Genomic DNA, 144,179 nt, shown 5'->3' with positions numbered 1-144,179 from the left:
AAGGACTTTGCTCAAACTTCCTAATTAATGAAGACTCCCTAATTCTCTAAATGATGTAAGATTAGTACGTGCTTATCTTAGTTTTCCGAGATTAAAACCACTCTTCCTCATGCATAGTACAAAAACATTCTTGCTCTTATTACTAATGTAGCTACAAATGTTTCATATTTATAACTTGAAGCACTGGAGCGAGTTCAAGATTACGAGAGCCGTTGATAAAGAAACGGTCATGACAAAAAATTCAAATGCCGCCATTAAAATGGTAAATTTTATTTCAGCTACATTATTGTCATCTAACACACTTTTGTTGCCTTTCAATTTGGATATGCATTTTTTTATAATTTCAATTTGTCTCTCAGCTTGCCATTGGAACTGGAATTACTCCATTCGGTTTATTCCTATGGAAAATGTTCTTCAAGAAACACGACGATTACAAGGTACACAAAACCATTTGCTTCAATTCATTTTTTATTTGATTGGCTTCAGCACGCCTACGGAAATAATAAGAACTAAAGGAGAACACTGCTTGGTTATACGCATAAAAGTTTGAGTGCTAGATAGATGAACTATTGGACTATTGATGAAAGATGAAGAAGATCAAGAAATTCAAGAAAATCAAGAAACACAAGATTGAAATTCAAGAAAAGAAAATTCAAGAAGCTCAAGTTTGAAGATTATTTCATTCTTGGCTGTGGAATCCTTTTCTATATAGGTTTTTTTGTTTTTGATTTATATTTTAGTAGGATTTAATTTCTATCATTAGTAGGACTTTTATCCTAGATCTAGTAGGATTCGGCTTTCTTTATTCCTTTCCTTGTAGAATAGGGATTTTACTTTTCTTTGTTTTTAGCTACTTCCTCTCTTTCTAGAGTAGAATAGGGATTTGTAATCATAAAAGAAGAGACCCTAGGCCTATATAAAGAGGGTTCTGTTGACTTGTAATATACTATTCACGTTTTTGAGCTTAAGCCCTAGTTTGCAATAGAGTTATTTTCTCTATTTGGTATTTTTTATCACTTGTTTTTTGGTTCCAAGCAAGGTGCGATAGTCTTTACCTTGTTTTTCGATGCGTGGTGTTTCTTTATCACGTTAATTGATTTCAAGTGGTGACTTAGAACTTTATTTGTTCTTGATCATTCAAGAACGCGTTTTCTTGATTAAAAATTAGATTTCTAGTTCATTGCCGTAACCTTAATTTTTCTTACCATCGTCCCGCCCTCAATACTTACTAGATTTAAACGATTCAATGGTTATTTTTTATAGTTCAAATCGTCATCTTTCACATAGTTTTGAATCACTAATCCGACGCCTATAACTTGAGATACGTCGGCTTTTGAATACGCCCATCAAATCGCTTCAAGAACAAGATCCCGTCGATTGTTCTTCATTAACTCGAAGAATCAAACTCAATTTGGTATAAGGCATTTCACACCACGAATCACATCAATTTGGTATCGTAGCCTATTTCACACCACGAATCACATCGATTTGGTATCGAGCGCCAGCTTGAGTAATTTCATGGATTATATTCAAGAAAGAAGAGAACGTTGGGTTAAGAAGATGAAAAGAAAAAAGAAGCTCTTTCAGCACTAGATGTGCCTCACATGGTAAGGTATGTTCGGTGATCATTGATAATGAGAGTCATATTAATGTTGTTTCTCAAGAGATGGTTTCTAAACTCGCTTGTCAACCAAGCATCATCTATATCCTTATAGCATCGACCTTTGAGAATGGTGATGGCTTAGAGGGTAACTCGTCAATGCCTAGTTTCTTTTTCTATTGGCAAAATATATAAAGATCTTGTTTGAGGTGATCATAACAAAGATGGATGCTTGCCACTTATTACTTGGAAGACCACAAAAATGTATGATAAGGGAGCTTAAATATGATGTATACCGCAAATACCTATTCTTTTTAAAAAGGATGGCCGAAAAATCAATTGGTTCCCTTGAATCCGGAAGATATTGCTAAAAACTCAGTATGTTGATGATTCTTTTGTGACCAAATTACAAATCATTGGTCCCATCAATATGGAACAACAAACGTAGGAGAAGAATGAATTAGATCCACAAGTTGAGGATTTACCTCCAAAGTTTGATGAGGATCCACTGGAGCATCCAACTATTTGTGAGATTAACTTTCCATCTTTAAGTGATTTCGAAAGAATCTGATTTTGTTTCTTACTCCACACCAAACAATGCAAAGGTATTGCATAGAACCAATAGTGTATGAAGATTTGAAAGAGAAAGAGAATGAGTTCCGAAAAAGGAGTCTATGAATGAGAGTTTAATTTATGATCTAGTTACGAGCAAGAATTATTCCTCAAAAGGTTGAATCTTTGCAAGAAAGTGTAGATTTAATATCTCTCAATTTCATTGAGGTTAATGGCTATAATCATGTCAAATATGAGAGCATCAAAATCATCGAGGAGCTTTAAGAAGACATGATTCGATCTCATACTCCTGATCCAAAGGTACTTGAATTTGATTTATTTAATGGTTTTCATAGCAAGAACTTAGATTATTCATGCAAACACCACATAGACAAGGGAATGTTCAAGATTCTTAAAGATCAAAAGGATATAAATCTTGATTATGGCTTTGGAAATTATCAAGATCGGTTAAGATTATATGTTTGAGAAATCATGGAAAAAGGTTACTACTACAGTGGGATTTAGTTCGGCCATATAAAGCTTTCTTTCAACATGCAGTGAAGCTCTCTATGACAAAATTTAGAAAAATCACGACTTGTAAAGCTCAGTTGGTGAGTATGGGTTGTTTCCAATTTTTTTGTTTGCTAATCTTTCACCATTTATGGAGCTCTTTAGACTCGCAGGACGAGTCTTTCTCAACAAGGGGATAATGATGAAAGATGAAGAAGATGAAGAAATTAAAGAAATCAAGAAACACAAGATTGAAATTCAAGAAAAGAAAAGTCCAAGAAGCTCAAGTTTGAAGATTATTTCCATTCTTGTTTCTTGAATCCTTTTCTATATAGGTTTATTGTTTCTTGATTTATATTTTAGTAGATTTAATTTCCTATCATTAGTAGGACTTTATCTAGATCTAGTAGGATTCGAGTTTTCTTTATTCCTTCCCTCTTCTTGTAGAATGGGGATTTTACTTTCCTTGCTTTTTAGCTACTTCCTTTCTAGAGTAGAATAGGGATTTGTAGTCATAAAGAAGAGATCCTAGGCCTATATAAAGGGTTCTCATGACTTGTAAATATACTATTCACGTTTTTGAGCTTAAGCCCTAGTTTGCAATAGAGTTATTTTCTGTATTTGGTGTTCTTTATCCTTGTTTTGGTTCCAAGCAAGGTGGTGATAGTCTTTACCTTTTTCGAGTTAACGTGTGGTGTGTTTCTTTATCACGTTAATTGATTTCAAGTGGTGACTTAGAACTTTATTTGTTCTTGATCATTCAAGAACGCGTTTCTTGATTAAAAATTCGTTCTAGTTCCTTTTTGAACCTTAATTTTCTTACCATCGTCTCATTTCCCTCAATACTTACTAGATTTAAACGATTCAATAGTTATTTTTATAGTTCAAATCGTCATCTTTCACATAGTTTTTGAATCACTTTAATCCGACGCCTATAACTTGAGATACGTTCGTTTCTTGATACGCCCATCAAATCGCTTCAAGAACAAGATCCTGGTCGATTGGTTCTTCATTAACTCGAAGAATCACATCAACTATTGAGTGCTATTTGAGTCAAAGATGAATAGTTATTAAACACGTAATATATCCAACATTAGTTTATTCAAACGTTTGAATTACAATCACTAGCCACTACTCTTTAATAATTGATAGGCTCCAAATGCTACCAATGACTTGTGTTATTACAGTAGGTTGGTCGATTTATTTGATCAACTTATGAAAAATCATACATTCGATCCCCTTGTGCGTAGGTGTAGAACTATTTTTTGGTCCCTTTATTTAATTTTTTTGTTGTCGGATATGTTGGACTACTCTTTCTGCATGGAAGTGGCAACTGGAGATATTAGCAAAATAAATTCGCACTACCGATGAAAAGATTGGTGTTTTTATGCTAATTTTTCATCTTCTCTTGCCGACAACTTTTTAACTCAAAACAAATGGTTAATAATGAAGTTGAAGCAACTATATATACCATGGGAAAATGTTAGTATGTGATAAAGGCTGATCCGAGAATATTATATACGTGATATGTCACATATGGATCATATACATCTATTTCTTATCTCTCCTCTCTATTTTTTCTCTTTGAACAATCGGCGCATTTTAGTATGTGATAAGGCCATCTAAGAATATTATATCCGCAATATGTCACATACGATTTCATATACGTCTATTTCTTTATCATCTCCTATTTTTTTCTTTAAAACAATCCGCGCATCGCGCGGGTACGTATACTAGTTATTATTAAAAAGAGATAGTTTGTCATAGGATTGTGACAAGTGTCAACATAGGATAATGCCACGTGATAGTTTTAGGATAAAAAATAGTTAATTAGTTAATATTAGTTATTATTTTTAATTTAAAAATAATTAAATATCAATATTTCGAGGAAAACATATACATCTATATATTGATTTAACTTAAACTATGTACGTACCGCGCGATGCACGGATCGTTTCGAAAAAAGAGAAAAAGAGGAGAGAGATAATAGAAATCGATGTGTATAATAGCTATGTGTGGCATATTATAAATTTTATATTCTTTTTTTTTTTTTTTTTTTTTTGTATCGGTTTATTATAGACAAACATTTTTCCTATAGTATATGACGCTATCGTTTTGCTTCAAATATTATAAATATTATACGGTCTTTTGTACTCGGTGGAGCTAATATCACAATAAGAGGATGTATCACAAACTCCGATAATTATTGTGGACGTAATTACTCCAAAAATGAAAAGGAATCTGGGAAGTAATATTGTTTGTTGCCTTGGTTTCAAAGGAATTTTTGAAAGCAAAATAATATCTCAATCTTTCTAGTCGCAAAGCAAAATAGTGCATACAATTTTTTATTACAAAGATCCAGTAGAAGAAATAAAAAGAACAATTATTGAAAGAAATCGACTACACAAGTAAATACATAAAATCTCAAAGTGGCTATTGATGATTGATTCCGCTACTTAGACAACCACAAAACTCAACTACGTGAATATGTTCACACATCACATTAGATTCAAATTTTATCATAGCCTCCTCAATGTTAGTGTAATGACTCCAGACGTTGTGCGAATAACATTAAAAACAAATTAACCACATCAAAATATGATGTTGCTCATTTGAGCATATTAAATTTAATTGTTATATCCACTTTCCAAATGCCATATTAATTTTCTAATGTATTATTTTAAATAACAACACAAATGATGGTCATGTTATTCACATCATGCTAAGCAATTCAAAACAATATTTCTGATACAAAAGCTCTTTGCGATTTAGAATATCATTAGCCTTAATTTAGATATGTAACAAAATACATGATTAGGACTAAATGTACTCAAGAGTTGAATGTTAAAAAAAAAAAAAATGGAAAAATAAATATTTTCTACATAGACTAAACAAAAAAAAATTTGAGTTAGTAAAACATGTGTTAAAACGACACAAGAACACCAACCAAACATTTACACAATGTCGATTTTCACTCACAAGGTAAAGGAACGCTAAAAAATTTAACACACAACATTTTTATATGAACCAAAGAAAATATGTCTAGTAGAGAGAATCAAATTTATTAGTTCCTTAAATAAAGTCTAGGCCCCATTTATTTAGACAGTCTCATTGACATCTCATTTATTCATTATTAATTATTTAAGAAACCATTCACATTCAAATTTCCCGAAGCTTGCAATGAAAAAAAATCTTAACATCAGCATACATGACTAAGAATACAGAGATTTAATTAATAAAAAACGCAAGCTATATAGCATAATTATTCTCACGAATTAACTACATGCAGAATCCTCAACCTAATATTCTTTTTAAGACATTTAGCATTATATTAGAACGTATACTCAGATTAATTATGGCACTCCAATGACTGGAAGTGCGACCTATTACCCCCCCCGGTCTTATTTTTTCTGTATTTTTGTACTTTTTTCGTACGCTGGCACAATCAAAATTTGATGCCTGGGCCAGATGCTGAGAGTGTTGCACACTCTGCCACATTATCAAGCCACGTCGATGCCACGTCAACACCTTGCGTCATCATCTTCTTCTTCTTCTTCTTCATTTCAAGAAATTAATTAATCCATTTTCCTCCGTAATTACACACACATATTCAATTTCATATCAATCATAAAAAGCTTATTTTCAAGAAATCAACCAACCCATATTCTTCCTCCATTAACACACACACATTCAACCCATTTTCTTCCTCCATTACACACAGACATTCAACCCATTTTCTTCTTCCATTAACACACACACACATTCAACCCATTTTCTTTCTTTTCCAATTCATCAAAACCATTATTTGCAAGATTTAACTCATCCTCTTTCTTTTCCAACTCAACACAAACATTGTGTTAATAGCTAAAGAAACAGAATAGGGATCCAATTAAACATTTTTATTCCACAAAAATTCTTATAATTTTTTTTTTAGCTTTCATACTATCGCATTTCTCCACCCAAATCCATTTCCTTCTCTCTCTCTCTCTCTCTCTCTCTCTCTCTCTCTCTCTCTCTCTCTCTCTCTCTCTCTCTCTCTCTCTCTCTCTCTTTCACACACACACACACACACATGACAAAAAACCCACAATTGATGCAAAGAATTCTTTGTGTCAATCTTTAGGTTCTTTTGTGGGTTACCCATCAAGCCAAAAATACACCATTTTGCCAATCTTGAAATTTTCTGAATCCAATACCCAATCCGTGCATTAGTTTCTCACCAAAATTTCCGTATGGGTTCCATATTTTGCAAAAAAGAAGATGAGTTAAATCTTGAAAACAATAGTTGTGTTGAGTTGAAAAGATAGGATGAGTTAAATCTTGCAAATAATGGTTTTGATGAATGGAAAAGAAAGAAAATGGGTTGAATGTGTGTGTATGTTAATGGAGGAAGAAAATGGGTTGAATGTGTGTGTGTTAATGGAAGAAGAAAATAGTTTGAATGTGTGTGTGTTAATAGAGGAAGAATATGGGTTGATTTCTTGAAAATAAGCTTTTACGATTGATGATGAAATTAAATATATGTGTGTGTGAAATGGAGGGAAACGGGCTAGGACTTGGTTGTTGAAGAAGAAGATTTACTCGCTGCAGTAAAATGATGTCAGAATCGACATTAAACGTGGCGGAGAGTGTGCAACACTCTCCACCGCGCAATGGGCATCAAATTTTGATTGTGCCATGTCGTACTTAAAAAGTACAAAAAATACAGAAAATAAGGAATGAAAAAGTAATATGACGTTCGCAGTGCCAAGGTTGGGTCATAATTAATCCCAGTATACGTTGAAATTTTTTATGTATTTCCCTATATGACTAAAAAATATATATATGCATGAAAGCTCCATTTGGATATCCAAACCAGAACATGCATTAAATTTTAAGACATTTTTAGTGAAAGAATACCATATTTCAAAAAAAAAAAAAAATTAAACTGCTAAACATAAAAAATAAAAAAAAATTAAACAAACTTTGATTCATATAAAATATTAAAATAGAAATGTGATAACGTGGAACAAACCTTCAAATTCTATTCAATTTTTTTTTGTAATAAAGTAACCCAATAAATATTGTATTATGGGAATATTTCTACCATTAAAGCTTCAAACAATACTCCCGGTAGAGATGCCGTCAAACATTTGAACCCAGCTAGTAATACTACCAACATAAAATGAAAAATAGTGAAATAATAGTGCACAATAACATGTTAAAATTTATAGTGTAAGAAAAAACATAATGATAAAAATTTAGAAGCATAGAGATTACTACTTTAAATCCTTTGATTATTGCGTTTTAAAAAATGTATATCAGCTTACTTAAGATGCAATTTACTTTTATAGAATAATGTCTTTCCAAGTTGTCCTTTTAAGATACTCCATGGGCATCACTAATCTCTCTCACTAAAAACCTCACTTGGAAGTTGGAACAATTACAAACAAATAAATTCCATGCAGAAGAGATTAAAAGAATGCATGACAAAACAATAGTACTCATAGATTTAAAGGCCCCACCCCCACTCACACCCCCACCACCAACAAAAAAAGATTTTCTAGTGAGACCAAAATCTTCTTAGTTCTCGCTCCCCATGAAGATTTTAGACATACATAAAGCTTAGGAAACAAATTCTCTTATCAACGTACATATTCTTTTTAAAAATTTAGCGTAAAACTCATACTTTTATATAAACTAACAAATGATAAATATCTATCTTTTTGGCTTACATTGGACAATTTTCATAAACTCCCTCGCACTCGCATCAATCATCTTAGGCTCCTTTGATGTCCACAACAACCATACAAAATATAGTCATTTCGTTGAAACTTTGCCTAAACACCTCAATTCCAAACATCATCATATTCACATTTATGTACGACATTGTAGTTGAAACTGAATACAAATATGAACTTGAAGACAATATTAAATCTGTCTCCGAATTAAATAATGATGTTACAACATTAGCGTATGAAAAATATAAATAGTTGAGTTAGAGGTGGAAATGGGAAATGGGGAACGTGTGAACTTAAGGTTGGTTGCGAGATAAGAAGTTATTTATAAATTTTAAAGCTGAATGTTAGGCATGCAAATTTTTAAACTGGTTATGTCAAGTTGTAGTTATAAATTTGAAGGGTATGCAGAAACATGGTATTCTTGAGCACTACTTAAAACTAATTGTTCAGTTTTTTAGGGTAAAACCGTAAAAAAAAAAAAAAACCGAATTCAGATTTCTTTAGTTAATTATTTTTTAATTTTAATTTAAAAATAATAACTACTTATAGATTTTTTTAGATTTAAAGTTAAATATAGATTAAAAGACAATAACTAATTAACTATTTTTTGTCCTAAAACTACCAAGTGTCATTATCCTACGGCCGACACTTGTCAAAATCTTAAGGCAAACTATCTCTTTTAATTATATATATATAGATTAACAAATAAAGAATTTAGATTAGAACATAAATTATTTGAATATTACTTGAAAAGTAAACACATTTTTTTATGAACAAGAATCAGGAAATCAAAACTTTTGAAAGTTTAAAAATATTTAAAACATGTTTTTTGGATTTTCAGAAAAATATAAGAATACTAAACCTTTTTTTAGGTTCCTTCTTTGTAGCAAGTAAAATAAAAGCTTTTTTCTCCTTTTTTTAATTTTATTAAATTTGTATTTGTCCAAATCACTATCCTAAGCAGTTTAAGTTTTTGAATTTGATATTACTTATTATTATTTTTCATAGTTAAAGTTTATCATTATCAAGACACAATTACTTTCAAAATATAATAAACTTCAACTAGGTACATAGAAACATTAATTTTGCAAATATTTTTCATGAGGCACATTTTAGACTTTTAGAATGTAAATTTCCATATATTAGTCAAAATGTAAATTTCCATATATTAGTCTAGAAATACATACAAAAAAGGAAAAATGTAAAATTAAAAAAAATAGAAGAGAAAAAACTAACCTAAAAAGGAATCTGCAAATCAACTTCCCAAACCCCACTCCCGCTCTCACGTTCTCATTTCCCATTCCCATCACACCCCCTCCCCCCCCCCCCCCCTATATCTATATATATTGTTTACCAAAGAAGTTCCTTTTGGACAGTTACTTTAGTTTACAACTTATTATAAATGTAATTATATCTATATCTATATATATTTCAGAAAATAGGAATTGTTCCACATAATTTATATAAAAAAAATTAAACACAATTTTATATATTCTTTTAAAAATATCTAATATATAACTTTTTTTAAAAAAAAAATAGTAATTTACAACTTATTATAAAAAAGTAAATTTGATAATTCATCATCTCAAATTTATTCATTTTCTCTTTAGCTATAGTATATATATTTCAAAAAAATATTATATAATGAGTAGTTTATATCAACCGTGTGTATATATATAGATTATACTAAAAATATATACATATTTTTTGAGTTCAAAATGTTCCCATTTTAAGACAAAAATTAGTTAATTAAGCCTTTAATTTATATAAAAATTAAACAAGAAGTACTTTAGTTTACAACTTATTATAAATGTAAATTTGATAGTATCTAATATAATTACCTTTTTTTCAAAAAAATATCGTTCCACATTGGTTGATCTTTTCTTCAAAAATATTAAGTGGCACATATATATATCTTTTAAAAATATCTAACATATAAAAAAAATAGCTAATTTAAAACTACTGATTTACAATTAAAAAAGATACACAAAAAATATTGGTAATTCATCATCTTAAAATAACACTTGTAATTCATTTTCTTTTAGCTATATGTAGTATATAATTTATAAAAAAATATTATATAATGAGTAGTTTATATGCACCACAAGTGTGTATATATATAGATTATACTAAAAATATATGCTCCGTATATACTTTTATTGAGAAGTTACCATGAGACAACTAATCCTAACCCCCCATACACCCCACGTCCAACTCCCATTTTAAGACAAAAATTAGTTAATTAAGTTAGTTAATATTGTTTGCCTTTAATTTATATAAAAAAAATTAAACAAGAAGTTCTTTTGGACAGTTACTTTAGTTTACAACTTATTATAAATGTAAATTTGATAGTTATCGAATTTATAGTGGGTAATTAGTTTGTATTTCAGAAAATAGGAATATCGTTCCACATCAACCGTGGTTGATCTAGTATTCTTCATTTTTTTTGAGTTCAAAATGTTATTAAGTGGCACAATTTTATATATATCTTTTAAAAATATCTAACATATAACTTTTTTTTAAAAAAATAGCTAATTTAAAACTACTGATTTACAATTAAAAAAGATACACAAAAAATATTGGTAATTCATCATCTTAAAATAACACTTGTAATATATTTTCTTTTAGCTATATGTAGTATATAATTTATAAAAAAATATTATATAATGAGTAGTTTATATGCACCACAAGTGTGTATATACATAGATTATACTAAAAATATATGCTCCGTATATACTTTTATTGAGAAGTTACCACGAGACAACTAATCCTAACCCCCCATACACCCCGCGTCCAACTCCCACTTATCTGCACCATGCACACACAAATATAGAAGCCATCAACTGCACAAAAAGATATATATGATACATGACACATGAACACAATACACAGAGAGAACATAGCATATTCACGTAAGGAAAAAAAAGGAATCCCGTTCAGAAATTTTCTATTTATTTAATCATAGTTCACATTTCAGTTTCTTCTTTTCTTCTTTATTTGGAATATTATACTCACGTTCTCTTTTTAACAACATACTGACATGTTGATATTGATTTTTTGATGACTATGCTGTGTCAATCAGCAGAACCGTTTAACTGTTCCTTTTAGGCTAAATATAGGTAAAAATTTGAGGCTTCAAACTCTTTAATTTTTGCTTTTCCTGTAATTTAATTAATTGACGTACTCCTACAATTTTTGGTGTGATCTAGGAAACCAATAAAAGAGGAGTATAGATTAAAGTTTTGCAAAGCAGTTTTAAGTCCTGCAGTTTTTGAGATTATTTTCTAGCCTTTGTGGCCTTAGAACTGCAAGAGATTGGTGATTTTTGTTTGAAAATTCCTTCGGTTTCTGAGATGGTGATGGGTATTTTCTTTGATAGGTGAATGTGGTGGCTGGCCAGAGGAAGTAGAAATGCCTTACGAGGTGGATCATGGTATGATTATTTATTAAAGATTGTTGATTGGAAATTCGTTATTTATTCAAGCTTGCTGATTGGAAATACAGGAGTTGGAAAATCTCCAGAATTACGCGAAATGAATTTTGTTTGGAGTCTAAATTCACCATTGGCGTCGAATTTGCAACTAGGACCCTTCAGGTTACTTTCCAATTCTTTAACTTCCATTTTCTAAGTCTTATACTCGACCGTATATTTCATGGAATATAAAAGTAGTCTATTTGATTATGTACAAATTACATTTCACGCTAACATGACCTGAATTTTAGAAATCGTGGCCCTAAGTAAGTCATTTTATGGCTATAAAATCATGTTATTTTGTGCAAAATGAGAAATTTAAAGTTAAAAGAATTTATAAGAATAAAAATGTGCTAATGAGTAAGTAATTTTTCTGTCTAAAAGCATCTAAGAATGAACTGGGAAATGTATATACAATATAATATTAGTAATAGACATGAAATATTGATGTGGTGCAGGTCACAGGGAAGACAGTCAAGGCACAAATATGGGACACAACGAGGCAGGAAAGGTACAGAGCCATAAACAGTGCTTAGTACAAAGGATCCGTGGGAGCACTCTTGGTCTATGAGATAACCAAGATACAAACTTTTGCAAACGGCACTGATAAATGGTGTTCATGAAAAAGCAAAGAATCGAATCAAACTGATAATTGAACCGAACTGGAGAAAAAACACTACATTTTCTTGGTTTTGGTTTTAGATTTTAAAGACCGATAATATTTAGTTTGGTTTTGATTTTAAACAAACTATTAAAAAAAAAAAAATATTGTTGAAATCTGAACTTGATGTGTGTGTCAAAAATAAGTTATTTGCAATATCCAAAACTTAAGACAAAAAGGTTTATGGTTTTCATAATGGTGTTCAAATTCTTCTTAGCAACAACTTTAGAGATTGCTCTTTTTTCGGTGTCTCTGCTAAATGATTATTACGTCCTAAAAAGTGGGATCTTTGTGCAATTATCACATTAATTGCTTGAATGTTGTTAGTATTGTTCATTGTCAAGTTTCTAAAAAATAAGGAAAATGACTTCTTTAGTGGAAGAGGAAACATGTCAGCATGCGATATTCCAATCGATCGTTGTGTTTCTCTCACCCTCCAACACAGTTCATCTTCTCCCTCGCTCCCGTATCCCTCATCCCCACCACCCCACACCCCCTACCTCTCTCCCACCTCCCATGGTATTTGTCTAAACGGAAAAGGGCAAATATCTTACTCGTACTATGAGAAAAAGGGCTAAATATATCCCCGTTATATTTTGGAGCCAAATATCCCTCTATCTCATAGCCAGTTGTCCAAGGTGGACATCCAATCCTACGTGATTACACATTACGATGAGGTGGATACGCCACGGCGTCTAGAACCCTCAACACGCCTAACCCATTTTACCCTCCCCTCTTTTTGTTCTTCCAAAAATTTACCCCTCCCTCTTTTGCACATGATCGGGGTCTATTTGGCCATTTTTGTTTTCTCTTCTTCTAAAAAACACATATTTCCTATATAATCATTCCATTCTCTTCCATTAGGTGTAATTATGACTGCGTGTATATTCTAACACTAAAATCTGGACTACATTTCGACATCAATGTGTACATTAAATTATGATTTTCATATATGTCAAATGAATTTGAACCAATATAGCTGAATGGGGCATTATCAAAATTATTAGTGAACTTATTTCACATCCCTAACACAATCTGCGTCATTAACGACATTGTTCTCCACGAAAAGAATGCAGTATAAATTTACTAGTAAGGATTTTTTTTTTTTGCACCTATGAATTTACTATTTCTCATCCCAATTTTCATTTACATTAGATCCCACCTTGAGAATTGATTTCAATGGCTTTAACTCTTCTTCTACTTGCTCTTTGATGGAAGGCACTTTCTCTGTTGATTTCTTTTTCTTCTTCTTACTGAAATAAATCTCCTCCACATTATCATTTTATGCTAACCATCTTCTTTGAGCTTTATTTGAGTTTCCATTGACGGTCCAGGGGCTTCTTCCTCAACAATCTTGTCACCTTCATTCTCTTCACTAGTTACCTGAGATTGAGAAAGCTCCTTTCTCCATTTTTAAGGACTGAATCATCTTCAACTACAGCTTCTTTCAACTTGGGAACTACAGTTGGTCGTGATGGCGTAATGGCGGCAATGGTCAGGGGCGGATCCACCCTTGGGGGTGGGGTGGCATGGCACCCCTAAATTAATAATTTTTTTATATACTTATGTTGTAATTTGCTTAAATTAGGTGTTGACACCCAATTTTGTCCCTCCTTTATTTAATTTACTCGGGTTTCTAAATTTGCTGACGAGCTAAATACTTTTTTTTTTTTTCACTACTATTTTTATTTCTACTATTATTAATACTGTTACCTTCATTTCACTATTTTTACTAGTACTTCTTTATCACGAATTTCAAAAGGGTGCGTCGTCATTTTATTTTCGTTGAATTAATTATATTTTATCAAGTCCTTTATTTTCTACATATCAATCATTAATTATCATAATATATTTTGTACTAATTATCAAATTAGAAGCCCAAGAATAATTAGCGGAGGAAGGATCCACAATTTTTTAATGCCAAATAAACAACCCACATTTTATACCCAAATAAACAACCCAACCCACATTATATCATCCCACATTTAATTTAAACGACCAACCCATTACCCCTCAATTTTCGGACCAATTGAGCCCACTATCATTCCACTAACAAAATTTTTAGGTTTAAAAATCTCTCTCTTCAATATCCTTCATTTAACCCTAACCCTCCTCTCTTTCTCTTTCTCCTCTCCCTCTTTTTCAAATCAAAACTTCCCCCCCTCTTCTCTCTCTCTGACAATCTTCTCTTCTGCCATTTCCACACCAACACCACCATCACGCTCCTCCAGCCTCCCGTTGTCCCTCACGCTCATTTTCTCCTTCCAAACACGCCGATTCAAAAGAAAACTCTCTCTCATCTCCCTTTTACTTTAATACAAACAAAACCCTATAAATGAATCCGTGTTGAATCGTTTTAAGGGGGGGTTTTGACTCAATTTCAAAGTTTTGAGGATACACAAGTTTCGTCCTCAAGTCTTAGAACGGAAGATACTTTAGTCTTGATTTTATTTTAAAAAATCGAAAAAAACCTCTCGTTGAAATTATAAGATTTGGGACCGAAATTTGCCTCATTTTTAGATAGCCTCGTTCTCAAAATAGCCACATATTACTCTATTTTCACTTTCCAATTTTCAATATTTAGTTACTATTCGGCTTGTGATTTCGAGCCATCATGTTCGAGTAGGATTCGAGATCCCGACGACCTCCGTTCACCGCACACAAAAAAGGTAAACTTCGATACATTTATCGCTTGTAGTCTTTAATTTACCTTTGGTTAAGAATTTAATTTATTCTCGTGTTCTTTAGTAGTTATATATTTTCTTTGTTGTTGTATGTTTGTTTGATGTTTTTGGGAGTCTAGGATAGGATGATTGATCGCTAAAAAATGGAATCGAAAGACGTATCGTTGTAGCTGGATGATTAGTTGAATTTCCTGATTTAGACATATTTAAAACCGCATATACATAGGATAGACAGTGGGTTATCAAGATAAGAAGAAGATTAACATTCAATATACATTTGATAAACACACCACTGTGTGTATGTCTTAGGTATATTACGTGTATGATTAGAACAAAGCCAACATTGTCTCTCTTTTACTCTATTTGTTCAAATAATATACCCTATCATGAATGTAATCCGCTTAGATTTAAATACGATAAAAATGATTATACAATATGTCGGTATTGGTTGTTGAAATCTGCTTGGTTCCAAATCCGAATTCGTGTTTAGTTTCTTTAACAAGTTGTGTATTAAACCTTGTTCCATTTCCTGAGTTGGTTAGGTTCAGCTTCAATACCTTAGTAGTATTATGCATGCTATTTTCTTCTAGTTAATCTAGTTAATGATATCTATCCGTTCCTATCTTAGTTTGGTTTAATTTTCAGCTCGACGCATGATAGTATCTCCATGTTTAAGTTTCGCTTTGGTCTATCCGAAGCTATGTTTGTATAAAGTTTAGACCTGTCGAGTCGAGAATGATGGTTGGTCCAGGATCGTTTGCATGTCCTTTAAGAATGTTGTTTAAACTATGTAGTGGATGTTGTTAATTAGATATTGGTTTTAATGTCTAAACATCTCGAATATATTCCTTTAAATGGGTAAAAGTATTCAAAGTTAGTTCCGCCTTTAAAAATTATTCCGCACTTTGTCGAGATTAATTAGTAAACACTTGAAGTTCTTCTATATGAACATTCCCTTGTTAGTATGTGAATTTTATCTTAGTTAAAATCACCAAATTTGTCTAGCACTTACAAATTGTCTATGGTTTAGTGGTGAGGAAGAAGAGAAAAACTAAAGTGGGGGTTTTGTTCTTGAACTCATTTTTTTCTTTTGTTTATCTTGAAATCACTAAATTAGTCGCTTTAGAGAGGAAAAATTTCGTGAAGTTTTAGTTTGGATCTTTGTGTTCTTGCAAAACCCGTAGAGTTTGTGATCAAAAATCCATTTTTTTTGGAATTTTTTAAGAAATATACATTTTCAGTCTTTATTATTCTATTATTCCACTAATGTAGCTTTGATCTTAGCTTTTTTTTTCTTAAAATGGTGGAAAATATTTGACCACCAATGTTTCGCGTAGTCCGATTTGTTGCTTTTTTTAATAGCATCTCCCGCTTTTCATTTCATTGCTTCAAAGCCCAACATAATGAACTACCGTTTATTGTCATTCCAACCCAAAATCATCCTAACAATTTGGTCAAGAACAAAGAGGGTCCCTTGAATGGGCCATTACTTTGTTTTCACTTTCCACTTTACCAAACATTTTAGTTATGGGAATACCTTTGTTAAAAGATACATATAGTAATGAATCGGAATTTAATTGGGTTCTTCGCCCAATATTATTTGGTACACTTTGATGCTTTTTTTGTTTGTTTGTTTGAATAAATGGGCCAAATTCACTTACCCCTTAACTTGGTTAAGCTTCTTTAATATATTTACATTATATATGTGTTTTTTGATTTGTTTTTATGACTTAATTGATCATTTTAATCTTTTTTTTATTTTTATGCATGACATCTCGCATACAGTCCGAGGATTTGCCATCTCCTCCCGCAAACGGGTTTCGGAAGAACTAACAATTAATCACCATAAGTTTCATTTTCTCCGTTATATTATAGTTATTTGCATCATTCCTTCTCCTATTTTATTTTTAAAATAATTTGACGTGTTTATATGATTATATTTTGTTTGCTAACTTAGATAAACCTTAGTGTCCTATTTAGTTAGTATCTTTAATTCCAAAATTACATTTAGTTCTATTTTTAAAACTATTTATAGTATTTACAACATTTATTTAAGTAATTGATTTTCAAAATAGATGACTACATCTTTCAAAGAGAATCAATCATGTAGACTTTTTAGCGTCACAAATCTTACATTAATGTTAGCTTATTCTAAGAAATGAAAGGCAAATTAGTTTCAAATAACTTTTCACTTTAGTTTCTCCAACGCTTTGAAATACATATTTGCTTTAAAACAGATTTTCGCACAATATACTTCGAACTAATAATCTTTCTATCCAAAGTTCATAACTCTTTTTAAGTTTGTTAGTCATTTTCTCCAAAAACGTATAAACATTACTATTACTTATTTATAATAAACCTTTTCATATTACTTTTCTACAAGTTTTATTTAAATAACATTATCATATTTATAACTTTAGCAATACTTATAAAGCTATTTTCTTAAATGTTTAAAATACTATATTTACACTTAGCCTAATTAAATTCACCTAAGTCCGGCCGGTTAACCATTGTTAATGGGTCTTAAAGGATGCCTAATACCTTCCCTTTAGACTAATGAACCCTTACTCTATCTTTGGTTTCGTAGACTTTAAAACAAATCAACTTTAGATAATTACTTTAATAAACTTTAGGTGTCCTAATTCACCGTAAATAATTAGGTGGCGACTCCTTAAAACAACAAAACAAATAGGAATCACCAAAATGTCATACTCTACTTTAGCCCGGGTTAAAATGGGGTGTGACAGCTTGGCGACTCCGCTGGGGAATCACTTAGGTTCTAACCATAACGGACTTAGTAATAGGCTTTGTGTGCTTACTTTAATTGCTTTATTGATTGATAACTGATTTTACATGCTATTAATTGTTTGTTTGATATAAACGCTATTACATCGTTTTTGATATAAACTCGTTTATGTGTTACTTGCTTTAATAAATTGTCATTCCGTTCATTTTCCTCCATTTCCGGAAAACTCACACTATCACACGTACACGCGAGGTGTGTTTTGCGCACCCGCAAATTTCTTCAAAGAATCCAAATTTTAGGAGAGTTGGCGCATGCGCGGGTGTCCGAATAACGGTGACCGCGTAGCCTCACTCGAGTAGTCCGCTCGGGGGAACCTTGTGTCTAGTAAATCAACTCTTAGTCAACCTAGGATAGAGCTAAACCAACACCCGTTATTAGGGGCATACATTTCATGACCTAGGAGGTTTAATACCCTTGGCGTATTAAATCCATTAGATGACTTTACCCAAACGTCCAAGTGGGTCCACGACCCCAAGTGACACTAAATCATATTTTATGTGCATGTTTGAAGGGTAACCGTGCCTAAATATCGACTATTTGCTTTAATTAATCAAACTTTAGGAGGGTGGGATTGACTAACATTTTCTTATGAAAGGTATGGATTTGCATTAGGGTACAACAAATGCGAAGATCGGTGACATCACAAAATGGAGCGTACATTTAGACGTAGAAAATTGTATTAAGAAATACTTTATGTTGTATTCATTTAATATGTAATAAATATTAACATTTTGTACTTTATTTTGGAAAATAGAATTTGTTTAATTAATCAAAAGCAATGGAACGACATATTATGGTACACTTTACCCTTCAAACAAACGTTAGGCCTACCTCTGGCGCAAAGAGGTCACATGCATATTAGGACGCGTACATTTGTGTGACAACCTGTTTGACTTATTTGCTGACATAACTTGCTTGATTTTTTTATGTGATCACAAAACTAATATCATTTGCATTGTTTATGTTTCCTTATTTTTATTCCTAAAGTTGATTCGTGTTGACACTCGAGATGGCCGACCATCCTTACCTCACAAGGTCAAAGATGTCTTCGTTACCTCGACGCAATTGGATGGTTCAAGGAAAGGAAATTACTATGTCTGATCCGGCCGCGTCTATTTCAACTGATTCAGAAAACATCGTGGTCTCTAGTGATCCCCTTGGGACTTCCGAACATAGCACTACCATTCAACAGGATGAACATATCGCCCGCCCGACTCGGAGATCGAGGATCTACGCGAAGAACTAAATCGGGTTAAAAACATGACCAACTTACCCGCTACACTCCAAAGTCCATCTCCTGAACCTAAGGACGTCACACCAAACCCGTCTCGTTTGCCATCACTTGAATCTCCAGTTCCTGAACATTCTCCTCCCCCGAAATAATGCACCCACCAACAACAACTTTCCTTCAATCACCCGCACAAATCCACCATCCGTCAACCCACCAAATCAATCACTAGTTCACACTCCTTATATTCCTTTACCTACCAACACTAATCCACCACCTACAACTACCGCTCTAAACCCACCAAACCAAGACATTACATACTTTGACCATCCACAACAACCCTTTCCACTCTTACCACCACACCGAACCCCACCAAGCTCCACTATTCCCTTACCCTCGTCTACAACACCCAAGCAAATTACTACCAACCCCAAGCACCTCACTATCAAAACCCACACCCATACCAATATGTCAAGCTCCCACTTACCAAAATCGACCACGTACCACACATAAAGCCCGTTCAAACCCCGTTATAAAAAACACCCGTAATTACACTCGCCCGCTGAACCTTGGCTCAATTGTTCGAAAGATCGAAAGCCGCAGCGTGGTACAACCTATATTGAAGGAAAATTCTCGATCCTATTCCAAAATGGTTTGATGGCTCCAAGCATTGTGCATATCATTCGGAGTTCTTTGGCACGCCACCGAGGATTGCTATGGCCTCAAAAACAAATTGAAGCCTTGATTAAGGAAGGAGCAATCCACCACTCGGAGCTCGAATTTCAATGTGAACAACAATCCCTTTGCCTACTCACGAAAACGCAAACGTGAACATGATAACTATCGAAGAAGTCAAGAATTTGAAAGAGGCCATTGCGCCAATTGGAAAGATGGAGAGGGCATGTCTCCAACTTTGTTGCACCAGGGAAGATTACAACTACTCACAACACCGAGACACCGACCATCCGGGTGCCGAACCGGAGAAACTACCGAAGAAGTGGACTTGTACTCCGTCCTTGGTTCGCCGGAACCTCGGTAGTTCGGAACGTAGTGAACTTTTTATGATAGCACAATTTTAAATTAAGGCTTGAATCATGCCCAAAACTTTTGTTTGCTTTGCTTCATCTTTTGGAAGCTTATGAATGCATTTCGATTTTCTCTAATCATCTATTTATTATTTTCTACTTTATTTATCAAATCGCTAACTCGTACGATTGTGACATAAAAACGAACGAATGAATCAAGTACACCTCGAGAGAATAACAAAGAAATTAGAAGACAAGATTCCATTTGGAAGAAAGCAAATAGCCAATAGGTGATGACATAAGCCTGAAAGCTAGCTATCAGTCAAGAAAATCAAAAGACGACATAAGGTTAGACAACCTAGTTTGCAACCTTTCCTTTAATAATCCGTACGAACTACGCTGACCTGATTCCCGTGGTGGGATACGTAGGCGACATACATAGGGTTCGGTTGCATTACAACAAAAGATCCAAAAATCCTTATTGCCTAAGAATAATTACGCATGGCCCGATTCCCTCGGCGGGATTCGCAAACTATCAATAGACGAGTCAGTCACATTTAGGTAGAAAGCCAACAAACCTTTAACCATTTATACAAATCCGACCTCGATTCCCTCGGTGGGATACGTAGGCAATCCACATCGGGTTCGGTCCATTAGAAAATTTCAAACCATTTTAGGTACCCTACGAACTACGTTCTTCCGACCTGATTCCTTTGGGGGATACGTAGGCAACCTATATAAGGTTCGGTCACACCACAATATAGTTTAGTACACCCTTCGAGACAAAAGGGGCATATTTTGAAAGATTAGACAAGAACGAGTTAGACATCGACGAGATTAAGGCTACTAGACAAGAATTAGTATAGACGAATGACTTTTCAATTATGTCACGATCCGAGGTTGCGTAAATATTTTTACAACTTATATATATATTTACATATATATCTTTCCTTACATACATCCATTTGCATATATGTATTTTACAACTTATATACATATAGTTACATTTCCTTATACATATCTTACATACTTACCTTTCAAATGAAATACTTTCTTTCAATTGTTTCACTATTTCATCTACCGAGGCTTGAACGGAGATCACAAGATCCAAACAAACAAGACGAATGGAGTGCCAACAACGTCAAGCTTCAAGTCAACACGAATCAACTTCCCCCTCCCAAACTAAGAATTTTTCTTTGAGTGCGCAGAACCTAAAATCGCGGGATCAACGGTCAAGTCCATCAATCAGCATGGCCGAGAAGCCTCTCGCCTTAAAAGCCAAACGGCTTTACTTCCAACTTCATCTCTACTTTCATTCTTTATTACAATGACTTCATGACTTTATTAACAATTATACCTGTTTTGTAGGTTACCGAGATTGAAGAGGAATTGAATCAGGATTACGTGTCGCTTTTGGCTTATCACGATACCGTCAACATCATCGTATTAAACGGCTATATTATCACTTTCCCCTCTCTTTTACAGGAATCTACATTCTTATCATTAACTTTACCTACTTTAACCACTTTACCCTAAACTTTGCAGGAATCAACATGAGGTCTCCGAAGACAACCGGAGGAATCAACATGAAGTCTCTTTACTCTCTACTTTATCATTCACAACTTTAACCAGAGATCATCAACAAGTCTCCGAAGACAACCGGAGATCATCATCAAGTCTCCGAAGACAACATCATTCGCTACCCTCACATGAATCAACATTAAGTCTCCGAAGACAACCTGAGAGGGATCATCATCAAGTCTCCGAAGACAACCGGGGCATCATTTGGCTACACAACCGTGAGGGGATCGCCTCACATGCATAAGCCAGACGGCTACGCTATGACCTTACTCTCTACTTTATCATTCACTTTACCAACTTTAACAACTTTACCTTGAATTTTACAGGAATTATCATCAAGGCTCCGAAGACAACTGGAGATATCATCGAGTCCCGGAAGACAAAATGAGGCCTTATTATCATTGAAGTCTTCAAATACAACTGGAGATATTCAGCATAAACATCGTGCATTCATTCAAGTCCCTGAAGACAACCAGAGACGACATTTGGCCACACTGCCTCATTATAAGCCACACGGCTTCATCCTCATTCTCACACTCGTATTTACTATTATGTTACACTCTTTATAATTTTATACTTTCCACTTTATTACTAACTTTGACGTGAATTTCAGTCTTTTGACAGAAAGTGCAATTTACAGAGACATAAGCACAACGTGGAACTTTATCTTACGCAGTGAACTGAGGCAAACTTGCTGAAGAGGAATATCAAACTCACAAGCAAGGGTCACGGATCTACTCTCGAACTCAACTCCGCCTATGTCCACAAACACGTGCTGCATAGGTTAATTTTTCTTTCATATCCCCACTAAAACTCTATCTCAATCAACTCTTTTCACAATCTTACATTCCTTCTACATCCCCAGCGTTTCCATAACTCAACACTGGGGCATTTTTGGAGAATTTACATCGTATCTAGTAGAGTCCTACTTATGGGTGTGTTGTGCACCACATTTATAATTAGGAAGCTATAAACATATGTTCCATTCTCGAACATTCTTGTCATCTGTCTACAACCCCCGCACAGTTATAAATCCACAAAAACTCTCGAACTACACATGGCCTGATTCTCGTGCAACCCGAGATATGTAGGCAACTTGAAACTGAGGTTCGGCCATAATTTTCCATAATTCCTTCGGTCCTCATAACATTTTCCACCAATTCTCCTAAACCGTACTTTCTTACAAATTCATATTTGATTGGTCGGAACAAAATTGGCTACTACGTCAACTTCTTCGCCCAAAGATTCTTACATCATCTCCGGTCGAAGAGGGGCATCTGTTGACACCCAATTTTGTCCCTCCTTTATTTAATTTACTCGGGTTTCTAAATTTACTGACAAGCTAGATACTTTATTTTTCACTATTTTTTATTTGCAACTACTATTAATATCGCTACTTTTATTTTCAACATTATGAGCATTACTTTATCACAAATTTTTAATGTTTGTCATCGTTTCATTTTTGGGTTCGGACCCGTCAAATTAATTACAAGACAACACTTTGCTAAATCCTTATTTTTTACATATTAATTGTTAATTGTCTTCACATATCATATATTGTACTATTTATCAAATTAGAAGCCCAAGAATAATTAAATAGCGGAGGAAGGATCCACAATTTTCAGCCAAATTAATGGCCCAAAATACAAATACAGTATTATTTTCCTACCCAAATAAACAACCCACAACCCACATTATATCATCCCACATTTAATTTAAACGACCAGCCCATTACCCAAATTTTCGGACCAATTGAGCCCACTATCATTCCAAAAAATGAAACCAAACGAATTATTGACCCGGCCCAATATCCTTATTTTTTTACCCTAACCCTACCTCTCTTTCTCTTTCTCCTCTCCTCTTCAGCCGCCCCCTTCCCCGCCCTCTTCTCTCTCTACTCTTCTCTTTCTCTTTCCACCCGACACCACCATCACGCTCCCCTCCACTCACTGTTGTCCCCCACGCTTCACGCTCCTTCCACCACGCCTGTCCCCGCTTCCTCTCTCTCATACGCTCCTCCCTTTACTTTAATACAAACAAAACCCTATAAATAGAATCCGTGTTGAATCGTTTTAAGGGGGGGATTTCTCAGGTTTTGGGAGGATACACAAGTTTCCTGTCCTCAAGTCTTAGGTTTCGTTTATACTTTAGTCTTGATTTTATTTTAAAATCAGAAAAAAACCTTCTGTTGAAATTATAAGATTTGGGACTGAAATCCTCATCGAAAGATAGCCTCGTTCTGAAAATAGCCACATATTACTCTATTTTCACTTTCCAATTTGAAGCTTTAGTTACTTTAATTGATTTCGAGCTCGTCGTGTTCGAGTAGATTCGAGATCCCGACGACCTCCGTTCACTGCGCACAAAAAAGGTAAACTTCGACACACTTATCGCTTATCGTCTTTAATTTCTGCTTGGGTTAAGAATTTAAGTTATTCTGCTGTCTTGAGTAGTTATATATTTTCTTTGTTGTATCGTTTGTTTGATGTTGGGAGCTGTTAGGATAGGATATTGATCGCTAAAAAATGGAATTCGAAAGATGTCTGTTGTAGTTGGATGATTAGAATGAATTTCCAGGATTTAGGACATATTTAAAACCGCATATACATAGGATAGACAGTGGGTTATCAAGATAAGAAGAAGATTAACATTCAATATACATTTGATAAACACACCACTGTGTGTATGTCTTAGGTATATTACGTGTATGATTAGAACAGGCCAACATTGTCTCTCTTTTACTCTATTTGTTCAAATAATATACCCTATCATGAATGTAATCCGCTTAGATTTAAACACGATAAAAATGATTATACAATATGTCGGTATTGGTTGTTGAAATCTGTTTGGTTCCAAATCCGAATTCTGTGTTTAGTTTCCTTAACAAGTCGTGTATTAAACCTTGTTCCATTTCCGGTTGGTTAGGTTCAGTTCAATACCTTAGTAGTATTATGCATGCTACTGTTTTCTTCTAGTTAATGATATCTATCCGTTCCTATCTTAGTTTGGTTTAATTTTCAGCTTGACGCATGATAGTATCTCCATGTTTAAGTTTCAGTTTGGTCTATCTGAAGCTATGTTTGTATAAAGTTTAGACCTCTGAGTTGAGAATGATGGTTGGTCCAGACTGTTTGCATGTTCTTCAAGAGTGTTGTTTAAACTATGTAGCTGATGTTGTAATTAGATGTTGGCTTTAATGTCTAAACATCTCAGAATATATTCCTTTAAATGGGTAAAAGTATTCAAAGTTAGTTCTGCCCCTTTTTAAAATTATTCCGCACTTTGTCGAGATTAATTAGTAAACACTTGAAGTTCTGCTATATGAACATTCCCTTGTTAGTATGTGAATTTTATCTCCTCCCTTTTAAAATCACTAGTGCTAGTAACTCTTTTCTAGCACTTACAAATACTGAAGTCTATGGTTTAGTGGTGAGGAAGAAGAGAAAAACTAAAGTGGGGGTTTTGTTCTTGAACTCATTTTTTCTTTTGTTTAATCTTGAAATCACTAAATTAGTCGCTTTAGAGAAGAAAAATGGGTTCGTGAAGTTTTAGTTTGGATCTTTTGTGTTCTTGCAAAACCCCATGTGAGTTTTGTGATCAAAAATCCATTTTTTTTTATCTCTACTTTGTTCAGTGAATCTTTTTAAGAAAAAATGATATCATTTTCAGACCTTTACCATATTCTAACTGCTGTAGTTCCACTATATGTAGCTATGATCTTAGCTTATGGTTCAGTAAAATGGTGGAAAATATTTGCCCCTGACCAATGTTTCTGGTATTAACAGATTTGTTGCTTTTTTTTGCTGTCCATTGTTGTCTTTTCATTTCATTGCTTCAAACAATCCATATGCAATGAACTACAGGTTTATTGCTGCTGATACACTTCAAAAATCATAGTCTTATTTGTGTTAGCCATTTGGTCAAGAATTAGTTCAAGAGGGTCCCTTGAATGGGCCATTACTTTGTTTTCACTTTCCACTTTACCAAACATTTTAGTTATGGGAATACCTTTGTTAAAAGATACATATAGTAATGAATCAGGGAGTTTAATGGTGCAAACTGTTGTTCTTCAGTGTATTATTTGGTACACTTTGATGCTTTTTTTGTTTGTTTGTTTGAATATAGAGGTGCTAAAATGCTTATTGCTGAACATTAAGCGCTTTTCCTTAACATTGGTTAAGGCAGTTTAGGCACCCGACTAATATATTTACATAGAATATATATGCTCTGCCGATTCGTTTGAGTTTGTGTTTTATACGTTTTAAACATTATCCATTGATCGTATATTAATCCTTTTCTTTTTATTTTTATGCATGACATCTCGCATACGAGTCCGAGCGATTTGCCATCTCCTCCCGCATTTGGTTTCGGGCAAAGCCCAATGAAATCTTCTCGAGTCAGCCCACCCGCAGCGAAAAAAAATAAATTCTGGGCCGAGGCCCAACAGTAGCGGACAGCAGCATTCTCTAATGGGCTGAGCCCATTTGCATCATTCCTTCTCCTCTATTTTATTTTTATGTGCATTTGACGTGTATTATATGATTAACATTTTGTTTGCTAACTTAGATAAACCTTAGTGACATTAAGGGTTTTAGTTAGTAATGGGTAGTTAATTCCACAAATTACATTTAGTTCTATTTTTAAAACTATTTATAGTATTTACAACATTTATTTAAGTAATTGATTTTCAAAATAGCATGACTACATCTTTTGGCTAGGAGAATCATAATTTATGTTTACTGCCTTAGAAGTTTAAAACGTCACAAATCTTACATTAATGTTAGCTTATTCTAAGAAATGAAAGGCAAATTAGTTTCAACGGATAACTTTTCACTTTAGTTCCTCTCCAACGCTTGAAATACATATTTGCTTTAAAACAACCTTCGCACAATATACTTCGAACTAATAATCTTTCTATATAACTTTATAACTCTTTTAAGTTTGTTAGTCATTTTCTCCAAAAACGTATAAACATTACTCATTCTGTTTCTTTTGGTCTATTTATAATCAAACCTTTTCATTCAATCACTACTTTTCTACAAGTCTTATTTTAAACAACATTTTATTTCTATCTACAACTTTAGCAATACTTTCATGATATTTTCTTAAATGTTTAAAATACTATATTTACATTTAAGCCTAATTAAATTTTAGTCCGGTCGGTTAACCATTGTTAATGGGTCTTAAAGGGTGCCTAATACCTTCCCTTTAGACTAATTGAACCCTTACTCAGATCTTTTGGTTTCGTAGACTTTAAAATAAAATCAACTTTAGATAATTACTTTAATTAATTTTAGGTGCCCTAATTCACCGTAAATAATTAGGTGGCGACTCCTTAAACTAAACAAAATAAACAGGAATCACCAAAAGGTCATACTCTACTTTAGCCCCGGTTAAAATAGGGTGTGACACTTACCCGATATCTTTACACCAAAATTTTCATAAACGACATAAGCGTATTAACTAAAATCAAAATATTTCCTCATAACGCACAAGTCTTAATTATTTCCATAATTTCCGATTATGCAAAAACACGGGACATAACACTTACCTTTGGCTTGTGAGAATGGACCTATAATGTCGAGTCCCCATTTCATGAATGGCCACGGGGTGATAACTGAATGGAGGGGTTCCGTAAGCTGATGTATCGCCGATGCATACTTCTGACACTCCTTGCATCTTCGAACAAAGTTTTAAGAATCTTTGCCTATTGTGTTCCAATAATATCCTGCTCGTAACAGGCATCGTGCTAGCGACCTTCCTCCGAAATGGTTTTCGCAGTATCCGCCATGTATATCTTGCATTACCTATTCCATATCAGCAGGCCCTAAGCATTTAGCTGATGGCCCTCAGAATGTCCTTCTATATAACTCTCCATATACTAAGCAATACCGGGCTGATTTTACTCATAATTTTTTGGCTTCTTTTGATCAGTGGGCAAAGTCCCATGTTGTAGGTAATCAAGCATCTCATTCCGCCAATCGTGTGCTGAGTTGGGGTCGCATGTATTTCAGTGCTACAAGAAACTAGATGTAACAGATGTATTACATTCTTGCTTCCTGGCTCTACTGGATCAGCTCCCGATGCTAATTTTGCCAACTCGTCCGCTTCTGCATTGCTCTCTCGTGGGATTTGCTCCAGTCCCCACTCCTTGAATTTTGTAACGAGTTCAGCTATTTGCATTTGATATTTCTGCATACGTGGTTCCTTTATGCTGAAAGTCCCATTAACCTGATTGACAACTAATTGCGAATCGTAGTGTACTTTGATGTTCTCAGCTCTATACTCCAAAGCAAGTTTTAATCCTATAATAACAACCTCATACTCAGCTTCGTTCTTTGTAATCTTTGGACATTTAATAGCTTGGCGAACAACCTCTCTGATGGGAACCTTAAGGATTAACCCTAGGCCCGAGCCATTTTCATTGGATGCTCCATCTCTATATAAGGTCCACATTCCTGAGGATGATCCTGAAGCCGCAATGGCTTTTTTTCTGCCTCTAAGGATAATTTTGAACTAAAAGCGGCAACAAATTCAGCAAGTACTTGTGATTTTGTAGCATTTCGGGGTTGGTAGGTTATATCCAACTCAGTGAGCTCGATCGCCCATTTGGCTAACCTACCCGACAATTCCGACCTATGGAGAGGCGATAGGGTGACTTTGAAAATAATGTCTTAATTTTCTAGCAGCATGTATTAGGGCTAAATCTAATTTCTCTAAGTGCGGGTACCCTGTTTCAGTACCAAGGAGTGTTTTTCTAACATAATAAATAGGAGATTGTTTACCTTTTTCTTCGCGTACAAGAACTGCACTTACCGATACCTCCGATACTGCGAGATACAGTAACAGCTTCTCTTCGGGCTTTGGTTTTGATAGCAACGGCGGGCTCGATAAGTACTTCTTGAGTTCTTGCAATGCTTCTTGCATTCTGGAGTCCATTCAAAGTCTTGTTATTTCTTTAATACAGAGAAAAAATTGTGAAATCTCTCTGACGACCTTGAAATGAATTGAGATAGTGCTGCCGCTCGTCCAGTCAAGCTTTGCACCTCTTTTTTACTTAAGCTCATCGGGAATGTTATCTATCGCTTTTATTTGATCAAGGTTTAACTCTATTCCCCATTTCAAAACCATGAATCCTAAGAATTTTCCTGAAGATACACCAAATGCACACTTTTCTGGGTCCAACTTCATGTAGAATTGTTGTAATATCGCGAAAGTTTCTTTTAGATGGTCTAGATGATCTTCAGCTTTCTCAGACTTCACGACCATATCATTGATGTACACTTCTATTGTCTTTCCCAAATGATTTTTGAACATTGTTGTAACCAACCGTTGATACGTGGCACCGGCGTTTTTTAGTCCAAACGGCATCACATTGTAACAATGTAAGTCCTTTGGTGTTATAAATGATGTCTTCGTTTGATCTGGAGGATTCACTTTGATTTAGTTGTACCCGGAATATGCATCAAGGAAGCTTAATAACTCTTGGCCGCATCTATCATCTGATCTATGTGAGGAAGGGGAAATGGATCCTTCGGGCAGGCTTTGTTCTGGTCGGTGAAATCCACACACATTCGTAGCTTGCCATTCTTTTTTGGAACTACCACTACATTTGAAACCCACTCCATGTGGTCCACCGACCTAATAGATCCGGCATCTTGAAGTCTTTGGACTTTTTCCTTTATAAATTTTCTTCTATTTTCGAGGAACCTTCTTCAGGGTTGCTTCACAGCTTTATGATAAGGATCGATATGTAGCTTATGTGTTTCCATCTCCGGTGCTATTCTCGTCATGTTTGCTTGGCAAAAAGCAAATAGGTCTATATTGTCATGTAAAAATAAAGTGTACTTATCTGGTTATCTTAGCTTGCAACCGAGAAAGGTGCACTTTTCCAGAGATGCTTCGTACAAATTAACTGGATTGAGGTGTTCAACCACTGTCGTTGGCTTTTCTTCCACTATTGGATCCCGTATAACTTCTTTTTTGGAATCACGTGTTCTTGATTCTGTTTGTTGTAGTATTTGATAAACTTTTTTATCCTTCTTAACTTCACTTGCTGGTTCAAACGGTTTTACTTTTGGTAAACCTTTTGTTAAAGCCATAGCGTAGCAATCTCAGGAAATCTTTTGTTCTCCACGAATTTCACCTATGCCCCATGGCATTGGAAATTTAATCACCTGGTGATATGTTGATAGCACAACTCTCATGGTGTGAATCCAAGGGTATCCAACTATCATGTTATAAGTCATCTCTGATGACATGATCGAGAAGGCAGTTTCTAGTTCCACTCCTCTTGCTACCACCAGCAACGTGATCCCCCCCCCCCCCCAAAGTCCTCTCCGTCAAGATGTTGAACCTGGCGAGCATGATGGATTTATGGATTATCTTGTTCGTCATTTGCATTTCCTCCATTACCCTGATGTTAATGATGTTGATTGTGCTTCCCTGATAAATGAAAACACGTTTAATGTCAGTATCTAAAATTCGTAAAGTAATTTCTAACCCATCATTATGTGGAAATTGCATATCATCGGTATCGACTTCGTCGAAAGTGATACTGTTTTCGAGGAGAGCTAGTCTATGCCTTTTTTCATTTCATGTTGTCACCCTCTTGAATTTGATGTCTGAGGTGTATGTGACTTTGTTGACATCTACTCCTCCCGCAATGAAATTGACTACCTTCTTTGGTTCTGGAAGTGGCGGTGGATCCCCTTGTTCCCTATTTTGGGAATATATCTGCTTGCCTTTTTCGAGAGCAACTTCTTAAGGTACCCTTGCTGTAAAAGATTTGCAACTTCTAGTGAAAGAGCATGGCAATCTTCCGTTTTATGACCATGGACTTTGTGAAACTCACAGAAATGTTCTGGATTCCTCTTCTTGGATCCGATTTCATCTTACTAGGCTATTTGACTCGATTCCCCAACTTATCTAAAGCAGCTAATACCTCCAGTGTGGAAACACAGAAATTGTACTCCGTGAGCTTTGGAGCTTCGGGATTGTGATTTAGTCAGGACGTCCTTCATCGATATTGATGGCTTCTCCTTGTATCTTCCTAATTCCCTCGTGAATAATAAGGGCCGTAACGTTCTCTTCTATATCTCTGATCCCCATCGGTCCTTTTGGAATTGGTCCTTGCCGTGACCTCCCTAACCAGTGGTGGTGATCTTCTCATAATTGTATTGATAATACCTTGTTCTATCCATGTCTTCGAGCAATATTGATAGTATATATCATCCCATGTGATTGTCGGATATTCAACCAAATGTTTGGCAAGATCCTTCGTCGTCGGCGTCCCTTCTGGGTGTAAGGTGTGTTGAAAAGCAATTCCTGCCCATTTGTCTTCAATTTAAGGTAGAGTGTTGCGATGCTTTTGAAAACGATGAACAAATTCTTGCAGAGTCTCATCCTTCCTCTGTTTGATATTGAATATGTCTTCCGTCCTTTTCTCTGCTTTTCTTGCCCCCGTGTGCGCTTTCTTAAACTTATCTATTAAGTCTGCGAAGGACTCAATTGAATTTGGAGGCAAGATTGCGTGCCAATCTAGTGCTCCTCCCGTCAGTGCCTGACCAAATCGTTTAATCATCACAGACCGAGTCATTTTTGGTCCCAAGTCACGAAGTCATTTTTGGTCCCAAGTCACAGGCCCGAATTGGTGAAGTATACGCAGTTATATGATCCTGAGGATCAGTGGTCCCGTCATACTTTTTAATTTTTTGGCAACTTGAAACTTTTGGGAACATGTTCCAGATCCGTCGAATCTTTCCACGGATGATAGATGTAATCACTATCGTCCTCTTTTTTAACAGCTGGCGGGGCTCCGGGAATCCTGCTGATTCGCTCCTCGTGCTCTTTAAACTTCTTCATATGCTCCTCAAATAGTTGCAATATTGGTTCGGGGATAGTGGGATCACCGATGTCAATATGCAACCCCGTTTCTGATGTAACACCGAGCACACCGAGATTTGATTTGCCGTTTACGTTCCTTTGCCCGAAGGGCACAGGTCGACTCGAACTAGCAACCCCGTTCGTTGGGAGTGGTCCCGCGGGATTATGACACAATTCACTCATCATTTGCTTCATCACTTCTGCCATTTCTCCTTTCAGGAAATCACGCAATTAATTTATTGGGATGGAGGCTTGATTTGGTCTGCAGTTGATGTGTTTTCCGTTGTCCTGGCTATTTCATCAACCAATACATCTTCATTGGGATCTCGAATCCCGTCATTAGTATGTGGAACATCAACGGGTGGAGGTGTAATTCCTGTCATATCTGAGTACAAAGACAGAAAAAGATACCAGGAAATTAATGCTTGTGTGAAGTAAAATCAAACTATAAAACCAACTGTAGAATTCCCACAGACGGCGCCAAACTGTTTGAGTCAAAATTCGTACTTTGCCCAATTAGTTAAATTTATATAAAGGAAATAAAGGGGTTAACTACAGTAGATAGTAATTTGATTTAAACTAAACATTTTGATCGAACTAACAAGATGAACAGTTAAAAACTTAAACGATAATAAGAAGAGAAAGAAAACTTATTCTTTTCGTTATGAGTGCTTCCAATCTAGTTTTCCTTCTCTTCGTCAATTATAAGAACTTGGCATAAATATCAATATGAACTAGAAGATTGAGCAAGAAAGTAAAGCTTTCAGTATATTTCTCTTGTATGCCCCCACCCCCAAAATGTACAAATGATAAGCTATTTATAGGTCTACAAGTTGATCTGCCCGTTGTGATGCAACGTATGTCGTTAACTCCTGAGTTAATGACTAATCATAAATGTTGTGATTCTCGCCATGCGTTATTGTTTCCTTTATGGTCATAACACGTAATTACTTCCCTATCCCGTATATCCCGTTCTGGCATCTCCGAGACTTTCTTGGTATGTTGCAGTAAATGTTCACGGCGTTGCATCGATTCTACTTCTTCGGTGTTTTTTTCCGTTTCATTTCATCTTCTTTTGCGAGTTCACATGAACATTTATGTAATTGAGATTTCTACCCATACAACATGGACCAAATATTTGTCCACAGAATATTAATTTTTGTATTGTACAGTCCTTACATTAGAATCCCTACATAATTTTATCCACGCATGCATTGGATGATAATTTTATCCACGCATGCATTGGATGACCTCTAAGTGATGGAAAAATGAAAGAAGACTGGAGCTGGCGACAGAGATGTAAAATTTAAAGAATAAGAAACATTTTCCATGAGGATATGACCAAAAGATTTAGTTCACAAGAATGGTTTATGACATTATGTATGCTGATATCGTTAAGAGGGAGTTATTGAGGAGGTTTGCACAGCAATAATATTAAGCAACTACCAACTCCAAATTTGGAGAAAAAGTCGACTTATCTAACACAAGAAAAAATAATTAGCTAAAACAAAATATAGAAAGACGAATAACAATTCAACGTGGACTATATCTACAAAAACTTTCTTCGAGTATCTATTATATGTCAATGTTAACAACATGCAAATAAATTAGTTACAATGAGGGTAACCATTGGTGCTAAAGGTCTTTATTATTAATTCATTCAAGAATAGAGTGGATACTTTCCACTGTTCTATTTTATTCGCTCTGTCATTACTTATAAGATATGTTAATTCAATATTATTAATCAATTAATGGCCCATGGCCATAACGCGTCTCACCGAAAAGTCCATTAAACAAAATATTGATGAAGAGAAGATATGTGATGAGTAGATCAACAACTCCGTTTAAATTACGTTTTATGTCTCTATTAATTTGTGAAGGTATACTGATTTTGGAGAATCAAATTGATGAAATTTGTATTAATTGAACAATTGGTTAGAATGTAGCAAAATTGTCTCCGCAACAAACGGAATCTTGTAATCTTTAGGCAAAATTACATATAATTTCATTAATAGTAGTTGTTATCGAAATTTAGGAGTATACAATCTAGCTTCCTTAGAGTTGGTCTTGGGCTATGATTCAGGTGCTATGTACTTCTATGATATTGAACCTTAAGGTCAAAGTCCAAAATATAAGAAAGAAAAAATACTATGATATACTCCAAGACGCCTATAATATTATCAATTTGCATGGTGCTCATTGATGAGAATAAAATAATGAAAAAGAAGAAAAGTTTATGTGGTATTAGCTAGCAAGGTGTCGATTGTCCAAATGTTAAGTTGTCAACGTTGAAGTCTGCAAGTAAATATATTAACCTGGTTGTACATCAAGGGTCTATAGAATCCATTACACTATTATGTCACTAGTTGAGGATAGCTAATCCCGTTAAGTGAAATTATAGTACATCAGAGAATAAGGCAAGTACTCTTCTACAATATCTCAAATTGAACTATAACAATTATGCCTCAATCCTCATCTAGAATAAGTCAGCAATATGAATCATAACTAACATGTCGTTCCATTTAGGCTGGTCACAATCCAGTTAGTTGAAGATTTATTAGGTTCTCTAGCTAACACTAGAAGTTCTCTTCATTCCTATTATATATCATGCAAAACTGATCTAACAAGACTTCTAGCTAAGTGAAGTAATAAACCTCAATCACGATTAATTGGTATTATATATCTAAATCTTTTTCTTTTATTGTATCCTAATATTTATGCTAAGTATGCATTTATTCTAGGAGATTGTAAGTCTTTTGAGATAACTTATTTAGGTGATTTTAGGTCTACTTAGTTACTTCCCTTTTAATATATCTTCAATTACCATAGTTTCGCAACTATGGACCAGTGCATCTGATAAGATTAATGTGTAACAAGAGCAAAACCATTTCACGCAACTTTTTTTCTCATTTTTATTCTTTATCTACGCTACTTAGAACTTATACGAGTTTAATATAAAGCACTCACGCTATCGTAAGCAATTATTGTGATTTACTCTTAGCAACATATAGCCAAAAGTGCAAAGAACATGCTTTTGGAGGAATCAAGCTGCTACACTAAAGAACCTGATTGGAAGAGGATCCTGTCTAGTTCTTTAGATGTTGAGTCTTTTATTCATTGTTCTAAAGTCATCACCTATTTGCTATTGAGTAGCACTTGTGTAGGTAAACAATCATGGGAAGTTGTTTTTGTTTTCTTGGCTAGAGTTTATAGTCTAAAAAGTATGTAGTTAACGTCAAAGGCGCGGACCTTTTATTTCATTAACAAAGAAAGATATAGAGACGTGAGGTTCAAGTAAATAAACCTTAGGGGAGCATTTACTATAGTCTAATTATTAAGAGCTATCACGTACAGCGAGTTAAACTCCCAAATGCAAAAAGGTTAAGCTCCCTAAAACTTAGAAACATTTATGCATATATGTTCTTCCTCAGTTCGTGTCTGATGGATACCATGTTATCTTTATCCAAAATGTATACCCCATTTTTAGGAAGGTCCTTGAGATCATTAAATAGTTCTTTCATGTCCATTCATACTCCTTTTCTTCTTTTTTTTTTTCTTTTCTTTTTTTGTAATCAAATATACCACTAAGTGGTTATTATTATATATCAAACAAAACCAATCATCTGTATGAGCAACAATGTTCAAGTGAAAGCTCAGAAATAAACAAACTCTAAGCTATGATTCATTGTACAGCACCTATTACTATATGAACTTGGTTTTCTTCCATGCTTTGTTTGTTGTTTCCTCTAGCCAATATCATAATATAGCACCTCTGTATACTGAATATCTGGAGGCTCAGCATCTTTCTCTCCATTTTGCACAACACTCCCTCCATCCTGTCTTTGTGTTTTGTTCTCCTCTTTATGCTCATCTGTTGCAATTGCATATTTCCTATCATCTGGTGTTTTGTGACAAATGTTGAAAGCCTGAATTGAACAAGAATCACTTTCCACTTCTGCTTCCTCCACTTGTGTGTCCTCATCTGTTACCACATTTGTAACACCACCTTTCTCTTGACAATGAAGCACCTTGCCAAAAGAATTGTCCACCCAATCTTTTGTACTTTCTCTTCCTACTTCTTTGTCCACCAACCTGTTTTCCGCTTGCTTATTTTGATCATTTTCCTTGATCAAAGTATCTACATTTGCAGCTTTACTCTCCGATTCCTTCTCTATCTCCTGGATTTCTCCTCCTTTCTTTGATATCTTACTATTACTCTTTTGTTTCTCCTTTGTAATATCATTCTCATGACTGGTGTGTACCATCTGCATTGCTGTATCATCTTCTTCTTTCTCCTCCTCTTGATCTGCATGATTCTCATTTTGCTTTGAAAGAGCAGTAAATTTGTTATGCACCTGAACTTCTGCACCATTATTGGATTGATCTCCTGCTGAGACTAAATTTCCTTCAGTACCTTTGCCTCTCTTTACATTCCAATTACCAGGATTGCCCCCGACCTTTCCACTAGAAAGGGTTCTAGCATTTCCTTCCACCCTTAGATGAGTAACATTTCTATTTTCTACCTTTCCTTTGTTACTATTCATTTTCATATCAGATTCCTTTACAGGAATTAACTCAGGAGTCAAACTTCTACATTCATCAACATTATGACCCTGTAATTTACATTCTACACAATATTTAGGCAAGAAATCATAATAAATCTTAACCTGGGCAATTCTCACTGCCCCAGTACTTTCATCTTCTATCTCCATATTCACTGATTTAGGCTTGTTTGATAATAAATCAACTAACACTTTAACCCTTGCACAACTTGATCGAGTTTTATTAATCGTTGCCAAATCTAAATATAGAGGTTTACATACTACTGATGCCAAGGAAAAAAGAGATTCCTTTACAAAATATATAGGTAGTAGATTTGGGAACGATATCCAAGCCATTGCCATAGAAGTCTCTTCCTCAGCTTTGAACTTCGAATCATATATCAATGGTCTCATTTGATATGACAAACCATCTCTAATCTGATATAGTATGGCCCTTTAGATGTCATATTGGTAAAATCCTCCAGAAGATTGAGTCTAATCAACACATGACGAGATCTAAAAGATCCAACTTGACATTTACCTTTCATGCCACATTGAAGTGGTATAATCGTTCTTAGTTCCTCCAACTCTGGCCAACCATATTAGAACTTACCAATCATGGCATATTGCAAATTCTCAATTTCATTCATTCTCTTCACTTCTGCCTCTGTCCACCTTATCGTTGGAACTCCTTGAACATATTGAATCTTCTTTTCAGGGATTGGATCTACTTGTTTCTGTTGCATGGTAGCATTCAACACATCAGGTTGTAACAACGATGCATAGGTAACTGCATGGAGCACAGGATTAGGGTTCGTAGTATGGATTTGGGTTTGGTTTGTATGGTTATTATGGGGATTGTTTTGTGTAACTGTTGCATGGGGTGGTAAACATGGGAATTACTCATTTGGGAGTTGAAATCCCACCGATCCAGCCATCATGGAGGGCTAGCCGGCGGTGTTAGCCGCCATATTGTAGTTTTACGGTAGATCTAGGGTTTGCATGAATATCGGGATTGAGAGCTTTTTTTTTTTTTTTTCTCTTTTTCAATTCTGAAATGAAATTCATTCATACTCCATTTAGCCAATGCATCCGCGTTTTATTCCTTTTAGTTATTGAGTTGTAACCTAAAACTGCCTTTTATTGTTTAATGAATTGAAGCTTTACAGGTCGTAGGTCGTGGTTTTACTCTCTTGAGTAAGGGGACTTTCCACGTAAAATCGAATGTGTTCTTATTTTACATTATATTATGTAATTGTGTGTCACTTAATTCTGAAGTTGAAGAACCAGGTTCTTCAATAAGTAGAAAATAGGGAATACATAATTCATCCCCTCTTATGTATCAGGTAAACTCTAAAATAACCAATACAATTGGATTAAGTACGTAAGATAACCGATCTACATTCAACAGCAATTTACTTACTACTTTTTTTTTTGGGTGGGGGAGTTAAACACTGAATTTATTTATTTATCTATTATGCATCATTACAATTAACGCTGTTGGCATTACTGCTTGCATTAGCTTGTTCAGGACGAGTAAGTAATTACAATCCAAAACTTAGTGCTTGTTACCATGAAGTTGTTGAGCACAGCATGGTCCCATTGGAACTACTGGCGTATGCGCGGCGCAATTAATTTGCTTTATAATGGGAAATTCTCTCCATTTCATTTTACTTGACCCATGTTGATCGACTTGGCACACTCATTAAGAAAGCTTTTATTCAGAGTGTATTTTACTAAACTAACCTTATAAATAATGCTTTGGAACTCTAAATTTGACTTAGAACTTTATGTGGTTAGTTAATACTAAGGGTAGTATGAGAAAAAAGTAATAAAACTCTCTTGATTTCTTAAAATGGACAAGTAAAACATATATATATATATATATATATATATATATATAATATATATATATATTAGTATAGAGGTCAAGTAAAATGAAACGGGTGGAGTATTTGTCAAACAGCTCTGAAGATAGTAATCCCCAAATGAAATTCTTGCATGAAGCTGTAATTGGAGGTATTTGTAGAGACCACGGGGGCAAAATGATTGCGACTTCTTTTGGGCTTAATTCTAGTAATATGGCTGAAGCAAAAGTAGCATATATGGGATGGACTGGGCTAATCAGAATGGCTAGCTATAACAACATTATCCTAGAATGTGACTCCTAGGTTGTGGTGGAAATAATCAAAGGTAATTTCAACATTCCTTTACAGATGAAAGATCTTTTAAATCTGATTCAAGATATGGCCAGGAACATTCATTGCGTGTTTAACAATATTGCTATCGCGAAGCTTATCAAGGTGCGGATGCACTCGCTAAATGGGGTACTACTAATGACGAATGATGATCCTCTGTATTTCTTATTTACCCTTTGACAACTGCTGGACCTTATCGTTTGGACCAGAGTCAAATGGTCTCTTTAAGTCATGCATATATAAATAGAGGAAGAATAGTACTTTTTTTGCATAAGAAGATAAAGCTCTGATTTGGGTGCTGAAGAAGATTTTTTTTTTTTTTTGTCTTAATATCTTCAATGTATCCTTTCACCCTGTTTTATATACGTCTGTATAGTCGTTCTTATCTGGGATTATAATCCCTCCACGCATTGTAATTGATGAGGTAAGGACATCTAATCCCCCTCTAACTATAACCTTTGGCGATATGCAAAGGTAACACCACCATACACCGGAAAAATTTTAAAAAATTCCCCAAATGAAACAACTAAGATTCAAATTCTTGGAAAAACTAATTTGAAATTACCACACAACTTTCAAGGGTGGCCAATAAAATTTGACGTATTATAGGAATACAAATGAGCAAACATCACAATTACAATTGAAAATAAGCACATTCCTGAAACACTTGATTTCATCAAAGATCACCAAAGATCGCTAGTTCGCCTTCTGCAGCTTTTACACGAATCGGCCTTGTTTCCCGCTAATGGCTTGATATTACCCATCTTAATCATAGACTCGGCAAAATCTTTCGAGAAGTCCTCAAGTTTGTACTTGTAGGTCTTAACGAGATCATCGGTCTTTCCTCCACTAAACAGTGCTTGATCAGAATGTAGAAGCCCTTTCTTGGATACTAAGTTACTAAAATATTTCGAGTCGAAAAGAGCTGCAGTTGGATCAAGTGAAGCAACGTTGGAATTACCTCCACTACGTGGACAATTAGCTTGTCGTTGTCTTGCAAAGGTGGAGTCAATGTTAGTCTCGTTGTAGATGCGATTCCTGAAGGTGAAACACTGAGCAAACCCTAGCGTGTGGCCACCGGAGAGAGCGACGAGGTCTTCCTCATCCAAACCTTGCTTCTTGAAGTTGTTGATAAGTGCAGGTAAGTCCATCACTGGAGTTGGAATATTATTGTTGGCCACGGTTCTACTTGCTGTAGTGGAGTCTCTTCTTCCTAGTTTCACTTCCCAGCTTGGTCCATGTAACTGTTCATATAAAAACGTTTCAGTTTGATTGTACTTAAGTTTCCTAACATTAGCAGCAAAAACATATATAATAGGTGGACGAAATCAACAAACTCTCCGTTGATACTAATTCTTTATTTCATGTTGAACTTAAAATATCTAATTTTTTCAATCTGAATTGGGAATTCTAGTTTAATTTTCTTCTTGTAGCTTGATCAATTTTAAATAATATGTAGTTGATGAATTTTATTGATTAATTTGGACAGCGATGGACCGTAAATTAGGCATCAAATATGGTAGGAAAAGATTGACAAGAGAAAAGTAAAGATTTAGCTTATGTTAAGACAGAAGGAGTAATACGTACGGCAACTACGGAGTCACGTGCTGCAACTGCCAAGATATCTGCACAAGATACAACTGGACCTCCACAAATTTTATCAACCTCCGACTTGATTTTATCAATCACTTCAAATCCTCTAGCAGAATTGTTATTAGCACGAGAAGTCTTTTCACTATCAATAGTAGGCGTTTGATCAAGTAGAATCGAAGCATCACAACCCTGCATTTACAAGAAATATGTTAGTAATGGCATCTCAAGCAACTACAGGCAATGACCCCACTTTCTATTAAACCTATAAAGGTGGTAATGTTATTTCATTCCTAAAATCAAAGTTTCTAGGTTAAATACTCAAATGCTTTCACAAATAGAAATTAGGATGCAATGAAAAACATTAAGTACGAGAAAAATAATCTCACATTAACGAAACAATCATGAAAATGCAGACGTAGCAAAGAACCACCCATTCGCCTCTCTTTTCGTACTGCATCCTCAACAACCCGTTTAATGGTTGGTAAAGCTTCGGGACAAATATCATCGTAAAAATCATCGACAAGTCCGAAAATGCCATGCCTTTTTTTTTTTAATTAAGCCACCTCGGTGGTGGGGGTTAAGCCAGACCCTACCGCATTTCATCCGCAATAAGAGTACAAGAGGGAAGATAGTCCTTTCCTCTGAGAGGGATAATGAGAATAAATAATTCATCCTTGAACAAAATGTGCCCATGCTATTGTTACGGCTTTGAGACTGCCTATATAGAAGTATACACCATAAGCTAAGTGCCTAGCATGTACCCATAAGGTAAGAAAGTAGAAATAAACCCACCACTCATGTCAAGAAATTGAAGTGCCCTTTTTTTTATTCGATCCCGAAATTAGGAGTGCCTTCTCTATCATTCTTCAAAGCAGCTTTCACTTGTCTAGGCAAAGAAAAAGTCTCTTGTGAAGAAGGTTTCATGTTTCTCCATAACTCCAATGTTTGCTATTAAGTCGAACTTCATTTGCCTCTCAAGCAAGTTGAATCCGAAAATTACCATTCTCCATGATTTTTCTAATCTGCATGACAATGTCATGAACTTGCCACATGGTATTGTTTTTTCCATTTATCATGTTCACCATCATCGAGAGTCCGATTCTATGATAACCAGATGATAGTTATTACTAACACACCACTGAAGCCCATTAAGAATAGCCCGACCCTCTGCCATGTTGTTGCTACAGTTGCCATAGTAAGAGTAGAAGGCCATTTTCATATTACCTTGATGATCTCTAAGAATTCCTCCTCCTGCTGCCTCTCCTGGATTCCCTTTTGAGCATCCATCAGTATTCAACTTATGAATGTTATCAGGTGGTTTTTGCCATTTGATGATCTTGGTAGTTATAATAGGCTTAGCTCCATCAATCTTGCTACATAGATCCTGCGCCTACCTCTGAAATTGAGGCTAGGGAATTGCTTGTTGAGAATGAGGATCATCAGTCTGATCACTTGTTGTGCAATTCTATATTTAGTAGCCTTAATCCCTTCAAATCTTGCGGTGCATCTGCTCTTCCATATCTCCCAACACATGATAATTGGTAAGCATTGATACATGGTTTGTTGAATTTTGTTCTTTGTCTTAGCCAGCCACCATTGTACTGCAATAGTTCTGATGGATCCATTGTGAAGTTTGATTCCACAAGAGTCACCGAATTTCTTCCATAGATGAGCAATTTCTCCTTCCACAAACAGATGTTGGATATTCTCCTCCTTATGAGACTTGCAACAATTACACATCGAAGGGCCATGCACCTTAAATTTCCTCACTTTTTCATCTGTAGGGATCCTTCCCTTTAGTAGCTTCATCATAAAAAAGGCTACTTTAAAAGGAATCTTTGGATGCCAGATTTTTTGAGCAGTCATGGTGGTATTTCTAGCATTTTTCAATACTTTGCCAGCAGACTTGCAAGTGAACTTGCCATTAGGTTCAGCAGTCCAATTGATCATGTCTACTTGCCCATTATGAATCTTAATTTTCATGATTTCATCTACAATGTTAGCCGGAAGCTCAGATCTAAGCTTGCTCATGTACCATTCTCCTTCAATCATGAAGTCTATAACTCTGGTTTTCTTGGATTTAGTAGGAAGCTGAAGATATTTGGCCAAGGAACCCTTCCCTGTCCAATTATCCCACCAAAAGGATAGATTTCCTTCACCAATACTCCAAATCATATGAGGTTCACATCTATCTTTAATATTCATGAGCCTTCTCCAAGTTTGAGACTGGTCTGGCTTGCTTTTCCTGGCAACCGGATGCATCATCTTGCAATATTTAGCTTCCAGGAATTGTTTGAGAAGAGAATTCCCCGTTCTGAAGTTCCACCAATGCTTGGCAGAAAAGGCATCACAAAAGCTTTGAATACTTTTAAATCCTGCTCCACCCTCCAAAGTAGGATAGCATAGTTCATTCCATTTGATCCAATGGTGCTTGTGTTTACCATTAGTATCTCCCCAGAAGAAATTTGCCATCACCATCTCTATTTGCTTAATAGTAGTCTTAGGAGGTTGTATGACTGAAAGGATGTGAAGAGGCAAGGATGATAGAACATATTTGATCATCACTGCTTTGCCTCCGATGCTGAGGGTCTTGTTATGCCATCCCATTACTTTGTGTGTAGCTCTCACTACCATGTCATTGAAGTAGCAAATCTTCTTCCTTCCAACAAAGATGGGGCTTCCCAGATATGTAAAAGGGAGTTTGATATGGGAGAATCCAAAAGAACACCTCTTACATTATTTTTGAAGTTATCATTAGCTTTGGGATGGATGATAAATCCAGATTTGCTTTTGTTTATTTGCTGTCCCGAAATCCTCTCATAAATATCCAACTTGTTCATCATCATAGCTAGAGAAAGAGGATCACCAGATGAAAACAAGATAGTATCATCTGCATAGCATAGATGAGTCATAGTAGGACTGTTCTTATCCACCTGGAAAGGAATAAAATCTTGATTAACAAGACTATCAAGTAGCCTTGTCAGTAGCTCAGCTCCAATTACAAAAAGTGAAGGGGATAGGGGATCTCCTTGTTTGAGACCTCTGCTGGATTTGAAAAAGCCATGTCTAGTTCCATTAATATTGATGGAGTACCAGTTGTTGGATATTAGCCTCCATATCATACTAGTCCAGGTTTCAGAGAACCCCATCTGCTTCATAGCCTTAATCAAATAGTCCCATGACACTCTGTCATAAGCTTTTGCCATATCTAGCTTTAAGATCACATTGTCATTAGGATATTTACCCTTCATGTTGTGAGCCATTTCTTGAGTCAAAATAATATTTTCAGTTATTGACCTTCCCCTGATAAAACCAGTTTGATTGGGGGAGATGATCTTATTCATGTATGGGATTAGCCTGTTGTTTAAAATCTTGGATATAATCTTGCATGAAAAGTTGCTTAGACTGATAGGTCTAAATTCATCGAGCTTCTGCGGTTGCTTGACTTTAGGAATAAGAATCAGGCAAGAGTGGGATATGGATCTTGGTATGTCACTGCCAGAAAAAAACTCCAGTATCATCTCATACAAGTCAGTTGCAATAATATCCCAACACTTCTTGTAAAAGGTCCCATTCACCCCATCTGGTCCAGGTGAGCTGTCCGAGTTCATGTTAAAAACCACTTCTTTAATCTCTTGAAGAGTAGGAAGTTTGCACAGCTCCTCATTATCTCCTGGATCAATCACCCTTGGTAAACTATTTAAAATAGAATCCTCTATAACAATGTTCTCTCTAGTGAACTGTTTCTCAAAGAATATAATGGCTTCCTTGGCTATGTCATTGACTCCTTCTATCCAGTTTCCTTCATCATTCTTGATTTTGGTGAGTAGAAGCCTGTTTTTCTTGGAAGCCATGACAGAATGGAAGAATGTAGTGTTCAAGTCACCTTCATTGTGCCACTTGATACTAGATTTTTGTTTCCAAAAAGCTTCTTCCACTTTATAATGCCTGATCAAGTTGGCATTAGCCTGATTAAGCTTCATCCTGTTTTCTTCATTATTGTTTTGCTGACACTGATCTTCCAGCTCTGCGACCATTTTCTCCTTTTCCTTGGTGTTACTGAATATATCTCCAATGCAATTCCTGGACCACCAAGACAGATTTTTGGTAGTGTTTTTGAGTTTCACATGAAATTGCCACATTTTACTACCTTCAGTCTCTATATTCCAAGCATTTTGAACAACATCCATGAAACCTGGTTCATCCACCCACAAATTCAGAAATTTGAAGTATCTTGGAGGGGCATTGTTATTGTTAGACACTGTTATCAGAAGAGGGGCATGGTCAGACCCTGTCCTCACTAGATGGGTAATAGTGGTGATGTTATATTGTTGACTCCATTGTTGATTTATCAATGCCCTATCCAATCTCTTCCAGATTCTCTCTCTTGGGGCCCAACCATTACACCAAGTAAACTTTGAACCTATAAAACCTGCATCTGCTAATTCACAATCCATCATGCAATTAATTAAGGGCATGCTCTCAGACATTCTATGTTGATTACCCCCTCTTTTTTCGTCAGGATCTATAATACAGTTGAAATCCCCAATCACCATCCATGGGTTATTACAACTACTAGCCATGTTTCTCAACTCATCCCAAAGCTCCTCCCTTACGTTAGCCTCACACTTGGCATACACAGAAGTGACTGTAATTTGCCCATTACCAGTGTTGATAGTGCATGTGAGATGTTGCTCAGTGTCATGGATAATGTTACACTCCAAGAATTCATCACAAAGGATCCAGATCTTGTTAGAGCAATTGGCATATGCAAATTGATACCCCAAACCCCTTCTACATTTGTCAATTTTGGTGTTCCTGCAGAAAGGTTCCTGAAGAGTCATGAAAGTGATTTTATATTGTCTTTTGAGTTGATTTAATCTGTCAAAGGCACCCATAGATTTCATGCCTCTGATATTCCACGATAGAGCACTGATCATTTGATATCTGAGATAGCCTTAACCCTCCTAGTTGAATTTGCTGCATATCTGTAACTTCTTCCCCCTCTGCCTCTATATGTTGAGGTTTCCCCTCTTGGTGATAAGTTGACCCTGTCAGTTATATCTCCGAAAGCCTCTTCAACTTCATCTGTTGGATGGTAGTCAGTAAAAGCTTCTGATAGACTATCTGTACCTGCATCACTGTCAGAGTCTTTTTGGCCTTCATCATATTCTGAGTCAGTAGCTGAATTATAATATGACTCCTCTTCTCCTTGTCCTATGTCATCCTCATACTCATCACTGAGAATGTCATCCATGTCTTCCTCTGTGTTGTTGTTTCTGCCTTGTTCTGTGTTTTTGTTCTCCTCTCTTTTGTATTTGTCCTGATGTTGTTTAATTATTTGTCCCTCAGATTCTGCTTCACTGTGTTCTTCACTTTTCTTCTGCTCACTAACATCCCTGATGTTTTTTCTTTTTTGCTTTTCTATTCTTTTGGTCTTTCTCTTGCCCATGTTGTTGTTGTTCTTCTCCTGTTCCAATTCGTTGTGATTAATTCTGTATTTGTCTGCTCTGTTACTATCTTGTGTCCTTTTGTCTCCCTCATTTTGATGGTTGTTGGTCTTGTTATTGATGCTATTGACCCTGTGCCCCTCCTTTTGATACATATTGGTCTTGGTTTTGTTGGTGATATCTTGATGTTGTCTCCTAACCTCCGCATTGCTGTTGGTATTTTCTTTAGATTTTGCTTTCCTTGGATTTTCAGCTTTTGTAAGGTGAACTGTTTCCTGTTGATCTTGAATTTGCTGTTTTTGTGTCCTCCCTTTGTTATTGTCGTTGGTTTCTTTCATTCCTTGTGTTATATCCTGTTTTTGTTGTTGACTTGGGGCCTTCTCTTGGATCTCCTTGCCCTGTACCTTCTTGTTATTAATACTGTCATCCCTGTGAGTCTGGTCCTTCATATTTTGTTGTTGCTCTTTGTCTTCATGATCCTGCTTGGTTTTGGTTTTCTGTCTATCAGTCTTGTTATTAGAAACCTCTTGTTTGTTGTTAGTTTTGTTTTGAGCTCTTTCCTCTTTCTTTTGATTATTGTATTTTCCTTTCTTTGTAACTGTAGTGAATCCATCATCATTGATTTTGGTTTCTTGTTTCTGCCTTTGTTTGTCTTCCAAAATTTGAGCTTTGATTCTGTCCTCCCTTGCTTTGTTTCTGCAGATTTGTTCTTTATGCCCTTGCATTTTACAATAAACACAGTAGTCTGGAGCATCTTCATACTCAACCTTGAGCCATACCCCATCTTCTGTACCATCAAGTCTGTTATAACCCAACCAAATTTCATCAAGCCTAGGTTTAAGAAGATCCACCTCCACTTTTATCTTTGCAACATTACCCCTAGATTTGGAGTAAGTTGCCATATCAGGAGCCACAGCAGTACCCACAGAGTTTAGAATTCTAGAAACCAAATCCCATCTGAACAAGTGCCACGGTAATTGATGAATTAAAATCCAAACATGAGCAATTGTTGTCTCCTCTTCAGGTTTGAAATCAGGGCTCCATTTAAGAATCTTCATAGGAGATTCACCAATGTGAATAAAATTCTTAAAGCTAATGTGGTTGAAGTCTAAAACGTTACCAAAGTCCAAATACACATGTTTCTTGTCAAAGTAAGCTACTTTCACTGGTTCTTTGAGATGGTATCTAGTTCTAAAAACTGTCCTAATTTCTTCCATAGACGGTTTTCCTTTAATGAATTTTCCAACTATAGTGAGTTTACATTGTTCAGCAAGATTAACGAAATAGTCTTGCGCATTAAAGAAAACAGCTGGTTTACCGAGGTGAGTACCGTATTTTATTTCCACCGGAGTGATGTTTTTGGCCTCCTCAGCAATTTTCATCCCCACTGTAGCAGCAAATGTTGGCTTAGAAATCACTTGTTCGTCGGGTTTTTTGTTCAACACTGGGGTAGTTTTCACGATCTTGATTTCGTCTTTGGTTTTGGCTCCCATTACAGTGTCTTCTTTGTGGGTGCTAGACTGCTTGGGGTTATCAAAATTCGAAGAAATTTTCGGGAAAGCTTCTTTTGGTTTTGCAGGGGCATGAGCAGGTTTCTCGTGTTTTGATTCTAGGTGTTTGGATTGGTTGTTATCAGCGGCTTCTTCTTCATCTTTGGTAGAAACCTCAACATAATCCTCTTTTGGAGATTGAATCTGTTCTTCATCGCCTTCTTCGAAATGTTTCGAGAATTCAGCTTCATTATTTTTTGTATCTTCTTGATTGTTCTTCTTAGATGAGGAATTAGTTGTTTCCGCCATCTTTGGGTTGTTGGTGGTGGTTGATTTGCCTGTAATTTGAACGTTGGTGGTGTTGATTGGGACTTCAATGTTACCGTTGGGGTTGTAAGTAATATTTGGGGTTAAATTATTTGGTGGGTCAGGTGGGAGCGCTGGTGGGTGGGCATTAGCTTGCCCACTTATGCCAACAAAAGTCATATCTTTTAGAGAGGAAATGCCATGCCTGCTAGAGAAAGCATGACTAACACTTGAAGAAAGAGGAAGCTACGAGAAGCCATATTTTTAAACAATTACTAGTGTCTATGAAGTTATACACTGCTTTGCTATGTTTCTGATTTTGTGATGATACGAGTAAAATGAGGCTATATTTATAGGTAAGAAAAATGTTGACTATAGTAACACGACAATCGTTCAAGGTTTAGCAACTCTCACAAGAATAACCCACACTTTGACAATTTCTAAGAGGAAATTTTTTTAAATTTTTTGGTCCGCGGTACCAATTCATGCACGAAATGTCCAGACTTTGTAATTTGTCAATTATTAATGCAAATTTGAGTGGGCTGAGTCTCTAGTTTTATGATAAATTAAAATCAAACCTACTACTTAGGAACGTCTAAATTAAGACCATATCAATTTTGAATTAACAATTATAAAGCATTTGATTGAATTTTTCTCTTTCCATGGGCGGCGTAGCCAATTTTGTGATATGATTTCATCTACTAGATTTTGGGGGAAAATATTTTTTTCTCTCTCTCCAGAAAAATATATTCTCAATTATTTAGAAAAAAAGCACCTATCCTATATTCCCTCTTGACATCTGACTTCTATGTGCTTTATCACTTTTTCTGCTTTATGAGTTATAACTGATTTGCTCTAACAATCTAAATTCGCTTCCTGTTAAGAAGTTCTCAAATTCTAAAGCTTGAACTGAAAAACATGTCTTATCTCTTGTTGATGTTGTACGTTATGGGAAAAATGAATTAAAGAGAGCTAATGACTAAGATAACGAGAAATTGAAGAATAAGAACCATTTTCAGCGAGGATATTGCCAAAATATTTGCGAGAATCGTATTTAGGCTGATATTATATGAGGAAGTTATTGAAGACATGATGAAATAAAAAAAAATTTAAGCGTACCCTATCTAACTATTAAATGAGATGGTCATATACTTTCACCATGCATGGTATCGGAGCAAGCATAATTCCTGTGTTCAAGTCTCACCACCACCCCATAAAAAAAAAATTAGGGCTGAATACGAGGGGTTGTGTGAAGACGTAACTAATTAAATAAATGCATACTTCTCTAATAATTTAAACTTTTAGATTAGATGATCACGTAATTCCGTAAGAGTAATTAAGGACTCTTGCACATTAATATAATAGTATAAGTAACTACCAACTCCAAGTTTGAAAAAGAAATGGTCAACGTGTCTCAAACAAAATAAAAGAATTAGCAAGAAAAAAATATAGAAATAAGAAGAACAACTCAACGTGGACTACATCGAGAAAAACACCCGTCCGGTATCTACGTAAAAATGTCAACGTTAACAACATGCAAATAAATTTTGTAATGCGGGGTAGCTATTGGTTAACATATATTTAAAGAATAGAGTGTGTCACTGTTCTGTTCTATTGGCTCAATCATTAATTACTTGTAAGGTAGGTTAATTCATACATTAACAAATCATATGGCCCCTTGGCATACCGCACTCAATGAAAATCTTTTAAACAAATTATTATGCAGAAGAAATACGCAATCAGTAGATCAACAACTACGTTTGAATAATACGCTTTGGGTATCTTTTGTCAGGATATTAAGTACGGTTTAGTAGTATCATAGTTCTGCATGAATGGACATATACTAATTGGAAAATGAGATTGACGAAAAACTGTACTAAATTGAACAATTCATTAATATGTAACAAAATACTACTAGTACGTTTGGCCAAAACTTCTCGGAAGCTCAGACAACTTCTAGTTAGATTTGATGTGTTTGGTCAAAAACAAAAAGTGTTTTTGAGTGGAAGCCGTTCTTGTGCTGCTGTTGGCGAGAAGCTAAAATTTTTTGTTTCTTTCAAGAAGTAAAAGCACAAGCAGTAAACTAACTTTTTTCAAGACAAAATTATCCTCGTCAAAAATTTATATCTATCATATTGTCTCTCATTAGTTTGACCTATATATCTCTCTCAAATGTAAATACAAAGCTCTTCTGTTCTTTTTTTGGTTTAATTATTTTCAGATTGATTAACCTTCTTGGAAGACTTCTGTTTAGGAGAGAATCCTTTATCTTGTACTCTTTTCGTTACTTAGTGCTCTTTCTCTCCCAAAATGAAAAGTAAAAAGAGGTTTTATAACAGGATTGTTTTCGCCCATGCATAAGTCATTGTAACTTCGATTCGCTCGGTCAAAGCTAAAGCACTGGGTGCCAGTCCATCTCACTAAGATTTGGGGAGTAACTTTTCTAAAACCAGTCTCCTCAAGGCATCTACATTAGAACCACAAGTCTGGCCATTGGTCGTAATAGATACACCATCATTGCCAATCACTAACTCAGACTTTTCTCCGCTCTGGAACAGCTCACTAAGCGTGAGCAACAAGGGATTATCATATTCTCTTGACTTGATCTGCTCAACTAAAAAAATGATGCAATAACACAAGCGAGCCTCCTACCAAGCCCAGTGACACCAAGTCTAGCTAACTCACCAATTAGTCAAAGTTTGAACCTCCACGACTAATGGTTTCATATCAACTAAACGTGTAAAAAAATGGATCTTGAGCCTAACTCAACCTCAAAAGCTAGGTCATGAGGGGAGGATTTGTTCAAGCCCATATAAGGAGATCACCCATCTTATTAACCACCGATGTGAGACTTTTTCATGCTTCAACATCCCACCTCACGCCAGGGCTGGACATTTAGAGCTTGGCAATTCAATTTGGGAGCCCAACATCGGGTGCAATGGGACCCACTCTGATACCATGTAAAGAAATGAATTTTGGGCCTAACTCAACCCCAAAAGTTAGCTCATGAGGGGAAGATTTCCCAAGTCCGTATAAGGAGACCACACATCTCGTTAAACACCGACCTGGGACTTTTTCATTCTTCAACAAAACGCGAGCCAAGCTATACATAATCTTCAGCTCAAGACGTGTCACACCCCCAACGAGGAGTATGACGGGCTCCGACCCGTAGGCCGAAAATCACCTGACTTAACAGTTACTTTGAACATCACATACCATAACTCAAAGAACACCTGCACGCAGAAAAGGCCTAACATAGAAATATCTGATAATTCAACACATATGTACATATGCGGACCGACAAGATCGCCACAACATAAAGTATATCATAAATCCGGCAAGGCTATCAGAAAATATCAAGAACCCAAAACAAGGCCGACAAGGCTATACATAATATTTACATATCCCACTATGTTCATGAGCCTCTAAGAGTATACATGTGAACATATATTATACTAACAGAAAAGTACCAAAAGATAGCAAGCCCGGAGTAGTGGCACTTTCTAACAGCGCTGAAGCTAGAAAATCCTACTGCGGTTGCTCCTCAATAACTACTGTCGTCGAGCAAACGACGAAATGCGAGCGTCCGTGCAATAGGACGTCAGTACGGATAAAAGTACTGAGTATGTAAGGCAGGAGAGTAACAACATAATTAAGATATAATGTAACATTAATAAGGGCAAAAGAAAACTGAACATCTGGAAATAGCACGAGATACAACGCATGATAAAATCATTTGTATGCAATATATATATATATATATATATATATATATATATATATAGTATCCATGCCTGCTCGTAAGGCTCGGTGTTATATGTGTAAAATCGTGCCGGCCGTTAAGGCTCGGTGTTATCATCATTAGCTGCGTACGGGCCTCCCGCGTCGGGGGGGCAATATCATAACATGCCTACTGCGGTGGTGTGCGCATCTACGCACCATGCCCGCCGACTATAGCGCGGCCGGTGTGTAGTAAAATAGTATATATATATATATATATATATATATATATATATATGTACACACACCATGCATGAGAAGTCAATGATCTGACCTTGGCCTTTCGGAGTGACATAAGGTCGGTAGCCTCCGAATAACTTATGGAATTCGTATCGAGTCCAAAGAAGTAATCGATGATGATAAGTAAAATAATATTTTAAGAATCAATAAAATAACAAGACATTAAGATTTGAAATACAAAGCGTGGGAATGGAGTGGATTTGTTACGGAACGCTCGTGTTTATATTCTAGTTGGATTCGTGCCAAAGAAAGAGGGAAACGAAGACCTTACATACCATATCCGTCAAGCCACCACTTAAAGAATTCCTTACACCGATGCTTGCCCTTCACCCGAACCTATATATCGAGAAATACATCTTTAATCATACTTTCATCATATTTCCATCAACTTATAAGCACTAATTATTGATGACTAATTTGGATTATGAAAATTTGGGCAGCATCTCCCCTATATCATCTACTTCCTCCAAATACCAAAACAACTCCCAAACAATACCAACAATATCCTCAATATTCTACAAGATAAATATGTATATTTTCATCCAAAACTCTCTTCAAACCTCAATCCATAAGCCAACAACATCAACACAACAAACTATAACTTTTATTCTCGTAAATATTCCTAAATCAACGTTAATAAAGAGAGAGATTCAATGATTCATACCTTATCTTTACTAAAGTAGCAAGATCTTCAATATTTACTTTGTTTCCAAGCCAACTCCAACACAAAACGAAATTATAATCGCGACTACACGTTGTCCGGACCTCGATTAATACTCCGTAACTTGAAATTTACTCAAAATCCTCACTTTTATGTGATATATGAGCTCTCATGCTTGCTGAATTTTCTGGAATGTTTTAGGAGATTATGATGGAGGAATATGGGGTTTTTAACCCTTTTACAGTGGATAAGAGTCGGCAGTATTGTAGCAAATGCTTATGTTTGTTTTACGCTTCTGTCGGTTTGAATTTGTAATGTCCATAATTCTCTACTCCGATGTCCTATCGACGAGTGGTTTGTTGCGTTGGAAACTAGACTCGACGAACTTCATTTTAGTATTTTTAAACACCTTAAAACTCCTAATATACCTGGAGATATACCCCTCCAAATTTGTCCCAAAATTCAATCCTTGATTCAGCCAACTTTTTTTTCAAATTTTCGACAAACTTATTTTCTTTGATTTGCTTGGTCCCAGAGTCCTCCACAGCGTACTATATGAACTTAAACCCTCATAACCATGAGATAGGTGCATACAATCTCACATATCCTAGGAAGTCCTTCAGGTCTACACTTAAACAACTAATGCCTAATAGATTTCACGTACAAAACTACGAGGTGTAACAAGACGTTTGCCATAACATTGGCCTCTCTCGGGTGACACATGATGGTGATACATAATTTTTAGCAACTCAAGCCATTGTCTCTATCTTTCATTCAAGTCCTTTTGTTTAAAAATATTTTGTATACTCTTTTGTTTTGTGTTTGCCTCATGTCTCACATGCCTGGCTATTCAAGAAATGACGTCATATCTTAAGTGCAACTTTAACTATTTCCAGTTCTAATCATGTGTCAGTCAGTTATTCAACTGTCGAGAAACATACGCAACCACTTTACAATTTTCTGTACCTGGGCTACCATCCAAACTAGTAATCGGTTCCTTGCTATTTCACATAGTCCTTCACTACAAGCTCTTTGCCTTATCTTGCATATTATATATTGAGCCATCAGGATTAAGTTTGTGCATACTCCTTTGCTACAAGCCTTGCCTTATCTTGCATATTGAACCATCACGATTAAGTTTCGTCTTGAATTTACCAGTTTGACTCCAACCACTATCTGCACTTTAGGTCTTTCTCAAGCTACCATGTTTCATTTTGTTGAGCATATATCAATCTTCTTCTACATTTCCTTTCTTTAAGCTAGTGAAGTTTTTGCCTCATAGAAATTGCTATAGGTATGGGATTTCCAATTGACTTTAATTATATATTTCTGCCCTGTTGATACTCCTTATGGTATTTACTTTATATTTATTGTACGAAGCGCCTAATTTGTTCCGTGATTAGATTATTCACTTGGTGAATAATTGCTTGTTAAGTGTCGGTCATGGTCCAGCAGTTTTGAGTCCTGACAGTTAGCTTGGGAAAACTTATATAGTGCAATTAAAACTAAATAAATCAGCAAGACATCTTTAAAGATAAAATCAATAGTACATCAAGGGAAAAGGAACTCGTTCACTGAAAAGCATCTTGGATTAACTCAGCAATTAAAACAACAAAATCAAATCTCTCGCTAATTAACAAATTACCACACAACTCTACCAAGTCTCTCCGTTCACAATTAACTTATTTTATGGAAGAGAGACTCTTCAAATGAGTAAAAGATCACAATTACACTAAAAAATAATCAAATTCTTGAAACACTTTATTCATCAACATCATTAATTACCACCTCTTAGTTCCCTCTTAGTTCAACTTCCTGCAGTTTACGCGAATTTGACCTTGATTCCCTGTCAATGGCTTGATATTTCCCATCTTAATCATAGACTGAGCAAAATCTTTAGAGAAAGTCCCGAGGTTGGTGCTATATGTCTTAACAAGATTATCAGTCTTACCACCATTAAATAGTGCTTGATCAGAGTGCAAAAGTCCTTTCTTTGACACCAAGTTACTAAAATATTTCGAGTCGAAAAGAGCTGGAGTTGGATCAAGTGGAGCAAGGTTGGAATTTCCTCCATTACGTGGACAAGTAGCTTGGCGCTGTCTTGCAAAAGGTGGAGTCAATGTTAGTCTCGTTGTAGATGCGATTCCTGAAGGTGAAACACTGAGCAAACCCTAGGGTGTGGCCCCCAGAGAGCGCAACTCATCCAAACCTTGCTTCTTAAAGTTGTTAATGAGTGCAGGTAAGTCCATGAATGGAGTTGGAATATCATTGTTGGCTGTGGTTCTACTTGCTGTAGTGGAGTCCCTTCTTCCCAGTGGCACTTCCCATGTTGGTCCACCTAACTGTTCATGAAAAACCATTAATCGTCTACTCTATTACTAATTTAATTTTTAAGGGTTCGTTATAGTAGCTATTGCAGCTAGCATGTTAGAGTAGCTATTGCAGCTAACATACAAGCATTTTTCTAGCATAATTATGCTTGTTCACAATTATTATAATTTTGAATTGGTATAGTATTTAAATTACTCTAAATTTTAACCGTGGAAAATGTCATATACTAGTAAAGAAAAACAATTGACAACAACGAATTGAACTTAGAGTTGATAAATTAATGTTTCTTATCAATTATATTTAATTTCATGCTGGCCAAATATTTACCCCCTAACTGACTTTTACGCGTGCTGCTTATGCTTTTGAGTGACGAAGAGTGTGAATGTGACTGTATTTATAGCAAGGACATATGGCAACACGACAATTTTCTAGGTTTAGCAACTCTCAAAGAATAAGCAAGACATTGACAATCTCTAACAAGACACTGTTTTTTTAGTAATACACTGGAAAGAATCAATCCGCCTGCCCGATATTTTAAGACTTATAGCTCACAAAATATTGCAAACTTTTAGAGCCTGTTTAGATCGACACCTTCTAAATGAATTTGGTATAATTACTATGGTATTAATTAAATAGGCTCTTTTTGTAGTAACTTTGTAATATATTTTACGTTGATAAATAAAATATATTGATACCAAAAAAATTACATAGCCTTGTTTGTTTGTCATAACATAATTAAATGTTAGTATTTGATTTGTCATGTTTGGTTGTGCAGGTGTTACTAGAGTCTATATAGTTAGATTTTTTTATTTATTTTTGAATTACATAGCTTTATTACTTGTCGATACTGTAATGATGGGACTAATGATTAAGATAGACCCGGTGACTAAGATTTAAAAATTGAAGAAGGATATAACAACTTTCTCCAAGGATATGACCAAAAGGATTACTTCATGACAGCAATGGTTTCATTCGATGGATAGTACATATGGGGACTGGGGAGAGTAATCGTGGATAATATTATATTTTGTGGCGACTAACAACTCCAAATTGACCGAAAAGAATTTGTAAATGTACATATCAAGAACAAAATAAATAAAAAAGAATAGCGTGGAGTGTGTTGGGTACGAAGGAAATGATATCCACGGAAAATATTTTTCTTGAAAATAATAATTTTTTACTTATTTTCTAGAATTTAGCAAGTAAACAGAAAATATTGTCCCAAAATCATTTAATTTAGACAAATACTACCGGGGTGGGTGGGCTGGGGTGGTGGGGCGATGGTCCGTTGGAGGGTAGGAGGAGGCAATCAGTGCAGAATTTAACTTATGATACTTGTTTTTTCGAATTCACTATGGAAATTTATTAATGAAAGGTTTTCAATTAGTGTATGTTTCTTTAGTTAGAAAATCATCGAATCAAGCTGCTCATGCTTTAGCTAGGGTGACTGTTTTTATGTCTGGTTCGATGAAATGGAGGTCTGTCCCACCATCTTTTATTTTTGATGTACTCAATTTTGATTTGAGTAATAATTGAGAAGACGCCTTTTCAAAAAGAAAAGAAAATTTTATTTTCCTAGAGAAAATAATCTAAAACTTTAACTAACTAAACATAGAAAAATTGAAAACTATTCCATACCAAACACACCCTAAGTGTGGACTATACCGAGAAAAAACTCCCTTTTGAGTTTATACTAAATGTCAACGATAACAACATGCAAATAAAATAATTGCGAGGGGTAGCGATTGGTTAGGACTGATGTTGAAGGTTTTAATTAGTTCCTTAAGTAATAGAGTTGAATACTTGCCACAGCTCTATTTTGTTGGCTCATTCATTAATCATTACTTATAATATTTAAGTTAATTTCAAGTTTATATATATCCTATGTATGGTCCCTTGGCATACCGTGTGACATCGAAAAATCTTTTGACAAAGTATGATGAAGAAGCAGCGTGATCAGTAGATCAACAACTACGTTTAAATATAATACACTTTGTGTCTATTGAGGATTTTATACTATCATGGTTCATTGGTTCTGCATGGATTGACATATACTGAATTTTTAGAGCTTCAGATAATGAATTGAACTGACAAATTAAATAATAGTGTTCCTTCTGTCCGAATTTATGTGGCATTATTCAAATTTCAAGAGTCAAATAAGTTTTTTTTATCGCGATTTTTTCATATACTTTGTAAATATCTTGAATTGTTAATTATTGTGACTTATAGTGTTTTTTACGTAATTTTCAAATATATAAATTCTATGAGAAAAAACTTAAAAGATTCTAAGTTTGAAGTATTGAAAAAAATTGACTCTCAAAATTTGAACAGTGCCATATAAATTGAGGCAGAGAAAATATTAAATTATCTCCACAAAAAACATCAATTGATTGATGGTCTATATCTTTTAGACTATTACTAATGGATGCTTTAAATCATACTAATTCAAATTATATAGACTATGACTTTGTACCAGAAAAAAGAGTTTATTTTCCTAATATTGTGGATAAAATGTATGATATTTTAGGCAACACTTAACTCTGTTAGCATAGGATGACAGAGCCGAATGCAGAATTTGAATATTATGAGTTCAAATTGTAACAAAATTCATGGGGGACCCTATTTTGGGAGAGCTATTTAAGTAATACCCGTGTATCAATTGTTTCCTTTCGCTCTTCTTGCTCAGGTGCACATGTCTGAAATTCTAGCCCATTTTTACATGTAGTTCATGCATATATGCATGACTGGAGTGCAAGCAAAGTGGAAAAAAAGTGTTAAATGGGTTTGTTAGATTTGTTGTGTTTTTGACAAATTGATGATTGGGGTTTGTTTTTTATGATATACAGATCCAGGAACTTATGTTTCAAATTTGAGTTTATTTAGAGTAGATTTGGATGTTGAATCGTGTGTTGGATTGTTGAAATTCGAAAAACATATTATAACTTTTTGTTCACGCGCACATGTCTGAAATTTCAACTCCCTTTTACATGTATTTCAATTTTGTATGACTGAGGTGCATAAATACATGAAAAAATTATTTTGGACAAAAAAGATCGAGATAGACATGACTGAAATTTTAGCCTTATTTTTACATGTACTTCAGTCATTTATGACTGAAGGTCAGGCATACATAAAAAAATTCAGACATATATGACTGAAATTTGAACCAATTTTTACACACACCTCAGTCAAAAATGTCTGAACTTTTCCTTAGGAAGCCATACCAAACATCAGGTGAGAACTTCTGATGTTTGGCCTTCACAACATCACACTTTCAAACGTGAATGTACAAGTTGCCAAGCTTCATGTGTAAAGTTGGTACTCATGCAAAAAAAAAAATATATAAGATGAATATTACTTAAATGGCGTGACCAAAATAGGGTATTTGTACACTTTTCTTGCTCGAGTTTAGTATTCTACCCCAAACGCATTCGATTTGCTAAGTTCAAAATCTATTATTTGTACTTGTTTAGGGAATTTTTTAAATACATATACAACGTCTAGGCTAAATTATTAAATTTTGATGAACCCGTAATTTATGCTCTACATCCATTTGTATCATGAGAAGATTGTGCAAGGTGTCATGGTTACCAAATTCATCTCTTATTCTATAAAACATTCTACAGTTTCAAAAGCAATAAGCTTGAAGTTGTCGAGTTGCTTCACTCCAGTTTGAGAGGGGATGATAGAGACCGTCATAGAGAGATGAGACCAAGCTAATTTTATTCAACAACTTAGGTTGTTGTACATAAGCCTTCAAGTTCTGTAGATATATACATAATATTTAAATTATGTTAGGTCTGATCTCATCTGATCAGTTCATTTTCAATAACTAAATAGAGAGGGCTTTAATTTGTATTTTGTATATACGCATATGTTGAGCAGACGGCACAACATGTCCCTTCGTGAGGCAGAAAACAATTTTCTAGTGTCACTATGATTATTATATTCTTTGAATTGAACTAATTAGTACAAAATTATCTCCGCAACAAAGTGAGGTTCTTTTTTCTTATAAATTTGTGGATAGAATGGACGTTGTACTTGGCATTAGTATTTAAATACTTAACAATTCACAAAAGTACAATCTGGTTTCCATAGAAGGCAGTCTAAATACCACTTTGATCTATCCAATTTAATTCATCCAAAAATTCAGCTACTATATAGCTCAAATTGACTCATGAAAAATATTATCAAAATATTTATATAAAAAAAGTTATCTTATTTGATATGTCGTATATAGTCCTAATAAAAGAAATTTTTAAGTAACTAAACAAATTAAACAAAGAAGTTAAAACTTGTGCATTTGGCGTATACTACTGTTTATAACTATTGGCAAGCTTTTAGCCAAAGATTAGGCTCAGCAATTGAAGCCCAAAATTTTTATAGTAAATAAACAATCTCGATTTACTCCTAAATGGATGAAAATATTGGAGAAACTCCATTTTTACCATCATCTCACTTGGAGTTCACCTCTGAAAACCATCGAATTTAATTCGGTCAAGGGAGAGGCAATTGTACTAAACCCCTTTACAAACCTCCTATAGAAACTTGCCAACCCATGGAAACTCCTCACATCGGTTGCATTTTTAGGAGTTGGCCAAGTTTTAATAGACTCCACTTTTTTTTCATCAACCTCCACACCATTTGTACTCACTACAAAACCCAAGAATACCACTTTATCAACACAAAAGAACATTTCTTGAGATTCGCTAATAACCTCTCACGCAACAATATGTCAAATACTTGCCTCAAATGGCCTACATACTCCTCAATTGATTTGATATACACAAGAACATCATCAAAATAGACAACCACAAACTTATTGATAAATGGTTTCAAGACATGGTTCATCAATCTCATAAATGTACTAGGTGCATTGGTTAGGCCGAATGGCATGACAAGGCACTCATAGAGGCCAAAATTAGTTTTGAAGGCCATTTTCCACTCATCATCGGGGTTCATTCGAATTTGGTGATAGCCATTTCTAAGATCAACCTTCGAAAACACACTTGAGCTACAAAGCTCATCCAACATATCATCAAGTATAGGAATAGGATGGCGATACTTTACCGTGATTTTGTTGACGGCTCTACAATCAATGCACATCCTCCAAGTGCCATCTTTCTTTGGAACAAGAATCACCGGAACGGCACATGGGCTAAGACTCTCCTTCGCTAGACCCTTTTCTAGAAGCTCCTCAACTTGCCTTTTCAATTCTTTTGTTTCTTTCGGATTGCTCCTATAAGCCGGTTTGTTGGGAATTTGTGAATCCGGCACAAAGTCAATTTAATGTTCAATACACCTCAAGGGAGGCAATCCATGGGGCATCTCCTTCGGAAATAGCTCATCATATTCCTGCAAAAGAGAAGACACACTACGAGGCAAAGTGCTAGTAGTTTGGTTAGTATGCAAAAGAAGATCTTTATTTACAAGGCACGCCATGAAGTGCCTCTCATCAATTCCCTTCAAACAATTGCTTGGTTTGGCCACTAAACACCTCTTGGATCCATCTTGAGATGATCCTTCTCCACCAATGGTCAGCAAGGCTCCTTTATCACGCTTCTCCATTTCCTCCACTTGAACACTTTCCCGGAGTTCCTTCATGATCCTATAATCTTCGCTTACTTGATAGGGTGTCAATGGAGCAAGCCAAGTACAAATGAATACTTATTGGAGCTTCCACTATGTTGCGCATCCCTATCAAATTGTCAAGGTCTACCAAGCAATATGTGACAAGCTTGCATCGGTACCACATCATATAAGAGTTCATCTTGATATCGCCCAATGCTAAATTTAATAATGGCTTGCTTGGTCACCTTCATCTCACCACACTCACTGAACCATTGGAGTTTGTAGGGACTAGGATGTTTCCTTGTAGGAAATTTCATGTTGTCTACCATAAAATTGGCTTACTGCATTCGTGTAACTCCCACCATCAATTATCAACGAATAAACCTTTTCCACTACCTTAGATCTCGCATGGAATAAGTTTTCCCTTTGGTTACTCTTCTCCCTAGCTAATGCCCCCATGGCTCTTCTAGCTACAATAGCAAAGTTTAGCTTCTCCTCCATTCGTTTCTCCACATCACTCTCGGATTCACCCTCATTCTCATTCTTTTCTCCCTCATTATCATTACCAACCCCGCTCTCATCTTCCTCATCAATTTGATACCCACATCTCAAGATCATAATTATCATCCTATTGGGACACTTACTCACAATGTGCCCTCTAACTTGGCATTTGAAACATTGAATGGTAGAAGGACGATGGAAGTTAGGTTTAGCATTGTTACCTCCTTTGACTTAGTCGTCTCCTTTAGCTTTATAGTCAAACTTAGCTTGAGGAGTGGGAGTAGTGATCGTGGGCTTCTCCCAAGTGGACGTCTTCCACTTCTCTTTCCCTTTGTTCCAAGTTGAAGATGGAGTGCTCTTGGCTTTGTAAGCCTTTCGTCTTTCAAATCCGTTTCAACCTTGGAAGCGTCATGAAAAGCTTCCTCTAAGCTATTATAAGTTTATAACCTCATGGGTTTGGAAATCTCCCGATTTAAGTTGGCTACAAATCTTATGAGAGTGTAATTCAAGTGCTCCTTAATCTTGGACTTCATTCTCAAGTTTTCAAACTCATCAAAGTACTCCTGAACACTCTTGGAGCCTTGCTTCAACATGTATACCTTCTTGAGCACTTCTTGATAGTAAGTGGGAGGTAGTTACCTCATTTCCATGAGCTCAATCAACTCATCCTAAGTAGGAATGTCAAAAATTTAACGTTGAGCTCTATCCCGCTTCTTGGATTCCTACCAAGTGGATGTATATCCCTCAAATTGGGTGAGTGAATACCTTGCCTTTAAAGCTTCCGACACATTGTTGGTAATATCCTCTCACTTTGCAATTTCCACTCAAGGAACTCTTCTGGTTCACTACTTCCTTTGAATCTAGAGAGTGTTACCTTGATGGTATTCAAGTTTCGATCATTGCCCCACGTGCTTCATTTCCTTGCCATCTTCCACGGTCTTCATGATCTTGAAACCTTGAAAAACCTCCTTGCTTCCTCTACCTCGGTTGTTCATCTCCGCACGCCTTTCTTCTTGCCTTGGTTCATCCCACCACCTCTCTTGGGCAACTTCATCTGCTTCTTCATCATAAAGAGGGTTTTGGAATTGGGTTTGGAATTGGTCTTGGGGTGGTTGTTGGGGAACATGTGGAACATTTTGTGGGGTGCTTTGGGGTGTGGGTTCACTTTGGAATGTTTGGTATAGTTGGGGATAGGTTTGTCGATTGGTGTTTTGGGTATTAGGTGGTTGTTGTCGTGGAGCTTTTGGGTTAGGTGAGGAAGTGGTAGGTGGGAAGCACAATGCTTGTATTTGCCCGGGTGTAATGGTTGGAGTAGTTTCCTCATTTTTGCCCAAATCCCCTTCAACTTGAGATTAAGGAGTGTCCACTCTACTTGAGGATTCAACTTGGACCACCTTCGCCTCCAAACTATCTATCCTCGCTGTCAATCCACCCACATTCGCCTTTAATGTCGACAATTGACTAATGATCATGTTCATCGAACCGACCAAGTATGATGGTTCTTCCCTTCTTGAGTTCGATCTCCTTGACTAGACATTATGACCTGCAAAACTAGCAAACAAAGTTAGTGATAAAAGCCTTACGTTACTCGTAATGATCTCTCAACCTTACCACACTCCGTGCTCTTTCGAAGTTGTTGATGAATTGTGTAACCAATCAAATTCACACGGTTGCTTATACTTTGTGAAAGAATAGATTCTTGTTTAGATGAAAGAAAGACGACTCAAAAACAAACGTACTTGAATCAAGAAGTTGTCAACGAAGTTAAAAGAGAAAAGCTAGAAAGGCATTGGCAAGAAATGAAATTCGGATGCAAGAACTAATTAGCAACTAATAAGATCGAAGTTAAGAAAGAATCAAACCGTTTTTGACACTTAGACAAATTTTCTGATGGTCGTGTGTTGGTTGTGTGTCGCGTAAGCAGTGCACAAAACACCCCTCTCTATTTCTGACAAATTTTCTGATGGCCGCGCATTGGGTGTTCGTCGCGGAATCAGCGCACAAAACACCCCTATTTGAATGTGTACAACACGCGCTCTGATTTTTCTGAGATTTTGCGAAAAATAATTTCTCCTCGCGCGATCGTACAACCAGAGCACAAGCTACACCGTGCGATGGTTGCGCCAAGCACGCTCAATGCACAGCCTCCTGTGACATTTTTCCTAGATTTTTGTGCTGATTATTCCGATTTTTGATGATTTGGGACCCTTCCAAACTTAGTATTTTTCCCTTTTTGGACATGTTTAACACCTTTTAACCTCTTGACCAAAAATTTGAAGATCAACACTCTTCTTAGGTCACCTTCTTCCTTTGAAGATATGAACAATCTCAAGAACATAAGAACACTTCAAAAATTCAACTATCTTCAATTCAACTCGAAATTCGCTCAACTTTCGGATCTAAGTTCCCTTTGATATGGAGAACAAATCCCACCAGGTTTTAGCCTTCAATTTCAACCGAATCACAAGACCCACTTTTCAATTTCTTTGAGTTCTTCAAAGCTTCAAAGCTTCAAAGCTCAACAATGATGATTCACTCCAAACTTAACCAAATCACTTGCAATTTCGGATTTAGAGGTTGTTGATAGTAACAAACTCAATTCTAACCCCAAATCCAACAACAAAACAACATAACCATGATTTTCGATTTTTTTTTTTTTACTTTTCTAGATCGGATTGAAGAATTGATGAAGCACTTCCTCTACCTTGCTCTGATACCAAATGATAGAAACCTAATTGAAACTCTAAGAAATTCAAAAACAACAAAAAGGAAATAAAAGGATAGACGAAGAATTGGGGATGAGAAATTAGAAGTTAGAAGATAGAAGTTAGACCCACTTAGTAATGAATTCTATAGGCAAACTTAGGTATTCTAAACCTAAACCCTCCTAATTGGATTCAACCAAGGAACCTAAACTATTTGAATTCAATGAATTATCCAAATGAAATCCACAAATGAGCAACACACTATGAACCCAATGGAAATGCAATTCAATTAGCAACTAAGAAATCACACTTAGAAGCAACCGAACAATTTATATTAAGATAACTAAACAATCTCTCAAAATGAGTTTTTCATCAATATTCAAGCTAAGGATCGAATGAAGACGAAGTGTCCTATTTATAGTCTTGACATTACGACAAAGGCCCTAAAGTGGCTCTTTGCAAAAATAACCCCAACATGGGTCTTCAATGCTCCAATTGTCCAATGCTTGCAATTATGACCTTAATTTGCATCCTTAGCCTTGAATTGAATTCTAGACCAAGATTTGCATCTTTTAGCCATGAATTGTATTTCTAGCCACTTTGCGCTCCTAGCCACTTTTTTGAGGTGGCCTCTTCAAGATCCTCCCAAGCTATCTCCCAAATATTGTAGACTCTTGAAATCCTCTCCTCAAGCTCTTCCAATGCTCCTCTCCTCATGAACATGGCTTGGAGTAGTTGGAGCTCCTTTGCTTGGCTACGTGTGAAAAGTCTTGAGGGATTTGTGCCAATAGGGATCATATCAATATTCCATTTAGCCAATGCATCCGCGATTTAGTCCCTTTAATTATTGAGTTGTAACCTAAAACTGTCTTTTATTGTTTGATGAATTGAAGCTTTACAGGTCATAGTTCGTGGTTTTACTCTATTGAGTAAGGAGATCTTCCACGTAAAATCAAATGTGTTCTTTATTTTACATTATATTGTGTAATTGTGTGTCACTTAATTACAGTTGAAGAACCAGGTTCTTCAATAAGTAGGAAATAGGGAATACACAATTCATCCCCTCTTATGTATTAGGTAAGCCCTAAAATAACAAATACAATTGGATTAAGTACGTAAGATAAACCTATCTACATTCAACAGCAATTTACTTACTACTTTTTTTTTTTTGGTTAAACACTGAATTTATTTTTTATATATTATGCATCATTACAATTAACGTTGTTGGCATTACTGCTCGCATTAGCTTGTTCAGGACGAATATAGTAATTACAATCCAAAATTTAGTGCTTGTTACCATGAAGTTGTTGAGCACAGCATGGTCCCATTGGAACTACTGGCGTGTGCGCGGCGCAATTAATTTGTTTTATAATCTACCTTCTCCATTTCATTTTACTTGATCCATGTTGACTTGGCACACTCCTTAAGAAAGCTTTTATTCGGAGTGTATTTTACTAAACTAACCTTATAAATAATGCTTTGGAACTCTAAATTTGACTACTAGAACTTTATGTGGTTAGTTCATACTAAGGGTAGTATGAGAAAAAAGTAATACAACTCTCTTGATTTGCTAAAATGGACTAGTAAAACATATATATATATATATGTATATATATTAGTATAGAGGTCAAGTAAAATGAAACGGGTGGAGTATTTGTCAAACAGCCCTGAAGATAGTAATCCCCAAATGAAATTCTTCCATGAAGCTGTAATTGGAGGAATTTGCAGAGACCACAGGGGCAAAATGATTGCTGCTTCTTTTGGGCTTAATTGTAGTAATATGGCTGAAGCAAAAGTAGCATAAATGGGATCGACTGGGCTAATCAGAATGGCTAGCTATAACAACATTATCCTAGAATGTGACTCCCAGGTTGTGGTGGAAATAATCAAAGGTAATTTCAACATTCCTTTACAGATGAAAGATCTTATAAATCTGATTCAAGATATGGCTAGGAACATTCATTGTGAGTTTAACAATATTGCTATCGCGAAGCTTATCAAGGCGCGGATGCACTCGCTAAATGAGGTATTACCAATGGCGAATGATGATCCCCTGAATTTCTTATTTACCCTCTACAACTGCTAAACCTTATCATTTGGACCAGAGTCAAATGTTCCCTTTAAGTCGTGCATATATAAACAGAGGAAGAATAGTACTTTTTGCATTAGAAGATAAAGTTCTGATTTGGGTGCTGAAGAAGATTTTTTGGTCTTAATGTCACTGGATCCTTTCACCTTGTTTTATATACATTTGTATAGTTAAGTTGTATAGTCATTCTTATCTGGGATTATAATCCCTCCATGTGTTGTAATTGAGGTAAGGACATCTAATCCCCCTCTAACTATAAATTTTGGCGATATGCAAAGGTAACACCACCATACACTGGAAAAATTAAAAAAAAAAAGAGTCCCCAAATGAAACAAGAAGATTCAAATTCTTGGAAAAACAAATTTGAAATTACCACACAACTTTCGAGGGTCGCCAATAAAAATTGACCTATTAGAGGAATACAAATGAGCACACATCACAATTGCAATTGAAAATAAGCACATTCCTGAAACACTTGATTTCATCAGCATCAGCATCACCAACACTGCTTAGTTCACCTTCCTGCAGTTGACACGAATCTGGCCTTGTTTCTCAGTTAATGGCTTGATATTACCCATCTTAATCATAGACTCGGCAAAATCTTTCGAGAAAGTCCTCAAGTTTGTACTGTAGGTCTTAACGAGATCATCGGTCTTTCCTCCACTAAACAGTGCTTGATCAGAATGTAGAAGCCCTTTCTTGGATACTAAGTTACTAAAATATTTCGAGTCGAAAAGAGCTGCAGTTGGATCAAGTGAAGCAACGTTGGAATTACCTCCACTACGTGGACAATTAGCTTGTCGTTGTCTTGCAAAGGTGGAGTCAATGTTAGTCTCGTTGTAGATGCGATTCCTGAAGGTGAAACACTGAGCAAACCCTAGTGTGTGGCCACCGGAGAGAGCGACGAGGTCTTCCTCATCCAAACCTTGCTTCTTGAAGTTGTTGATAAGTGCAGGTAAGTCCATCACTGGAGTTGGAATATTATTGTTGGCCGCGGTTCTACTTGCTGTAGTGGAGTCTCTTCTTCCTAATTTCACTTCCCAGCTTGGTCCATGTAACTGTTCATATAAAAACGTTTCAGTTTGATTATACTTAAGTTTCCTAACGTTAGCAGCAAAAACATATATAATAGGTGGACGAAATCAACAAACTTTCTATTGATACTAATTCTTTATTTCATGTTGAACTTAAAATATCTAGTTTTTTTCTATCTGAATTTAGGAATTCTAGTTTAATTTTCTTCTTGTAGCTTGATCAATTTTAAATAATATGTAGTTGATGGATTTTATTGATTAATTTGAACAGCGATGGACCGTAAATTAAACATCAAATATGGTAGGAAAAGATCGACAAGAGAAAAAAAAAAAGATTTAGCTTATGTTAAGACAGAAGGAGAAATACGTACGGCAACTACGGAGTCACGTGCTGCAACTGCCAAGATATCTCAGACAAGATACAACGGGACGTCCACAAACTTTATCAACCTCTGCCTTGATTTTATCAATCACTTCAAATCCTCTAGCAGAATTGTTATTAGCACGAGAAGTCTTTTCACTATCAATAGTAGGCGTTTGATCAAGGAGAATCGAAGCATCACAACCCTGTATTTACAAGAAATATATTAGTAATGGCATCCCAAGCAACCAAAGGCAATGACTCCACTTTCTATTAAAACTATAAAGGTGGTAATGTTATTTCATTCCTAACATCAAAGTTTCCAGATTAAATACTCAAATGCTTTCACAAATAGAAATTAGGATGAAATGAAAAACATTAAGTACGAGAAAAATAATCTCACATTAACGAAACAATCATGAAAATGCAGACGTAGCAAAGAACCACCCATTCGCCTCTCTTTTCGTACTGCATCCTCAACAACCTGTTTAATGGTTGGTAAAGCTTTGGGACAAACATCATCGTAAAAGTCATCTGACAAGTCCGAAAATGCCATGCCTGCTAGAGAAAGCATGACTAACACTTGAAGAAAGAGGAAGCTACGAGAAGCCATATTTTTAAACAAAATTACTAGAGTCTATGAAGTTATACACTGCTTTGCTATGTTTCTGATTTTGTGATGATAAGAGTAAAATGAGGCTATATTTATAGGTAAGAAAAATGTTGACTGTAGTAACACGACAATGGTTCTAGGTTTAGCAACTCTCACAAGAATGAGCCACACTTTGATAATTTCTAAGAGGACCATTTTTTAAAATTTTTGGTCCGTTGTACCAATTCATGCAAGAAATGTTCAGACTTGGTAATTTGTCAAGTATTATTAATGCAAATTTGAATGGGCTGAGTCTCTAGTTTTATGATAAATTAAAATCAAACCTACTACTTAGGAAACGTCTAAATTAAAACCATATCAATTTTGAATTGACAATTATAAAGCATTTTATTGATTTTTGCTCTTTCCAGGGGCGGCTTAGCCAATTTCTTGATATGATTTTATCTACTAGATTTTGGGGGAAAATATTTTTTTCTATCTCCAGAAAAATATATTCTCAATTATTTAGAAGGAAAAAAAAAATACGTATCCTATATTCCCTCTTGACATCTGACTTTTATGTGCTTTTTCACTTTTTCTGCTTTATGAGTTAGTATAACTTATTTGCTCTAACTATCGCTTCCTATTAAGAAGTTCTCAAATTCTAAAGCTCGAACTGAAAAACATGTCTTATCTTTTGTTGATATTGTACGTCATCGGAAAAATGAATTAAAGAGAGCTAGTAACTAAGATAACGAGAAATTGAAGAATAAGAACCATTTTCAACGAGGATATTGCCAAAATATTTGCGAGAATCGTTATTTAGGCTGATATTATATGAGGAAGTTATTGAAGCCATGATGAAATAATTTTTTTAAGTGTACCCTATCTAACTATTAAATGAGATGGTCATATACTTTCACCATGCATGGTATATATCGGAGCAAGCATAGTTCTTGAGTTCAAGTCTCACCACCACCCCATGAAAAAAGAATTAGGGCTGAATACGAGGGATGGTGTGCGTGGGACCTGGATTTTAAGACACGTGTAGCACCATTATCTTAACATACACGGCAAAAAAAAATTTAATGACGACTGAGGGATAATACCGTGTTGGACCGGTCACTAATAGCGTAGCAATGGCGAAAATACAAGTATATAGACAAAAAAAAAATTGTGTTGGAGCCAAGATTTGATCTCGGGTGGTGACCAGTGAGCACTCAGGGGCACTCCTACCAACTGAACTACTTTTTCAACTATGTTTTGAGGTAATCCTTTTAAAATATATCATGTTTTTCAAGTGCGTATATATATATATATATATATATATATATATATATATATATATATATATATATATATATATATATATATATTTTTCGACGTGTCCCCGGGGGCACACACACACGTTGGGTCAACCCCTGATGGTGTGAAGACATAACTAATTAAATAAATGCATACTTTCCTAATAATTTAAAGTAAAAGTAATTAAGGACTCTTGAACATTTATATAATAGTATAAGTAACTAACAATTAACTCCAAGTTTGAAAAAGAAAAGGTCAACGTATCTCAAACAAAATAAAAGAATTAGCAAGAAAAATATAGAACTAAGAATAACAACTCAACGTTTGACTATATCGAGAAAAACACCCGTCGGCCGGTATCTACATAAATGTCAACGTTAACAACATGCAAATAAATTTTGTAATGCGCGGTAGCTATTGGTTAACAAATATTGATGCTAAAGGTTATTAATTTAAAGAATAGAGTGTGTCACTGTTGTGTTCTATTGGCTCAATCATTAATTACTTATAAGGTACGTTTCTCTCAAAAAATTGGCACTTTTTACTTTTCGAGCATCAAATTTCTTAATTTTGACTGTGTATTTGAACATAGAATCTTTAATTTTTTGAAATAAAATTTACATATTTTGGAACCATGTAAAAAGTACTACAAGTCATCAAAATTAATAATTTAAAATATTTAAAAAACATATGAAAAAATTACGATCAAAGAACAACTCGTTTGACTCTCGAAAAGCGAAAAATGTCAACAGAGGGAGTATTAACTAATCCAATGGCCCCTTGGCATACCGCACTCATTGAAAATCTTTTAAACAAATTATTATGCAGAAGAAATACGCAATCAGTAGATCAACAACTACGTTTGAATAATACGTTTTGGGTATCTTTTGTCAGGACATTAAGTACGGTTTAGTAGTATCATATTTCTGCATGAATGGACATATACTAATTGGAAAATGAGATTGAGGAAAAACTGAACTAAAATGAACAATTCATTAGTATGTAACTAAATACTACTAGTATGTTCTTGACAAGGCAAACATGGCATCAATTAGACATAAACAAAGGAAGAACATCTTTGTACAATTGTAAATTTTTGGGAACCTAGTTTTTGCTTAGAGAGATCATTTCTCACTGTAGAGTACCACAAGCAAGCATATGGATCTTGTAAATGCTCTGCTCCAGAGGCTATTATTACCTTCTGTACATTCCATTATGAAGAAATGAAAGGTCCACGTACGCCACCTCAAAAGTTTAAATTTAAAAAAAAAAAAATACTACTAGTATGTTTGGCCAAAACTTCACGGAAGCTCAAACAACTTCTATTTATATTTGATGTGTTTGGTCAAAAACAATAAGCGTTTTTCAGTAGAAGTCGTTTTTGTACTGTTGTTGGCGAGAAGCTAGAAATTTTGTTTCTTTCAAAAAGTAAAAGCAGAAGCAGAAAACTAACTTTTTTCAAGACAAATTTATCCTTGTCAAAAATTTATTTCTATCATATTGTCTCTCATTAGCTTGACCTATATATCTCTCTCAACTGCAAACACAAAGCTCTTCTGTTCTTTTTTTGGTTTAATTAATTTTAGATTGATTAACCTTTTTGGGAGACTTCTGTTTAGGAGAGAATCCTTTATCGTGTACTCTTTTGGTTACTTAGTGCTCTTCCTTTCCCAAAATGAAAAGTAAAAAGAGGTTTTATAACAGGATTGTTTTCGCTCATGCATAAATCATATTCATAAGTCATTGTAACGTCGATTCGCTCGGTCATGAAAGCTAAGGCACAGTCCATCTCACTAAGATTTGGGGAGTGACATTTGTAATACCAATCTCCTCAAGTCATCTACATGACTACATTAGAACCACTAGTCTGGCCATTGGTCGTAATATATACACCATCATTGCCAATCACTAACTAAGACTTTTCTCCGCTCTGGAACAGCTCACTAAGCGTGAGCAACAAGGGATCATCATATTGTCTTGACTTAATCTGCTCAACTGAAAAAATGATGCAATAACACAAGCGAACCTCCTACCAAGCCCAGTGACACCAAGTCTAGCTAACTCACCAATTAGTCAAAGTTTGAACCTCCACGACTAATGGTTTCATATCAACTGAACGTGTAAAAAATGGATCTTGGGCCTAACTCAACCTCAAAAGCTAGGTCATGAGGAGAGGATTTGTCCAAGCCCATATAAGGAGACCCCCCATCTCATTAACCACTGATGTGAGACTTTTTCATGCTTCAACATCCCACCTCACGTCAAGGCTGGACATTTGGAGCTTGGCAATTCAATTTGGGAGCCCAACATCGGGTGCAATGGGACCTACTCTGATACCATGTAAATAAATGAATTTTGGGCCTAACTCAACCTCAAAAGCTAGCTCATGAGGGGAAGATTTTCCAAGTCCGTATAAGGAGATCACACATCTCATTAAACATCGATCTGGGACTTTTTCATTCTTCAACAAAACGCGAGCCAAGCTACACATAATCTTCAGCTCAAGACATTTGTCATAACATTGGCCTCTCTCGGGTGACACATGATAGTGACACATAATTTTTAGCAACTCAAGCCATTGTCTCCATCTTTCATTCAAGTCCTTTTGTTTAAAAGTATTTTGTATACTCTTTTGTTTTGTGTTTGTCTCACATGCCTGGATATTCAAGAAATGACGTCATATCTTAAGTGCAACTTTAACTATTTCCAGTTCTAATCATGTGGCAGTCAGTTATTCAACTGTCGAGAAACATACGCAACCACTTTACAATTTTCTGCACCAGGGCAACCATCCAAACTAGTAATCGGTTCCTTGCTATTTCACATAGTACTTCACTACAAGCTTTTTGCCTTATATTGCATATTATATATTGAGCCATCAGGATTAAGTTTGTGCATACTCCTTTGCTACAAGCCTTGCCTTATCTTGCATATTGAACCATCCCGATTAAGTTTCGTCTTGAATTTACCAGTTTGACTCCAACCACTATCTGCACTTTAGGTCTTTCTCAAGCTACTATGTTTCATTTTGTTGAGCATATATCAATCTTCTTCTACATTTCCTTTCTTTAAGCTAGTGAAGTTTTTGCCTCATAGAAATTGCTATAGGTATGGGATTTCCAATTGACTTTAATTATATATTTCTGCCCTGTTGATACTCCTTCTGGTATTTACTTTATATTTATTGCATGAAGCGCCTAATTTGTTCCGTGATTAGATTTTTCACTTGGTGAATAATTGCTTGTTAAGTGTCGGTCATGGTCCACTAGTTTTGAGTCCTGACAGTTAGCTTGGGAAAACTTTTTTTTTTTCTTGCAATCCACCCTCTCCTCGAGGGCTCTTTTTTATTCATATTCTCCAAAATACACCACAGAGGAGAGCATCTCCTTGTACCTATCTTTGTATGGACAGTCCCCATACTATGCTTGATAGGATTTCCTTTAAGCTTACAAAAAAATTGGTATCATGGAAGAGTTACTACTCTTCTTCTATACAAATATATTAATTAAGGTACGTCAAACGTATATATCCTATACATCTTGTTTTGATAATCCTTTGAATTCTTGACTGGACAAATCCTAAAAGTAGGCATTTGCATTCTATCCATGTTGATCTCCCCTTTAACTGTCTTGGGAAAACTTATATAATGCAATTAAAACTAAATAAATCAGCAAGACAACTTTAAAGATAAAATCAATAGTACATCAAGGGAAAAGGAACTCGTTCACTGAAAAGCATCTTGGATTAACTCAGCAATTAAAACAACAAGATCAAATCTCTCGCTAATTAAAAAATTACCGCACAACTCTACCAAGTCTCTCCGTTCACAATTAACTTATTTTATGGAAGAGAGACTCTTCAAATGAGTAAAAGATCACAATTACACTAAAAAATAATCAAATTCTTGAAACACTTTATTCATCAACATCATTAATTACCACCTCTTAGTTCCTCTTAGTTCAACTTCCTGCAGCTTACGCGAATTTGACCTTGATTCCCGTCAATGGCTTGATATTTCCCATCTTAATCATAGACTGAGCAAAATCTTTAGAGAAAGTCCCGAGGTTGGTGCTATATGTCTTAACAAGATTATCAGTCTTACCACCATTAAATAGTGCTTGATCAGAGTGCAGAAGTCCTTTCTTTGACACCAAGTTACTAAAATATTTCGAGTCGAAAAGAGCTGGAGTTGGATCAAGTGGAGCAAGGTTGGAATTTCCTCCATTACGTGGACAAGTAGCTTGGCGCTGTCTTGCAAAGGTGGAGTCAATGTTAGTCTCGTTGTAGATGCGATTCCTGAAGGTGAAACACTGAGCAAACCCTAGGGTGTGGCCCCCAGAGAGCGCAACGAGATCTTTCTCATCCAAACCTTGCTTCTTAAAGTTGTTAATAAGTGCAGGTAAGTCCATGAATGGAGTTGGAATATCATTGTTGGCTGTGGTTCTACTTGCTGTAGTGGAGTCCCTTCTTCCCAGTGGCACTTCCCATGTTGGTCCACCTAACTGTTCATGAAAAACCATTAATCGACTACTCTATTACTAATTTAATTTTTAAGGGTTCGTTATAGTAGCTATTGCAGCTAGCATACAAGCATTTTTCTAGCATAAATATGCTTGTTCACAATTATTAAAATTTTGAATTGGTATAGTATTTAAATTACTCTAAATTTTAACCGTGGAAAATGTCCTATACTAGTAAAGAAAAACAATTGACAACAACAAAATGAACTTAGAGTTGATAAATTACGCACCGCAACTACAGAGTCACGAGCTGCAACTGCCACAATGTCTGCACAAGACACAATTGGACGTCCACAACATTTATCAACCTCCGACTTGATTTTGTCAATCACGTCAAATCCTCTAATAGAATTGTTATTAGGTACAGCAGTCTTTTCGCTGTCAATAGTCGCGGTTTTGTCTAGAAGAATTGAAGCGTCGCAACCCTGTTTACAAGAAATACATTAGTATAACATCTCAAGAAATAAATAGAACATAAGCACGTACATAGTACTAGTCTAATTTAGAGCCTTTTTTGATGTAGGAGTAATTGCATGAATTGAAAAATGTTAAGTATGAAATAAGGAAAAGAATCTCACATTGACGAAACAATCATGAAAATGTAATCGTAGCAAAGAGGCGCCCATTCGCCTCTCTTTCTTCACTGCATCCTCAACGACTCGTTTTATGGTCGGCAAAGCTTCGGGACAAACATGATTGTAGAAATAAGGTGAAAGAGAATTCGAAAGTGCCATGCTTGCTAGAGAAAACATAACTAAAACATGAAGAAAAAAGAAGCGATTCGAAGCCATTTCTAGTGCAATATTTTATGAAGGTACTACACTTTTACGTGTGCTGCTTATGCTTGTGTGTGACGAAGAGTGTAAAATGTGGCTGTATTTATAGGTAGGAGAAATGTTGACTATGGCAACACGACAATATTTCTAGGTTTAGCAACTCTCAAAGAATAAGCAAGACATTGACAATCTCTAACAAGACAGTGTTTTTTTAGTAATACACTGGAAAGAATCAATCCGCTTGCCCGATATTTTAAGACTTATGGTTCACAAAATATTGCAACCTTTTAGAGCCTGTTTAGATCGACACCTTCAAAATGAATTTGGTATAATTACTATGGTATTAATTACATAGCCTTTTTTGTGGTAACTTTGTAATATATTTTACGTTGATAAATAAAATATATAGAAACCAAAAAAATGACATAGCCTTGTTTGTTTGTCATAACGTAATTAAATGTTAGTATTTGATTTGTCATGTTTGGTCGTGCAGGTGTTACTAGAGTCTATATAGTTAGATTTTTTATTTATTTTTATATAAAGTTAGTAATAGATGGACAAATAAATTACTTTTAGATGGACAAACAAATAAAATTTAATGCATGACAAATATATGCGCTGATAAGATCAAAATTTTATATATTACTAAGTACTTAAGATCATGTTTTATACAAAATATATATTTGATAATTATAAATTTATAACTCATATCGTAAGAGTGATTGGTATCTTCCCACTTATATGAATATAATAAAATTCATGACTTTTTCCTTTTTAAAAATAATAAAAGAATATGTATGAGTTTACAAAGTACTTTTTATAATAAATATTTGTACTAATAAAATAGGGAAAAAGGCTAGTAAAACACGAATTAATTTTTAATTAGTGTTTGTCACATATTTGAAATGGAAGAGATAGAACATTTGAAGAATTTCCATGCACGTAATCACAGAGATCCTCACCTTACTTGAATATCTAATTTCATGCTGGCCAAGTAATTTTTTGACCAGATAAACAGTCCAAAATTATGTGATCATACTCAACTACACACAAATTAAATTCAATTAAAAGGCATATTTCCAAACAGGCTTATTGGGTCGCTCGTCTTATGATAATTAATAATGTAACCTAACTAGTATTTAAGTTTCGTATTGACTTATATGGGTACGTGTAGGTGTGGGTGTGTTTATTAGTTGAGACTTTTAAAATAAAAAAAATAAAAAACTGTGTTTTTTGTTTTGGTTACATAGGGGATTGGGAAGGGAAAATGGAGGAGAGAATTACAATAAATGAAAGTTCAGGTAGCCAACCAACTGAGCTACTAGATCCCTACTATTAGTTGAGACTTTGGTATGGTAGTAATATCTCCCACTCTATATAACAGGGCACTTATTGGGATTCTCTTTTTTACATGAGCGGAAAAAGGGGTTTTAAAGTAATTGGGATTGTTTTAGAAGAAAAAACTAAATTTACCCCCTAACTGACTTTTATTTTAAGTGCTTTATTACTTGTCGTGTCGATACTGTAATGATGGGACTAATGATTAAGATAGACCCGGCGACTAAGATTTAAAAATTGAAGAATGATATAACAATTTTCTCCAAGGATATGACCAAAAGGTTTACTTCATGACAGTAATGGTTTCATTCGATGGATATTACATATGGGGACTGGGGAGAGTAATCGTGGATAATATTATATTTTGTGGCGACTAACAACTCCAAATTGACCGAAAAAAGTAATTTGTAAACGTACATATCAAGAACAAAATAAATAAAAAAAGAATAACGTGGAGGGTATTGGGTACGAAGGAAATGATATCCACGGAAAATATTTTTCTTGAAAATAATAATTTTTTACTTATTTTCTAGTGTTTAGTAAGTAAACAAAAAATATTGTCCCAAAACCATTTAATTTAGGCAAATACTACCTAAAGGGTAAAATGGGTGGGGTGGTGGGCGGTGGTCTGTTGGATGGTAAGAGGTGGCAATCAGTGCAGAATCTAAATTATGAAACTTGTTTTTTCGAATTTTACTAGGGAAATTTATCAATGAAAGGTTTTCAATTAGTGTCTGTTTCTCTACTTAGAAAATCAGCTAATCAAGCTGCTCATGCTTTAACTAGGGCGACTGTTTTTATGTCTGGTTCGATAGAATGGAGGTCTGTCCCACCATCTTTTATTTTTGATGTACTCGATTTTGATTTGAGTAATAATTGAGAAGACGCCTTTTCAAAAAGAAAAGAAAAAATTATCTCCCTTTTCAAAAAGAAAAGAAAAAATTATCTTCCTAGAGAAAATAAGCTAAAACTTAAACTAACTAAACATAGAAAAATTGAAAACTATTCCATACCAAACACACCCTTAAGTGTGGACTATACCGGGAAAAAACTCCCTTTTGGGTTTATACTAAATGTCAACGATAAAAACATGCAAATAAAATAATTGCGAGGGGTAGCGATTGGTTAGGACTGATGTTGAAGGTCTTAATTAGTTCTTTAAGTAATAGAGTTGAATACTTGCCACAGCTCTATTTTATTGGCTCATTCATTAATCATTACTTATATAAGTTAATTTCAAGTTTATATATATCCTATGTATGGTCCCTTGGCATACCGTGTGTCATCGAAAAATCTTTTGACAAAGTATGATGAAGAAGCAGCGTGATCAGTAGATCAACAACTACGTTTAAATATAATACACTTTGTGTCTATTGAGGATTTTATACTATCATGGTTCATTGGTTCTGCATGGATTGACATACACTGCTTTTTAGAGCTTCAGATAATGAATTGAACTGACAAATTAAATAATTGTGTTCCTTCTGTCCGAATTCATGTGGCATCATTCAAACTTCAAGAGTCAAATAAGTTTTTTTATCGCGGTTTTTTCATATACTTTGTAAACATCTTGAATTGTTAATTATTATGACTTATAGTGTTTCTTATGTAATTTTTGAATATATAAATTCTATGCAAAAAAAGCTTAAAAGATTCTAAGTTTGAAGTATTGAAAAAAATTGAATCTCAAAATCTGAACAATGCCATATAAATTGAGGCAGAGAAAATATTACATTATCTCCGCAAAAAACATCAATTGATTGACGGTCTATATCTTTTAGACTATTATTAATGGATACTTTAAATCATACTAATTCAAATTATATAGACTATGACTTTGTACCAGAAAAAAGAGTTTATTTTCCAAATATTGTAGATAAAATGGACGATATTTTAGGCAACACTTAACTCTGTTAGCATAGGATGACAGAGGCGAATGCAGAATTTGAATATTATGAGTTCGAATTGTAAAAATTTCTTGGGGTACCTATTTTGGGCGAGCTATTTAAGTAATACCCTTTTTTTTTCACGTGTACTAACTGTTTCTTTTCGCTCTTCTTGCTGAGGCGTACATGTCTGAAATTCTAGCCCATTTTTACATGTAGTTCATGCATATATGCATGACCGGAGTGCAAGCAAACTTGGGGAAAAAAATGTGTTAAATGAGTTTGTTAGATTTGTTGTATTTTTGACAAATTTATGATTGGGGTTTGTTCTTTATGATATACGGATCCAGGAACTTCTGTTTCAAATTTGAGTTTATTTAGAGTAGATTTGGATGTTAATCGTGTGTTGGATTGTTGAAATTCGAAAAACATATTATAACTTTTTGTTCAGGCGCACATGTCTGAAATTTCAGCTCCCTTTTACATGTATGTCAATTATATACGATGCATACATACTTGAAAAAAATATTTTTGAGAAAAAAGATTCACACACATGACTGAAATTTTAGCCTTATTTTTATATGTACTTTAGTCATGTACGACTGAAGGTCAGGCATACATAAAAAAAATTCAGACATATATGACTGAAATTTGAATCAATTTTTATATGCACCTCAGTCAAAAATGTCTGAATTTCCTTGGGAAGCCATACCAAACATCAGGTGAAAACTTCTGATGTTTGGCCTTCACAACGCCACACTTTCAAACGTGAATGCCTGAAGTTGCCAAGCTTCATGTGTAAAATGGGTACTCGCGCAAAAAAAAAAAAAAGACAGGTATTACTTAAATGGCGTGACCAAAAGAGGGTATTTATACACTTTCCCTGCTCCAGTTTAATATTCTACTCCAAACGCATTCGATTTGCTGAGTTCGAAATCTATTATTTGTACTTGTTTAGTGAATTTTTCAAATACATATACAATGTCTAAGCTAAATTATTAAATTTTAATGAACCCGTAATTTATGCACTACATCCACCTGTATCATGAGAAGATTGTGCAAGGTGTCATGGTTACCAAATTCATCTCTAATTCTATAAAAAAAAAAAATCTACAATTTCAAAAGCAATAAGCTTGAAGTTGTCGAGTTGCTTCACTCCAGTTTGAGAGGGGGTGATAGAGACCGTCATAGAGAGATGAGACCAAGCTAGTTTTATTCAACAACTTAGGTAGTTGTATATAAGCCTTCAAGTTCTGTAGATATATACATAATATTTAAATTATGTTAGGTCTGATCTTTGCTAATCAGTTCATATTCAATCTCTAAATAGAGACGGCTTTAATTTGTATTTTGTATGTACTCGTATGTTGAGCACACGGCACAACTTGTGCCTTCGTGAGGCAGAAAACAATTTTCTGGTGTCATTATGATTGTTATATTATTTAAATTGAACTGATTAGTACAAAATTATCTCCGCAACAAAGTGAGGTTCTTTTTTCTTCCAAATTTGTGGATAGAATGGACGTTGTACTAGGCATTAGTATTTAAATACTTAACAATTCACAAAAGTACAATCTGGTTTCCTTAGAAGGCAGTCTAAATATCACTTTGATATGTCCAATTTAATTCATCCAAAAATTCAGCTAATATATAGCTCAAATTGACTCACGAAAAATCTTATCAAAATATTTATATATAAAAAATCATCTTATTTCATATGTCATAAATAGTCATAATAAAAGAAATTATTAAGTAACTAAACAAATTAAACAAAGAAATTAAAACTTGTGCAATTGGCGTATACTACTGTTTATAACTATTGGCAAGCTTTTAGCCAAAGATTAGGCTTAGCAATTGAAGCCCAAAATTTTTTATAGTAAATAAACAATCTCGATTTACTCCTAAATGGACGAAAATATTGGAGAAACTTCATTTTTAGAGTCAATTCCACAAATGGTCATTGAACTTGTAGGAAAGTCCCCCTAAAGTAACTTTCGAATTTTTTTGGACAATAAGGTCATCAAACTATGTCCATGTTTCCAAAAAAGTAAAACCATCTATTTTTGATATAAAAAACCCTTAACTCATTTTTAAATTATAAAACCCATTTGAATATTTCTATTTTACTTTCAAAATGTGAAATCTTAATTCTAATAAAAATTTCAGAATATTACAAAATCATATCCCAGTGGACAATAAGAGGATACAGTTGAATGGTAATAGAACTGAGCACAGAGCTTAACTATAGGTTTTTTAACTGATTGTAAATTATTCTCCGTGATATATAAAATTTTCAATAATAAAAGAAAATATTTAGTATTTTTATTTTCTTGGAGGTGAACTTGTAATATTTTGATTTTATTTAAGTTTTATAAATAAGTGGATTACAATTAAAAATATTCAGTATTTTTGTTTTCTTGGAGGTGAACTTGAAATATTTTGATTTTATTTAAGTTTTATAAATAAGTGGATTTAGTATTTTTATTTTCTTGGAGGTGAACTTGTAATATTTTGATTTTATTTAAGTTTTATAAATAAGTGGATTACAATTAATGTAAACATTTTATATTTAGAAAGCATATATACAACTAATTGTAAAAGTGTTTTCATTTTTGCGACGTCGTTATCCAACACGATTTTTTTCTTGAGCAACCTTGAGACCGAGCCCTGCCTCTCACCTTTCGGTTCATTGCAAGGAAAGAGTCAAAAGAAAAAAGGAAGCTTTCGGCGGACGCAAGCCCTCGGGACTTGACACTTGGACACCGGGAAGCTTGCCCCTTGAGACTAGGTCCTTCGTTTGGAACTGCCCTTTTCCTTTCCAAAGTGGAATCCAAATATTCTACCAATAAACCAATCTCGTTAATGGGTTTTATAATTTATATATGGGTTAAGGGGTTTTATGTCTAATAATGGGTTAATTTACTTTATTGGAAACAAAGACATAGTTTGATGACCTTATTGTCTAAAAAAATTCAAAAGTTATTTTAGTAGAACTTTTCTATAAGTTCAATGACCATTTGAGGAATTAACTCCCATTTTTACCATCATCTCATTTGGAGTTCACCTCTGAAAACCATCAAATTTAACCACTATCACCATAAAAACCTTCTCAGTTCATTGGTGACAAAATCTCATTAAAACTCCAATTTTGAAGTCGCAACCGAACTCGTATCTCAACTTTTTAATTTTTTTAGTGGGTGTCTAGATAATGCTATATAAAGAATTCGAGAAAAGATTTGGGGTGATACAGACTAGTTTGGAGTCAAAAAAACATAGCTGAATTCGACTTGTTAAACTCAATGCGACTATATACATCAGATATGTATATTATGTATATCAGCGTATATCACAAATGTTTTTATGGATGTATACCAATATACATGATATACAAGAGATACATTGACATACATGAAAGAAATACTCGGATATACAAGGGAGTTAATTATACTGATACAGAGGGGATATATATGTATGTACAAGGAAGGTAGAGTAGTCTTCAATCTTCATTTTCAGTCTGAAAATCAAGCCAAACTTGCCTCAAATCGTCTCCAAACACCCCCGAAATTAATATTAAAGCTCCTTAAAATGGTTCCACTAAAACTCGATAACAAATCACATTTGTGGAGGATCGAACATTTCGAAATTAATGGGTTTCACTTAGTTGGAACGATGATTTTGTGGTATTCTTTTTGTGGTCATTCAATAACAAATTAAACAAATGAGGGTGGTGTGATTTTTTTGTGACTTGGGCATCAATTACTGGAAGCTTTGATCCTGCTTCAATTCAAAGATGATCTTCTTGCTCTCATTGTTCCTCTTTACGGCATTGTTACGGTTGCATTTAAAATGATGGCTTAAAATTAGTGTTATTTTTTTTTTTTTGTGGTCGGGGGAGGGGAGGGGAGGGTGGAAGGAGTATCTATGCGCTGATATGCGTGAAGATAATGAGTAATTGATAGTAGTTGGGTGAAAAATACACTCTACTTTCTTTTATTAGCTAAGTTTGTCATATGTTATAAGTTGGGCTATATACCCCTGCTGTTACCAAAGTTAAAAAAATTACTCCTCTATTGGATGAAATCCCCCAAATCAACCTCAATTCGCCACTTAAAATTACCCGATTTTTCCTTTTAACCTGACCCACCTAATGAAATAACCCTCACGTTTAGAGTTAGGACCACTTTCTTTAGTCAACATGAAAGCCAATCTTTCACCTCATGGACACTCTCAGGTTTGATATTGATCACGAACGTTGAATTAAACGATGCTAAGATGTTTTTCTTTCGATACCACAGATTCAAAGGCTGTGAATATCATATTCTTCCATATAATCGCCAGTTACTTGGACAACATCAAAAGCTATGTAGGAATTCGGTAGTGATGAAATCATTGTCGTGTTGCTTGGTGAATCTTGAGTAAGCTGAAACTTGGACAATCCACTCTAAGAACCAAAAACACTTCTAAGAAAAGTATGAAAATGAACAAAAGATGAAGAGGGGAAGTTCAATAACTAATCTTGCCTAGAATATCAACATATAACAAAAGATATATTTTTGTTACCTCAAGAGTGGGAATGTGGAAGGTTTGTTGTAAAAATTTGGACTTGAATATCTTTGTGAAAAAATGAATTAAGAAGGAAATGATGAATGCTCATCAGTTGAAACAAATGAGGTGAATGTTTCTCCATTTTAATTAGGTGGATCGGGTCGGATTAAAAAAAAAAGGAAAAAAAAAAGAGAGAAATCGGATAATTTTAAGTGAAATTGGAAAATTGAGGTTGATTTGTGGGACTTCATCCAATCAAGGGGTAATTTTGTTAACTTTGACAAAGGCAGGGTATAAATAGCCCCAACTTGTAACAGAGGTTAAACTTGCTAATAAAAAATACATAAAAGGGGAAAAGAGGATGAGGAAGTATGCCTCGGGCGAAATTCCCATCAAAAGGGGAAAAGATGATCTAGAAGTATGCCTAATGTGCTTAGAATGTTTCCCCTAGCCGAATCGAAAGAGCATATAATGAAGTGTGAGTTTACATAATTAGCATTTCTTAGAGATAGACACGGTCCGTAATTTTCCGTCACCCTGAGACTTTTTCTCTCACGATTTTCTAACTCACTGTCACACTTCCATTTCCGTCCTGAAAATTTCATGTTTGCTATCAATTATGAGAACCTAGCTCAGCGAAAGATAGCGAAAAGAATACCTAAGTGCCCTTCTCACCCACAAAAAATGTCAAATGTGTTTACAACTTTCATCAGGGCAATTTATTTTAAAATATTGATTATGCTTATGTTTATACCAATTTCTGTTATTTCTCTGCTTGTTCTCCTATCTATTTTATTCAACACATTTAGATAGGTAAGCTTATGTTTATACATATACTCTTTCGTTCCCTCTCTTTTCTAAAATAAAAGGGACTAGGGTTGTATTACTTTATATGATGGGTAAACGGGTCACGGGTCATGAGTTAAAATAATTGGGTTTGGGAGTCTACGTAGAGCCTACGTGGCTGATTTTTTTGTGTTGTGGAATCCAAGTCACACTTCCATTCATAAAAGGGCAAATATACCAAGTATCCTAATGGGGAGGGCAAATTTGATCCCAAACTTTGATGGAGGACAAATTTAAACTGTAAACCATACTTGAAGGGTAAATTTAAACATTTGCCTTTTGAATAGTAATTGAGAACACCCCTTTAAACAAAAAAACGAGAGTACGCATTTTCATTTTTAAACAAACTCGATGGGCAGCTATGATTGAGAAACTTACTATTAACTCAGCCTTTTCAGTCTAAATAAGATTTAAGTGTGTGTGACTTAAAGTTGGTGGAATTAGTCAGCACTAATTTGGAAGCTTTTGGTTAAACGGACAACAATAGAACATGGTGCTTCATACATTGGTTAACCAAAGTTTTAAAATACCTTATGATGTTATTGGAAATCCATGTTGGCGGATGATTCTATAATGTGTAACTTTTTTTTTTTTGTTTTTTATTCGGTGATTGATATTTATATGAAAGTTTTTTTTTTTTTTAATCTTTTATTCAAACAATGTATTTGTTAAGAAATTTATTAAATGGGTAAACATTAATTAAATTTAGAATTCAGTAACTTGAATTCGTCATTCTAATTCAGAAACCATAAAGTTGAAATCCAGGATTAGCCTCTGCGAACATAATTTATGGCTTTACGGGACCCAATAGCTTTTGCATAAACCTTGTATTCTTATTAAGAAATCTTTCAAACATCTATAAAATATGTGATTGTGAATTTGATTATTATTGTATATTAACTTTAAATCGTTCTACGAACTCATAAACTTCAAATCTTGAATCTATCTTCAAGTAAAGCTTATGAAGGATGAATTGCTTCCTAGCAAAAAAAAAAAAAAATCATTTATAAAACTCGAACTCAAGACTTCAAATTAAAGTTGCAAAAATCTTATCATCCATCACAAGAGGTTTGGGTGGAAACATTACAAGTAGACATGACCACATAAGATGATAAGAACGTCATCTTAATTATTAGTGGTGTTGATACGTTGTTTCCTATATATGATTCAGCCTTGTGACGTGATTGATTGGTCTCTTAACTATAATTATATATATTTAGCAGAACCCAATATTAAATATTCACACAAATGACTAATGTGTCGATATCTCTAGCATTATTGCCATTGTAATCGAACACTACTACTACATATGTAAATTCCGATTGGTGAGTATATAAATATATTTGATAGTGATAATGAGGCTACCTGCTTTCTTTGCGGGAAAAATGGCTAGATGATGTTTCATCTTTGAAGGTGGTTCAGAGAGATGGGCAGATGCATGGAAGACTGTAACAATTACAATAATTGTTTTGCATCTTTAGCATATGCTTTTGCCTTTTTGAAGAAACAAATCTTATTGTTTAGTCCGTACTATTTCTTGGAGAAGAGTGGAATTACAAGAAAACTTTATTGAATTTTAACGGAGGTAAAATCATAAAGAGTGCGATGTTTACACCAAATTAATAAGTATATAATAAGTATTTTCACAAAAAATTTATCATGTCATCGCTGATGAATTAAGTGTATTTTCCTCTCAATTTTCCGTTACTCGTGATAAATTATTATGACTATGCAAATAATGAGTACAAGTAAGTATACCTCATGGATAACTACAGATCTGTTGGCAGGAATGTAGCTAGAGCTTAAAGGTACAAGTTCAGCAAAACTCACTAGTTTTTACTGAAATAATTTATCAACCCCCCAATAACATGTATTTTCAAGAAATTAAAACTTATAAATTCAAAATTCTAATTCCTCTACTACTAGCATCAGGGGCAGATCCACCTTTTAGGGTGGGGTGGCATGGCACCCCCTAGATTGATAAATTTTGTATATAGCTATATTGTAATTTGCTTAAATTAGGTTAAATATTTGATCCTGCCACCTCCAGTAGCAAATTAGATAAAAGTATCATGGCTGTTAGACACAAGTTTGAATCTATCTTGAATATTTTCGACTCCCGTTTTTCTTTGTGCTTTTTAGTTCCTTTGTACCAGTAATTCCCTTTTCGGCTCTCCCAATTTTCTATTTATCCTTTTATTATTTATATTGTCTTTCCTCCATTCTATTATTTTATTTGTGATCTCTAGCGAGAACACACAAATAGAAATTTCAAAATCCCTTAAATTAAGTGTTTTTCTTAATCTCAAAACTATGAGTATTTAAATCGAACAACCTGGGTCTCAATGGGAAATTTGGATTGAGATCAAAATTCAATTTATTTTTATTTTTTATAATTTCTTTTATTTATTACTCCCTCCGTCCATATTTGTTTGTTTATATTTGACTTGAGACAGTCTTAATAAGCAATAAATAAAATGAGAAATGAATTGGAGTACTTAATAATAAGGTTAAAACAGGTATAAAATGATAAATTATGTTTTGGTTTTTCAAACTATACAACTTACAAGTAAAAGTGGACATATATTTTTAGTATAGTGGACAAATAAAAATGGACAAAAGGAGTGTATTATAAAAAATTGTGTTATTCTATAATTGTTAAATTCAATTTAAATCATTTTACTACTTAAATTGTATGGAAATTTCAAAATTATTGCTTAGAAAAAACATGAAATTTATGATTTATTTTCGAGAACTTGTAATTTATCTAATTCTATATTTACTTATGGGATGTAATTACCAATTGAAGAGTTTTTCTATTATTTTTCTTATTTTGATTGATGTAATTCCCTTATTGAAGATGTTATTTTACTTGTGCAAGTTTATTTTTTAATATAAATAAATGATGCAGGTTCGTTGGTGAAAATGTTGATTTTACCTTGTTGTTATTGGGTGTGATTCCTTATTTAATGTGTTAATTATGTTCGTTTCTTGATTTTTGAGATGTAATTTTTATATTTGCAAATAAAAAAGGCCTATTAAGTTGACCCGAATAAACTAAAAAGAGATGTACCCGACCCAACACGTTCCTAACAAGATGTACATTGAAAAAAATTTAGGCATCCAAACACCTTCAAATCCTAGATCCGCCTCTGACTGGCATATTAATATTTTTTATACACTTCGCTCTTTCCAATATCTATGTCACTACAAAAAAATGGGTAACTTATTGAGGTTGAAAGTTGCAATTCGCGGAGGTTTTAGTCTCTTAGAGTAACTAGTGGAGGCTAAAACCTCCGTGAATTGCAACTTTTAACCTCCGCAAATTATATATTTTCTTGTACTGTACAGAAAGAGTATCAAATTAAAGTAGCTTATCTATGTAGTAGAGTATATTGTTTTAAATTTTAGACATCGAATGCGTAATTTTGTTATGGAACTTCTAGCCAGGAGACACAATGACAATTGACGTATCGAGGATAGAAATGATGTTGGGGAATGTGAATAATCAAATAAAGATAAGTATTAAACGATATAAATGCATGTGCTATTCTATCACGATCATCACTGCCTGATTGCATACTTACAAGGCTACCTTCCATTTGTTCTTTATATCCCCCATGTCCGTCCTTTCCTCCTATGCGTTCAATAATTTACTCATCCCAATTGGAAATTTGGGATTCCAACTCATTTAATTAAACCTCAAATGGACCTGCACTATGGAAAAGCATAAATTCTCAGACATTAAAGCAGTAATCAAAAGTAACAAATGTCCAAGTTATGCGACGGTACATATGCGGACGGTACATATGCAAGCGGTAACTTTTTAAGTATTTTTTCTGGTTTTCTACCCGATATTCGGACTCGCTTTGGGGCTCGAATTAATTTCAATTTGCACTGCGTGAGGTTTACTAAATGAGAAAAAGTGTTGGAATTTTGGTGTGGATGAGACTCGAACTCATGAACTTTGGGTTGAGTTGTGAATGAAAAATGGAGGGTGTTGTTCCACATCGGAGAAAGGTGAAGAATCTATTAGGTAAAAAAAAACACTTCGATACTGGATTAAAGAGCTAGAAAGAAGATAGTTTATTGAAAAACAACGGTTTTCTTTTTTCAAAAAAGAACATAATTTTTCTAGCAAAGACACCACCAGTTTCCCTCTAATCTGCATTGTTTTCAAATTTAAGCAACGTCTTGTTAATTGAGTTTCTTAAAGTTTTATGAAATTTGGGTCGAATGAATAGGTAAAGTTGTGTGAGTTTGGAGTTCTAAGCTTTTCGAGTGATTATGTGCTTGTCATGTGCTATATTAGTTTGTTATATGTCACATCGAATTAAGTCCATTTTAACTTCTAAGAGCCAATATTAGCAGACTTTGAGACCTAAGAATAATAACCTGATAACTTAAGTGGGATACATTTATGGAACTTAATAACTTAATAACTTAATAAGTGTTTCGAACAAAGTTTTTAAATTTTTAAACGCAGGACGTGAAGTTCTACTTAAAAAGGGTAAAATTACGTGACATTTAGAGTTATAAGCTTTTCGAGTGATATTATACTCATCATGTGCTATATTATTCTTGTTTTATATCACTTGCGTCCGTTTTTGCTTCTTAAAGACAATGTTAGCAATGTTTGTGTTAAAAGAAGTATAATGATCTAATAACTTGAAGTGTGAAATAATTATGGAGCTTAATAACTTAAATGTTTCTAACAAAGATTTCAAATTATTATACACAGAACTAGAAGGCACTTGTAAGTATTCCGCTAAACATAGTTTTGTTTCCTTCATTTCGCACTAATGGAATGTTTAATTTCTAAAAGTAGTATAATCTAATACAGCACCTTTTAAAAGGTTAATAAAATACCCTAATGGATACAAATCTGATACACATGATTATTTCCAAGAATACAAGTAACCATTATTTCGCATTACGTAAACGGAACGTAACCAAAATCTGACAAGACTCTGAATGTACATCGGATATTATTCCCAATAATGCTAGCTATCAACCAAAAAAAAAAAAAAATAGCTACCTACCGAACCAAAGTTTATGCATTGTTAGTAAGTGATGTTAATGTACATGCATTAACAATCGAAAGTTTGATTTGGTTTTAAGGTAATTAAAGTACCAAACTAGCTGCCGAATTAAATTATTTTCCAGCTATATTATAGCCAATTTAGAATGGATTAAAAATTTATATTGGTTTATACTCTCTGTATATAATTTAAATTCTTTCCAATAATGCATCGAGTAACAGGATCTTAGTTATATACGTAAATAATTTTCTATAATATTAACATATTTTAAACTCTTATAGGAGATTTTTTTTTTCTTTTTTAAGATTATCAATTAATGTTGGCTTAATACATAGACAACCCTCAAACTTGTCAGCAAATTTTATTTAGACACTCGAATTACAGTTTGTTCCAATCAGCACTTGAAAATACGATAAATTGTTTCTATTACACTTTCAGTTTAAATTTTGAAATTTACACATGAATACTTGCAGCTTGTAAAAAACTTGTAGCGTTTGATCCACAAGGTCCCTCTGATTTCTTACTTAAACTCCTGTGAATTATGAGGACCACTGTATGGCTATTTATAGTTATAAAATAAATGAGTTGTGATAAGGACGAACTCCTTTCGATCAATCACATTAAAGTTGACATGACAATATTTGATTGGTCGAAACACGTCACTTATACAAGTTGCGCATTTTCATTGGACTTTAATTTAACCGGTAACACATGACACCATCCTATTGGCTCTTTTGTTTAACTTGGCGGGTCACGTCATTTGTAACACATGTCACCCTATCTCTCTCTATATATATGTGCACGTTCTAATTCCGTTTTGTGTCTCATTCTATTTCAACATATCATTTGTTTCCACACGTCATCTTTTTTAGACCATCCAAATTCCTCTCCACTTCCGTTCATCACCCAACATGCAGAGGCTTGTAACAAGAAGTGCAAAGTGTGTGGGAGATGTACGAGGTTTATTAACACAACAACGTTGTTGTTATTCTCAATTAGGCTTAGCAACATCTAAAAAGGATGATGATCATATGATCATTAATCCTAAGATGCCTCACTTCGACTACTCTCCACCACCATATGATGGACCCACTGGCGATGAAATCTTGAACAAACGAAAGGAGTTTCTTAGCCCTTCTATGTTTCACTTGTATCAAAAACCGGTGAGCCTCTCTTTAATTACCTGATGATTAGTGACATACAATCTTTAATTTTTTATAAAATAATTTAAGTAATAATTAAAAATATTTAAAGGGCATATGAATAATTTGCGGTTAAAGATTTTCTTGATTGACTTTCAAAATCTGAACAGTACTGGGATTTGGAACAGAGGGAGTACCTGATTGTCAGTGAAAATCTGAAACAGATAGAGAATTTGTACTGTAATTAAGTGGGTCTAACTAATAATTTGGGATTAAGACTAGTTGATTTTGTTGTTCTGAGCATAAAGATGTAATGTTTAATGGTTTTGGTTGGGTTGGGTTGGGATGATTAATTAATGTTATCTAGCCAAGTTCTGGTTTTCGTCATGGTGTTCCTGCGCAGTTAACGTGACTAGATTCCTTTAATTTCTATTTTTCTTTTTGCTTATTTTTGTCTTTCTTTTTTACCTCTAATTAGTGATTTGAAATATCTAAATAGCTATTTTGCTGTTTTTATTTTCCTTTCAATCCTGTTTTATACTTTTTTGATCCTTACAAACTGCCAGGGGTAACCCCATTATACTTTTTAAATAGGGGGTTCAAAAATATAAAAGAGTAGACAAAAAAAGAAGTGAAGGGGATTCAACGTCTACTATACATACATAAAAAATAATTTTCACCTTGTATATAGCGTGTAATTTTTTGCCAAAGTGGGTTCACCCCCTTGGCCCTCACTCCGCCTCGCTTGGGATTACACTTGGTGTGTTAGTTGTTAGTTGTTGCTGTTGTATATATCTAAATATAAGTTTGAATTCATGGATGTGTTTGCTAATCCCAAGCAAGTTGGAGTCAGGGAAATATTAAACAAAATAAAAATGAAAAGTACTACAAGTTCGCCGATGCTAAAGTGTCTATGCAAGAAAGCCTTAGTTAAATCTTGTTAGGCTTAAAGTTGAATCCAGCAAACTACTTTGAGGTCTGTTTTATATTCATTTTAATGTTCAGATTCAGTGTTACTATATATTGTACACGCCAGTTAACTACAGTTAGTACTGGTCCGAGAATTCCCTATTCAGTGTTCTTTAATTTCTTTTTGGTATTATTTACTGTATATTGAGATTGACAAGGTGCTTTAATTTGGGGTGATTGTGGTTATTATGTGCAGCTGAATTTGGTACATGGAAAGATGCAATACTTATTTGACAGCAATGGACGTAGATATCTTGATGCATTTGGAGGAATTGCAACTGTATCTTGTGGGCACTGCCACCCTGATGTGGTAGAGGCTATCGTAAACCAAACCAAACGCTTACAGCACTCAACTATCTTATACCTTAATCACGCGATTACTGATTTTGCTGAGGCACTTGCTTCTAAATTACCTGGTGATCTCAAGGTATTCCTTTACTCTTTGGCTTACAAGTTATTTTAACTTATATGCACAATACTTGTAACCGTCCATAAGAAGAGAGATCAATAGCCTAGAAAATTAGGCAAGGTTATATGCTATAACGGATACACTTATAGTGTAAAAGTACTTGCAATTTCACTGTTTATACTTAATATCCATGTCTACAATCTTATCGTGACATATTATTGCTTTCCCAGGTTGTGTTCTTTACTAATTCTGGGACTGAGGCAAATGAATTAGCAATCATGATGGCAAGACAATACACCAATTGTCATGATATCATCTCTTTAAGGAATGCTTACCATGGAAATGCAGGTGTCACTATGAGCACCACCGGGCAAAGCATATGGAAGTTCAACATAGTACAGGTATAACAACATCCTATTCTGTGAATTGCTATTCCTATGTGTTTGCATTATGAATAACTATCAAGATGTCTTATGCAGAATGAATTTTCTTGACCATTTTAATGCGAAAAAATCACATGCCCTGTCTATGTAGGCAGCCGTCCAAGTATTTATCAGATGACTATTTGTGAAGTTACCGTATAGGAGTTAATTGATCATTCTGTTATATTACTTGGTATCTTATCATCATTATGTTGGATATTCTCCTTTGTTAGGTCTGATATTCAGTGGAATAATAGTGGGCAGCGGATGAAAATTGCCTCTATATAACAAGTTTAATGTTTCTATCCATTCTAAAGACATTTGATTATCTGTAACAATTGGAGTAATAGGGAACCTGCAATAGTGTTTATTGGGAAGCATATGATGGTGCCATAATAACTCCTTGTTATGTTTATTACTCTGTCTCATGTTCACTTACTATTTACTTTGCTGATCAGAGTGGAGTTCATCATGCCATAAATCCTGATCCATACAGAGGTGTTTTCGGTTCTGATGGGGAGAAGTATGCAGAGGACGTTGAAGATCTTATCCAATCCGCAACATCTGGGAGGGTTGCTGCTTTTATGTCTGAAGCTATACAGGTAGTCATCCCTCAATGATGTTCCGTACAACATCGCGTGTATCATCCTCTAAATGTTCCTTTTAAGTGTAGGGTGTTGGTGGGATAGTTGAATTGGCTCCAGGTTACTTGCCTGCTGCATACAGCACTATACGAAAAGCTGGAGGCCTTTGCATTGCAGATGAGGTTCAAGCTGGATTTGCTCGAACCGGAAGCAACTTCTGGGGATTTGAGAACCAAGGAGTGGTTCCTGACATAGTGACAATGGCAAAAGTCAGTCTCTTCAACAATGACAGTCTGCTATTTTCCATACTCGATTACAAAAGAAGACGTCCTTCTCTTTATAATTTGGCCAAAAATTAAGCTTCTTTTACTTCGTCATTTCCAGGGCATTGGAAATGGAATACCCCTTGGGGCTGTGGTAACAACTCCCGAGATTGCACGGGTCTTGACTCCTAGTCATCATAATTACTTCAACACATTTGGTGGAAATCCCGTGTGTACTGCTGCAGGACTTGCTGTCCTTAATGTGATTGAAAAAGAGAAGCTTCAAGAAAATGCCCGTGTTGTTGGTTCCTACTTGAAAGAGCGCCTTATGGATTTAAAAAATAAGCATGAAAGTGAGATTTTTTTCTCCTTTCACCCTTATGATTATTACCTCTAGAGGAGGATGATCAAATCATTTTTATAAACGAACCACTGCATCTCTATCATTGTCATTTTCAATTGACTATGGCTTCTGCAATAATGTTTATGCAGTTGTTGGTGATGTGAGGGGAAGAGGACTGCTTCTAGGCGTCGAACTAGTCACTGACCGCAAACTGAAAACTCCTGCAAAAGTTGAAACTCTGCATATCATGGACAAGATGAAAGGCAAGTTTCTTTTAAATCGTCATCCTTTTGTCCTGTCGTTAAATTAAACCTTACGTATTAACTTAGTTTATCTATTCGGTTTAAAGATATGGGAGTACTAGTTGGCAAGGGTGGATTCCGTGGAAATATCTTCAGAATTACTCCTCCACTTTGTTTCACTAAAGAAGATGCAGGTACTTTTTAGCTCTTAGAAGTACTTAATTGCTTCCAAATCTCTTCCTTCCTTTCTCAAAGGAAATTAGCTACTACATGTTTTCCCAATTCAAGCTTTACTCGGGCTCTTATATATCTAAAACTTTGATTGCAGATTTTCTAGTTGATGTCATGGATTGTGCAATGTCAAAGATATAATGGCTCCTCTTCACTACACGCGTACATGCGTTCAAGATGCTACACTATAACAGTTTGGCAATTACATTATCTCGTATATGATAATGCCATAGTTAATGGAACTCTTTCATACAGCTTTTATCTTCATATGTCAGTTGAAAATCAATAGCCAAATGTATCTGTATGGCCTACTTAAGTACGTACTGTACCAAACGATCATATAATATGTGAGTCAACAGCTCGTTGTCTCTAGCACACCATGGAAATACCTCGGCCTTGTTTTTCTAATAGCCTGGTTAAGCTTCTAAAATCAATTTATTTTAAAAAATATTTTTTTTTCAAGTATAGCACATCACCTTATTATCACCTGCAATCATACCTCGAGATAATATTAGGACGACAATGTGCGTATACTGAGTCAAAACTAACACTAATACCCTTGGTTTGTGTTCATATTTCATGATTTATCTGATGAGTCAACAACTAGTTGCCTAAGCATCAGTGTCTGTAATGACATATTATCAAACAGCGTAAACTCTCAAGATGAAAGACTAAGCAGAGTCTTCTCTACAATTTCCTCTAATGATACAATGCCAAGAGTCAGAAGTACATGAGAAGGGACTATAGTTGCAAAAATAATGACCTAATGAGACTTATTAGTACACTCGAGTTAATAGGTCTTAATGATCTATATACTATTAAAATCGCCTCAAAACAGAAGGCTCGTTTGGTTGCTGGGCAATGAGGAGTTATTTATGTAATAAAACCATCATTATTTTGATACTTCGTTTGGTTATAAAAACGGGGAAAGTTAACCTTCACCTAGAATTTAGTAAAAGTTATATAATGTTTGGTTGATTTTTTCTCTTTATTTATGTAAAACATAACATCGCTAATGAAATATTTGGTTCAAGTTTTTCTTTTCCACATAAGTAATACATGTATAATTAAACCCTGCATTATTAATCTCTGCATTTTTTATACCTTGATAACTAATTCCTGCATTACTAATGTCTGCGTAACTAATCTAAGCATTATTAACACTTGCATTATTCTAACCAAGAACTAGACCCCAAAGTGATTCAGAGCCCATAAGTGATCTTATAAACTAGGACCATACTGTCATATACTTCAAGTATATATTTGTTTAATTAATTTTGTACTCATTATCAGTCAATCACGTTTCAAATCACATTTTACTTGCTTTATGAAACTGTAACCTGCCGTTCTATTCAATTTGATATAGAGTTAATACTCGAGGGAGAGTGTAGGGCTCTTTATTTTTATTAAAATTAAGACGTTTGAATTTAAATTCATATTTAAATATTAAAATATAAATATCAAATAATTAGACCGTGTATTTTCTCAATATTTAAATGTATTAAATATGCATCTTTATTTTAAATATATAAAATTAAAAAAAGACTAATATAATATTATATTAATAAAATATTTAAAATATTATACGGTGATAGTGGTGGTCATTGGTGATTGTGAGTGCCAACAGGGGTGGTGGTGGTTAGTGGTACTGTTGGGTTGACAACAATGGTTGTGGATAATAGCTATTATCTTCATAGTGATAGTGACTACAAGTATAATGGTTAATTGTGGAGATAATGGTGATAGCTAGTGATAGTATCGATAATTTTATGGATGATTATGATTAGTAAAACAAAAAAATACTTACAAAAATGGTGATTGTTGATATACGGTGGTGAACCGATAGTGGTGATTATCACTAGTGATTGGTGATTGTTATAGTAATCGTAATTTGTGCTAATGATAACTATAATGATTAGTGAAGGTGACGATTGATATTCATATAAAAATGTAGAAGTAGTATAAAAACATTTTTTTAGTTTATTGAAATCTATATACGTAATTTGAGTCAATGCAGTGAGTGAGTTGCATTCTATCACATAGGTTACATATATACCATTCAGTAATACGAAGTATCCAACTAATAAGTAACTGGAGAAGAGAAGATTTAACTAAAGTGATCTCTTAAGTCTTGATTTGAAAAAGAAAAAAAAAAAGTGATTTGACCACGTTAAACATAGTTAAGAAAATTGGGGTGTGATAATAACTACATTATTAAAAGCTTAGGGGTAAAGATAATTTCAAATCTATTTTAAAATAATTATTAACGCTTTTGAATTTCAAACTTCAAATTTAAATTTTCCCTCGTTTCTTTTTCCTTCTCTTCGTTACAACGAGTAAAGATATATGATAAGAAAACAAATTATCAAAAAGAAACAAAAAAAAAAATTGATATTTCATAGGATATTTGGCATAAAAATTTGGGTAAAGACAATTTCGAATCTGTTTTTAAAAAATCATTACCACTTTTGAATTTCAAATTTCGAATTTAAATTTCTTCCCTCTTCTCTTTTCCTCTTTCCTTCTTTTTCTCTCTCAACCAGGAGCACAGATAATTTTGTAAGAAAACCAATTACCAAAAAGAAACATAACATTTTAATATTTGTAGGCTACTAGGTGTGAAATTTTTAAGGATAATTGCATTAACCTCCTTTCAAGATTGTATTCGAAACATTAATTTTTTCGTGATTTACAATATTATATTTGTTCCTTAGTTTAATTTATTTTATAACATAAATTTAATCTATTTATCATTAATATAAAATAATTGTAAGTTGACATTTTGTATTTCAAAATCTTCATTTTCAATTTGATAATTCGATATAAAACAAATTATGCATACTAGGAATTTTTATAGTACGACACGGTATAATTTAAAATTTTTGATTCAGTAATTTTAATGTTTATTTAAAAAATGTTCTACCATTAGCATATTGAGCTAACTCAGTATGATTTAATATTTTTAAATTTCGAAATTCTATTTATGTGGTATAATAAATTGCTAATCTCGATTTATTTGATTTTAACTTACGTACAATGAGAAAAATAATTTTGATAATGGTGGGAAACTTTTCATGCTTGAAATGAATGAAGATTGCCCAAGTGTTAAGTGTTTGCAGGAAATAATTGCATATTTACATTTTTGTATTGTTTATAATTATATATATTTAATTTAGTTTATATTTAATGGAGTAGTAAAATAAAGAAGCTATTAGTATGAAGGATTTCGGAATTTTAGGCAACTTGATTAATATATTTAAGTTAATTAAATTATTATTATCAATTTAATAATATAATATGTATAAATTATATATATACAATTAAGTATTTCGATACAATATGTAGTATTTCAATATTTTAAAAAAATGTTAAATATCATACTGAATACTAAATATTTTAAAATGCCAAATGTCAAAATACTATACTGAATATGTAATACCAAAATTAAATTATCAAGATTTTGGATTTTAATATAATAATTCGGTATTTATTTATAAAAAAATCAGGAGGTTTTTATTTTTATTTTTTGTTTATTTCCTAGCGATTTAAATTAGAACAAGTAATAATAATAAAAAGAAAATGCATAGGAATTTCCGTCTCAACATTTAGAAAATCTCGTGTTGAAATTCAAAATATGCACTCAAATAGTACTTATAATACATTTTTAAGAGGTAAATGGAATATAACATCTAAACATATCCCGATTTATAATTTTAAAATTTTCTTTTACTTTTCCTTTTTGTAAAATATATATACACAGATTTAGAAGATCTTGTAATTATATTCAAAATATGCACTCAAATAGTACTTTAATACATTTCTAAGATATGCAATTGGAATATAACATCTAACCATATCCCGATTTATATTATAATTTAATATTTTTTCTTTTACTTCAATTTCCTCTTTGTATAGGAATTAATAAAAAAGAAAATGTATAGGAACTTCTAATTTAGAAGATCTTATCATGATATTCAAAATATGCACTCAACTACTACTTCTAATACATTTTTAAGAAGTAAATTTGCAATATAACATTTAAACATATCCCAATTTATAATTTTCAAATTTTCTTTTACTTCAATTTCCTTTTTGTATAGGAATTTCCGTCACAAGATTTAGAAGATCCTGTGTTGCTGTTCAAAATAAATATGCACTCAAACAGTACTAGTAATACTAAGAAGTAAATTGCAATATATAAGCATATAATATCCCAATTTATAATTTCCAATAACCTTTCTTTCCTTTTTTGTTGCTTTCCCCATAGCCGCACCGTGTATTTTCCTTCTTCCTCTTTCTCTCCGTCATCCTACCTGTACATCCGCTCCCCTTCCTCATTAAATAAATCCTTTGAGCTTTACAGTAATTAATCTTGATTAATTAAGTAGATTTAATTAATCATTTCAAATTCAACCACAACACATCTCTCCATTTCTTTAATTAAATTAAATTTCTCCTTAAACCCTACCTTTTAATTAACTCTGTTAATGAGTTAGAGTTGAATGACATTAGGAGATTTAATGGCTTCTCAAACAGCTGTTGTTGTGGATCATGAAAATGTAGATAGGGTTAATATTAGGGATTTGGAGGCTGGTTCTAGTAGTATTAGTAGTAATGGTGTTGTTGTTGATAATGGAAAGGCGGCGGCGATGACGACGACAAGTATGGTTTATTTGCCACAAAATGTATGTTTTTGTGAGCTTCGACATGACGCGTTCGAGGAATATGTACCTTCAGGACCGGCTGATACTGGTTTGGTCTCGAAATGGCGGATTAAGGACCGAGTAAGACGTGCTTTGTTTTCATTTACACATCGTATGCTTTGTTTGGATGGTTGTTACGTGTCGTTTCATAATGTATTGTGTTTTATTGTGTTGTAGTGCTACTGTATTGTTTTGATGAATACAACATTAAAGAGGTTAGAGGTAGAGTTATTAAAAAAAGTTGGTTAAGGATAAAATAGTAATTTTAAAATATAAGCAAAGGCAAATCGAGGAAAAAAAAATGAATAGCATTTGCTGCAGATGTTTTGTTGGATAGGGTTATGTACCTTGCAGTATCTTTTTCCATCATTACATAATACCACTTTGTTTGATCAGTTACGTGTCGTTTCATAATGTATTGTATTTTATCAGAACTTACAAGAAAAATAGGGTTATATAAATATACACTTACAATGTTATAAGGGAAGAAAGGTATGACTTATGAGGTGGAGTTATTAAAAAAAGAAGGGTAAAGGATAAAATAATATTATTAAAATATAAGCAAAGGAAAAGCGAAAGAAAATAAAGATTATAACTTATTTTTAATGAATGCAATGTTTGGATAGATTGTATCTTTTTCCAAAGACAAAATGAAGAAAGAAAAATAGGTAGAGCTACTATAAAAAGATCGATTATTAGATGACCAAATCAAAATGGAAGAAAAAAAGGTAACGATGCGATCACACCAAAATCGTTAAGTACGTAAAAAAGACTTTTCGTCATTACATATCGATAGATTTCATGATACGATACAATAAAATTTAAGTAACAATCAAAACAAACATTGTATTTTAACTAACGATACGATACAATAAAACTTAAGTAACAATCAAAACAAGCATTGTATTTAAAACTAACAACACAATACAATACAAAAGGTAACAACCGTCCAAACAAGGTGTTAGTGTTGTAAATTTTCTGGAGAAAATTGTGTGAATTTGGAAGCACATTCTTAGAACGTTTCAGATGATAGAAAATTTTAGTTTTTAAATGTATAAGGTTGAATTTTTAGTATTTACTTGTCCAAAAGAAAGAATCAAACTTTAGTATAAGGGGCAGCCTGGTGCACAGAGCATCCTGCGTTAGAAGGGTTCGGGGCAGGGCTGCACCCCAAGGGATGTGATGTAGACAGCCTACCCAAATGCAAGCATTAGTGGTTGCTTCGGATTTTTGATAAAGATTGAATTTTCAGTATTTACCCGTCCAAAAGAAAAGATTAAACTCTAGTATAAAAGGACAACCTGGTGCACAAAGCATCCCACGTTAGCAGGGTTCGGGGAAGGGCCGCACCTCAAAGGATGTGATGTAGACAATCCACCCTAATGCAAGCATTAGTGGTTGCTTCAATTTATTGATAAAGATTGAATTTTTTGTATTTACCTCTCCAAAAGAAAGATTAAACTCTAGTATAAAAGGCCAACCTGGTGCACAAAGCATCATGCGATAGTAGGATTCGGGGAAGGGTCACACCCTAAGTGATGTCGACAACCTACCCTAATGCAAGCATTAGTGGCTGGCTTCATTTTTTTTTTGGATAAAAATTGAATTTTTAATATTTACCTGTCCAAATGAAAAGATCACAACTTTAGTATAACAGGGCAGCCCGGTGCATGAAGCATCCCGCGTTAGCAAAGTTCAGGGAAGGGCCGCACCTCAAAGGATGTGGTGTAGACAACTTACCTTAATGCAAGCTTTAGTGGTTGCCTCAATTTTTTGATAAAGATTGAATTTTTAGTATTTACCTGTCCAAAAGAAAAGATCAAACTCTAGTATAAAAGGGCAGCCCGGTGCACAAAGCATCCCGCGTTAGCAGGGTTTGGGGAACGGCCGCACCCCAAGGGATGTGATGTTGACAACCTAACCTAATGCAAGCATTAGTGGCTGCTTCAATTTTTTGATATAGATTGAATTTTTAATATTTACCTGGCTAAAATAAAAGATCAAATTCTAGTATTAAAGGGCAGCCCAGTGTACACAGCATTCCGCGTTAGCAGGGTTTGGTGAAAGGCCACACCCCAAGGGATGTGATGTAGACAACCCACCCTATTGCAAGCATTAGTGGCTGCTTCAATTTTTTGATAAAGATTGAATTTTTAGTAGTCACCTGTCCAAAAGATAAGATCAATCTTTTGTATCTGCTTATAAACCTTTAGTTTCAACTTTCACCTAAATCTATCACTATGCCTCAATAACAATCTAATTGCAATCAGTCATATGAATGTTCTGTTCTCATTCTGCTCAAATTCAGTATTGATACTATTGTCATTCGAGCCTTCATTTCCTTTTCCCCTTTTTGATTGAGATAGTTTGAAATTTGTAGTTTAAAATTTGTTATCTTTAAGGAATGTTATTAGTTTCTGCTCAAGATTTTCTTGGATTTTAGTTTAGTGTAACGTTCATTGGTTCAAGGATAAATCCTCTCCTTGTCTGTCAAATTAAAAGTGAATTTTTTCCGTTCCACAATGTCCCACAATGTCTACCTTGGTAGCAAGCCAACCATTAGTTCCTTTTGGTTTGTTCTTTGACAATAGTTTATTAATATGAGTCAGCCGTAAATAATAATTGCTTAATATATTGTACCAAATATTTGCACTAAGCCAGTGCAACACATAATTACAAGTTGTACAAATCAGCTATTGCGTCTAAAATATCATCTACATCTAGTAAAAAAAAACTAATTTTTGACCAAAAGCGATCAACAAAATGCATCTAAGTTTCAGGCGCTGCATGTTTCTCTTTTTGCCTAAAAAATTTACGCTATTTCTTTCATGCCAAACAGACCACCAGATAACTTGAGGAACAGTGTTGCAGGTCCATTGAGCTTTCCTGCACAAACCCTCCCTGGTCAACCACTTCAGGATTTCTCTGACGGAGTTAGGCATGGTCCAAGTCATACCAAAAACTGACAAGCACATGTTCCATAACTGACTTAATACCCTGAAATTCAAAAAAAAGGTGGGCAACTTCTTCAGATAGTTCTTCACATAATGGACATCTGCTGCACAGCTGAGAACCCCTTTTTTTGGATATTCTTCTGTGTGAGGCATCCCTCCCTAGCCACAATCCAGGAGAAGCGAGAGACCATTATAGGTGCCATGCTGTACCATATTTTTTTCCTAGGCCACAACTCGCTGTTGTTGCTAAAATCTAGCTTACTATAACAGCTTTTAACTGAAAAAATACCTTTGGGGTGACCCTTCCAACTAATAGAGTCTATTTTGTTGTGGTCCAAAACAATGTTGCTTAGCATTTGTAGCAAGAGACATATCCTCTCCATTTCCCAACCATTAGTATTCCTTCTAAGATTCAAAGTCCAGCGTTGTGATGTGCAGAAATCTGCAATTGTCCCATTGTGACATGTTGATGGATTATATAGGAATTATATTTTCCACTTGTTGCGATTTACACCTGGAAAAAAGCTTTGTGAAAAAAGTCATGGTTTTACCTGGACCTCTAATCTAAATAAAGCTTGGTGACACCAGAAGAGGAGGCTACTATGAAGTATAAACTGATGTCTCAGTGTCTCTTATCTTTTGCTCTTTCTGACTTTTACTAAGTTGGGCTTACTCAAGAATCTGTTGTGAATGCTTTAACCTTGTGATGCTTTTGTTGCTACTATCTTCAACAACTCAAGTTACCATGAAATGAAAGTGATTTTAAGATGTGATCATTTTCTTCTTGTGCACAAAAAGTTGTTTAGAGCTACTTTATTTAGGCAAAAATAAAATAAAAAAGGTTGTCTAGAGCTGTTCTTGCTGCACAATAGTTTTGCTAAAGTCTGAAGATTAGATTTGGATTTGTTAAATGCTTGATTAGATTTGTTTTATACCTGTTGCTTGTTGCTTTATGCCTTTTTTATAACCAAGAAATCCCTGAGAGCCTCTGGCACATGGTTCAGAACTCAAGTGGATAATGGGCTCGCCCCTCTCCCTTCTACAGTTGTTACTCGTTTCTTTATGTAAAAGAGATATGTAAAAGAGAAAATCTTACATATGTAGTACTTGAAGAACTTTTGTTTCCATCTTACTTTTGAGCTAGCTAATGTCTTACAGAGTTTGGGCTTAGTTCTCATGTAATAAATAAATGTTTGATTTCTTTACCATCTAGTTCATCTAAGCATGCAAAATTTCTTGCAGATGAAGACAGGATGTGTTGCCCTTGTTTTGTGTTTGAACATCAGTGTTGATCCACCTGATGTAATAAAGATATCTCCTTGTGCTCGAATGCAGTGTTGGATTGGTATGCTAAATTTTCCTTCTCTGAAAGAACAAGTATTTCTTCTTTTTGCTACTATTCCTTACTTTTAGACTAGGTAAATATTTTGTTGACGTGATGGGAAAATCTCCAGTATACGAGGGGCATACAAAAAGTAAAAGGTTTACAGAAAGATAAGATTATCTACAAAGAATACCGAATCATCTATCCTAACTGGGACCTCATTGGTGCTCCAAAAATTGAGTAGAACCAAAAGGCAACAAAAAATATTTGTACTAAAGTATTATCCACCCTTCAAAAAGTCTCATGTTTCTTTCTCTCCATACAACCCCCTTAAGTGCCAAAGGGGTTACTTCCTAAGCTTTTGTGTCGTCCTTTCTTCCTCTAGGTTTTCGTTGTGAGAATGGTCTCCCTTACTGCTAACCAAGTGAAAAGCACATCTTTAGACCTTTCTACTCAACACCTTTGGTAGACGGCTTTTACTGATGCCCTCTTCTGATTTCATATTCAAGCATTTGTTCTGTCAAAATTTTATTCTGCTTATAGGGTAGGGCCAATAGATTTTGGAAGTCACCTACCTCGTAGTTTGAAAGGTTTCTAGATGTCCTACCCACATATACTATGTGTCTGTTCCAGTTGCTAGGAAGATGGAGAGAAGTTTGGAAAAGTTTAGGAGGGACTTCTTATGGCAAGTGAACAAGGAGAAAAGAATATATAACTTGGTGAGCTGGAAATCTATAATGACAGAAAAAGAGACAGGGTGTTATCAGAATTAGGAGCCAGAATCTACCCAATAAAACTCTGTTATTCAAATGGCTTTGGAGATTCTTTGGAGAAGAGGCCCTATGGAGAAGCGTGATCAATGCAAAATTATGGCTGGGGGGTACATGTCTGCTACATGGCCTCATGCAGCTGGTTTATGGAACTATGGAAGTATATTTGACAGTTATTGAAAGAATCATAAGCAACTATTACATTCTAATTAGGAGCTGGAAGGAAACTTTACTTCTGTCAGGATCTTGGAGGGTTCATACATATCTCGAAGATCAGTGTTGTGAATTATACAGTTTTACAAGCAGTAAGTGGCGCTCGTGGCACATACTGTGCAAATGATCAGGGATGGGATTCTCTTTAATAGGCCCTCAATGATTGGGGGTTGGTAGGATGACCCTGTTCGTACTGGGTTTGGAGAAAGCTCCTGTTTTGACACAAAACTCTGATGGTATCTGGTGCCTGGATCAAAAGAATGGTCTGCTCCCTGAATATTCTTGCTACAAGCTAAGGCAGGAAGGCGGACTTCACTAACAAACTGGCAAGGAAGCACATACAAGGTGTAATGTTTCACTGACGGGTGGCAAAAGAGGCATGTATGACACAACATAACCTACAAAGGAAGGGGATGTATATTTGGAGCAGACATGTTTCGTGCGAAATGGAGAATCAAGATGCTAATCATTTGTTCTTACTGTGTAACATTACTAATAAATCATGCAACTTCTTTTTGAGCATTTTTTAAAGTGAGTGTGTATGCAACTTACCCTTTACTCCAAAAAGAAGAAAAAGAAAAGTGAAAGTGTGTAAGCAAAAGCAACTGAAGAAGAACCACACAGCTGGAAAATAATCAGGCCTTGGAATATTAATACTTTCTTGGAAACAGGCCCTGCTTGCATTGTGTTATTTGGAAAAAGGAATCAATGACCTTTGAAGGGAAAAAGGAATGCGTAATTAAATTGAAATTGATATGTCTTGTTTTTGTTAGCTTTTTGGTACAAAACTGATGATGTACATGAAGTGGGCAATTCATTAGAATTCATCAGTTTAAAGGGTACAGTTGTGGCCCACTCTTAGTACTGTATCATCGATAAATATTTATCTTATCAAAATTTCAGATAGATAGAATCTGACGAATCATTCAGATAAGCACCATTCAATTCATTTTTTGGAGCCTTACTACTTTGAATGCCTCCAACCAGAATAGCTCACTCCACCCCACCCTAGAACTGCAACATGTTTGCTGGGGTCCTCACTCTTAGTTCTCCCACTCCTCTGCTTCAGTGCTTGGAATCTTCAAAACCACCTAAAATAGACCTCTCCTAGTAAGCTCTTGTTCAACTTTTTGTTACGAGTACAGTGCTTACTGTTAATTCTTTTTTTGGGGTTGGGGGGTTGTTGAATAGCTTTCCAGTGCTCTCTTTTCACAGCACTTTTCTTGATTTTTCGTCCATCATGTCCATTCCCCAATAGCAATATGGGCAATTCTCCCATTTCTTTCCTTTTGTTTTTGTAGATTCTGTTCTCTTTGAGTCATTTTGCACCTTTTTTTACCTTTGGATTTCATTCAATATTTGGTCTTCCATTGACAAATTCCTACCTCAATTCCGTGCTGCCAATTCTTACCCCATCATCTGTCCTTTCATCATTTTATCATCAATGTTGTAGTTCTCATGACCTTCTAATGTGAATAGTCTCCTGCACCCCTAAGAATCCCTCGCCCCCTGTTTTTGCCCTTCCTTTTGTGAATAATAACCTTTGCAGGTTCTTCAGAGCTCTCAGTCCCTCGCATAACATTTGTTGAAGGTTCTGAGCCATACTTCTGCAATTGCTTATCTTTGGGAACCTTTGAAGTATAATGGAGTTCCGTATGCTTGTTGCTTATGCTATCACTTCTGCAATGGCAACAGAGTGTAGGAGATTAGTTGATGACAGTACATCTTGGCTTAGTCTGTTGTTTTACTTGAATATATTTTGGTATCAGCTATGCCAGCTTTCATAGTAAGCAGTTCATATTTTCTTGGGGATATTGGATGAATTCGGTTAAGACTTTACCTCTTAGTTGCAATCAGCAATTTTCAAATTCTAGTGCTTGAAAATTTCCGTCCAGCAGTCACTTTGGTACTTACTCAGAGTTACTCTTATTCCCGTATGACAGATCCATTTTCTGTGGCACCTCAGAGAGCTCTTGAAACAATTGGGAGAACATTGAACGAACAATATGAGAGGTGGCAACCTAAGGTAAGAAAAATGTTTTTCTTCTTATAGATATTATGCGGAACAAGGTCTATGCTATATTTTTGTGGTAAGATAATCAGTCATTTGATTATAATGACCCAAATATCTTACTATATTTAGGCACGCTACAAGATCTCCTTGGATCCTACTGTTGATGAACTTAAGAAACTTTGCACAACATGTCGAAAGTATGCCAAGTCAGAACGAGTTCTGTTCCATTATAATGGACATGGTGTGCCAAAACCAACACCCAACGGTGAAATTTGGCTATTTAATAAGGTTTTCTTTCTTACTCAAATTGCTTTAGCAGAGCAAGTTGCAATATCTATTTTTTCTTATTGGGACATCTGGTTTAGAGTTATACGCAGTATATCCCATTGCCGATCAGTGACCTGGACTCTTGGTTAAAGACACCTTCAATCTATGTCTTTGACTGCTCAGCAGCTGGGATGATCGTTAATGCCTTTATAGAGGTACACATTTTAATAGCGCATTACATGCTTAATTATGAGGTGATCTATCCATCTGCTGAGCTCACGCTCTAATAAAGCCATTTGTTTAATGCAGCTCCAAAATTTGACTGCCTCTAGTGCCTCTGGCCCTTCTACAAGAGATTGTATTCTGCTTGCTGCCTGTGAAGCACATGAGACGGTTCCTCAGAGTGCTGAATTCCCTGCTGATGTTTTCACTTCCTGCCTCACAACGCCAATCAAAATGGCATTGAGATGGTGACATGCTCTCAGCAAAAGTTGTTTATCTTATATCCTTTCTGCTTTTCTTCCCACTTTCTGTTAAACCTGTTCAATTGTGCAATGGGGCAATCTAGCTGCAATACTTGATTGTGGGAAACTTGGCATTTCATTTCAGTGGGTTTGGTCCGTTTGGTCCCCGACTGATGGAATATTATGATTTTTTCTCTTTGTGTTGTTCTGTAGTTTATCTTAAACATCATGTCTGTTCTGCATCTACTAACCGTATATATGGAAAGTCAGAATAGCTTTCTCACCAAAAGAATATTTGAAACAGGACAAGTCTCTCTGATACCCAAAGGAACCACATGGTTGTTGTTTATTATGCCAACTGTTGCAATAGGATTAATACTGTCTTAGGGAATTTCCACTCCAAATGTCCGAGTATACTCTTAGTTATTTGTGCTTACCTATGTCAGAATTCTTAGATAAGCTGTCACTTCATTTAAAAAATTATGACTTATCTTTTATTCATAAGAATCTTTTCTGTTCTTTATTCTGTTTTTCTTAACTTTTCTATCAAATTTGTTATAACAAGTTTTTATTTTTTCGTATCTACTTAATTGTTCTTTTTTGGCTGTTAGGTTTTGCACACGGTCATTGCTTCGTGAGTCACTTGACTATTCTCTGATAGATAGAATTCCTGGCCGCCAAACAGATCGAAAGACACCTCTTGGTGAATTGAATTGGATTTTCACTGCGGTAACTGATACAATTGCCTGGAATGTTCTACCACGTGGTAATGCGATAGACTAGTTAGATTGATGCAGTTTTCCTAGTTCCTTTTGGCGTTTTACATTCTTTCTAATCTGTAAGCTTGGAAGCCACAGATCTATTTCAGAGATTGTTCAGGCAAGACCTGTTGGTTGCTAGTTTGTTCAGAAATTTTTTACTTGCTGAAAGAATCATGCGATCTGCAAATTGTTCACCAATTTCATACCCAATGCTACCACCTACTCATCAGCACCACATGTGGTAACTACATGAAACACTTCAGCTACACAAATTCATGCTTTACCTTCCCCTCATTTGGGGCCTGTACTTGTTCCACAGGGATGCTTGGGACATGGCAGCAGAAATCTGCCTTTTGCAGCTTCCAACTTTGCTGGATGATCCGAATGTGGAATTTCAGGTGGGATAATGAGTTATTGTCCCTTTGATTGTATATATTTAGTTCCTAAAAGTTGGTCTGTATTCTGAAATATTTGTCCATGTGTTTTCTCAAGATCAAAATTTTCCCATCTTTTGATTTCTTCAGCCTAGCCCATTCTTCACCGAACAGTTGACAGCTTTTGAGGTTTGGCTTGACCATGGATCGGAGAATAAAAAGCCACCAGAGCAGTTGCCCATTGTTCTACAGGTAAGAAATATTATGGTTCAAATGACATGAAGGGCCATTCTTAGTTCTTCTTGCCATGCAATGGTCGTTTTAAATAATGCACGTTTCCGCATTCCCACACTATTGTCGACTTCTGTTTCTTTATTTGATGAAAAGGTGGAGTAAAAACATTTGGTTGTTAGCTTTATTGTTCCTTGATGAGGCATCAGTTGTTGACCTCTCTGGATTTGCTTAAATTTGTTCAAATAGAAGAAGTTTCTGCATATCATGCTAAAATTTTGAATAATAGAATGTTCTCAGAATTTAAAGAGGATAAATAACCAGAATGTTCATTCTCAAAAAAAAAAAAAAAAAAAAAAAAAACAGAATGTCATGTCATTATGTGAGGAATAGTTAATCTCTCCTCTTATATATTACTTAAAATGCCATCAAATATTGGATACTCCTCTCAGCATAATTGGGTTGTTTCATGTTTTCCATACTATTTTGCCCCCCCTCAAATAATCTAACAATCTATGGCAGATTATTGTACTGTTTTTGTCAGTTCTAGGTTGACCCATGTCCTTACTATTGCCGAACCAAATTACACAAGGCAAGTGATTAAAGTATCTTGGGTAAATCAGCAGAAGCATTGGTTTTAGTAATGTTAGTGTTCAGTCAAAACAATCATCTTAGTTTTTCTATAGGGTTTGCTTGAAGGATTGTTGGTACTGTTCGTTGGGTGAGCACATTTCTTTTATTTATTGTCAAGTGTGTCTGGATTTAGTCGGTGCTTTACCTATCCAACAGAAACGGAGTCACTTGGTGCTTATGCTCTTGACTCTACGGAAGGATACATAAATTGGAAAGTAATAGGATACAGCCTGATTACTAGTTATCTTTCTAATATATTTTCCTATTTATCAGGTTGTCTTCACTTTTTGTTTTGAGACTAATTGTCTTCACATTCTCGAGGGCTTTGTTGTTTTGGTGCACTTTTCTCTTTGTAGGAGATGATAACCAGGTTATTCTTTGTTATTAGGTGTTACTTAGTCAATGCCACCGTTTTCGAGCACTGTTTCTTCTTGGAAGATTTCTTGATATGGGACTTTGGGCTGTAGATCTGGTACTTATTGGTGGCAGTGCATTTCAAGCTTCTTGTTAATTAGCCTGGCTGCATCTAATTTTCAAGTAATACTTAAGTCAACAAATTTATTTCCAGGCCTTGTCTGTTGGAATATTTCCTTACGTTCTAAAGCTTTTGCAAACCACGACTCCAGAGCTTAGGCAATTTCTTGTCTTCATTTGGACGAAGATCCTTGCCCTTGATAAGGTACATAAATTGTTCTATCACCTGTATTATTCTAATATTAAATTTCCCATGTTTCATTTTTATATATATTTGTTTCTCATATAAATGTCTTGCAATCTGATGTTACCAGTCTCAAAAAAAAAAAAATAAAAAAAATAAATAAATGTCTTGCAATCTCTTTTTGAACTTATTTACCATCACTGAAAAATAATAGATACAATCAAAAGAATTTAGAGTGCAAGAAATGCAGTGTGCTTCACCTGGATTACATTACACAAAGCATGTTTAACTCCAGTAAAAACTTTGGGGCTCAGCATGTGGAGCTGATGCTTTTTTGTGCACATCAGAACAACTGTTCCTGCACTGCCCATCAGTGTTATCAAAAGCAAAAAGCGCAAAACAACTCTAAGCTCCGTTAGTGCTTTAAGCACAAAGCGCAAATAAAGCGTGGGCTTTAGTGGAGGAGAAAAAAAATACAAATATATATGTTTAGTGTAAGACTAATAAATAATAATAAGAATAAGGATGAATAACAAATATGTGAACAAAGAAATTGATTTTTTATATGATAAAATATCAATTGTTATGTCAAATATCAATTTTTATGTCAACTCTCTTCAAGAGACGTTCATTGGCAAGGAAAAGTACGTCTTAGAGTCCCCGATAACGACACTGAACGCACATTAAGCGAGGCTAAGCGCTCAAACATGTTTTGTGCCTTGTTTCAAGGCTTTAGAGCGCGCATTTGACAACACTATTGCCCATGTCTTGGCAGATCTGGGATTCTTCACTAACCCATTTGGGGGTGGAAATTTCTCGATGTGATCTGATGTGATTTGCAGCTGAAAGACGAGGATAAATAAGCAGCATAAGGGTATATGAAATGCTAGCACTTTGTGTTTAATATGGAAACTTTTTGGAAGAATTAAATATAAGATGTGTTGGGAAAGCAGCCGATCTTTCCGCAACTATAAGAACTACGTCCCCATTGCAAATTAGTTGGGGTTGGTCATATGGATTATCAATATTCATTCTGCTCCGTTAGACCCATTTCATTCAAATACTCAATGAATTAACTCTTAGGGAAACACCAGGCCGCGTAAGCGTGCCAAAACGACTTGTTAAAAAATGAATCTTGGGCTTAACTCAACCCCAAAAGGCAAAAGCTTGCTCATGAGGTGAGCATTGTCCAGAGACCATATAAGGAGAAAAACAACCTATTCCTCAACCAATTTTGGACACTTGAACCCCTTCCTCCCGCCCCCCAAATGCACACCAAGCCTACCAACTGGAGCGTAGACAACATAATATTGGGGGCCAATAATGGGACACACAGTAATAAGGATGGATGGGCATGACTCTGATACCTGTTAAGAAATGGACTTTGGACCTAACTCAATAGTAAAAAGCTAGCTCATGAGGTGAGGATAGCCCAAAGACCATATAAGGAGACAAACAACCCATTCCTCCACCTATGCGGGATACTTAACATGGCTAAACCTTAATCCTAACTAGTCAGTATTATCTATTTGGATTTTTTTCTCCATTGCATCCTATTCTTTGCCAAACTCATAAGGATGTTGAGAGATGGTAGGTCTTTTGAGACACCCTTTCTATTATGTGAATTAGGTCTACCATTCTTTTGTTATTGTTGTATCACTTTTGGGTGCATTTGGTGGTCTGCGTAGAACATTGTACATCTTAGACGACCTGTCATTTTTATCCTTTATGTATGTTACTTGTTCTGTTGAACATGGTTACTATGATCTTGTTTAATCTTGTATGAACACCTTAATGTTCACATTCTAGAATACTCTATCTTGCAAATGTGTTGGGCCATAGATGCTCAACAATGACCTAGAGAAGCATATGACAAAGTCCCAAGAGAGCTTATGGAGATGTTTGAAGGCTAGAGGGGTTCCGGTAGCATACATTAGGGCGATCAAAGATATGTATGATGGAGCTAAGACCCGGGTAAGAAACGGTTGGAGGAGACTAAAGGCACTTTCCAGTCAAGATGGGGTTGCATCAGGGATCAACTCTTAGCCCATTTTATTTGTTTTGGTGTTGGATGTCTGGACGAGTGACATTCAAGGAGAGATGCCATGGTGCGGGTTATTTGCGGATGATATTATATTGATTGACGAGACGCAAAGCGGGGTGAACTCCAGGTTGGAGGTTTGGAGACAGACACTGGAGTCTAAAGGTTTCAGGTTGCGTAGGACTAAGACATAGTACGTGGAGTGCAAGTTTAGCGCGGTGATGAGTGACGTTGACATGGACGTGAGGCTAGACTCACAAGTTGTCCTCAGGAAAGGGAGTTTCAGGTATCTTGGGGCTATAACCAAGGTAATGGGGAGATGATGAGGATGTCACACACAGTATTGGAGTAGGGTGGTTGAGATGGAGGCTCGCATCTGGTGTCCTGTGTGATAAGTAGGTGCCACCAAAACTTAACTTAAAAGAGAAGTTCTACAGAGTAGTGGTTAGACTTATGTTGTTGTATGGAGCGGAGTGTTGGCCTGTCAAGAGCTTTCATGTCCAGAAAATGGAAGTTGCGGAAATTAGGATGTTGAGATGGATGTGTGGGCTCACTAGGAGAGATATGGTCAGAAATAAAGATATTCGGGACAAGATGGGAGTGACCTCCGTGGTGAACAAGATGCAGGAGGAGAGGTTGAGATAGTTCGGACATGTCTAGAAGAGAGGCACAGACGCTCCAGTGAGAAGGTATGAGAGGCTGGGAATGGAGGGTCGGAGGAGAGGTAGAGGTAGGCCGAAGAAGTATTGGGGAGAGGTGATCAGGCAAGACATGACAAGTCTTCAGCTTACTGAGGACATTACCCTAGATAGGAGGGTGTGAAGGTCAAGGATTAGGGTATAAGGCTAGTAGCAGGATTAATATTATTTTCCTTTTCAATAGGATCGGTATTATTCTCGTCTTTTTATTTCAGTATTCTCGTATTTTTTATTCTTAGTTTTCTATTACTACTTGTCGTCGCTTCTGCGTTTGTTTTCTTACTACCCTGATGTTGTTACTACTTACGTTTTCATAATTGCTGTATTTCTCCCTTACTTGAGCCGAGGGTCTATCGGAAACAACATCTCTACCTGCCAAGGTAGGGGTATGGGTAAAGTCTGAGTACGCTGTAACCTCCCCAGACCCCACTTGTGGGATTGCACTGGGTATGCTGCTGTTGTTGTATAGATGCTCAACAGTCACTCCTGTGTTACATTACTGGTTTCACAGTTGTTGGATAAAATTTACCTTTTGCTTTGGTAGGTATCTTCATATAGCAAAGCAATCTTGTAGTGCTCTTCCATTTCAGCGATCCTATTTGGGTTATATGTGTTACATCTTACAGTAGAGGGAGCTATTATCTTTAGACTATCCTGTTGACAACACTTTCTTAGTGCTGTTTCTATCAATAATACTACTTTCTGAAACAAAAACCACTCTCTCAGCACATATAAGCAATTTTAGCTGTGAAACGAAGGCAGTCGAACACTCATGGATATGTGGTTTCCAACTGAATTCTGCCCTTTTTCCTCTTTATCTTCTTTCTTTTTTATTTGTGATCTTATATACAACCCATTGGATGCTTGTAACACCATGTTATTACCAATAGGAAGCAAGTTCCAGACTTTTTGGATTATTTAAATTTCTTTGCTCTTGGGTACAAACAAATTAATTAATACATACTTTGCTTTTCTAAGAAATGAAACTTAACGGAAAACAAAACCTCCAGCCAGCTCCATCAACCAAGCACCATGTTGGAACGGAAGTTATTACCACTAGATTTACGCATGTAGTTTGTGTTTTATGTTTTGTCAGGATATTGAACTATCTTGAATGCTATCTATTTGTTTATTCTGATGTTACCTGAATCTATTGATCTAGTTGTGGAAAGTGTAGAGTATGTTCTTTTCTCCTTCATTTAGTGCTTTTCACTGTGCGTTTTCTTTCTTTTGTTCGATTATACTGTGTAGAAACTATATAATGTTAAAACGTTCAAATTTCTTTATTTTCTTTCAGATTTTTCGTGTTGGCATCTATCTTAGATAACTATCTCCTTTTGTTTGTGTTTGTCAATCCACTTTTAGTTTAATATTCATGAGATTACCCCTTTCTTTGGGATACCAGTCTTGCCAGGTTGACCTTGTTAAGGATGGTGGACATGTATACTTCATTAGATTTCTTGAGAGTGTTGAGGCTCATCCAGAGCAAAGGGCTATGGCTGCATTTGTCTTGGCAGTAATTGTTGATGGTCACAGACGGGGTCAGGTGGCGTGTATGGAAGCGGGGCTTATCAATGTTTGCTTGAAGCATCTTCAGGGATCAATCGCTAATGATGCCCAAACTGAACCACTGTTTCTTCAATGGCTGTGCCTCTGTCTAGGAAAGCTCTGGGAGGATTTCACAGAGGCACAAGTACGAGGTTTGCAGGCAGATGCACCAGCAATATTTGTGCCTCTACTTTCTCAATCGCAGCCTGAGGTTTATTTTTAAATTATATGTCAAGTTGGTTTATTATTACTGTGGTTCTCCATTACTTTTTCAGACGTCGACTAAAGAGCAATTTATTTCAGGTACGAGCTGCATCTATATTTGCACTGGGTACTTTACTTGATGTTGGATTTGATACATCTAGGGATGACATTGGAGAGGATGAAGACTACGACGGTGAGGAAATAATTAGGGCAGAAGTCATAATGAGGAGCCTTTTAAGTGGTCTTTCTGATGGAAGCCCTTTGGTACGAGCTGAGGTTGCTGTTGGTATGCTTTTACTGAATTAATCCCACCCCAGGGACCTTTCTTTGTGATGCACTTACGGTTCCTGCTTTCTGATTTGTCCCATATTTGATCTTTCTTTTTGTTAGATGAGAATATTGCAGGTTTCATTATAGTAGAAATTTGATGATAAATCTAAAACAGCCCGCTATTATGTTTCTTGTTTATCTTGAGGACACCTTCCGAACTAAATCTGGCCAGTCTATGAATTTTGTTTATCTTTCACTTTAAAGAGGCTTCCTTATGCTAAATGATACCATTATTTAATAGCATACCACTTGTTCAAAAACTTCAGAGTTGCTCTAAAGTAGGAGAAAGGATAAAGCAAAAAATAAGTAGTACCCAAGGGTATTGCGTAGCGGTCAATGAAGTGGGTGGAGAACCATGAGACCTCCAGTTCATATCCCAGAAGAGACCAAAAACACTAGGTGATTTCTTCCCATCTGCCTAAGCCTTGGTGGGCAGAATTACTAGGTATCTGTACTGGTGAGAGGTAGCTGGTACCCAGAGAAATAGTCGAGGTGCGCACAAGCTGGTGAAAATAAGTGTAGAATAGTGAAACTTTTCTCCCTGCTTGCTCTATCATTGTCAAAAAGAATAAATATAGTTCAGCTGACAATTGTTTCATACATGTTTGCATGAGATATAATGCATGCCAACAAATATCTACTCCCTTAATAGCTCGTCTAATTCTCTGGTGTCCCCTCATTCCTCTCCTCTTTATCTTGGGCCTGATCTATTCGTGTGTACACAATATATTACTTAGCTAGTTCATGTTGCTCAATTGTTGTAGCTTTGGCACGTTTTGCCTTTGGGCATAAGAAACACCTGAAGTCGGCTGCAGCTGCATATTCGAAGTCTCAGTCTAATTCCATGCTGACTTCCTTGCCTTCTTTTGCGGTCAAGAGTTCAGGTAGTGGCTATACGACGCAACTCATTGTGTTCCACATGGAAATGTAGTTCCATCTCCTCATGCTCCTTTATTGACCGTGGCAGGTGACAGTCAGTCTATCTCTCACGACGGTAGAGTCTCGACAAGCAGCCCTGTTGCAACACCTGGCTTCATGCATGGATCTCCTTTGTCTGATGGTTCTTCTCATCATTCTGATTCTGGAAGATTGGGTGATGCTGTTACCAATGGTGTTGTTAATCATAAAAGACCCAGGCCACTAGACAATTCAGTTTATTCTCAGTGTGTGCTGGCCATGTGTGTCCTGTCAAAGGATTCATCACCTCGCGTTGCAGGTCTTGGCCGGAAAGTGCTTTTGATTATTGGGATTGACCAAAACTCGGTCAAGTCAACTGTTGAATCCACAACATCCCCTAGCCCTAGTTTTGCTGGATTGAATCGATCCTCTTCTTGGTTTGACATGAGCGGAGGTATATTTAGTGACTCAAAGGAGACTAGGAGTCAATATTACTAGTTTTCTTATACCCACAATCCGCTAATCAACCTTGATGTTCAAGTATTTCCATTGATGCTCATCATGTTTTTTGAAGGATTTATTTTCCCCTTTGATACCTTTTTTTACTTGAACTGTTGCAGGTGGACATTTACCTCTGACTTTTAGGACTCCTCCAGTTAGTCCCCCCCGGTCTAGTTACTTAACGGGAATGCGAAGAGTTTATTCTTTAGACTTCAGGCATCACCTAATGAACTCTCCAGACTCAGGGTTAGCCGATCCCCTCTTGGGTTCTGGTGGATCTTCTGGAGCTTCAGAACGCAGTTTTCTTCCTCAGTCAACCATTTATAATTGGAGTTGTGGCCACTTCTCAAAGCCACTCCTTAATGCAGCTGATGATAGTGAAGAGATCATTGCTAGGAGAGAAGAGAAGGAAAAGTTAGCTCTTGACCTCATTGCCAAATGCCAGCACTGTTGTGAGTCTATTGGGCTCATGGTTCTTTCCTTTTCCCACTGCTACCTTTCATGTATGTGTGTCATCATTTATCTAATAGGTGTCTAATGTGGCCAATGCTTATTTCTTTGTCTCAGCGGTGAACAGACTGCATAATCAAATTGCCAGTTGGGATACAAAGTTTGAGTGTGGTACCGCAACTGCTTTGCTGCAGCCCTTCTCACCAGTTGTGATTGCTTCAGATGAGAGTGAACGGATCAGGTAGACGAATATTGATCTAAATGAAGACATTGTTTCCATTGTTCCTTTTTCATGATCTTCTCTCATAGAACTGCGGGAAGGGTGGGTTAGTTCAAGTACTAGGTTAGTCACTGGAGCTATGTGTAATCTGTCGTTTCTACCAACAATGCTGCTTTGTTGGTAAGCAGCAAACAAGTGCTGGAACTATGCCTTCTTCCTAAGTAATTGCCAAATCTTCTTGGAGCTTCAAGAAAGAGATTCCATTTATATTGAAGTCTTTTTTGACCTCACTCTTTTATGGTGTTTCGATCAGGTGTTCTTGTTGGATCAGGTGGATAGGAGAATCATGGCCTTTTAGTTGCTTCACTTTTCTGGGATCAGTCTCTGTATCCATTTGGCTTAAGAGTGCTCAATTCTTGAGAACTCAAACCTTTCCCTGTAATTCATGCTAAGTTTTCCAACAGATTTGCTGCATTTGTTGCATATTTTTGTTGTTCTTTCTCAGTCTTCTCACCCCTTATGTCGCATCACCTCAGAGCAACTTCTCAACTTGGTGGCCATTAGGTTTGAGTTATTGAGTTCTTTTACATGGTAAAGGTTTTGGCCATTCGGTCTGATATTTTGAGCATCTTTTGCGTGGTAAAGGAACGAGTGATAGTTTATTAGATCTATTTCTGTTAGAATCCTTGTGAATGTTCTAGAATATATGTAAATATAGTAGGTAGCTTAATTTACTCCTGATATAATTAGGTATTGATTTCGTTTTCTTTTTAGGACATGTCAACATAGTTAGTTGAACTCCAATAGCTTGAGGGAGTAATCAAGCTGAGTTCCTCTCATTTTCTCTTCCGCTTTACATGGTATGAGAGTCTGGTTAAGGCCAGCAACATATAGGAAGAAGAAATTCCGAGCTCCGAAATTTTCCGGCAACCTCTCACGGCTGTCCGAAGATAACTTCGTTACCTTAGGTGTTGTGATCAAACCAACACCACCACGAGAATCAGAACACCAACGCGAGCAAACCCTGGTCAGCTCCATCGTCATCCGCCACCTAACGCTCCTCACGCGGCGACCGGAGCATCCTAGGATTCGGCGAGATCTGCTCATGTGGCGGTGCGTGCGAGCTCCTCTGGCCATTTTCTGACGATCTACCTTTTCCGATAGGGTTGCCTGGTGATTCCGAGCAGATCGGTACCCGTTACACTATTTCCTGACCAAATTCCGGCGACCGTCTATATCCCAGATTCAGGCGATTGTACTATTTTTTACTCCATTTTTGGACACTAATTGCACTCGGGTAACATTTACATTATTATATTTGGTATTTGGTGGAATTGTTTGACCATCATTATGTCTCTGGATTAGATATTTTTGTTTCTAAACCTATGGTTTCCAGCATCCCGAACCACTCGACCCACATAACCCTTGATAGGTAGTGTAAACTACTTATCTTGGTCTTCCTTGGTGCTAGGGACAAGGTGTTCATGATCACTTGGTTAAACAAGCTAAGGATATTAATGAAAAAGATGGGGGTGAATGGGGGAAGATTGATGCTCAATTGTGTAGTCTGATATGGAAATCTATTGGTTCAAAGTTGATGCCGTTGTTCCGACCATTCGTATACACAAATGACATTCCCGCTTTTATAATGGGATTTCTCGGTTAACTAACCTTAAAAAGTAGGATTCAGATATGTCTACCTATCTTGGGTTGGTTCAGGCGGTTATGGAAGAATTTAATGAGTTCATGTCCGCTACTACAAGTGTTGAAAAACAATTGGAGTGACGTATGTTTTTGGCTGTTACACCTGTTGGACTTCCATCTTATCTTGATCGGAAGCGTGGCCAAATTTTGGCTAGCCCCACTATTCCTGCTATGGATGACCTATTTGCTCGATTTTTTATGACTGGTTGTACACCTATGTCGTTTAGTCACCCAGTAACACCTGCAGACTCTTCTGTTCTAGCTTTTCAGACTGGAAATCGACATGGAGGCCGCTTTGGGAAACCTCGATCAAGGTGTGGCTATTGTAACAAATTGGGCCATGCCCGTGATGTGTGCTACTATCTACATGGTAAACCAAATAAAGCAATAACGACGCAGGTCAAATAGGATAAAGGAAACAGTAACTACAACAAAACAGTATGCTACAGGAAATATACTATGACTACTAGTAAGGAAAGATAAACGAGACAATGCACTATTACCTACTAACTTTCTACCGTAATCCGTGTCCTCCCCAACCTCTTATCTAGTGTTATGGCCTCAGTAAACTGCAACTCCACCATGTCTTGTCTAATCACCTCTTCCCAGTACTTCGTCGGCCTATCTCTACCTTTCCTGAAGCCATCCATAGCCAACCTCTTACACCTCCACACTGGGCATCCGCGCATCTTTTCTTGACATGCCCAAACCATCTCAGCCTCACTTCCCGCATCTTGTCCTCTATCGAGGCCCCACCTTGTCCCGGCTATCTTCATCTCTAATGTTATCTCTCCTAGTATGCCCACACATCCACCACAGCGTCCTCATTTTCGCAACTTTCATCTTCTGAAAGTGAGAGTTCTTGACTGGCCAACTCTTTGCCCTATACAATATAGTTGGTCTACCACCACTCTATACAACTTGCCTTTTAGTTTGGTGGCACCTTCTTATCACACAAGACTCCGGATGCGAGCCTTTACTTCATCCAACCCTCACCAATACGATGTGCGACATCATCGTCAATCTCTCGATTTCCTTGGATAATATGTCCATTTCATTTGGATGGTATGTGTATCAAGCCTTACTTCCACATCAGCCTCTCGTGTCACGCCACTGAACTTACACTCCAAGTATTGTCTTGGTCATGGAAAAGTTAAGTAGTTTATTAGAAATATCTTAACTTCGTTTTTCTACATAAAACATTAATTATTGGATCTTGAAGATATGAAGATTTGATTCTTTTTATTCTCCAAAAATGGAACTATTTTTTCCATAAATTAGAATAAGTTGAAGGTAAGCTATCGTTTTCTTAGCAATAATTAGAAAAAGTTTTTAATGCCACTTATTACTATACAACTAAGTTAATTAAATTCATCATTACATTCAAATTGAAGATATTAATTTGGGCTTTAAGTTGCGCGGACTCTTCACTTTTGGTGTCGCACCGTGTCGACACAACATGCGTGTGGGTGTGGGATCCTTGCTGGCTATGGTCAATCGATTTTGGGTACTTTGACAAAAATCGATCGAGAAATTCGAGACTAATACATTGATTTCTGAAATAGAAACAAAATCTAGGGTGAAATCATAATATAGACAATTTTTTTTTATCGTTAAAAGATGTTTGTATCAAAAAGTCCGCAACCAGAAGGTGCTTCAAAGATATTTACAGGTCAACATCACTGTTGAATGTGCAATGAACTCAATAAGTCAAGAAGTCTATCATGGCCTGCGATAACCATGTTACACCCGAAAAACAGTAAAGCGATGCATTTGTATGTAATAATAATCACAAATTCAAATTTGCTCTAAAAATATCGTGCATTCCCTTCCTTCCAAATAGGCCAATTTAGGCATTTTTTTTATTACTATAGTTTTAGGTATTTCTACCTGGTTTCCACCACCGAATCTTAACATTTGGATCATGAAGGATCCGATCTCTAGATCCCCACCCGTATCGGACACCAGAATCTGAGCAACTTTAGAATGTAGCTATTGTATTAATCTAATAACATATATTTTCTGCATTTAAATAACTTTTTTTTTTAGCATTTTTTTAATGTCAGCTATTATTTTCCAAAACTTTCTTTATTTCGCATTTCGCATGTATTCTTTTATTGATTAGCGCGGTATACACGTGCAACACTTACTAAAGCTACTAATATATGATAGTGGGTGACTTAATTTTATTCCTATTGTAATTAGGTATTGACTTCCTTTCCTTTTTAGGACATGTAAACATAGTTATATAAACCCCATTAGCTTGAGGGCATAATCAAAGCCGAGTTCCTCTCTTTTTCTCTTCCGCTTCACAATTTCTTTGTGCAGTTGCCGAAATATCATGCTGCTTGTACCTTTGTGTATTACAGGGTCTGGAATTACAAGGAGGCTACCCTTCTTAACAGCTTCGACAACCATGGTTACCCTGATAAGGGAATTTCAAAGCTTTGCCTTGTGAATGAGCTTGATCAGAGCTTGCTCCTAGTTGCTTCAAGTAAATATTTGCTGCTACATGTGCTTTTTTATAAGTATTGATGTTGCACATGTTTAATCAAGTTTGATCATTGATGCCTTAATTTTTAACAAAGTTCACTTATAAAAGGTGATGGCAACATACGCATTTGGAAAGACTATACTGCAAGAGGTCAACAGAAGCTAGTTTCTGCATTCTCTTCAATTCAGGGTCTCAGACCCGGTTCGCGCAGTGTGAATGCTGTTGTGGATTTGCAGCAACAGTCTGGATACCTGGTACATATTGTGTAATGCGTTTAATACTAAGAAGTTAGGCGGTTCTTTTTTAAAAACACTAAGATGTTAGTCAGTGAATGCAAAGCGGCGTGATATTTCCATCTTATTTTTAAATAATTTACCGTTTTCCAAAGTGCATCCACTACAAGTAATGTTTTTTTTTTTTTTTTTTTTTTTTTGTGATAAATCAAATGTCACTTTACTAATATCCCAGCTACTTGATTAAAAAAAAAAAAATCCCAGCTAGTTGGTCTCAAAAGCTATTTCTAAAAGGTGAGAGCGGTTCAAGCCATGACATCCATTACAAGTGATCTCGTTGCATGAATTTACTTTTGAGTAGATATCTCACACATTTTTACTTTTATGTCAAATTGACTTTTTTGAAATTCCTCATCAGTTTGCATCAGGTGAGATTTCTTCTATCATGGCTTGGGATCTTGAGAAAGAGCAACCTGTTAATACTATTCCAACATCTTCGGCGTGCAGCATCTCAGCATTAGTGAGTTTTTTCACATTGCTCTGAGAGTTTATGGCAAATTTTAGTTGTTCATTTACTAGAAAATTGTTTAGCGGTGTTTAAGTATTTGTTTGTATCTTGTGCTCTGAATTTTGAGAAATGAATACAGGTGATTTTAAACTTCGAGCAAATTGCAAAAGTACGACGAAATATTGATGAATGAAATGGTCTCTGAAGACTCCCCCACCCCCACCCCCCACACACAAACCCAAACACACACGCACATATATGTATGGACGTATTTGTGTGGGTGTGTATGTATGTATGTGCGTATATGTATTCATGCCATGTCCTTCAAAAGTTTTCAGCACCACTTGCTGTGTCATGGACTCATGGTTTACACTGGCAAAAGATTTAGAATAATTTCTAGTTTTTGGTGGTGCTTTAAGCATCACTTTGAAGCAGGTTGATCTGGGAATTTTCTGATTGTTGTGATTGGCTTAGATTCTCTATCTTGTTATGCAGTTTAAGATGTTGGAAGTAGTTAACCTATCCAAAAATAAAGGATTCTGAAAGCAGTGGATTTTGCACATTACTACAGGAATATGATTTTTTTTGAAACTGGTAACTTTGTATTCCTCAGCATTAAGGGTATGCTGGCCACCTCCAAAAATTTACACTTTACCGAAAGAGAAATACTTACCGTAATCCTAAAAAGTCCACTAACTGAATTTCCTCTTCTACATATTGTTCTTTACACCAAAAACTCAATGAAGTAACGACCTTCCATTGGATCTTCTGCCATGAACTTTCTCTGCCTTTAAAAATTCTGTCGTTTCTTTCCTTCCAAATGTTCCACCAGATGCAGACAGGAATAGAAATTGGTAGGTTTTATAGAGTACAAGATAAGTTGAGCATGATGGTTCGTTATGTTTGGGGAACAGGAATAGGCATTGAAGTGTTGATGTAAAGGCAAGAGCATAGCAAGAATTGGAGTAGCTCGTTCTAAAGTAAGGTCAAAGGGAGAATGAACGTTTTATTCTTTTACTAAAAATGCCTTCAAAATAAATAAAATGGAATAATAGACCTAGAAATCACTAGGAGCCAGGAAAATAAAAAAAAGAGGCTGTTCCTTTCATATTTTGGTGGTTTCCAAACTGCTGTAAAATAACTCTACTTTCAGATAATGTGTGCATGGTTTGGGTTTTTGGAGTTAAACCTTAGTTTCCAAAATGATCCCTTTTAATGTCCTCTTTTTTCATTGGAAGAACGAAAGACTTCTGAGGTTTATGCCATGTAATAATCATGCAGATAGCAGACTGTAGGTATATTAATGCTCTCTGATGGATTCAAATGTTAAGCTTCTACCAGGTCAGGGGGAGTCCTTAGTGATCCTGGATAATAGGAGATTGTTAGGCAAGTGGATTATCTCAATTTGGCTCAATCTAGCATTGCATTCCCCGTTATTGTTGTAAGTCAGTTTTTGTTTTGGATTCTTCTTCTGACCGTTATTGCTCATTGAAAAGCAATATTCATATCCTTCGATACATAAAATCTACTCCTGGTAAAGGACGACTTCACGAAAATCGAGGACATGAGTAAATTGTTCGATATACAGATGCGGATTGGGCAAGGTATCTTATGACACATGATCTACCTTTGTATAATGTGTTCTAGACTTCTAGTTGGGAAAAAAATTTGGTCTTGAAAAAGTAAGAAACAAAATGCAGTTCTTGAGTGCAGAAGCAAAATATCCTCTATGGCAAAATGCAGTTGCAAAATTGAGTGCAGAAGTGGAATATCCTCTATGACAGTGGCTACGTGTGAACTCATATTTATCAAGTAACTATTGAGAGAATTTAAATTTGTATCTTTTCCAACAACCTATCTGAGACTAGCTTTGAGAGCAAAGCACGAATTATTGAAGTATGGCAGGGTTTATTGGATGAAGTGAAATTGGCAAGATGGAAATGCCAGTATCTCTCTCTCTCTCTCTCTCTCTCTTTTTTGTTTGTTTAAATAGTAATAATTAAAAGCCAGTGTCTTTCTCTTGCTGGCAAGTGATCCTGGTGAAAAATATACTGGATTCCATCCCTGCTTACATAATGTCTTTATTCCCTTTACCTGGTAATGTGGAAAAGAGACTTGGAATAAGGAGGCCATATGTTTTCATTTGGTGAACAGAAGGCTCTCACATCCAGCAAGAGAGTTAGTGGTCTTGGCATCAAGCATAAATATTAGATTGCACAACAAAAGTTTTTATGGAATTAGCTATGAAGATATAATTGCAAAAGAACAAGCTTTAAGGAGGCAAGTGATTAACCTTTGTAAAGAAACGGATCTTGGTCCTAACTCAACCTCAAAAAGCTAGCTCATGAAGGGAGGATTGCCCTAGTCCATATAAGGAGACCATCCATCCCTTATACCACCGATGTGGGATTCTTCAAACCCCCTTCTCCCTATGGCTGGACATCTGGTGCGTGGGTAATTAAATATGAGGGCCCAACATTGGGAAATTTGAATTGGAATGGTCCTGCTCTGATACCATGTTGAAGTATGTGACCATCTCATCTTACAAAGATAAGCCGTTAGAAAGAGCACTTTTTTTTTTATGTAAGTATAATCTCAACAGGCCCCTTCACGTGCGGGTCTGATTTTTCTTTTCATGGGCCAAACACGTAGAATTTCTTTTTGATAATGTGTGGCGGTGAGATTCGATCCAGGACCTTTGCCTGCTCTGATACCGTGTAAAGAAATGAATTTTGGACCTAACTCAACTCCAAAAGCTAGCTCATGAGGGGATGATTGCCCAAGTCCATATAAGGAGAGCAGCCATCCCTTGTACCACCAATGTGGAACTCTTCACAACCTTAAATACGGACAAGAGACTCAGTGGTGTACCAAAACAGTAAAATCTCCTTTTGGAGTGAGTATTTTGAGGACTATCAGTGGCCTAACTTCTTTGACAACATTGGTTTCATCATTGGCAATGGCGGAATAGTTTCATTTTAGAGTGATATTTGACTTGGGCATGGTCCTGTACAAGATCTATTTCCTGTCATATAATTTGGGATCAAATCCTGAAGTTACTGAAAAAATGTGGGGACAAGGATGGAATTTTATTTTCAGAAGACTACTTTAGGAAATAGATGGAGCTACTGAGCTTTTTAAGCAGCTACAACTGATTCAAGGTACAACATCTACAGAAGATTCATTAATATGGAAAGGAAACAGAAGCAAGGTTTACACGGTGAAGTCAGTTTATTCGGTACTCTCCGGTAATGGGCATCAGGGTAACAATGGGTCTCAGAAGCAGATTTGGAAAGTAAGATTCCTTTTTAAGTGGCTTGATTTGTATGGTTAGTGGAAAGGCAGACTTGCCTATCTCAAGAAAACTCGAAGCTAAGAGGAATCCAGATGAGTTCCAGATGTTTTACTTATGCTATGCAGATTTAAGAACAACAGTCACCTGTTTTTGCACTGTGGTTTTAATGTTCAGCTGTGACAACTATTTCTTAGTATGACTGGACTCAGATGGATTATGCATAGAGTCTACAAGTTTTTTCTTTTAAAGTGCTGGAATAATGAGGGAGGCAGTGTTAGACAAGAAATAATGGAACATGATCCCTACTCGTGTGTGAGGGTTCTTGGAAGGAAAGGAATGCAAGGTGTTTTGAAGATGGATGCAACTTAATTCAGAGGTTAAAGGCGAATTAGATATAGCTATTTCAGTTTTGGTGTAAAGAAATCTATAAAAATAATGCTGAATCATACTAGATCTCACAGGTTCGTTGTAAGATGAGCAAGGACAGGTTCTTGTCTTTTGTATCTGTAAATATGGCTACCAGTACAGCCTTTCTGCTGCTGATTTAATATAAAATTAAAGATGTTTTGAAGACAAATGCAGCTCAATCTAGAAGATTAAGATTAGTTTCCCTCTTATATTTCATTTTTGGTGTAAAGAGGAATTCTTAGATTATTCAGATTTAATGGTGGATGTTGTACAATCCTTGTAAGAAGAATAATGACATACTGTATACTCCAGCACAGCCTCTGCGTTTATAGATATATAATGTGTTACCTTCCTCAAAATAATAATAATAAACCACTCATATAAGGAGTGCATGTTCACCTACCTGAACCTATTTTCGACCACCAGGTTACATAGTGGTTTGTTGACATTTTAAACAAATTTATCACGCGTATATGTTATGCATTTTTGCTGAATGCTCCAACCATGCCACTTATCATTCTGATGACTTCTAAACTTTTTCGTGCCTTGTGCAGTCTGCTTCTCAAGTTCACGCGGGTCAATTTGGTGCTGGCTTCGTGGATGGATCTGTCAAACTATTTGATATTCGAATGCCAGAAATGTAAGATGCAATGCTTGTAATTCACGAGCATGTATGTGTGTGCATGCACACTTGTATGTGCATCTCAAGTAGAATAGGGGAATTGGTGGCGTGGAGTTGCATTATATAACTTACCACAAGTCTTAATTTTTTTCTTTTTTTTTTCTTTTTTCTTTTTTGGGAATGGGATTGGGGTGTAGGAATCACGTCTCCTGCAGTCTGATTTATAAATTTCAGGATGATAATGTTATCCTTGGCATTATGAGGTGTGAGGGCAATTTCAGACCTCAAAGATGGGTATCTGTTCTGCATGGTTCATTTCATACATTAGGCACTACCCACACATGCATATTTTTTGGTGCATAAAATACATCATCATTCAGTGTTTTTTAACTGTTTAATATGTGTTTGTTTAGGCTTGTTTGTTCAACGCGACCTCATCCCAAAGCAGAAAGAGTTGTTGGGGTTGGCTTTCAACCTGGACTTCAACCAGCAAAGGTGACTATTATTTCCCTCTTTATATCTGGACCTGTCGACATGTCGGTTACTGGTTTGTCAGAGGACCATCTCTTGAGAAAAAAGAAGAAGAAAAAGTGTACACATAACACATACACTTTCTCTTTCTCTTTAATATTTATTTGTTCCAACAATTATTTCTACTAATGACAAATTTTTCGTGGAAAAAGTTCTCCTATATTTTCAAAGCAAAATGCGAATTCATGAAGTGTTTCTCATGTTTCTTCTCAGGTTGTCAGTGCATCTCAGGCTGGTGATATTCAGTTCCTTGATATGAGAAATCTCAAGGAGGCATACTTAACCATTGATGCTCACAGGGGATCACTTACATCTCTAGCGTTACATCGTCATGCACCCCTTGTAGCAAGTGGTTCATCAAAGCAACTTATCAAAGTGTTCAGCCTGGAGGGTGAGCAGTTAGGCACCATTAGATACTTGTCCACATTCATGGCTCAGAAGATAGGATCTGTAAGATGTCTTACCTTCCATCCCTATGAAGTGCTGCTTGCTGCTGGTGCAGCAGATTCTTGTGTTTCCATATATGCTGATGAGGTCGCCCCGCCAAGATAACAATTTCATAGCTTCATCACAAACACTCCGATTGAGAAACAAGATTTTCAGACTTAGGTGTTCCTTTGAGGTGGTCAGTGGCGGATGGATTGTAGACATCTACTGGTCCCAGTCTACCTCTCTGGAACAGTGATCGGCTCATTGAGGCTGCTGTTGACATCTTCTGGTCAGTTGCTCAACCTCTCTGAAGCACTGATCTGAAGTTGCATCCTACTTATTTATTGAGTTCAGCGGCATGTAGTGGTGGAATGTTGAGAAGAATCTACATATTGGATGGAAGCCATGGAGAATAATTTGATACAAAGGCAAAAATAAGATGTATATATCTTCATTCTATGTTGTAAATACCAGTTTCTCTGGTTAGCTGCTAAATTCAATCTTCTCTCTGCTTAGCTACCTTCTTTTCTCCATTCTAATCCATTCAAGTCAATTTGTACATACCGACTAACCCCCTTTTACATGATTTATAAAATGATGTTGTCTAATACTGTCCCTGCGGTGTGCATGAATGCTTTCTTTACTTTCTGTGGTTTGAATACCTCCAGTACATGAAGCCAGTTGAAGTGCCTTCACCGGATAATAATTTTAATGCTGTAAACAGTCCTTAATGGGGATGATAGTCGGACAATATTTTAAGCTTTGGATTAACTATTTCCTGTGGGAGGTAACAAGTACTTGGTGGGATTAGTCGAGGTGCGCGCAAGCTGGTTCGGATACTAACCCTGAAACTTCTGGTTTACTGTCTGGATGGTACTTTTCAATAGATAAGCCGCCTATCTATTTTTTTTTCTCTTTATTCAAAGTAAGCAGGTTGAAAGCAAGCTCTCACCTTACCTACAAGCCGAGAGCTGATGGCTGTTGGTCACGACTACTAGTAGTTTTCTTTTCTCTTGCGACCTTCCACGCCAAGGAGGGTTGAAGGGATCGATCCCAATAGCCTTTCACGAGGGGAAAGACCCATTCTTTATAGCCGTTACGAAAGCTCCCGAATAAGAAAAAATAATTTTAATGTTGTAAACAGTCCTTAATGGGGATGATAGTTGGACAATCTTTTAAGCTTTGAATTAACTATTTCCGGAGGGAGGTAAGAAGTACTTGGTGGGATTAGTTGAGATGCGTGCAAGCTGGTCCGGATACTAGCGTCATAAGAAAAACTATTTCCGCTCACTTTCATTGCAATAGCAATTTTCTACCTTAATCGACTTCTATAACAAGTGTGAGAATGCAATGAGTTTGAGTAAGTTTAGGGACGTGGCACACAGATAAAATGCCTCTCTTGCTATGGAAAACTGCTATTCATTCAGTAACTAGAACACAACTTTCTGTGGAGTGATGTCAGTTATTGCAGCAGGGTCTTGTTCCCTTTTTACTCTCTCCATTTCGCAGAACTCTTTTTTGATTTTGTGAAACTAGATTTAAATGGCAAGGTCCAAATATATATATATATATATATATTATTATTATATATATTATTTTTTTTTTTTTTTTTTTTTTTGTGAAAACAAAAGCTTTATTAATCACCGACCAAAACATTTACATCATTCACCACTCTGCCATTGAGACTCAGGCATTCCTTCAGTCTCCATGCTAAGAACAACAAAGAACAAAAATAATCTATATCACTATGTATCTATGTATGTTGGTATAAACTCTCTATCCACCTCCTACCTTGTCTACTTCCCTTCACCCTCTTGCTCTTTTCTCGTGTATGTACATCCTGCTTGATCTGCTCACTAATCAGCTTTTGTAGAGGAACATTCATTTGTGAATTTACTTCATTTCTAGCCTTCCAAATTTTGTATATCAGTGCCACTAGCACAGCTGTAATGAAATCTCTACAATTCCTTCTGCATCGTCTTCCTCCTTCGGATACCATGGAATTTTGTCTTTTGAACCCCGTCCCCATCCAACTCATGATATTTCCCAGACATGTTCTTGAAAACTGACATTCAAAGAATAAGTGCTCACTGCTTTCTACAACATCTCCACATATGACACAACTAGGATCATCAACAACTCCAATCTTCTGGAGTCTTTGTTTTGTTAGTAACCTATTATGAGTTGCTAACTAGTATATGAAGCAATGTTTGGGAGTGGTCACCATGTTCCCACACCCATTTGCTCCCAGTCCAAACTTCCATTTCTTCTTTTCTCCATAAGTACCCACTCTAGATGGTGTACTTGCCATCTACTTTCAACCAACCATTCTCTACATAGCCTTGCTTGTATCTTTCTTTTATACTACTTATTTTCGTTCAGTACCAGCAACAACCAATTGGACAAAAATATTGCCACCAGTCCTGATCTTATAAATAAAAGTGATTGGCCCATTTCACACAAAGATTATCTACTTTCTGAGCCACATTCCACACATACTTTGCAACTGCTGCTACATTCCAAGTTATACTATCTAGTATCCCTAGGCCCCTATTTTCTTCGGTCTGCACACCAAGTCCCATGCTACCGGTGGGAATGTTTTAGACACCTCTTTACCATCCCATAAGAAATTCCTACATGTTGTTATAATCCTCTTCATGACTTCCTTTGGGAGGATGAAGGTAGAAGACCAGTAAGAATGTACATGTAGCAGCGCAGAGTTTACAAGTTGAACTTTGCCTGCATAAGAAAGTTTCTTGAACTCCAGACCCTTACTCTTGCCCCCATTTTGTCGGGTAAATATCTCAAAAGGTCATTGAACTTTGAGAAATTATGTAGTAAAGTCATTGAACTTTGCTACATATCAATAAAATCACTCAACTTTGGCCTATTATCTCATAAAATCACTCAACTAAATATGTCATAAAAAAAAATCTGACATGACATTATTAATTAGTTATTTTATGCCATGTAGATGTGGGCCCCACAATAAAATAAAATAAATTCATATCTTTATACTCACACCCACTCACCAACCCTTCATCCAAAATAAGTAATCAACAATGCACTGTTTTTGCACTGTTTCGGTTAGAAGTAAAGAAGAGATAATAAAGGATAAACGTCAGAGTGATCGACAATGCACTGTTTTTGCTCTATAGACAAATCTTCATAAAACTTAAAGAACATAGCAAATTGCAAAACTCTAGCTTGCCAAAACTCAACAAGTCCTCGAGGAATATCATGTGAATATTTATAATTAAATGCGAAGAGGGTACATTTGTATAGATGTGTAGCTACAATATCATAATCAACATGCTCTAGGTGTGGCTGGAAAGGAAGGTCGCCTCCAAGAAATTATCACTAGATTATACAAGCAGCATATTTCTCAGTTCTGACTTTCTTTTTGTTCCAAGAATAGGACAGGAAGCTATTAGATATGGATTGGGTTGGTGAGTGGGTGTGAGTATAAAGATATGGATTTATTTTATTTTATTGTGGGGCACACGTCTACATGGCATAAAATAATTAATTAATATTGTCATGTCAGATTTTTTTGATGACATATGTAGTTGAGTGATTTTATGAGATAATAGGCCAAAGTTGAGTGATATGTAGCAAAGTTCAATGACTTTACTACATAGTTTCTCAAAGTTCAATAACCTTTTGAGATATTTACCCCATTTTGTCTATCAACATTTCACAATCAACTGCAGTAATCCTCCTTCCTGAGAATGGATGTTCGCAGTAATATACCTAGTGTAGTTTCATAAGTGGGGTTCGGGGATGTTCACAGACCTTACCCCTATGTCACGCCCTAATCATGGTCTAGGCATAACACGACACTCGATGCCTTGCTGCATGTGACCGAGCGAACCACATGGCTTGCTAAATCAACATGGGACATGTGCTGATGCGGAATATAAGTTAAATCATGAAAGTCTGAATAAGCATGAGATTTTGTAATCATAAGTCTGAAAACAACGTTTTAAACATAAAGTACAGAAATCATAATAATGTAACCGACAAGACTAAGCACAACTGAGTATCTGACATGACACGCTAGTCTAGTCTATGAAACCTTTGAACATGAATCTGAATGCTAAACTATTTACTGGGACAAGGCCCATGGCATACCTCTACTGCATGACATGACATGGACATAAAATAACAATAACACCCCGAATGAAGTGGGGCTCACCAATAGCTAGAAATCCTAGTGAGCAGATCCGTCGTCCTGTAAATCAATGCCTGCATCTGACGTAAGTACATTTGAATTGCACCTGTATGTAAAACAACTGAATGAAAGAATTGTGTGTGGGGTGCTCGAGGAATAGGCAACCCAAATTAATACACGGATACATTAGTAAATACGAAACTGAAACTGAAATTGAAACTACAAGTTGAGCATGAACATGAATAACATCTGACATGAATCTAATATAACATAAATAAAACATTTTTAAGTGGGAGAGCCTTAGTATGCCCGACAACATGAAGTCACCACGTGAGTACATGGAATCTGGTACCTGGCCCGACCAGCAGAGCAATCTCATACCTTGCCGGAGTATGGGACATAAACATGACATGGAAGGATCCAATCAATAGTCTGAAGGTATCGTCCTAACTGGGCGGAGCGATCCTTACCCTACGTTGGCATACGTAGTTTCAGGTGGTCTGCACCTTCTCGGTAAACCTATGCTACTCCCAAAACATGAACATGAATATAGATGGCATCTGAGCCCATGGTTTTTATAACATGACTTGTAAGAATGACTTGTAAACATGACTTGTAAGGATAATATTACATGTATATAGATATATAACTTGTGTAAAGCATGGAAACATAAAAAATGCATGAACTAGAGTAATCTTGATTCATGACTTGTAACTGAGAACCCATGGAATTCAAAACATGAGTATTCGTGGACAGTGGCAGAGCTAGAATTTGTACTAAGGGGTTCAAAAATATAAAGAAGTAAACACACAAAGAAGTTAAGGGGGTTCAACATCTACTTTATACATAAAAAATACTTTTAACCATGTATTACAGACAGATTCATGGTAATGGAATTGATATTTCGCCCCAGTTCGTGGATTACAGACAGATTCATGTTAATCGAATTGATATTCATGAAAACAAATAACGGAAACATAATTGAGCAAGATAATATAGAATTATTGACATGTATCTAGGGTCTATCATGAACTGAGACATAATTCTCTAACTCTGAGAAGAAAACATGTTTTATGAAAATCTATATCAATATATGTCAATGGAATCAACATTAGCAACAATACTCATGTTTTGGCCATCTAGGCGTTTAACACTTGGTGGATATAAAGCTCCACAACTCCCATTAATGGTGTTTTCTTCACCCAATTTCCATTCTATTACTTCTAGGTGATTGATTTTACAATCTCGTTTAGATGTAATTAACACCATTCTTCATCACCCATATGTGATGTGCCGTGAAATTACGGGATATTCGATGCTAATTTCTTAAGCTTTTGTAACTCTTCAAGCACTTTTGGTGTTACTTTTCGTGTGTTTATGTTGTTTTGTAGGATAAGATGTCCGGAGATCATAACAGAGCAAAATGGAGCAAAACAAGCCAAAATAGAAGAAGCGTGACCTGCGAGTCGCAGGTCACACATGCGAGCCGTATGGTCTGCAACAAGTTTGTACAGAGATTTTGGAAATTTGAAGAAATTGGATGCAACATCTGCGAACATCACTTGCGAGACGCAGGTACCACCTGTGAGACGCATCCATGACCGCAGGTGCTGCAAGTCATCTCTGTACATTGCAAGACCTGCGAGAGTTTTGTGCAACATGCGGTTCGCAGGTTGAACATGCGATACAACCTGCGAGACGCACGTAGGGTATTTTTGTATAATATTGTTGCACTATTCAGGTTTATATGATTTAGAAGCGATCGGAAAAGAAATCAAGTGAAAACAAGTCACAAAAGGCCAAATTGAAGAAAATGGAAAAAGTGGCTATATGTGCAAAAAGGGGACAGAGCTGCAAATCTGAAAATATGGGGCTGTTTTGGTCATATTTTGATATGGAAATATTGGGGACTATAAAAGAAAGACTTGGGAGTAATATCTTTCATCTTTGGTCATTTTACAAGCTTTGGAGCTAGGGTTTCTACACCACACCTTTGGAGGAGAAGATTGGAGCTCTTTAATGATAAATTTCTTAACTCTTTCTTCAATTCCTTGCTTTGTATTGTATATTTAAGTGTGTTGTATTTTATTCCATTACTTGAAACTTGTTTATGAAATATACATTGTTAAAGTTTTGGATCAAACTATTGTTATGCTTATGTATTGAATGATGTTTATATCTAATGAAGTGGGTCATTGTTTCTTTAATTAATCTCATTTTGAATAATTCTTAAGGGAGTAGCTAAACCTAAGACTCACCTATTTACTTTGATTGAGCTCAGAAGAGGAAATCTAGGTTGGGAAAGATTAATTAACAAGAATTTGGGTCATTAAACTCATCTAATAACTTGAGCGCGGAAGAGGATAGTTACTTGAGGTTAAATTGATTGTGCTTGATATCACACTCTAAGGCTTGGAAAAGCTTAGAGTGAAATTCATTGATTTGGTTGGAAGACTTTCAATGAGATTTTAGAAATCATTATCTATTAACATAAACCCGCTCTTAGTTGTAATATCATAAAATATATTGGATCGTTACTTGAGAGTTCCTTGTATCCATTGATCATTTTACTTACTTTCTAGATTAGTTTATATTTTTGTATTAGTTATAATTTTCTTAAAATCAAAATATTATCAAGTGTTTGGCTTAGCGTAGAAAGTGATAATTCCTTACTTGTTTAAATCGCCTCGTATATTGTTCCCTGTGGGATCGACCCCGACTCATAGTTGGGTAAATTATATTGCACACGACCGTGTACACTTTCTCTTTGAGGAGTGGATTTGGACGTTATCAATATGATTATTACAATCCTAAGTCAACAAATCCAAAACCCTACCATAGTTCACATCATTCTCTTTATCAAACCCATTAACTTATCTCCCAAGAACTCATCAATTCACAACTATAATTGATTATAAGGGGAAAGGATTTCCTTTTTGAATTTCTATCTCTTTGAATTCGGAATCTAGGGTTCCTTGTCCAAACAATGACATTTCAATCTCAATTCTATGGATAAGAATTGGTTCAATCGAGTTAGTAAGGGATTAGGGACTTAAATTCAACCTAGAATCGTTGAAGAACTTACCTTGGAGGGTTCTTGAGGCTTGGAAATTATTCTCTCTGCCTTCAGAGTAATATTTCGTGATTAGGGGTGTTAGGAAAGTAAACCCCAAGCCTAAATATAAGTTAAAAACACAAAAATGTGACTTTCCTGAGATGGGTCGTGACGCATGGCTATCGCGGGACCCCCTGCAGGTCGAGATTCAGAGAGGGAACTTTTGTGGTTGGGGCTGCAACGCGGGGCCATCACACGTGCACCCATGCGCGGCGCGTGGCCATCCCTCGCGGCCCTTGTCAGCTTCTGCGTGGTGTTTGGGAAAATGGACATATCTTCTTGTACAGAACTCCGTTCGGTCTCCACCACATATAATTGGAAAGGTATTTCAAAGATCTAGAACTTTCATGAAGAAAGGTTTTCCAAATTCCTTATAGAGTTTCTCGAATACTCGCTTGAAGTGAGACCCTGTGCAAACTCATTTGAAAACAGGCTCTGTAGAGTATATACCTTCCGACTTTATTTTGTCCTAAGACTCTTCTTATGCCTTGATTAGGTTTCAAAACCCTGTATACACACCTCATATTGGTTCCATTATACCCTCATCTTACGAGTCAACCATAGCCTGAAGGTACGGGGTGTTACAACCTACCTTTGCGGTGTAGCGATATTGATTCCGGTAGACTCTCCGCTCGAAAGAAAAGAAAAAAATTCCAAGCATGTAAAGAAAAGAAAAAGATTTAGAACATGGTATCAAGAAAAATATGAAAGCAAACTAGCAAGATCAAAATCAAATAAAGCTGCAGATATTAATACACATTGAAGAAAAGAAACTACGTGATACTAACTACTACTATTAAGGAGAACACCAGGCTAAGTATTTTGATAAAACGAGACTACTAAACATTTTGATAAAACGAGGCACATTTTTTTTTGTAAAATTTTCACAAACAGCTACCTTTTAGCTCCTTCTAACAACCTATAACTATATGTTCTATATTTACAATTCGTAGCTATATCTCTCTATATTTAGCTAGTCGGCGGCATACTAAAATATAGTACAAATATAGCGGAAATACAGACGCTGGGCTAACTGAAATTGCTATATTTATGGAAATAAAATTTGTTTCAATTTAAATTAAAATCAGTTTTATTGTTACCTGATTCACGCAAATGTCCTCCCATTCCATATCTGATGCCATATCGCATTCAAACAGCTAACAAATTCAAAAAAATTTGAATTCAAAAAAGTACATTCATATTTTTAACCAAAAATAAAAGATTCAACGATTAGTTCATCAAAAATCTTTGAATAATAACAATATCAAACCAGTGAACAGAGCTCGATTAGAACGACGAATATATATTTGATTTCATCTGTTGAAATATCGAATTCAAGTTGACTTCATAATTGAGGTAACAATGTTTTCACTGCAACCTTTTTATTTTTTCGCCTTTTCTGAACTTTTGAATATACGAAAACTCAGATTCATAGATTCAAAATATTATTGTTTCAGCTAAATTGAATATAACACATTGTTGTATTCGAAAACAACAGGATAATGACAAGCGTAACTGCGTTGATCCGTCATTCTGGTTTTTGGAACGATCGAAGCTCGTTTTGTGAATTACAAAATTGATGTTTGTTGTATTCACTGATAATTGCAATTACGATGAGTTAGTTTCTACGATTACAAATCAATTAGGCGTGGATACTGTCAGGAAAACAATTTCAATAAAATATACTGTTGAAGGCGATTTTCAACCAATTGAAATACACAACGATATGGGAGTTCGTGTGTACGTTGACCTTAAGAGAGAAAACAGAGTTTTGGGGATGTATCCAATGTGCGTTAGTATTCATGATTTTGATGTTGAAGATGATGCAACTGTAATCGTATTATTGGAGATGATGTCTTGCAAATTGGATATAGCGAGAATCGGGATGGTATGGAAGTTTGTGATTCTACGGAAAGGTTGTTCTTTTGTTTGAGAATGATAACAATTTGGTAATTTCGAAACCGGAAGCGAAAGGAGTTTTTGTCGATCAAATTTACCAGGATAAGGAAACTTTGAAAATTGTGATGACGAAATATGCAATTCGTGAAAGATTCAATTTCAAAACAGAGAGATCGAATGCTATAAGATATGTCTTTCAAAATGTATTAAGTAGCGAAAGTGCGTATGTATTTTTGTTATATTTGTACTATATTTAGATGATTTGTTAACTTGTTTATCAAACTCGTTTATTAAAAAAGTCTTATGCAACATATTTTTGATATATTTTTTGTATATTTCTACTGTATTTAATTGATTGAGTATGTACTATTTGCATTGTATTATGTAGCTATACTCTGGCATGTTGGTCGCCGGAATGTAAATGGAAGTTCAGAGCGTCGAGAATTGGGGATTCTGAAATGTTCAGGGTTAGATTTTTCGATGACGAACATACATGTCCGTTGAAGGACAAGGTGTATTCGCAACGACAAGCAACAAGTTGGTTTATTGGAGAAGCGGTTGTCAAGGCGAAAATAACTAACCATAAAAGGAAGGTCACACCTGGGGATATAAAACACGATGTCAAAAATGAATTCGGCGTAGATGTTTCTTATATGATGGCATGGAGAGCTAGAGAGAAGGCTATAAAAGATTTCAGAGGTGACCCAGCTGATTCATACAAGAAGTTGCCGGCGTATATATACATCCTTGATAAAACGTATCCTGGATCGCTTGTTAAAATGCATAAATCACCAGAAAATGAGTTTATGTATTTGTTTAAAGCACTCAAAGCATTCATAAAGGGATTCGAGTGTTGTAGACCAATAGTTGTAGTGGATGGTGCACACCTTAAATCAACGTATAATGGTACATTTGTGTCGGCAAGTACTTTGGATGGAGCAGGTATGTGTAATTCTATTCTATGATTTTTTTTTTTTATAAATACAACAATATGCTATGGATTTGCAAATGAAGCTGCTAAAAACATACTCTGGATATATTGCTGGTGTTAATGTGTGAATAATATATCTTTGAAATACACTCGTAAATATGTGGTGAATATATTGTAAATATATCTTTGTTGTTTTATAAATAATGTTGCTAAAAACACATTGTGAGATCAAAATTCGGTTAGAATATGTGTTGAATATATTATAAATATATGACTTTTGTAGGTAATATCCTACCACTAGCGTATGGTGTGATAGATTCTGAGAATAATAAGTCCTAGACGTGGTTCTTTGAACTGTTCAAGCAAGCTTATGGTGTTAGGAAAAATATGTGTGTCGTGTCCGACAGACATGAAAGCATAATACACTCAGTTTCTAAGGTGTATCCTCATCGTTCCTCATTTGGCTTGTATATGGCATTTGTGGAAAAATGTGACAAAGCAATACACAACAAACGGTGAGGTGTTGAGTCCTATATTTTATTCACCGGCGAAGGCATACGACGGGATGAGTTCGATAAATTGATGGAGAAGATTGGGAATGTTGATATTCGGGTAAAACGATACCTAGAAGATCTTTGGAAGGGATAAATGGTCTAGGCTTTATTCACCGTTAACGAGAGGATGGACAATGACTTCGAATATAGCCGAATGTATTAATGGAAAACTTTCTTGCTGCAAGAGAGTTACATATTTTTGATTTCCTTGAAGAAGTGAGGAAGATGTTTGGTAGATGGAATTGCACAAATAGAAAAAATGGTACCTACACATTCACAACACTGATGAGGCGGTATCAAGAGATGTTGTCGATCAACGAGTACAAATCAATACGAATGAGGGTATCTTTGGTTGCAACACAAAATTTTAATATATTTTACTATATCTAATGTATATTTATCTATATTCCCAATATGGTAAAACTGCTCAGGTTAATGCTTGTTTATTGGTTAAATGGTTCTCAGGTTGAAGCGTCAACTGAATATGTTTACACAGTGAATGATGGACCGAGGAGTTTCATAATCGATTTGAAGAAGAAAACTTGCAGCTACAGGATGTTCCAACTGGACGAGATACCGTGTTCTCATGCATGGGCAGTATTGAAGAATAAAAATTTGATTTTGATGCATATTGTTCGGAATTATTCAAGCCAGAAACAGTTGTGAAGACATATGATGTGCCGATTGATCCTCTTCCCGATGAGACCGAGTGGAATGTTCCTAAAAGTATATCAGATGAAGTTGTTATGCCACCGATCTATAAGAGACCCCCGGGAGGCCAAAAAGAAGAGGAGAAAGCCATTACGGAGTTGATGATTGGTAAACGCGGAATGCTTGCGGTAAATGTGGACGTCTTGGTGATAACAACGTTCGTGTGATAATCCGCCCCTCAATAAGAAGAATAAATAAGTCCATTTTGATTTTATTTGTTAAGACAATTCTACTTTAAATTTCTGTTATTCTAGTATGATTGTATTTCACATGGTTGAACATCTGATGATTTTAGATGTTATGCTATATTGGTGGTTTAATGGGATTTGGAAAGTCTACTCTATGTAAACTGATTTGGCCTTTTGTTTTGGAATTATGCTTTAATATTTGTATTTCGTCTATATTTGGGCTATATTTTAGTTGCATTTTGTCTGATCTGGTAGATAAATCTTATTCTGGTTTACTGTTAACTATATTTCATATATATTTTTTACATATATTTTAAGTGTATTTAGATGAAATTTTAACTTTTGTAACACAATCGTACATTAAAAATGGACTTATGGAATATATATCTCGATATATTTTATGTATATTTCGACCGTATTTAATCGGTTAGATATACTACTTTGTTAAATGAATACATTTCACAGAAAAATGAACATGGAATTTATACATTGAAAAAATAACATACTTGAAAGAAACAACAATATAAAAACCATTCGGTGGTGTTCAACATTAATCATCCTAAAAAACATTACTGCACATGAAACGATATGTCCAAAATGAAAAAACGAGCAACAAAAGTCGCAACCAACTACGCTATTGTTCAACATGAAAATCAAAAACACAAAAGACTTGGTGGCCTAATCAAGATCCTCTTTATCAAGCGCATCGTAATCAATCGCCGGTCTAATTGGTCTTGGAGGTCGCTCGTTATCACTTGATGCATTGTTGTTTGACTTATCCCATGCATAGTCGCATAAAAGGGCACCGTATCTCATACGGAGTAACTTTGCATCGAATTCGGTTGGGATGACTTCACTTGAGCTCAAGTATTCGAAAGGCTGCCACATACACACCACAATCCCTGAAAAAAATGATCAAAAACTTTACTGATCAAAACCCAAGAAAAAATAGATGTATTTATTGTGTTTTTTGTTGGAAGAGATTCTTACATGCTATCGGGAGCTTGTTGCGGGAGATTGTCTACATTCACAATGTCAAAGTTGTCGGTCTGTTCTCTGTTTCTGTAACAAGGATGTGTGGCAAAATCTATATCCGCCTTCTTCTCATAGAAATCAATCATTTGTAGATGTACAAGAGTAGCCAACATTTTCATTGTCATGCCCCGGCAAACTTTATGAGTTGTATACGTAGATGCACCTGTTTGTAAAAAGAAAAAAAATACGAAAAAGACAAACATATAAATTTTGTAGAAAAATGAATGATTTTTTCAAAGGATGAGAGCACACACACAATGTCGTGAAAGATATCACAACCAAAATCCAGTGATTTTCCTCTTTTACGTTGACAGGAATTAGTACGTTGTCAACAGTATACCATGGTACATTAGCCAACAGCCTGTGCCCGTTAATGTACTCACACAGTTCATCTTCCTTACTGGCGACGCATGTGGATGAATCGGGGTTTTCCCAAGATTTGTAAATTTCAGCAACTAAAGTGTGAAAAATACAGCTGGCAGTGGTGAATCTATAATTGTTGTTATTGTGATACTTCCCCTTCTTGTGTAGGTAGTAGAAAATAACGTCAATATCCTGTAAAAACATCAATTCAGTGACTATAATCAATACTATGTTCAATAAAACTATTGCTGTATATATATTAAATATAGTGAAATATACTCTTGAATATAGCAAAAATACAATTTTGTATACATAATCAGTACTCCACACCCCTAATAAAATAATGGCTCTATATTAAATATAGTGCAAATATGAAAATATTTTTAAAATACAATACGCCTTAATGTAAGTACAAAATTGTGATCTATATATATATGTCAAATATAGTAAAAATATACTCTAGATACATCACAATGTAATTCTATTATAAAACATAAAAAACTTAAGTAACAAGCGAAAGACATCAAAACCTCATCGGTCCAAATTTGCCCATCCATAGATAACAAGTAGAACCGGCTTTTGTCGGATACGGTAACTCCTAAATGTAACCGAAGTTCGGCATCCGCAGGATCCAGTCCTTCCTTGTTCTTTCTGTAATGATAAAAATACAGATCTGGTGAATTGAAAAAACAGGAATAAACTGAAGTTCAAAACACAAACTAATTGAAATAATAAAAAATACGACAAAAATATAATTAAAATGTATGCAAAATATAGATCTGGTGAATTGAAAAAACGGGAATTAACTGAAGTTCATCGAAAAATACGATAAAAATATACTTAAAATGCAAGTAAAACACATATCTGGTGAAGTGAAAATACATCTCCTTCCTCAACAGATCTCCAACATTTATGTGTTCGAACCCAAAAATTTCTATAATCTTCGGACGTGAGTTCCTTTTCCACTACCTGACCTGAAAACTGGAATCTCCAAAACAAAAAAAATTGGAAAAGCCCTGCAATTAAACTCCAATGCTTCTGATTTTTACCAATTAAACTCAATTTAAACAGTAACTCATCATCAAATTCAGTTATGAACTACAAATCTTATTGTGTATTTGAGTAAATACCAATTAGACCCAAATTAAGCAAAGAACCCATAATACTCTAATATGCAATCAATCGATTTTGTAAGAAGAAATTTCCAAATTAATAGCAATATAATCCTTCACATCATAGAGCTAATAGTACCCTAATATTTCAATATGAAATAGGATATGTAAGTAAATAATGAAGAAGAGAAAAAACGCCATACCAAGAGAATCGACGGACCAAAATTGGAAGGTCCGCAAATGAGGAGGCGAGTAGGGTTTATGTTGAGCAAAAGTAGATTAGGAGAGGGAGCGAAAAATTTTAGATTAAAAAGGAAAAGGGAGAAATTAATGAGCAGTTAATACAGAGTAAAAAAAAGGTAGTGAAAGAAATCAGAAACTGATTTGAAAAGCACGAAATTAGGGGAGATGGGAGTTAGAAACGTATATTTAGGAAAAGGGGAGAGAGAGAAAGTGTGCAGCTAAAAAATAGGGGTGTGGGGAGTGGTAAGTTAATTGGTAGAAAAGTGGGTAGCTATAAGTTGTAAAAATATAATATTATAGCTACTAAACTTAATTATTAAAAAGTATAGTTATGTTCCATAAATATGTAACATAGTAAGCTATGCCAAGTAAAAATTAATTTGCAGATTCACATGATCTTTTAGGGTGTGTTTGGAAATATCTATGTAATTGCACGATTAAGTAATCACACAGACACAGTATAGTAATTATAATAACCCATTTGTTTGAAATAACATCATTATAGTGCAATTTTCAATATTATGTTTGATTACACAATTGTAATTAAATAATTTTAAATTTTTTTATTTACATAAAATAACTATAAAACATAAAAATAAAAATAAAAATAAAAATTCCAGATAAACATGCAATAAGTTTTATATATGACAAATGTATGTGTCTGGGAAATATTAATAATGAAAAAGGGAAAGAATTTGAAAAGTCATGTGATAATTAAATGTAATCATCACACATTCTTTCCCTCTCCCTCTACGAATGGAGAGCCTAATCGCTCCCTCTAAAATATTCATTTTCAAGCCATACTTACTAAATAATATAATTACTTAACCAGACAAACAAGTCTGAACTATATCAATATACCCAATCAATTCAAATTTAGTTGCGAATAAGTCGGTGCCACCATGACGATATGGGCAGAAATCAGGAAAGGTGTCTGCCATTGTGCACAATAATATATACTCATTTGTAGGCTGAGAATATACATAAAATAAAAAAAGAAGTAAGATAAATAATCTGCATAATGGCACAAAACAAGAAAGGTGTCTTCCACTATATGAAAAATAATATACTACGGAGTACTTGATCGTAGCCGAAAATACATAAAAAGAGTTACTCTCTCCATTCACTTTTACTTGTCCAAAGATTCTAAAAATAAATTTTCACTTTTACTTATCATTTTTAGCCTTTCAAGAGGAGACAATTTTTTTTCCTATTTTACCCATAATATTTTACCCAATAAAAATATGCACCAATTAATATGGATACATTAGTAAATTATGCACTTCATTTATTATTTCTTAAGGGTGCAAAGTCAAAAGTGGACAAGTAAAACTGAACTGAGGGAGTATATAAAGTAGTATTTACAACCCCCATCCACTGATCGAATACTTGAACTAATTTCTTTCTTATATTACCAGATAATTTTAATCCATTTTCTCATGATAAGAATTCTTATTTATAACAATATCCTAGAAAGTAAATTCAGGTGTCAATCTCTAACTCTTTACATTGTTGAATTGATAGGATGACTAGTAAAAACTATGAGCATTAAGCAACACGTTAAGTGAAATTTCAATTAATATAATTTTTTGCTCCGATTATTATTTTTCGCCTGGTTTGTATGAATATACCTTCGATGGACAACAAAAATTACGTGTAAAAATCTATTAAAATTGCAACAAATGATATGTCTAAACTTCATAATCTTGAAAATACAGTGCATTTAATAATAAAAACTTCAAATACTAAAAAGGTAGAATTTAACCACCTAAAAGTGAACTACATATAATCAAGAAATCTTGGAGATGAAGGTCCCACATTCTAGTTATGTAACATCAATTAAACACAATTCCACTCTGATTTGCCCTCCACTTTCATGGTGAATGTTGATTTACAAGCGATCGGTGTTGTATAATAGAATTATCTGAATAGGTTTTAGCTGCTACTACCTTCCTTGTTTCCTCTTTCTCTTTAAACATGTGGGCACATCATAAACCACTAACACTAACTTTTTCCCCTCGAATGACAATCATTTCTTCTATATTTCCTTAATTGAGAATTGACAACTGTTGATCCTCTTCCCTCCATTTTCGTTTATATTAGCCTATTTGATTAGATATGAAATTTATTAAAAAAAATTATAGTCTCACTTTTGACTTTGCACCCTTAAGAAATAATAAATGAATAAGTACATGAAATTTTACCTCCTCTAACAATATGGTTCACATACACTAATAATCACAATCGTTAAGTTTAGCAATTTATTTTTTGTAAAGCTATTAATTAGAGCCCCCCTTAGCTTTTTATTGGACATAAGACATTTCAACCCCGAATAACCCGTTTCAACTCGATATCTTATAGTGATGTGCAGCTACTATATAATGCAAAACCATATTCCCCACCTAATTAATTGGCATCAGGGGCCGGCCTTTTATAAATTTGTTTTTAGTTTTGATGTCTTTTTTAATAGGAGATTTAAAAGAAGATTTATACTTTTACACATACGAGAGCTAAAAGTAAGACATCGATTTTTTTTTTCTTTTGCAATGTCATTTTCTTCTATATATTCAAATTATAAAGAGTTATATTCACCTATTTCCTCGATGTTAGGGTAGAACATAAGGATCCATCTGATATATATGTTCAAGAAATAAATTAAATAAGTACAAATAATAATAAATCAAATAGGTTGTGGTAGAATTTGAAGTTGAACTCATAAAATTCAAATCTTGGATCTCTAATTGACATGCTTGCTAATAACATAGATAGACAGAGGCAACCTGAGATTTTGGTGTTTATGAGTCGAAATACCATTAAGCCCATTGATTATTTGAGTTACTGAGTTCATATATATATATATATATCTTATACATATTTATTAATTTGTTTAAGACATGTATAGGGTTCAAATTAAAAGCTATTGAGTTCATCGAATTCGCCACTTAATTAGATAGACAATCTAATGTCATTATAGAAGAGTAAATGTGACGTACGACTTACTATACGGTGTTATCCTACCGTTGAGTGGTCCTGTATAATGTTTATACCGACAACTTAATTTCTTGCATTACAATTTTTAGAGGTCCCACTTTCAACTAATCTTCTTGGTTCTTCCTTTACACCTAATACCAAACAACAACTTTCAGACATATATCAGTCCACAACTTTCTTCTTTTGTTATAAATATGATGCAGGTGAGAGCACAACTACACCTGAAATATCAAAACAAATTTCCTTTGCTTGATTTGAAAGCTTTCGAACTTTCCAATATATAAAGCCCCTAGAACAAAATGCTGCCTTTGAAATTGTGGCATCATGAGAAGGTGAGTGTTGAGCAAGATGGAGAAGCAGGGTACGTGCTTTACTAACTCAAGCATTATTAGTATCTTAGTAGAGTCAAATAGAGGATCCAAAGTTAGTGAATTCAAGATGAGTTCTATCATATTATATGTATATATTTTAAAAGTTTTAGCATATGTATATGCAGGAGCGCCAAAATTTAAATTTGATTAGTTCGAACCTTTAACATACTATTACCACCCACAACATTACGTTATAGGTTCATAATTTATTATTTCGACATGTTAGTAACTTTTCACATGTATATCACACTCATCAAATGTATGGGGCATCTGCTTTTGTGTATACATATTTTGAGTTGAAAGCAATAAATTCAATTCAACCCACAATATCATCCTAAATCTGCCTCTTATCTGTTCTTCGGTTCTAGAAGTTCAATAGGGTTCACCTACTATAGCCACTAATTAGTTTTTGGAACTGATCGAACTCTACATTGTGCTAGTTACTCCCTCCTTTTTGACACACTTTTTTTAGTTCCTTCCAAAAAAAAAAAAAGAAAAAAAAAAAAAGACACTTATAAATTTTAAAAATAATTAACTTTATACTTCTTATGTTACTGATAATGAGACACTTTTATGATTACACAAATGTTATGGCTTGTTTAGGCCGCAAGTTTCAAAAATGTGTATAGTCACACAAATATTATAAAAAAGATCTATTTAGATCACAAATTAAAAAATCTTCATTTATATCCGTGCCAATCAAACTTGTCATGTAAATTGGAACAAAGCGAGTAGTATGTACTATATGCTCCACAAAAATGGATATATGTTAGTATACTAATACTAGTATTATATGTTGAGTCATGTGTTAAGTGAGTTAGCTCTTCATGTGCCCATCTTCCCCATCATGACCACTCAACCTTATAATAATATGCCCAATGGCTGAGCCAAAGCATTTGCAGCCAGCTCTCTTGACTCTTCCCCTCATGACAGGTAAGTGACCAATTTGTTCATTTTTCTTATTTTAACAAAAGCAAAAAAAGCTTATAGATACTGACATTTATATTTTTCTCCTTGCATGAGATAGAAATTCTAAGCTTTTAATGATCATGTATTATTTTCAAGAGAACTTCTGTCAATGGTAATGGAAGTTGTAATATTATGTCAACAGAAAAGATAAGCATTGGAGTGATCGAGTGGTGATAATTAGAATCAAACAGCTTTTTTTCAAGAAAGTTATGCTTGTTTTTCGAAATGAATATATTAATCCATCAATGTTAGTTTGTAAATAATATACAAATTAAAGAAGTGGGAACTATATAAATTTAAGAATTAGGATTATATTATAATCAGAAACTTGTTGGAATTCAGCTAGAGAATCTGCACCGGCCGACCACATTGATGGCACGCCAATATATATATATATGATTATTATAATATATATAATGGAAAAAGTAGAAATAAAAGTAAGTTTATTTCGTAATAAGCGGATGATACAATACAAACCACAAAAACTAATTGCTTGAAGCCAGCATCCAGTGCTTTGTGAAATTATAACTTCCCACCCAATAGGACAAAAGAAAAGGGAAAAGAAGCTTTAATATTGCTTAAAATTGGTTTCAGTTTCACATAAATCTAAGTCGAACGATCACTATTAACTCAATGTCCATGTATTGTCATTGTGTTTACTCTTCATCAAATTGAATTGTGATAAATTCAATTTGTTCACGCATGTTGATTAATTTCACGGGATATATATTTGCTATCTCTCACCAGTATAGATATGAGGTAATTATCTCTTGAGCAAGCATTGGAAACTTAAATTCGGGAACGAGCAACTGAAAGAGTAAACAAAAGAATGTGAGACATTGTCCTCCACTCCATAATAGTCCATATACGAACGGATTTTTGGTGTCGCCCTATCTTGCCTTAGAAAGATTGAAAATGAAAGCATAATAGAACTCCATTTACCTTTACATATTTAATTCCCTTTTTCTCTTATGTAAATTTGAATTTCATAGTGAGATTGGATTCAGATCCTTT

General features: G+C 35.3%; 3 protein-coding genes, 1 long non-coding RNA gene and 2 pseudogenes across 5 annotated transcripts; 3 read left to right on the top strand and 3 right to left on the bottom strand.

Moving 5' to 3' along the window:
* The first annotated feature begins 11,318 nt into the window (after positions 1 to 11,318).
* Positions 11,319 to 12,852, top strand: LOC132050969 (uncharacterized). The gene is made up of 4 exons (XR_009413538.1): positions 11,319 to 11,501; positions 11,762 to 11,805; positions 11,887 to 11,977; positions 12,313 to 12,852. It is a non-coding gene; the product is annotated as an uncharacterized LOC132050969 (long non-coding RNA).
* Positions 12,853 to 53,553: 40,701 nt separating this feature from the next.
* LOC132049798 (peroxidase 22.3-like) lies at positions 53,554 to 54,358 on the bottom strand (annotated as a pseudogene).
* An 11,149-nt stretch (positions 54,359 to 65,507) lies between these two features.
* On the bottom strand, positions 65,508 to 67,268 carry LOC132049797 (peroxidase 22.3-like; annotated as a pseudogene).
* A 4,833-nt stretch (positions 67,269 to 72,101) lies between these two features.
* Positions 72,102 to 73,852, bottom strand: LOC132050968 (peroxidase 22.3-like). Its single transcript, XM_059442288.1, is given in 4 exon segments — positions 72,102 to 72,467; positions 72,470 to 72,974; positions 73,223 to 73,417; positions 73,571 to 73,852. Coding segments are annotated over 4 exon segments (954 nt in total). The 5' UTR covers positions 73,784 to 73,852; the 3' UTR covers positions 72,102 to 72,426.
* A 14,385-nt stretch (positions 73,853 to 88,237) lies between these two features.
* Positions 88,238 to 92,401, top strand: LOC132049796 (alanine--glyoxylate aminotransferase 2 homolog 2, mitochondrial-like). Its single transcript, XM_059440729.1, has 9 exons — positions 88,238 to 88,588; positions 89,733 to 89,963; positions 90,176 to 90,346; positions 90,826 to 90,969; positions 91,041 to 91,220; positions 91,336 to 91,567; positions 91,707 to 91,820; positions 91,907 to 91,993; positions 92,128 to 92,401. Exons 1-9 carry the CDS (start codon positions 88,337 to 88,339, stop codon positions 92,169 to 92,171), a joined length of 1,455 nt encoding a protein of 484 aa, XP_059296712.1. The 5' UTR covers positions 88,238 to 88,336; the 3' UTR covers positions 92,172 to 92,401.
* Positions 92,402 to 96,255: 3,854 nt separating this feature from the next.
* Positions 96,256 to 125,117, top strand: LOC132049794 (regulatory-associated protein of TOR 1-like). 2 transcript variants are annotated; one of them, XM_059440728.1, is made up of 24 exons: positions 96,256 to 96,814; positions 100,930 to 101,032; positions 103,938 to 104,020; positions 104,138 to 104,296; positions 104,374 to 104,490; positions 104,585 to 104,745; positions 105,351 to 105,505; positions 105,597 to 105,741; positions 105,820 to 105,898; positions 106,025 to 106,126; positions 107,127 to 107,210; positions 107,307 to 107,417; positions 111,541 to 111,894; positions 111,987 to 112,173; positions 112,982 to 113,101; positions 113,185 to 113,568; positions 113,735 to 114,067; positions 114,183 to 114,306; positions 118,359 to 118,483; positions 118,592 to 118,737; positions 119,135 to 119,236; positions 123,482 to 123,567; positions 123,963 to 124,044; positions 124,294 to 125,117. In XM_059440728.1, the coding sequence occupies exons 1-24, from the start codon at positions 96,533 to 96,535 to the stop codon at positions 124,630 to 124,632; spliced, it is 3,963 nt and encodes a 1,320-aa protein (XP_059296711.1). In that variant the 5' UTR covers positions 96,256 to 96,532; the 3' UTR covers positions 124,633 to 125,117. The 2 variants fall into 2 exon arrangements, with proteins under 2 accessions (XP_059296711.1, XP_059296710.1); XM_059440727.1 differs by having other exon boundaries at positions 96,257 to 96,814; positions 113,179 to 113,568.
* The last annotated feature ends 19,062 nt before the right edge of the window (positions 125,118 to 144,179 follow it).

The sequence above is a fragment of the Lycium ferocissimum genome, chromosome 3 (genome assembly GCF_029784015.1).
Source record: "Lycium ferocissimum isolate CSIRO_LF1 chromosome 3, AGI_CSIRO_Lferr_CH_V1, whole genome shotgun sequence".
Lineage (NCBI taxonomy): Eukaryota > Viridiplantae > Streptophyta > Magnoliopsida > Solanales > Solanaceae > Lycium > Lycium ferocissimum.
The sequence above is the reverse complement of the archived record's forward strand: the minus strand, read 5'-3'. Positions and strand labels throughout refer to the sequence as shown.

Bases quoted from the DNA above. Each gene is read 5' to 3' on its own strand.
- LOC132049794 (XM_059440727.1), top strand. From the start codon at position 96,533: ATGACATTAGGAGATTTAATGGCTTCTCAAACAGCTGTTGTTGTGGAT. The intron at 105,742-105,819 runs GTAACTACATGA...CTTGTTCCACAG, and splicing joins ACTCATCAGCACCACATGTG to GGATGCTTGGGACATGGCAG. The intron at 107,211-107,306 runs GTACTTATTGGT...ATTTATTTCCAG, and splicing joins GACTTTGGGCTGTAGATCTG to GCCTTGTCTGTTGGAATATT.
- LOC132049796 (XM_059440729.1), top strand. From the start codon at position 88,337: ATGCAGAGGCTTGTAACAAGAAGTGCAAAGTGTGTGGGAGATGTACGA. The intron at 89,964-90,175 runs GTATTCCTTTAC...TTGCTTTCCCAG, and splicing joins AATTACCTGGTGATCTCAAG to GTTGTGTTCTTTACTAATTC. The intron at 91,821-91,906 runs GCAAGTTTCTTT...TTCGGTTTAAAG, and splicing joins TATCATGGACAAGATGAAAG to ATATGGGAGTACTAGTTGGC.